The sequence below is a fragment of the Haliotis rubra genome, unplaced genomic scaffold, assembly GCF_003918875.1.
Source record: "Haliotis rubra isolate DU_JTF1 unplaced genomic scaffold, ASM391887v1 Scf759, whole genome shotgun sequence".
NCBI classification, from domain to species: Eukaryota; Metazoa; Mollusca; class Gastropoda; order Lepetellida; family Haliotidae; genus Haliotis; species Haliotis rubra.
Window position 1 is genome coordinate 411397 of NW_025767478.1, and position 104745 is coordinate 516141.

Genomic DNA, 104745 nt, shown 5'->3' on the forward strand with positions numbered 1-104745 from the left:
ACAATTTGTTTGACGTGACTAGTTTGGCTGCTGTGGAAAGTTTGACTGCTACGTAACGTACGCCACATAAACTATCATTATTATTATTATTATAGGATATTTATATAGCGCACATATCCACACACTAGTGCATGCTCAAGGCGCTGGTATTTTTCCCCTCGATCATTGGATGTCAATCTCAACGGCTCATTGTATTATCAATCTTTACTTGACTAGTTGATGTGAACGTTTCTAGTATATCTTGTAACGAATCATGCATCACTGAATGTGAATAGGTTGTTTGATACAACACAATCCAAATTATACGAACAGTTTGCAAGAGCACAAGTGGTTGAACAAGCTCTGTTAAATGTCGATAGAACGGCATTAATACGTGCGTGCGTGCGTGTGTGGTTGATGTAGAAGGAAAGCCTAACGTGATGCCTTATTTCGACGTTTACCGTCTTGGTGAGTGAATGACTTGTTTCACGGCGCTAATAGCTACATCACGGCGGTGAGCGAGAAAGAGTGAGTGAGTTTAGTTTTACGCCGCACTCAGCAATATTCCAATTATATGGCGGCTGTATGTAGGTAATCGAGTCTGGACCACATAATTCAGTCACCAATAGCATGGGCATCGATCTACTCAATTAGGATACGATGACATGTATCAACCAAGTCGGCGAGCCTGACCACCCGATCCCGTTAGTCGCCTCTTACGACAAGCATGGGTTACTGAAGATCAATTCTAACCCCGGACCTTCACGGGTCGGTGGGCGAAATGAACTTCACACATTGTAACCGTGTGGGGAATCGAACATGGGCCTTGGGCGTGACGAGAGAACGCTTTAACAGTTAGGCTGAACCTGAACACAAATTCATTTGGGCCTTGTCTACGGGATGCGGGGCGGTGGGGTAGCCTAGTGGTTAAAGCGTTCGTTCGTCACGCCTAAGACCCGGGTTCGATTCCCCACATGGGTACAATGTGTGAAGCCCATTTCTGGTGTTCCCTGCCGTGATATTGCTGAAATATTGCTGAGAGCGGCATAAAACTAAACTAACTCACTCACTCACTCAACGGGATGCAACGCTCTGCGGCTATAGTTTGATCATTGGCTCCCTCCCTCTGCAAGCAGTTTGCGTTCTGCTGTTTATTTTGTTACATAGACAGATTCTTTCATACAAATGCATAAAATCGGTGATTTACAATGTGATTAGGTTGTCTGACAAAACATCCACTTGCACAGTTTGAGATCGATTGGGTCATTGGATGAAGAGATATTTGCAAAAAACCGGGTCCACATGCATTTCATGCCAAACTATAATTGCGATGCCTTAGTCAACTGGAACACCTATGACTCATGTGTGTGATGCAGTAAACAAGCCCACGTCGAACTAACAGTTTTAACGAACTGACGAACAACGAACTGGGGTTTTCTTCTCGCCTACTCGAACATTTTAGTCGAAATGCGCATAACTAATGCGGAACGCACTAAAATGAGTACTCCCTTCTAGTTCGTTATAACCGTAATTCACTGTAAATGCACATTTAATCATGTTACAGGTAAAGGTGAGTGAGTGAGTTTAGTTTTACGCCGCACTCAGCAATATTCCAGATATATGGCGGCAGTCTGTAAATAATCGAGTCTGGACCAGACAATCCAGTGATCAATAGCATGAGTATCGATCTGCGCAATTGGGAACCGATGACAAGTCAGCGAGCCTGACTACCCGATCCCGTTAGTCGCCACTTACGACAAGCATGGGTTATTAAAGATCAATATTCTAACCCGGACCTTCACGGGATTGTTACAGGTAAGGAGTATATTGTTTCATGAAAAGCACACGACAAACGTTTTAAAAGCAGAACTTTAAACAACGTAGAAACCATCAGATCACACGGCTTGAGGAAAGTTCATTTAATCCTTTGACTGAATAGCGTATGTTTAAAGATGGTTCACAACGGAGGGATGACGTGATGGTGAGAGAGAGGGGTTGAAGGGGATGGAGGGAGTGATGATTAATGATACAGTGGACACACTGGTCATTGAACCAGGTCAATCTCGGGTTCATCAGCGGCTAAACAGCATACCGGTACATCTTCAAACAATTTACTGCATTCAGTGTGTTTTCTGGGCCAGTCCCACAAAGGGTCCCATACTATAGGACTGTCCTAGTCAGTGTTAAGGTATGGGTACGAGTGTCTTTGTGCTAAGTTCGCTTTGTGGATACCACCATGACTCACTTGCATACCTGGAATCCTTCACAATGAAGTCGGTGAATTTCAAAAAGGAAATACTAAACGAAACCTTGTTATTCCGGACACTGCTAATACGACCACCTCGAAGTTCCAACCCCACTTTCATTGTGATTACTGCAGTGAATGATTACATCTGTACAAAGTCCATTAACGCATTTCCGCGATTCGCTAATCCAGACATTTGTTTATGCGGTAAAATTGTCGGGATCGTACGGATCAACGGGGTTCGTTGTTAAATTCACTGTATTTTAATGGCAATTTCTGGGCCTCCGTTACATTGAAGTCTTGTAAATGCCAACTCTTATGATTCTTACATTCGGGTTAAAATCATCGTAAATTATGTGTCTTCAAAAACTTTGCGATAAACGGTTCTTTCTCATTCTTTTAGCAGGAATACGCGGTAAGACTGTATTTTAAAAAAATTATTGCAAAGGCGATGAATTGAAGACTTTGAATACATCATATGAACTTCGGATAAAGTCACTTTCAACAGAGAAACACTTGCATATATAGATCGTACTCTTCGGGGGATAAATCGTATTTTCGCTGTGATATAAAGGTCGTGTGCGCTGGAATACATAGATCGTACTTGCTGGGGTATATAGATCGTACTTGCTGGGGTATATAGATCGTACTTGCTGGAGTATATAGATCGTACTTGCTGGAGTATATAGATTGTGCTTACTGGGGTATATAGATCGTATTTGCTGGGGTAAATAGATAGTACTTGCTGGGGTATATAGATAGTATTTGCTGGGTTATATAGATCGTACTTGCTAGGGTATATAGATCGTACTTGCTGGGGTATATAGATCGTACTTGCTAAGGGGAGAAAGATCGTACTCGCTGGGGTATATAGATCGTACTTTCTGGGGTATATAGATCGTACTTTCCGGGGTATATAGATCGTACTTTCCGGGGTATATAGATCGTACTTGCTGGGGTATATAGATCGTACTTGCTGGGGTATATAGATAGTACTTGCTGGGGTATATACATAGATGGTATTTGCTGGGGTATATAGATCGTACTTGCTTGCATATATAGATCGTACTTGCTGGGGCGCATAGATCTTACTTGCTTGGATATATAGATCGTACTTGCCGGGTAACCCCCATCGTACTCGATGGGATATATAAATCGCACTTGCTTGGGTATATAGATCGAAGTTTCTGGGATATATAGAGATCGTACCTGCCGGGGTATATAGATCGTAATCGCTGGGATATAGAGATCGTACTTGCCGGGGTAAATAGATCGTACTCGATGGGATATAGAAATCGTTCTTTCTGGGGTATATAGGTCTACTTTCTGGGATATATAGATCGTACTTGCTGGGGTATATAGATCGTACTTGCTCGTACTTGCTGGGGTGCATAGATCGTACTTGATGAGACATATAGATAGTACCGCTTGTATATATATACCGCACTCGCTGGCATATATAGATACTAAATGAGGTATATAGACCGCACTCGCTTATATAGTATGACCAGAAATTAGAGAATTTTAGGAATATGTTTAATTGGATTTCTAGTATAAACAACCTTGACCAGCTATCAAGTGCCTGGTTTCATTCAAGAGAGACAACTCCGTTAATCCTTTTTCATTAGTTTGTGAAGAGTTATCCCCCTTTGTTTACTTGCTAGCAGACGACATTTTCAGTGATCCTCAGTATGGATGATTTAGAGAAGAGGAAGTTGATTTTAGAGTATTATAACAAGGACATCAGATCAGCTAAAGTGATTTCAAGTAGAACAGGCATCCCTTTGTCCACTGTTTATCGTGTTTTGAAAAATATTGCAAATGGATATGGCACTGAGCACCAGGGAGGCCCAGGTAGGCCCAGAAAATTGACTGTCAGTGACAGGAGGCGGCTTGGTATTCTTGTTTCTAAAAACAAACGAAGGTGTTTAGAAAACTTAAGGCTGGATATGATTGATAGAGGAATTGTGGCTGTCTGTAAGGAGACAATTAAAACTGAGCTGCATGCAATGGGTTGGCAGAAAAGTCGAGAAATTCCATCACTGATCATGAAACCTGAACAAAAGCAGCGAAGGTTGAACTGGTGCTTACAGCATAGAAATTTTAACTGGGACAATGTGATTTTCTCAGATGAAAGTTCTGTGTGGCTGTTTCCTAATACACTGAAATTCTGGACCAAACAAACTGAAAAACCTTTGTATCAGCGCCCAAAGTACAGTCCGAAATTTAACGTGTAGGGTGGCATATCTGTGTTAGGGGTAACGTCCCTCTGTGCATTTGAAGGAAATATGAACAGTGAGCGGTACACAGATATTCTCGAGGGACATTTACTTCCATCTGCTCACGTGTTCTAGGGAAATTTCTGGATTTTCCAGCAGGACAACGACACAAAACATTGTTCAAAGCATTCACAGGCCTGGTTGCGGACCAAAAATATGACATTATTAGCTATCCAATTTTGAACTGACTTATGAAGGAAAGTGTCATTAAGAAAAATCTGACAAATATTGCTGAAATGAAAGAAGAGGTGGTCCGATATTTGGGACAGCATGGACCACGACTTTCTAACTTCTTTGATCAGTAGTATGCCCCGCCGCACTGAAGCCTGCATTGCTGCCCATGGTGACTTGACAAAATACTAACTGTTCACCTGTCTTTGAATCTGGAGTTATGTTCTGCTAATATTCACATTTAATACGTGAGTAATGGGTGAAAAAAAAAAAATTACAATCTTTAAATTCTCAACAATTTCTGGTTGTACTGTATATACAGATCGTACTGACTGGGTTATATAGCTAGTACTCCCGCGTATATCTAAAACTGCTTTACTGAAAATACAAATAGTATTCGCTGGCATATACTAAGCGTACTCGCTGCCACACTAGAACATAGAACGCTTTGGCGTATTCATAATAAGATTAGTTGTTAAATATACAGACAGCTTTAATCTAACCCATATTTTACAGACGTGTCATTCTGAATTCCTCTCCAGAGGTTTGTAGATAAAGTATTATTAACGTCGCCTCCTCGCCTTGTCCATGCAATACAAGTATACTGACATTAATCTCCCAGAAACCCACACACCTGGTCCGACTCAAGCACGCCCGTCATGTCCGAGGTACGTCCAGTTAATAATGATGACAAACCGCTAGCGTCCAGTGAATGGTCACATGTCGAGAGAGGTACGACGTGACATCAACAATACCTGACATTAAAGACTCGGTTAGCCATTGATTGGACAGGAGGCATATCTCACCTGATGAAATTACATTCTTATCATGGCTGACCAATATATCATGACAGGAGCTGCATGTAGTATTCACAGATATAAACCTGACTGGATGGACTGGATGCTAAACAAGATTATAGTGGTAGTATATCTGGGGTTCTGTTTGTATCCGAATGGATTGTTTACTTTATATATTTAGTGTTACATTTATACTTAATAAATTAAATTACATTAAATTAAATTAACCGAAGTTAAATGGCTCAACAGAGACTGTAGCCAGAGAAAAAATAAAACGGAGAAAAGCTCAAGACTGTAATGAGTGGCCAAATCTAGACTACATCAGCACTTGAAAAATTCTTTGTGGGTTTTATATTATCTATGTGTTTGAGTGTTTATTATTATATTATGTATTTTCAAATAAGATGACGTTATTTCTGGCGCTAAGTGTCAGCCTTGGTCCAACAGGTATTCGGTGAGGACAAGTATGCAGAAACATGTAATTTTATGGACAGGGGTTGATGGATACCTCAGCAGTTAACGCGTTGGCTCTTACCGTAGAAGTCCCTCATTGGTAAAGTGTCTAAAGCTATCCGTTGTGGTAAATGTCGTTTGTTATCGAAATTCAAGTTAACCGGGACGCCTCTTTGCCTCGATGTATCGTGTAAGTCGAATTAACCCCATGCTTCCGATCGGTATTAACGTCGAACATTGTGTGTCGCGAAATATTCGACATTTAAATGATGTCCAAGGCGTCAAGTTTCACTACTGTATTCTCAGTTGTTGTTTACAGTCACAAAGCAACATACAGCTATAATGCCGGGCAAAAGACAGTTACCAACCATGCTTGACAGTGGATTCAACTTAAACAAATTATAAATGGTTTATTTGATGGCGATGTGTTGGATGCAGGTGTCATCGTTTCGGACGTTAGGTTTAGAGTGTTTCGGTGAACCGTTCTCATAACGATTGAAAATGTTTGGCTAAATCCCAATTTCGAGTGTGTACTTTCTTTGCAAAGCAAGTATATATCACGTCGGCCTGTAAATACTCGAATGTAGGATAGATCTGTCTGTACTAGTCCCTACTGTCTAAAAGGACTGTTTCATGTTTCCATTTAAATCAATATTTGATGATGTAAGTGAGAGTTTAAAAATTGAAATCCCTGATTTGTAAAGCCGAGTAGTTTATGTGTTGATTTATATCTCCATAGAATTCAAATATGGATCACTCACTCACTCGCTACAGACACTATAGTGTTTTCATTAGGAGTATTACGTTTAGAAATCGTTAAGAAAAGTTCCGAATTTCTCTTGAAGGAGATATCAGAATTGTCAAAACTTGCATGTCTCACATATGACAACAGTTAACACATTTTTTGTAGTAAAACGCCATATTCAGCAATATTTAAATTATATGTTAGCGGTCTGTAGATGATCGAGTCTGCACCACGCAATCCAGTGATTGGCAAAACTGAACATCGATCTACGCATAGATCATAACCATGGAGTACACGTGGACTTTGCAACATCGTGGTGACGTCTATAGAAGCTTCCAGACAGTTAGTCATCATCTCCAAGTCACTATTAAATGTGGAATCATATCTCATCAACATATAGGAGCAAGTTTATCGCCAAGCTTTAAGTCACTATTAAATGTGGAGTCATATCTCATCAACATACAGGAGCAAGTTTATCGCCAAGCTTTAAGTCACTATTAAATGTGGAATGATATCTCATCAACATACAGGAGCAAGTCTATCGCCAAGCTGTAAGTCGTTTTAGATGTGGTCATCACAATTTAATGATAGAAGTAGGACGTAGAACTGGTATTGATATTGAATGTAGATTCTGTACTCACTGTTTATTAGTATGTACAGCATTTACTAACTTACGGAAAAGGTATATTAAATGTAACTATACTATAAATCCATCACAGGAATGTTTACGAACCTAAATGAACTGAAATTGTCAATCAACTGTATTAAATCTTGGGAAATATATATATTTTGCCTTTAAACATAATGGTAAACAACACAAATAACTGTATCAGTAGTAAAAAGTTATATTTATTAATATGCTTTGTACATATATGTCAGTATGCAAATCTATTTAATTTTTGGGACAAGTGTTTATATGATGCTTTTGTAAAACATATGTTTGTTTATTTAATAACTGTATTGTCCTATTGGCCTGTGGCCTCTTTGACAGAAATAATAGAGAGAGAGAGAGAGAGAGAGAGAGAGAGAGAGAGAGAGAGAGAGAGAGAGAGGGGGAGAGGGAGAGAGACAGTCGTCGTTCCCATATTATCTGTCACGCCGATCAACCCAGACCCCGCAAGTAGCTGTCTTAGTTGTAAGGCGCCATTTCCCCAACTCCTGAATCCTACAAAACAAAGTTTTACCGAACTTAAGCCAAACTCGTCCACTTGGCTCCAGTAAATTAAATCTGACCCCCAGGGGTAAATTACTTGGATACAAATTACGTCAAAACCAACATAATTGCTCTATCAGAAGGTTGTTTATACGCTGCATTCGTCAAATCCAGGTAAGAAGTTTCTTTGATAAAAACCTCACCTGTTTCCATCAGAGGTGGGTCATGTTGACCTTTGGATTAAAACCACAATAGTTCATCAAAGCCTTAAACTCCTTTAAGAAACCCAGCCAATCCCCCCGTGACCGAATGCATTCAAGCGAACACACTTTACAGGTCCACCATAATGCCTTCGGCTAAATTACAGCTTCCTTGATCAAACAGAAATTTGATTTAGTGACCGTACAACGAAATTTGGTGCTTTCCGACCGGACGAGATCACAGCTGGGCTCAACAAGATCAAGTGGCCGAAATTGGCAATCACCAGGACTAATGACGGTTAATTGGGCCACGCACTATTTTCGGACATCGAGATGGCGGGGCCTCATGCGAGAGATCAAAGAAGTTGATTGATCGGTCATTTACAGATTGGAGTAAAATTAGAAACAGTTACATGAATTGATGACGTATAGGGCAAAGACTATACCGGTATTGAGCAAGAGGGCTGCACATAGATATATACTCTTTAAATAAAGAAACGCATAGCTGATATCGATATGCCTGTTTTGCATATATCTGAGAGATATTGGAACGTGGGCACCGACCATATTAATATGTTTATAGTGTGTGTTGTGTGTGTGCGTGCGTGTGCGTTTGCGAGGGAGGAGAGGAAGTCGGTTTGGAGATTGGGAGTGAGGTGTTGCCGTCGTATGCTTGGAATCAGGAAATCCGTAGTTGGTCTTAACCAGGGTGTTCAAATAAGTGTCCCGACGCATATGCTCTTGTCTGGGGAATTGGTACCAGCGGTATGGTAAGTCACGCGACCGTGTTATGGCGGCTACACAAATCTGCTTCAACGTCATTTGTGGCAAAGCTGTTCTACAGCAGCCTCTTCTACGGTCGCAACTCAAAGGAGCAACTGAGAGCCATGTCGCACCGACAATATCATAAAGGGTAGTAGTAGTGGTGGTAGTGGCGGTGGGGGAAGTGCTGTGGTGGTGAGTGGAGGTGGCGATGATGGTGGTTGTCATATCCTAGTGCATGTGATCCTACATCACATTTCCGCTATAAGTAAAGTGTGGATGATGATGATGATGGTAATGTTGATGATGATGTTCTCCTAGTGCATCGAACCACCATCATATATACGCTATAAGTAAAGTGTGGATGATGATGTGATGATGATGATGATGATGATGATGTTGATGATAATGATGATGATGGAACCATGTTATAAGTAAAGTGTGGATGATGATGATTATGGTGATGATAATGTTGATGATGATATTATCCTAGTGCATGTGATCCTACATCACATTTACGCTATAAGTAAAGTGTGGATGATGATGACGATGACAATGTTGATGATGATGCTGAAGTTACCCTTGTGCATGTAATCTTATATCACATTTACACTTCATATACATCAATCAATATAAGTAAAATATGGATATTACGCACACCTTACATTCCTCCGATACAAGCCTTTCAGTGTCTGAAGACTCACACAGCGTTAAGCGTTTATTAATGCACAGTTATTACGCAAGCGGTTGTATGTGTACCCGTTCTGTTCATCCGCTGAAACTGTCCATGTTCACGAGGAGGGAACTAATTCATCTCCGTCTTCATCACAATACGACTACCACGACGACACAAGTGTCACCATTGTCAAAAGCGTCGAGGAATGGCCCATAAAAATTCAATCAAATCATTCACATGAAAAACTAAATTCAAGGGACTTGTTAATATTCACACCCACATGTAAATACCCATTTTCCGAAATCACCTCCATTATAAGCCAGCAACTAGACACACAAACGACCCCTTCACACAGATGCGACGAGGCATCATCTTGTTAACGAGGAAAGTATTTAAAGCATTTCATTGGCGTGTACGTTATGTTTTTTATCACCACCTTCAGTTTGTACCGTATTTCCCCAAATGAGAGCCGTTTGGAGATATATTCCACAGGTACATGTCAACGGCCTTTCAGAGGATAAACGGAAGCAGATTCAATCATTTGCCTAATTAACCAGTTCCATTAATCCATTTCCTGTTTATTTAACGCCAGTAAAATTATATGGGCCAGACAATCCAGTGATTGACATCATGAGAAACATGACATCATCGATCTACGCAATTGGGATGCGACGAGATGTGTCAACCAAGTCAGCGAGCCTGACCACCCGATCCCGTTAGTCGCCTCTTACGACAAGCATGGGTTACTGAAGATCCATAATTATTCTAACCCGGATTTTCACGGGTATACCATTAATAGAAGAGTGAGTGAGTAAGTGAGTTTAGTTTTACGCCGCACTCAACAATATTCCAGCTATATGGCGGCGGTCTGTAAATATTCGAGTCTGGACCACAATCCAGTGATCAACAGCATGACCATCGATCTGCGCAATTGGGAACCGATGACATGTGTCAACCAAGTCAGCGAGCCTGACCGCCCGGTCCCGTTAGTCGCCTCTTACGACAAGCATGGGTTACTGAAGATCAATTCTAACCCAGACCTTCACGGGTATACCTTCAATAGAGGAAGTACGGTATTATTTCTGTAGGAGTCGAACACTCGCCCTCTTGTTCTTCCTCACCGACAGTTTCAATGATTCACAAGTATGTTGATGCTGTGATGCTGTGAATGAATCTTTGTACACAAGCGTTCACGTAAGTGTATCTTTGTGTACACAACACCGTATGAATTAAGTCATCAAGGCGTTCCGTACTGGCATAAAATGCATTTAAGGCGCATCTTGTGTCATAAAACGGCTGGTACAATATGTCCCTCCGTGTCTACTAGAAGTCGACATCTGAAGGCGTTCTTTGTTCAAGGTGGTTGTGTAATCCTCTTTGCTCGGTCAACCGGAGACACCCAAACAGACAAATATTCACGTGACGTCTCACAGAGGTAGGTTATGTTTAGCCTGCACGATAGTCTGTTTGGATTTTTTTCTGTTAATAAACTGAATTTCGTATATGGTCACATGTCGTCTGGTTGGTTGGTTGGTTGGTTGTTTAACGCCGCACTCAGCAATATTCCAGCTATTTTGCGGCGGTATGTAAATGATCGAGTCTGGACAAAAACAATCCAGTGATCAACAGCATGAGCATCAACCTACGCAGTTGGGATACTATGACATGTGGCAACCAAGTCAGCGAGCCTGACCACCTGATCCCGTTAGTCGCCTTTTACGTAACTTAGTTGTGAGTTGAGTTGGGCTTTACGTCACATCGGCATTATTCCAGCCATATAGTGACGAGAACAAGTCTGCATTCATAAACATTTTGAGTACAAAGTCCAAATGAGTTTTATTTTAAAAACAGAAAATGTCATAGCACCAAATTCAAAAGCAAGCAATTCGTTATTCACATTATACAGTTACAAGTTATGATATGGGTCAACTTCCCTCAGGTAGTTAAGGAACCGCCTCCGTGGTGTAGTGGTTAGAGCGTCCGCCCGGAGTGCGGAAGGCCGCGGGTTCGATCCCCGACCGCGTCATACCAAAAGACGTTAAAATATGGTACTTGTTGGTCCCTGTCTGGCGCTCGGCATTAATGGGTACAACAAGGACTGGTCGGCTCGGAGTCAGTATAATGTGTCTGAGTGGGGTATTCATGCTTCACTGCGGCATGGTATCTCAGTGGGCTAGCACTATAAAACCAGCTTCAGTCTGGGCTAGTACAAGCAGCCGCACATACAAATACACACGCATGCACGTCGTCATATGAGCGAAATATTCTCAAGCACGATGTTAAACCCAATTCCACCACCACCATCAGGTAGTTAAGAATGAGATGTCCGCTCACACGGGAAAATAGATCTTTCAGATTTCGCCTTTTACGACAAGCATGGGTTACTGAAGACCAGTTCCAAACCGGATCTTGACCAGTGTGGTCATCTTGGTATCTATTTTATGTTGACCAGTTTAGTTTTACGCCGCTTTTAGCAATATTCTTGGTATTGATGTGGGGAATCGTATTTTATGTTGAGGGAAGGTGATGAATTTTGTTTGAATGTCCCACCGAGTGAGTGAGTGAGTTTGGTTTTACGCCGCTTTTAGCAATATTCCAGTAATGTCACGACGGGGGACACCAGAAACTTACATTGTACCCATGTGGGGATTCGAGCCCAAGTCTTCGGCGTGACGAGCGAACGCTTTAACCACTAAGCTACCCCACCGCCCCCGAATGTCCCACCGAAGTCCGATATCCGACATTAGAGCAATGCGTGATGTAACTGGGTTCAGTAACGTGGAATCCATCCTTGGACGTGTACAATAGACCAGTCCTTGTTGTACCCATTAATGCCGAGCGCCAGACAGGGACCAACAAGTACCATATTTTAACGTCTTTTGGTATGACGCGGTCGGGGATCGAACCCGCGACCTTCCGCTCTCCGGGCGGACGCTCTAACCACTACACCACGGAGGCGGTGCAGGTCTCGGAAGTTCACCGCTTTGATGAAACCCACGAGCTGGTGCTTACATGAGTGAGTATGGGAATATTCCAGCAATATCACGGCGGGGGACACCAGAAATAGGCTTCACACATTGTACTCATGTGGGGAATCGAACCCGGGTCTTCGGCGTGACGAGTGAACGCTTTAACCACTGGGCTACCCTACCGTCCCAGATGGCGCTAACAAACATGAAAACATAATCCGGGCTAACCGGAGTTCGGACCCAGGATCAGTGGTGTCCGGCGTGCTTTTTAAAAGCGTCAGTATGAACTGTGAATATGCTGATGTTTCAGAACTATCTTTTACTTTGTTTTGAGGAGCGATCGGGAAGTCTCGTGGTATGTCTCAAAAAAGTCCCGGGGTTTGATTTTGGTGCAAATGTGTGAAGTCCATTTTAAATAAGATAAGATAATGCTTTATTATCTCGAAGGAAATTTGCTTTACACGGTTAACATTGAAAACACATATAATACAAGTGAGTGAGTGAGTTGAGTTTTACACCGCACTTAGCAATATTCCACTTATGTGGCGGCGGTCTGTAAATAATCGAGTCTGGGCCAGACAATCCAGTGACCAACAGCATGAGCATCGATCGGCGCAATTGGGAACCGGTGACATGTGTCAACCAAGTCAGCGAGCATGACCACCCGATCCCGTTAGTCGCCTCTTACGACAAGCATGGGTTGCTGAAGGCCAATATTCTAACCCGGACCTTCACGGGTCATATAATACAACAAAAGATACATGACATAAGGCCACAAAAACACCCATACATATGTCAAATATTACGTGTGCTAAAATAGCTGGCAACAACGCCCAGTATATGAGGTAAACATCAATGATGACTTAATAATAATATATTTAAGATGTAGAGCTGCAGTGGCGACATTTACAATATGGCCGAGGAACATTAGCACTAAAAGTATATCAATATAACAGTTTGAAACAATTGATAAAGTATTACAAAATGATTAACAGACATTAAAATAATTCATTTAAAACACTGATGCTTGCTGGGATGAAAGGATTTCGAGACCTGTTTAAGAAAAGATAAGATAAACTTTATTGTCCCTCAAGGGAAATTTGTTTAGCATTCAAAGAGCCAATACAAGCATATAACAACAAATAATTTAAAGTATATATACACAATGCCAAGCTAATCAGAATATAATGTTGAATTATAACATAATCAAAGTTCATGATATAATAATCACTCGTGCCTCATCATAGATTTCACTATTACAATTTTGGAGGAAGATTTAGAGGTTTTATGCTGTATGGGACAAATGATTTTGAAGTTGTATTAGTTTTGTAATACATGATTTTGAAACGGCGGCCAGAAGGCAGTTCATAACATTCACTTAAAAAGTGTGATGGATCCGATTGAATGGCCAGAGCTTTCTTCTTAACTTTTGACTCATACTGAAAAGGTAGAGGTTTGAATTGAAGCCGCAAATTTTGCTTGATATGTTTACAATTTTGTCGGTAACATGTTATATTTGTAATTACACTTTCTAAGTAACGTACACATTCTAGTACTTTTGGGGTTGAAAAACATCCGGAATTCGAACCCTCACTCTCAGAGTCAGGGACTTATCGCCAGGACACACAGTCAGCAATCTAACCCGATCTAGATCTGTTTTTTCCTGAGTAAGTGTCATTCCAGATATAGCACAATATCCACCTGACCACTTTCTAAATGGCATTGTGTATTCATTTTAATGTTCCGCGTTGTGATATCAAAAGAGGATTACTTAAAGAGGCATAAAACCGTATTCACTCACTCTGAAAATGTTAAAGGAACTCGTGAATAAGGTTTAACGATGGTTTTACCACCATTCCAGCAATATCACGACGGGGAGGACCAGAAATGGCCGCCACACATCGTTCTTTGCTTTTACCTCTGGCGTGCTCTACCGCCCAAGAATAATATCAACACAGGCGTTCCTTGAGTTCTTTTGAGAATTATACATCATATTCCACCAATTTACATCGATAGTGAAGTTTGTTATATGCATCCCCACTATCTCACCTCTTAAACGTTGCCATCCGTAACTGGGGCGGTGGGGTAGCCTAATGGTTAAAGCGTTGGCTCGTCACGCCGAAGACCCGGGTTCGAATCCCCACATGGGTACAATGTGTGAAGCCCATTTCTGGTGTCCCCCGCAGTGATGTTGCTGGAATATTGCTAAAAGCGGCGTAAAACCAAACTCAGTCAGTCAGTGCCATCCGTAACTGGGGCGGTGGGGTAGCCTAGTGGTTAAAGCGTTGGCTCGTCACGCCGAAGACCCGGGTTCGATTCCCCACATGGGTACAATGTGTGAAGCCCATTTCTGGTGTCCCCCGTCGTGATATTGCTGGAATATTGCTAAAAGCGACGTAAAACCAAATTCAGTCAGTCAGTCCCATCCGTAACTGGGGCGGTGAGGTAGCCTAATGGTTAAAGTGTTCGCTCGTCACGCCGAAGACCCGGGTTCGATTCCCCACATGGGTACAATGTGTGAAGCCCATTTCTGGTGTCCCCCGTCGTGATATTGCTGGAATATTGCTAAAAGCGACGTAAAACCCAACTCACTCACTCACTCCCATCCGTAACTAATGGGTGAGTTTAAATAACAGGTGGAACAGGGCAAGAAGGACGATAATAGTGATAATAAATAAATACTTAACAGTCATCATCATCATTTTCGTCACCAGCGGTGGAATCGTCACCATTATTATCATCGCCATCATCGTCGTCGTCATAACAACAGTAATTATGATAAACGGACTCATAGTTAGCAGCCGTCACTGGGGGCGGTGGGGTAGCCTAGTGGTTAAAGCGTTCGCTCGTCACACCGAACACCCGGGTTCAATGGGCACATTGTGTGAAGCTCATTTCGGGTGTTCCCCGCCGTGATATTGATGGAATACATCTAAAAGCGGCGTAAAACCCAACCCACTCACTCACTCTAACGCCGCTGTGGACAGTATAACAGTTTCATCAGGACTGTTCAAGCTAATCTGGGAGGAAAACCCGAAGTAATGCAGGTCTCACCCGTTTATAAGCATGGATTTGGTGCTGAGAAACGTGTTTAAAGGTATTTAGGGCGAACCGGGATTAGAACCCACTACCCACTGGTAGCTGGCGGGCTCAAGGGACGCAACTCTGCATAGCGAATTAATAAAAATAATGATCATGAGTCCGTTTGCACTGCGCCAAACTCCACTCCACTAACAATGAATAGCAGAGCATATCATTACCCCTCATAACCCAAGCTGCATGTTAGGCGCTACAAGGTTACAGTCACATGACTTATCCCACCGGGTACCCATTTTCTGCTGGGTGAACAGAGGACGTTTGGAACAAACTCAATTGCCTAAGGTGAGACCACATGAATTTTGGCGCCTAAGACGACTGGACTAACCATACCCCAGCACTGCACTCGACACAACCGCAAAAGAGCGAGTTTAGTTTTACGCCGCTTTTAGAAATATTCCAGCAATATCACGGCGAGGGAAACCAGAAATGGGCTTCACACATTGTACCCATGTGGGAAATCGAACCCGGTTCTTAGGTGTGACGAGCGAACGCCTTTAACACTAGCCTACCTCACCGCCCCTCCGCAAAAGATGATTGACAGGGAATACAGAGCGACCAAACCAAAAGAGACCTCAAACATATTAAAGATCGATTCAACAGTGCTTGACTGTTGACCAGAGATATAGTTTCCGATACGACTTATAATTCATTTGTTATGACCTTATCTAACTGTCCTGTCTACAAAAAAACCTCCACGACAATGTTGAAGACACTACGTTTCTCGTGAGAATATTTCACACTAAATGTTCCTATGCCGGAAGTGTGTATGAGTATAAAGGTGACAAATGACACCCCAATGATCAATCTGACAGCTGTAAGTGTACATCATTCCCAAAGATTGACGGATGAATGACCTGGAAGTTTTATCAATATAGACGGTGTGGTTACGGTCGATCGTGTCGTTAAATTGTCGCGCTATATCCCTGTTGTTGTGTCGTCACGGTCGCTGCCCGCTTTTGTCTCTAATTGTACACAGGTGCACAGCGGTCTGAAACGGACGGAGCTACCCCGAGTTTGTGGTCAATGAAACATAATCCCTACCCTGTAACTCGCAGTACAAATCGAAACATGAATGAAATAACTCGTATAAGCTGCTCATCCATATATTGTTATCCATTCTTATTGCTCCAACTTTTAAATGCCTCTCAAAGAAGTTAAGAAAGTTCTTGATCCCTATGTTGTACTAAACTGACTTCCAACTGGTGCTACCCGTGAAGATCCGGGTTAGAGTTGATCTTCAGTAACCCATGCTTGTCGTAATCTTGAGGCGACTAACAGGATCGGGTGGTCAGACTCGCTGACTTGGTTGACACATGTCGTCGTATCCCAATTGCGCAGATCGATGCTCATGCTGTTGATCACTGGATTGTCTGGTCCAGACTCGATTATTTACAGACCACCGCCATATAGCTGGAATATTGCTGAGTGCAGCGTAAAATTAAATTCACTCACTCACTCCAACTGGTGCAGGCACAGTTCACGAAGATCAGTTTGTAAGTTTTTGATAGTCCCAGAACCACAATATTTCCCTAGCCCTCCCTGCATTGCTAAAGCCCTTAATGAAGCAAGTCTCACACAGGATCATTGTTTCAAATCGCTATTATTGGTTTGCATTACAAGGGGGTAAGCGCAGTAGTTGGAACAGTGAAACACATGCACGTGCGGAAAGTGATGAGCGTTAACTTAGGCTACCGTAGAAAGCAACCCTTCTTGTTCATGTACATACCCCCTTGTAATACAAACCAATAACAGCAATTTGAAACAATGATCGTTTGTTAAACAACTTTTATCCTAAGTTGAATAAAATTCTGAGATTTAAATGTTCAGTTGGCAAGGTAAAATTATGAGGATTCACAATTTTATTTTCACTTTATTTGATTTACTTTTTTGTTTAAAGTGAAATTCATCGGTACGTTTTCACTGCAAACAGACTATAATCCTCTTCGTGCTCTTAGCACATAAGTCCGTTACTAGAGTTTTCCAATGCTGTCTATCCTGGGTCAATTGCTGCACCTGTCCCCAGGTCTACCCTGCATCCTTCATCTCTGCCTCAACAGATCTTCTCCGTGTCTCCTTTGGACGTCCTCTGTTTCTTTTTCCTGTTGATGTCCATCGCATAGCAACCCTTGGTATGGAATCTGGGTGCTTCCTGCAGACATGACCGATCCAACACAATTTTCTCTTCTGGATCTCGGAGGACAGTGGGCTGGTGTTCGTGCGCATGTACAGTTCTTCATATGAGATGGTGCTTGGCCAGAAGATTTCAAAGATCGAGTGTAAATAATGTAGAGCTAATGACATGGTTTTTTAGATGTACAAAATGAATGATAATTATATCAAGATACGCACACACACGTACTGACGTACACTCACTAGCACACGTTGTTGAGAGTTTATAACAATTTAGATTATTCGGATCTACAAATTATATGCCACATATATCAAGACACGAACGCATAGCACATGCATGCGTAGTTTAAAAGACATTTGAGATCATTTGTGAAGAAAGCATGGGCAATTACCTTCAGGCTTGCACATGCATTCGCTAGCACAAGCGTGCTTGTGTAACATATACTAGTGCGAAAGTTTACTTTTTAGCAAGTTCAGAAATAGATTCGTCCCTTAGTCTCAAACTCCACTGGCCCTTCAACCTGCTGGTTCAATTGCACGCAAGTCCGTACGTTCACTACTAACCAGGTCAGCAAGTCCATTATTCAGCAAGTCCGCAGGTCCGCAGGTAGTTCCAATATTCGCCAATATTAGCAAGTCCACTAGGTCACAAGCCCACTATGCAACAAGTCCGCTTGTCCACAAGCCAACTATTTAACAACTGAGCAAGTCCACTATTCAACAAATCAGCAAGTCCGCTAGTCCACAAGCCAATTATTCAACAACTCAGCAAGTGCACTATTCAACAACTCAGCAAGTCCACTATTCAACAAGCCAGCAAGTCCGCTAGTCAACCATTTCACAGAATGTTTAATAAGGGGTCAAGTCAGCTGTTAGACCAAGCCACTATTGAAAACAGACCCGTTTTAAAAGTCTTCACCCCCTTGGTCTCTACCTACACCACACAAGCCAAGGCCCCTATTAAGTTTAATTTACTTTCAAACCAGATCCAGATTTAAACCAGCAAGAGGTCCTTGTTCCTTCATTGGTGATTGAAGCTTTACCAAGCGAACGTGGCAGTATAAACATGGATGTAAACAATGTTACAGCTTACCGGGGCCTTAACCATGCCGTTTGTTAATAAAGAAAGGACTGTATCTATTGTCAAACCCGTCGTACTGTCTGCAAATCTGGTTTATCGCAATCTTGTGGTCACGCTTCATTGAAATTTTCGTTTCCCTTTCGCCTTTATGTCGCATTTTGCGTCCAACCCAACCATCTTCCCCGGTCCGGAACCATTCAATCATCGCTCGTCAAGTTTCGGATCAACGAATGGCAATAAAAATCAACATTTTGAATTACAAAATTCGAAATCTGCATTGGAAGGTCACCAGAGTACGGTCACAAATTACATGAACCAAAACCGCACTTGCGTCTTAATTCAACAAACTCCGAACAGCACAAACTCCTCCCACTTCGATGTACAGCGGGACAATGGCCTCAAAAGCGACCCCATCAGACCGCATGCTGTTTCCCTTACAACTCATCTTAACCTACATCGACAAGAAGGCATTATGGCAGCGACTGAAGATTTTCATTTTTGCCACCGACTGGGATTCAGTTCAAATGTTCCTCATCTAATCACCGTGCTTACAATACCAATACGACAGACGGATCGGGGAGTTTAAGGTGAACTACCCCTCTTTTGATGATAATTGGTGTGGGGAGTCTTCTTACAACTCGCAGTCGCATAGACCACTGTGGTGAATGTATTGAGATTAAACCAGTAGGTACGTCTAGGCAAGATGAGTGTCCGAGAACCATTGTGTGAGAAACACCTTTTAAATCTCACAGTCAACCACAAAAACACGGTCACAGTTTGAACCTTGTCAAATGGTAAAATATGGATTTGCCGTGAGGAGAGGAGACACCGCGTCTTTCTTTGAGGTCCAGTAACTTGAGACTAATGTTTGTAGTTAGTTGTGTGGAGAATGTTTAATATGGTTTTGCCGATTGGTACCGCTTCTAAATAGGTTACACAAAACCAAATACATGTATTTTCCTATCCACTTCTATAGCAGCGTCATATTCCTTTCTTTTTTTGGCAAAAAAAATAACTAAGATACACACGTGCGTATAGTCTGGCCTTAAAGCAGTAATAAAACCAAAAATGACTAGTGCAAAAGCTATTTTTCCAGACAGACCAACCCAGTCCCACCCAAATGTCAGACCCGTGAAGATTCGGGTTAGAAGTGATCTTCAGTAACCCATGCTTGTCGTAAGAGGCGATTAACTGGATCGGGGTGTGGGGGGTGGGGTGGTGGTGGTGTAAGGCACGTTGACTTGGTTGACACATGTCATCGTATTCCAATTGCGTAGATCGATGCTCATGTTGTTGATCACTGGATTGTCTGGTCCAGACTCGATTATTTACAGACCGCCGCCATATACATGTACTAGTAACTGGAATATTGCTGAGTGCGGCGTAAAACTAAAACTCACTCAGTCTTAAAATCGCAATCTTTAATTCCATCTCACTGGCCTCCTGTACATATATATATTTTGCTTGTAAATCATACTCTGTCATTCACCTGATGAAGGGGCAAGAAGTAGCCCAGAATTGGCGTGTTGTAAGTAATAAAGAAGTTGTAAGTCCATACCATACATTGTTATGTTACCTTCCAACTCCTAAAGGCCCATCAAGTGTTTATACTCGTGATTGTCTCATCAAGGGTGCATTTCCCAGAGCTATTAAAGTGACCAAAGTCCAATACCTCCACATACGATAGCTAAAGGTGTGTTGCACAACGGCACCCAGATTAATTATTTCAAATGTGCAGAATATTGCCGAGCGATGTAAATTAAAAATCGAGGTTCTAATATACTTTGTACTTTTTCAAAAAGCGTGGAACGACAGTGCGGATTCTGTAACCACAAACTTGAAACGTGACAAATACGATTTTATTAGCGATTCAGGCGATATTAGAATACCTAAGGAAATCTCCAAGGTTGTAGGAGTTATCTCCCTTGATGCATCATTTGCCCGGCGACGCTTCGTTTATCTCGACAAACATTCAGACGTGTCTTATAAACTGCTATAAATTCAGAAATTACCCATAATCCCGGATTCATGTGGATCATATCAGCATCCTACAGTATGTTCCACAAAAGAGAGAGGAACACCACTTAACACGGATTTACTCGGGCCACACACGTTCGCAAATTCCAAAACGTTTGTTATCTCAAGTGAGTTGGGGTTGACGCCGCTTTTAGCAATATTCCAACAATATCACGGCGGGAGACACCAGGTATAGACTTTACACATTGTACCCATGTGGGGAATCGAACCCGTGACGAGCGGACGCCTTAACCATTCGACGTTTGTACTGGAGGATCTACGTGGAGTATTATGCGACCAATATATGTCCCAAACATGCTCAAACAGATTGAGAACTCCTCGCGGGCCAAGGTAGAGTTGCTATCGTTACCTTGTGTTCGTGATGTGACGTTATTTTCAAAGTGAAAATGATCGGGGATAGTTCTTAAAACGTATCTCTCCAAGAATACTTAAAATCACAAATTTCATCACAAGCACCTATACTACCCATCAAAGGTTTAGACTCACTAGTGTAAATATAGCCACTTACTTCAGTCAACTGTTCTAAACTAGATCTTGCAAAATATTCCATACTGTTTAAAGGCACTGTTTACACATGAACTGATGTATTGTAAAACAAATTCGTAACGTTGAAAAGATTATTGTCATGAGTTCAATAAATGTTGAAACTCAGTGGAAATTGGCAAATTCTTAACAAAACTTCACACCAAAACGCAGCTGTTCACATGCATGATATTTGCACATGCTTTTCAGCAATTTGATGCATGATCCTCGTGCAATTCATCTGCATAAAGTTTGCAACTGGTTCCCCACAGTTAGTGGAGAAATTCATCTTCGATGTAACCATGTATATATACATAACATATATTGAGAGCTTTAAGTGAGTCTAAACTTTGATGGGTATTATATTAAAAAGACGCAGAGCAGGATTGACAGTTAAGGGGAACCATTAATGTAACGAAAAAGGTAGAGAAGAAACCTAATGGAATCGTTTTGATTTGCTTATATACGGATGTATTATTGAATATAATTTCATTTTTATGATTAGTCAGATCTGCACTGCCGTTTTAAAGAACAGATAATGTTGGGTTTCTATGCTTATTGTACAAAGAACATTCAAAGAAATAATGATGACCATTTTCGCAGGCGTTACTATTTGTGAAGGATGGATCTGTAAACTTACTGCAGCAATCGTAGCATTATACACTAGCCAAATGAAGTATTTGCGCATGTTTGTTTTGTTTTAGTTTGGTGGTTTGGCGTTTAATGTCGCACTGACCAATGTTCCGACTATCTGTAAATAATCGATCGAGTCTGGACCAGATAATCCAGTGATCAACATCATGAGCATCAATCTATGCAACTGGGATATGATGACATGTGTCACAAGCATGGGTTCCCGAAGATATGATGACGTGTCAACCAAGTCACAGTCAGCAAGCCTTACTACCCTCCCGTTACGCCTCTTACCACAAGCATGGGTTCCTGAAGACCAATTCTAACCGGGATCTTCAGGGGTGACCGCTTTGTGAAATTGTACCCATCCATGTGTAAGATGACAAACAACACTCTCAAAGGCCATGAACATAAAATTTTAATTTGCTCATTATGATGTAATCGAAAAACAATACAAAAATGACACATCTTTACTTTGAAAGTATATATATATAAGATTCAACACAAAACAAGATAATGTCTGTAAAAAATCATTATGCATAATCCTGAGTTGATTATATGTAATTATAACATTATCATCTCAAAAGGCGGATATGTATACAGATAAACAAACGAAATACAACAAATTACTAGATTACCATGTCAAGATTTCTGGAACATTTGTGACAATATGAAAAGTAGACACAATTTTACAAAAATATACAAAAAATGTTTTAACAGAGCAAAGTTTTAAATACATTCAAAAGGATATATATTTTGAAACACACTGCATGATAAATCTAAAGATTTATGCTAAAAATGCTTAGGAACTGGCAAAGTGACAAATCATTGCCCTGGTTACATTTGATGAAAACATTTAATCAAAAAAGGAAATTGATAGTAAATTAACAAAAAACAACATGTGATAGATATGAATTACTTATCAGTCACTTGATACCTTGTACATCCTGGCAGAAAATGGTTATGTCCAGATGATGTTCATACCCTTTTTACATACACATACACCTGTATCCAATATATACCTGTACTGTATCGATACATGACCTGCCAATACGTATCATGGTACCGAATACACTCACAAATCGTTCACACATCACGCCCCTCATTAAGCTGTCTATACACTGTCAGGTGGAAGCAAGCATATCCCTGAAAACCGCCAATCAAATATATTTTCAGAGATGTGTGAGTGAGTGAGTTGGATTTTATGCCTCTTTTAGCAATATTCCAGCAATATCATGGTTGGGGACACTAGAAATGGGTACACATTGTACCCATGTGGGGAATAGAACCTTGGCCTTGGGCGTGACTGGCCAACGCTTTAACCAGTAGACTAAACCCCCCTGTGACCCACCACCACCACCACCCCCACCCCCAGAAATCTGTAGTTTCCTATTGGTTTGTTGTTACAGTCACAGCTTCCAAGCGAGTGTGTATGAGCGAGTTTAGATTTACGCCGCTTTTAGCAATATTCCAGCAATATCACACGGGGCACACCAGAAATGGACTTCACACATTGTACCCGTGTTGGGAATCGAACCCGGGACTTCGGTGTGACGAGCAAACGCTTTAACCACTAGGCTACCCCACCGCCCAGGTTTTCAAGCCATATCACAGAGGCCTGTAAATATAATTCATTCAGTGATTGGCATGTGATTGATATCATGAGCAACATGCCCACCAGCAGGTTACAGTGACACAAGCATGGGTTTGATGCATCAACTGAAGACGGAAAACCAGGATGAGTGAGGGATGTTGACAGTGCTTTTAACAGTATTTCAGTTGTGCCACAGTACATCAGCTTCTGGAGGGAGGTGAGCCCCAAAGTTATGCAGAGGCCCAATCCATAAAGCATTCGGAACATTACAACCTGTCGTAACTCTATAGTTTATCACTAGCTTACGAATGTTGTCGTAGCACTACGAAGGCTTTGAGAAACGGGGCCAGGCCTACAAAATCTATCACCATGATAAAACCACAAGCATGGTAAGATGTTGATAAAACTACAAACAAAATTAAGCAAACCTAGGTTCCGAGCCCAGGATCTTAGGTTCCTGATAAAACTAAGGGAGGCAACTCATATAGTATAACTCAGCATTAACAAAACATCTGCTGCATTAAAAAAGACAATGTACACAACAATTCCATGATATAGTCCCTTTGGCTCAAAATCGGACCAATGACCTGCAATTAAACTCGAAAACTACTAAACATATAGTACTCAATGAAATACTGGTCATAATCAAAACATCAGACCAACTCTGTGATTTCTTTGCAGAATTTATGTCCTAGAAAGAGAAAAGTTATTTAACAAACTATCATTAAAATTTTGCAAAGAGAGGAACAGCCAGGTGTGCGAGAAAGGATGGAGACAGCACAGCACAGGTATATGATTCAATAACTTTGTCGGCACTTGTGCACGTGCTCCGTGCACGTGCTCCGCGTACACCTGGCTGTTCCCCTTTGCAGTCCTCCCTCGTAACAAATAGTGAACTTTGTCAAAATTTTAATGATAGTTTGTTAAACAACTTTTCTAGTTTTCGAGTTAGATTGCAATTCATCGGTCCGATTTGAGCCAAACGGACTATAATAGCAATAATTATAAAATATTGAGCAGATAATGTGCTGGTAAAACACAAAGCCAGCCATCTGATGTACATGCGCATCTTTTCAGGTCAAACGTTTTTAAACTCAATGGAATTAAACATAATTAAAGAACAATAATATCATCAAGGCAAAGTAATTCAAGGACACAATGTTTTGAAAATCAGCATAAATACTTCACACTCTGTTTATTCTTTTATATTTTAAACTTTCATTAAAGGAGACAGTTTTAGAAAGTTGACAAAACAAACATGGTACTAGTATTTTAGATATTTTTTTATTCACTACTTATGGGCAGAACAAGCTACAGTCAACTAAGGTCATACACATTTCTACTAAACATACATTAAGTGGCTGGGGAGATTCGTTTTATGCCTGCTCCTTATAAACATAGTTTACTATAGTAGCGGAAAAAGTTTTAGTCAGTTAAATCATCAGTCATATTAGCTACACACCATACATTACCCATACTGTGTGCACTAAAAAAAATAGATCTATCTCTTTATATTTATCTATATAATATATACACTACTTTTGAGTAGTATATATATGGTAAACATGTTTGAGTGTGAATTTATGATTTTTATAAATCATAATACAACGTAAAGGAGACTTTTCTGGACAATACTGTTTCTAAATAACCACAATATTATCCATATGATGCTGATATAGGTTCTATATATATTTATATATTATGTCCGAGGTCTCATGAAATGACACACGCAAACCAACATGCATTAATGATAGTTTTCCGCTATTGTTTTGCAGACAAGACACTACACATCATTTAACAAGCAACCTTACTTAATTCATGCTTTAGGCAAACTGGCCTCATCTGATGTATGCCATCCTCTGTTTTCCAGCAAATCAGGACTGAACAAAACTATTTACCCGGTAAATCAGCGTGTGTATTTACCCAACCGAGGAACTATTTCTGATGAGACTGGGACTATATTTGGTGGTATTGGGACTATTTCTGATTAGATTGGGACTATATCTGGTGGTATTGGGACTATTTCTGATTAGACTGGGACTATATCTGGTGGTATTGGGACTATTTCTGATGAGACTGGGACTATTTCTGATGAGACTGGAACTATAATAACGGTAAAAAGTAACTGTGCATAACATGAAATTGCATAATATAAAAGTTATTTGAAAAGTTATAAAAATAACCCAAAATAAACATGTAGCAAAGCACTTTGCATGGAATTTGATGTCACGTATCGCGTGGCATGTGCACTTTGTGCACAATGAACTTACTCCCTTTTTGCATGCTTTTTGACACCTGAAGTTCACACACCTGATATTGAACACTGAAGAATGATTGGTTATTCTGTAACCTTTGAATCTTGTGGAAAACAAATTAATTTAAACTGCGTGTACGTCATGCCACGGCTTACAGAAAATCAGTGTCTCAGCGCCATGGGTATGCTGGAGACTGAAATGGCCAAAATGAAGTGGCCAGAGATTTTGGTGTCCATCCAAACAATGATCTCATCTGTATGGAGACGTTTTCAACATTATGGCAACACCAGAGATTTGCCTCGGACTGGCCTTCCACGGGTCACGTCATATCAACAAGACAACCACATTTGGCTGACCCATCTAAGGAATCGATTCCAGACTGCCAGTTTGACTGCTCGGACTATTCCTGGCTTACGTCCACTCAGTTCCAGGACTGTACGGAAGCGATTGAGGGAGCACAACATCCGGCCCCAGCGGCCTGCAATACGTCTATTTTTTTTTCCAATGTCACCATCAGGCACGTCTTGCCTGGTGCAGACAGCATCTACGGCAAAAGAGACAGGATTGGGATGGTGTTTTGTTCACTGACGAGTCGAGGACAGCTCAGATGGCAGGGCAAAGGTGTACAGACAGCGATGTTGAACCGTATGCTGACGCGTGCGTTGTTTAACATCGACATATTGGTAGCGAACGCGTTATGGCATGGGGCGGCATCACATCTCATGCTCCGACACAACTTGTCATTGTCAGTGGCAATCTGACTGCGATACAGAGTTGAGATTATTGGGCCTCATGTGCAGCCATTCATTCAAGGACAGAGACGTAACTTCACGCTTCAATGCCCATCCACATGTCGTTTGTGTTGTGACAGATTTCCTCAGGCAGAAGAACATTCCGGTACTCCCCTTGCCAGCTGTTTCTCCGGACCCGTTCTCTGTTGACAATGTTTGGGATGAAATGGAGCAGACATGGAGCATCAATTAGCAAGCTATCTTCAATCGTTTAGTGTCGTCGTCGTTGTTGTCAAACCTGCATCAACACCAATGGTGGACACACGATGCTGAATTTGTGAACTCTTCAAGAGCGTGTCATGATGCCTAGTGTGAAATCCTACAGATTTCGATCTTATCCTGTCAACAGTTTAACAGTTAAGGAAAACACCACAAATCATGTTATTATCTATTTGCATTAAAATATGGCATAACATCAAATAATGCACAGTTACTTTATTCCGCTAGTATATTTCTGATGGCCGTGAGACGATTTCTGATGGCTGCGAGACGATTTCTGATGGCACTGGGATTATTTCAGATGGTACTGGGACTACTTGTGACTGAACTTGAGCTTTTTCTGATTAGACTGGGGCTATTTCTGATGGCATTGGGATTATTTCTGAGGGTTTGGGGACTTCTTGTGATGGTATCTGAACAATATCTGAGGAGATTGGGACTATTTCTAACGGCACTGCATCACATGCCTGATCACAACCTCTAAATTCATCACCATGGAAATCAGGCTACAATAAGCATAAATGACATTAATATTGTAGAAAATGATAAATATCAGGTAGAAAAATATACATGGATATCAGTCAACCTTGGAGATCAGGATTTCTCATATCTAATGCCAGAGCTGCTGTAGACATTATGTCATTTACTGACAAGCTGCATGGAGACATCAGGTCTGACTGTCAGGATTCCGGAACTACTTTAGTTTCAGGTCTGAAACTGTCCAATCACTGATGTGTGTGTGTATGTATACACCATATATTTGCGTGCATGTGCTGAAACCTGCCAGTATATGTATTTGGAGTCTATCAAGATGTGAGGCCTGCATCTTTGGCCATGCCATAGAATATAGAGGACTTGTCCTTGAGTAGGTTATCTGGGTTGTCGAACTCCTTTATCAATCCTTGATCCAACACAATGATCCTGCAACACAGACACAAGTCAGGTGAGTGCAAATTGTCAGCAGTATTCTGAACTGAAAATGTAAGTGTGTGAAAAGTAATATTTAATTTGTTATTTTAATTTACCATTCTGAACAGAAGACATAAGATTAAGTAATACTTCATTATTTTTTTAAATTGACATTTTCCTCTCACAATATTTTGTTTCAGCAATTCTTAGACCATTTAACAGAGTGAGTCCAATTATCATCGCAAACCATCAAAAGTGATCCAAGAGGAGGTATATTTAAAGTAACGACAAATTCATGCTCAGAGTTTGTGAGTGAGTATGGTTTTACGCCACTTTTAGCAACATCCCAGCAATATCACGGCAGAGGACACTAGAAATGGGCTTCACACATTGTACCCATGAGGGGAATCAAACCCGGGACTTCGGCGTGACGAGCAAACACTTCAACCATTAGGCTACCCCACCGCCCCTCATACTGGGCCTTAACTCTTATCAACAAACAATTTCATTGACACCCACTGAACAATTCCTTGAAAAGATAAGACAAGCATCTTGCAAACCATTATCCACTAAAGACACAGGCAAGGTAGTCTACAAGTTGATATTCTGGGGGCATGCACAGTGTTTTTGAAAAATATATCTGTTCTTGCAAATGCTTGAAAAATAGTTTGACCAAAACACATGAACCCTAGACTATCCATGGATTGCTAAAAATATAGCTTTGGGTCTCCCTTTACGCAAAACAAATTGTCATGAAAAATAATTTGTCTCAAAAATTAAAGTCCCAACCCTCACCCTCACCCTATCCAGGAAATCAAATAGTTGGTCTGTTTTCGAATTATAGGGGGCGGTGGGGTAGCCTAATGGTTAAAGCGTTGGCTCGTCATGCCGAAGACCCAGGTTTGAATCCCCACATGGGCACAATGTGTGAAGCCCATTTCTGGTGTCCCCCGCCGTGATGTTGCTGGAATATTGCTAAAAGCGGCGTAAAACCAAACTCAGTCAGTCAGTCGAATTATAGAACCTTACTTGTCATAGTCAAGGATTGTGTTGAGTCTGTGGGCGATGGTGATAACAGTGCAATCCTTGAACTCGGTCCGGATCGTCTGCTGAATCAGATCATCGGTCTCCATATCCACAGCTGCTGTGGCCTCATCTAGAACCAGGATCTTTGTCTTCCGCAACAGCGTCCGCGCCAGGCAGACCAACTGTCTCTGACCAACACTGGAAACAAGTGTTTGTGTTTAAGTTAAACATTTGTAACAAATATCAAAAGTTCAGCACAGTTGGTAGCTACAGATTTAAGATTCTAGGATGACTGGAAACATAGAACTGGAGTTCTCAGTTGGGGGACATCACTCCAGATTTGTTATGGGGAAAAGATGTTTAGTGAGTGATTAGTTTTACGCCACACTCAGCAATATTCCAGCTATATTATGGCGCCGGTCTGTAAATAATCAAGTCTGGACCAGACCACCCAGTGATCAACAGCATGAGCATCAATCTACGCAATTGGGAACCGGTGACATGTGTCAACCAAGTCAGCAAGCCTGACCACCCCATCCCGTTAGTCGCCTCTTACGACAACCATGGGTTACTGAAGATCAATTCTAACCCGGATCTTCATGGGTTTTGTTATGATGAAGATGTTTTAAATTAATCATGTAACTGGGGAAAACAGGTCAACACATGAGCTCTCTTGACCTTCAGTCAGGTCAGGTCAGGTCAGGTCAGGTCAGGCTAACAGTCAGCCAAGGTAAAGAACTTGAGACAACAATGCTATACTTCTTCATAAATATTTTACAAGCCCAGTTCTGGAGATATTTCTGACCTTGGTCAGACTTGAAATTGGACCAGACCTGAGCACGTAGACAGGACCTGGAAAAGTTGTATACTGGGTCTCTAAGAACTGGAGTCCTGTGATGTGTCAGACATGTTACCTGAGATTCTGTCCCCCCTCTCCACACTCATACTCCAGCTGGGAGTATTTTAATCTTGGTCACATGGAATTGGGCCATACCTGAGCACGTAGACAAGACCTTGAGAAGTATTGTATACTGGGTCTCTAAGAACTGGAGTCCTGTGATGTGTCATGTTACCTGAGATTCTGTCCCCCCTCTCCACACTCATACTCCAGCTGGGAGTATTTTAATCTTGGTCACATGGAATTGGACCATACCTGATCACATAGACAAGACCTTGAGAAGTATTGTATACTGGGTCTCTAAGAACCGGAGTCCTGTGATGTGTCATGTTACCTGAGATTCTGTCCCCCCTCTCCACACTCATACTCCAGCTGGACGGGGAGTTGATGCACAAACTTCTTAAGATGCGCATGTTCCAGTGCCTGCCAGATCTGAGTATCTGTGTGCTGGTTGAATGGATCAAGGTTCATCCTCATCGTGCCAGAAAACAGAACTGGGTCCTGGAATTATAGTTTTAGATTGGTTGGTTGGTTTGTTGTTTAACACTGCACTCAGCAATATCACAGCTATATGGCGCCGGTCTGTAAATAATTGAGTCTGGACCAGACATTCCAGTGATCAACAGCATGAGCATCGATCTACACAATTGGGGACCGATGACATGTGTCAACCAAGTCAGCAAGCCTGACCACCCGATCCCGTTAGTCGCCTCTTACAAGAAGCATGGGTTACTGAAGAACAATTCTGACACGAACCTTCATGGTGTTAATAGTTTTAGAGAATAACAAACAAACTACTTGCAACAACTGACTATAAGACCTCAGGTAGCAAAGGAATGACCGTGTACATTCATCAGTGGAGGATGTTGTTGTATGATCCTGTTATAAGTGATTCGCAGAGTGCGGCGTTAAAGTGAGTGAGTGAATGAGTTTGGTTTTACGCCGCTTTTAGCAATATTCCAGCAATATCACAGCGGGACACCAGAAATGAGCTTCACACAATGTACCCACGTGGGGATTCGAACCCGGGTCTTCGGCGTAACGAGCGAACGCTTTAACCACTAGGCTACCCCACCGCCCCGCGGCGTTAAAGAACAAACACACAAAACAAAATATAAATGATTTGTTTGCTGTTATCTTTTCTTGATTGTTTGTTTGTTGTTTAACCCATTCAACACCGCAGGCCGAATAATCGGCCACAACGTTATGAGTCCCCAGACACCGGAGGCCGATTAATCGGCCAGGCAGTAGTCACGTCAAAATGAGACATAATTTTAGGAACCTACCTGACTTTTGATTCATATATCAAATCTATCACATTTCACAATGTCTGAAAACACTTATTAAATTTCAATTTATCATATATTATCAGCAGAATTAAAATTATAAACTATTTTTCGCAATATTATTGAAAAAGCAACGATTCTCGGACACATGCTTGACGGCGGGTCCACAATAACATTGTCAAAGAGCAAAGTAATGGATGATGTTTGAGGAAATTATTAAATAAATTGAATAAACTAATGAATAAAATCAACAACAGCATTCATAAAAGTTGTCAAACTTACATATAAAATTACTATTTCCATCTTTTTGTGCGATCATGTAATGCAAGTCAAGTCACTGACAAGTGACATCTCGCTCTCGCCAATCTTCACTGGACACGATGTTTAATCGCGAAAATACATACATGAAGCATTTTTGTCACAGGTCATAACCTAGCACGATCATCGTCCAATAAGTTCCATAATTTCACGTATTGGTAGCGATTTCTTGCTTAATATGTTCAGAATAGCATTATTTTACCCAAAACTTTTGTCCAAATCTAAAAGATTTCGCCATTTAGGGCGGTAACCATTGCCGTAATATGATTGGCTGCCTTAGGTCAATGTCTGATTTTGACCAATCACAACCCTTATAGCAGACTGTGGCTGGTGAAAAAGCGTCATTAGAAACCAATCTTTATCCAATAAAATCGCTTCTTACAACTGTGAAAATACTCTTGGCAAGGGTACAGTGATATTGTTGATGTTCAGAGCTTTAAGCGATGCCCTCGACATCAAACGATTTGCCGCCGCATGTTATTCATCTGGCTTCAAAACGGAGGTATTTTCAGTTGTTATGTCATTTTACCGAAGCGGAAAGCCGCAGATATCGGAAATAGGCTTACCACACATATTGTTTAAGAAATCTTTTATAATAATTTTCTGATTACGTAAAATGAAAATATAAAAAAGAAAAAGGCACGGGCAATTTATGACATGTCACAAATGGAAAAAATCGCCATAGTTTTTTGCTCCTTTAAATTATGGTTTATCTGGGCGTTACAAATGTAAGCTTGCATTTTCATTCAAATATAAATTTATTTAAGTTGTAGTTGTATTGTTTGAATAATATTATAAAAATAAACTTCATATTTATCAACAGTAGGATTAGATCTTTTAAATGGTGTATGGGATGTAGTAGCAATGACGTTTTACAAGCTTATAATTTCCTTCACAAACATAGGCTTCATCTATGACCTCAGAGTCTCTGGGAACTCGTTGTCATGGCAGTAAATGCCTCTGGTTGACTGGTGTTGAAAGAGTTAAGGCCACACTCAGAAGTCTGAAAAGCCTGAGAATAATTGAATCCAGTCAATCCAGGGATTGATATGAAAAGCATCGATAATGTTTGATGACACATGTCAACCAAGTCAGTGAGCCTGACCACCTGATCCTGTAAGTCGCCTCTTACAACAAACATGGGCTGCTGAAGACCAATTCTAACACAGATCTTTATGAGTGAGTGAGTGAGTGAGTGAGTGAGTGAGTGAGAGTGCAACTGAAATTATCTTTTCATGTCAGTGACATACCTGAAACTGACACAGTTTTACCATGTTGGTGAACTATAAAAAACACACAATTTGCTTGACAGAGGGCAAACTCTGGATGAAGAGCCATCAGGCAGATGATCATGAAATCCTGGCATGTCAAAGGGACTTAACTCTTAAAAAACTAGTACAATATGAAGATGTAATAATAAATACATGTATCATTACCTGGGGTAAGATGGTCAGCTTGGACCGGAGATCATGGAGACCAATATTTCCCGCAGTAATACCGTCAATGACAATGCTTCCTGATGCTGCCTCAATAAGACGGAACAATGCCACCGTCATGGACGACTTGCCTGCTCCAGTCCTTCCTACAATCCCAACCTGTAACCACATCATACATCATGTTGAATTGAACAAGTTTTATTGTTCGTTGTTTAATGGCATAATGTGCAACATTCCAGCCACCATATATTGCTGTGCATGAGGGTCGTTTATTGTACTTAGGGTTTGAGGGGTATGAATCATCAAGTACAGACCAGACAATCCAGTGATGCCATCAACCTATGCGACTGGAATACGATGATGTGCATCATGCTAGTTAGCCAGCCTCGAAACTTGATCCTGTCAGTTGCCTCTTACTATGGGTTGCAGAAGACCAATTCTAACCCGAATCTTCATGGGTTATACTCAGTTCTGTCATTTGTGTCTTCCTATAAGCATGGGTTGCTGAATGCCAATTCTAACCCGAATCTTCATGGGTTATACTCAGTTCTGTCATTTGTGTCTTACTACAAGCATGGGTTGCTGAATGCCAATTCTAACCCGAATCTTCATGGGTTATACTCAGTTCTGTCATTTGTGTCTTACTACAAGCATGGGCTGCTGAATGCCAATTCTAACCCGAATCTTCATGGGTTATACTCAGTTCTGTCAGCTGAGTCTTACTAGGTATAAGTATCGGTTGCTGAAGACTAATTCCGAAACATGATAACCTTTGACAGTTATACATACCTTCTGCGATCCATCAATCTCGCAAGTGAGGCCCTTGAGCACAAGGTCAAGGCCAGGTCGGTATCGTGTGGCATAGTTCACAAAGTTTATCTTGCCATTCTGTGGCCAGTGTGAAGGGGGCCGACGGTTGTCCAGAACCCACTCCGCCTGAGAAATAGTAGTATATAGCTATAAACATTAACTCAAATCATTGCTTAAATTTAAAACGCTGACCCAACAAGTTGTTTTACTGATGATGTAGCTTCACAAAGAAAGGGGAATGCATAATTCTGCCTGGATAAGGAAGGCATCAACACACAAATAACATTAAATGAATTTACTGCCCCACATAAGTTAAAAGACTTGAGCGATCCCTTGAAAGAATGAGTGAGTGAGTATGGTTTTAGGCTGCTTTCCGCAGGGATCAGGGATACTTCCCAACTTAAATGATCAACAGCCAGACCATTTTTGTGTGAAGATGTCCAAGGAATCCATTTGCATATCATGAATAGTCAATTTGCATAATATTTCAATATTTGTGAGTGAGTGAAGTGGTTTTATGCCGCTTTTAGCAATATTCCAGCAATATCACGATGGGGGACACCATAAATGGGTTCACATATTGTACCCATGTGGGGAATCGAACCCGGGTCTTTGGCATGACGAGCCAACACTGTCACCACTAGACTACCCCACGCCCCCTACTTGAAAAAATACATGTTACTGTACAATGTGACTATTATCAAATTCACTGTCAAGTGATCTGGATAGGTATATAAACAGGCAGTTAGTATCTCACAGTTACATCTTGATCACATGATCACTGGCTTGTTACCTAATTGGCCATTCTTGCCACACAGCATCAAGAGAACTATCTACCCACCTCTGTCGGGGTCTCAGAGTATTCCTTGAGGCGCTCCACGGACACAATGTTGGTCTCCAGGTCAGACGTCATCCGCACCATCCAGTTGAGAGCACCTGTCACCTGCAGGCCACACAACAGCTCAATGACCTCATGTCACTCACTTCCTCAGTTACAGAAAATAGGAAAATGATCTTGCCCAAAGAAATCATCAAATGTATGTATTCTGGGCCAGAGGCCGGTTACTGAAATTCATCTATCTGTCTAAAACATAAAATGTAATAACATATCTGTAAAGATATATCACTGTTATTTGTTTGTATAAAATGTTGAAAAATGCAACAAAATAAAAAACTATAAAAAATATCTGTAAAGAAACTACCTGTAGGGCATAGGAGACAGACAGACCAACAAGACCACCAGCTAGGTCCTCCGAAACCACTGCAAACATGGCTGCTGCCAGCACGATACAGTTGCCGAGAAACTCCAGTCTAAATCCTAGCCACCTGCAGCCACAAAAATTACAATTAATGTTGTGTTACAGCATGTTACCTGTAGCGACACTCATGCATAATGTTTTCTCTTTGTTTGTTAACACCCTTCTCATCAGTTCTGAAGAAATTTGACAATCGCCTTAATAATTGTCCAAATTTATATCATGAGCATTGATCAAAACCCAGGGTAGAGTCTCAAACTTCAGCTAATCTGCGGTCATATACAGTAATTGTTGGTTGTTGTTGGTTAACGCCACACTCAGCAATATTCCAGCTATATGGCGGCGGTCTGTAAATAATCAAGTCTGGACCAGACAATCCAGTGATCAACAGCATGAGCATCAATCTATGCAATTGGGATACGATGACATGTGTCAATCAAGTTAGCGAGCCTGACCACCCGATCCCGTTAGTCGACGCTTACGACAAGCATGGGCTGCTGAAGACCAGTTCTAACCCGGATCTTCACGGGTAGACAAGCATGGGTTACTGAAGACAATTCTAACCCAGATCTTCATGGGGAGACAACCAAGGGTTACTGAAGACCAATTCTAACCCGGACCTTCACGGGGAGACAAGCATGGGTTACTGAAGACCAATTCTAACCCGGATCTTCAGGGGGAGACAAGCATGGGTTACTGAAGACCAATTCTAACCCGGATCTTCAGGGGAGACAAGCATGGGTTACTGAAGACCAATTCTAACCCAGATCTTCATGGGAGACAAGCAAGGGTTACTGAAGACCAATTCTAACCCGGATCTTCATGGGGAGACAAGCATGGGTTACTGAAGACCAATTCTAACCCGGATCTTCACGGGGGAGACAAGCATGGGTTCCTGAAGACCAATTCTAACCCGGATCTTCACGGGGAGACAAGCATGGGTTACTGAAGACAATTCTAACCCAGATCTTCATGGGGAGACAACCAAGGGTTACTGAAGACCAATTCTAACCCGGACCTTCACGGGGAGACAAGCATGGGTTACTGAAGACCAATTCTAACCCGGATCTTCATGGGGGAGACAAGCATGGGTTACTGAAGACCAATTCTAACCCGGATCTTCATGGGGAGACAAGCATGGGTTCCTGAAGACCAATTCTAACCCGCATCGTCTTGAATATATAGAAATTGCAGTCACAGAAGCTGCACGCTAACCCACCTATTGGATGCAATGCCAGCAAAGTAGAAGACAAGATTCCTGTCTACTCGTTCCTGGGATTCGGTGTAGAATCTGTCCGAGGCTCCATATGCCCTGATGGAGGATGCCCCAGTGATAGTCTCACTGAAGTGGGTGTAGATGGGTGAGCGGGTAGTGGACTCAATACGCTTCAGTTGACGTGAAGTCGGGATGTAAAATCTCTGATGGCGAAAACATGTGTAAATGGCAGTAAGTGAGCTTGAGCTGTGTTTTCAGCAATATTCCAGCAATATCAATATGGAGTACACCAGAAATGGGCTACAGACATTGTACCCATGTGGGGAATCAAACCTGGTTCTTCTGCGTGACGAGCGTATGCTTTAACCACTAGGCTAGCCCACCACCCCCTGAAAGCATGAGTGAAGATGGGACACCATAATTTTTTTGTTCCTTGTTTATTTTGCAAATTCTTTTCATCACTTTCATCAATATAATATTTACGCATCAGCAGATGTTAGCTAAAGAAGTGTGAAGAATTCAGTGATTGACGTAATGAGTAACGGTCCCCATAGTTGTTGTATGATGACATGTCACATGGCCTGACCATGTGATCTATCTCAACCCCTGAATCGCGATTGACTGGGGCTAGCCTAGTGGTAAAAGTGTTTGCTCATCATGCCACCAAACAGGGTTTGATTCCCACATGTGTACAATGTGTGAAGCAAAACTCTGGTGCTTCCCATCATGTTATTGATTGAATACTGCTAAAAGTGGAATAAAACTATCCTCACTCACTGAATGGCAACCAGAAAAAAGCAAGCACAATATTTTAAGTGTTTTTTGTCTGACGTGACAGTGGATCACACCACCGACCTTCAACTCTCCAGACAAAGACGGTCCTTATCTGATTGCTTGTTGATTAACGTCGCACTCAGCGACCGCCTCCGTGGTGTAGTGGTTAGAGCGTCCGCCCGGAGAGCGGAAGGTCGCGGGTTCGATCCCCGACCGTGTCATACCAAAAGACATTAAAATATGGTACTTGTTGGTCCCTGCCTGGCGCTCGGCATTAATGGGTACAACAAGGACTGGTCGGCTCGGAGTCAGTATAATTTGTCTGAGTGGGGTATTCATGCTTCCATGTGGCATGGTATCTCAGTGGGCTAGCACTATAAAACCAGCTTAAGTCTGGGCTAGTACAAGCAGCCGCACATATACACATACACACGCTTGCACGTCGTCATATGAGCGAAATATTCTCAAGCACGACGTTAAACACAATTTCACCTCACCTCACCTCGCACTCAGCTATATTCCAGCCATATAGCAGAAGGGCAGAAGTCTGTAAAGCAATGTGTATGGACCAGACAATCCAGTCAACATCATGACCACCCAGTCCCGTAAGTCGCCTTTTACGACAAGCATGGGTTGCTGAAGACCAATCTAACCCGGGTCTTCACGGGGATAGGGAAGTATTGATTGACACTGGAATGTGACAGGTTGAATCCAGACTGGGTCATACATGCAATGAATATTCTTGTTTCACTGGAATGGTCATGGATAGATTGACTTGGAGACTTATGGTTAACGAATTTATAATGAAGCTGATAATCGCAATGACAAATGACAGACAGCGTAAGAAAGGACAGGGAGGTCAAGCTGTAATCCATGAACATTGATCCACGCCATTTGGATACGATGACATGTCAACCAAGTCAGCGAGCCTGATCACCAGATCCTCGTTGTAGTCACCTGGTGCACCTGTGTTAAGTCGACCTACCTGCACCAACCAGTAGAGGAATCCCAACGGGACGATGACAACCAGGAAGATGGGGGTACTGTAGCTGATGGAACGAATTTCATGATGGTGCTGGTGATGTCACGGAGGAAGGCGGTGTTGATCCACATGCGCGCATCTACAGAGGGGGGAGGTTTACAGGCTTGTTGTCGACAGTCTCGACATTGCTGTGGAGAAAGCCATATGTTAACAATCTACTGATTTAATTTTAGGCCAATAGGTGTCGTGGTCAAAGAAGGACATAGGATTGGTGCGGAAGATATTGGACAGCATCTTGGCGTGGGGTGTTGTTTTAGCTCGACCTCCATCCTCATGTGATGCCAGCGCCGGTTTGTATTAGCAGAGGGACAATAATGGCTGTAACAAACCAACCAACCAATAATGGCTGTTATTTGTCATCATTCACTTGATGGTCAGTTAATGAATTTATAACAGGTATAACTAACTTAGATTACCCCATCTTGACGGTTCCCATTTGGCATTTCTTTGTGTCTGGAGTAACATTCAACATTATAAACATCGCATCGTGCTGATTAACGATAACTAGCGCTTTTCGAATTAATACTTTTATCTTGCAGCCGGAATTTGTCAAAAGGTGTAGTGTTTATGTATGTAGATTTACTAATCTATAAATACACTCTGGTCGTGTCGTCTGTATTAAAAACAACGCCCTGGATTAACCGGGCAAATACATTGTTGATTGCCCACTAAATTACTGTTTTAAAGGAAGGCCGGACAATGCAGTGAAGTTGCCAGGTGTGCTGGTTTACACCTCAATACCTGAAAAGATTTATCACTTTTTCTCATGATTAAACTGTTAAAAGACACATCATTTGGAACAGTTTTGTGGAATGGAACATAACAAGGTAATGGCCCTGATATTGTTCCTATAAGTTTAATCTGTTTTAATTTTAATATTTGCATTTTGTTTTATTCATTTGTCGTAGCATTCAACAGAACATTGTTTTCACGTGAAGAAGTGTAATGAGACAGACAACATGCACTAGGAGTAATTATGATCTCACATTGGCAAACTATAAATGTCTAGATATTACAGTTCTGTTATAAATTCACTATAAGTATCAGCAGACGTCCGCTTTTTTATTTAGTTTCAAATGCATACAAGTGTGATAATAAACCTAATTAGGATTATAAGACAAAAATATAAAGACGCACATTGACTAGTGTATCTACATACTGCGGAGTGGACATTAACCATGGGAAATGTAGCAAGAAATTTTATCGCTAGTAGAGGTATTGTGGACCGACCCCCACTCGGCTTCCGAAGAAATCAATCGGTATGTTATAAGTTGTGCCATGCAAAAATCCGCTTTCTGGTTATGATTCCAGCATATTTAACAACGAGTAGAAAGTAGTCTTGATTTTCTAACTTGATGAAAACAAACTATAATCTTGGCATTAATTCTAACAAATTTTTATTTTTAAAATGATGCTACTGTCGTCGAACATCCGCCAGTCTGAGGATAAATGGTATTTAGGTTTGTTTTCACCGAATATAAATCAAAATCAATTTACTACTGGTAGTAAAATATGTATTTTATTGATGGGCTAATAATAGGATTTTGCATGACTACTAGCGATATCATAACAATTTCTCTGCTGCAGCGAGGTGGGTGTCATCATACTAATGACTACTTACAATATTATTACGTTACTTTGACTACAACCCTCACTTCCGGTGGAAGAAATGGTTATGCCATGTTGTGTCAAGTAGAAAATCTTTATGGTCATCAATCATATGCATATTTTACTACAACTAGTAAGTAGTTTTGATTCTTTAACTTCCGTGAAGCGATCTAAACACAAGTAAGATATCGTTTCAGGCTTCCATAACGGCCAAGTGACTCACAAACATAACCCATTTGAGTTAACGGAAACACGCGGGTCCTGTGGAAATCTGCCTGATCACCAGATCCTTCGTTGTTGAGTCACCTGGTGCACCTGTGTTAAGTCGACCTACCTGCACCAACCAGTAGAGGAATCCCAACGGGACGATGACAACCAGGAAGATGGGGGTACTGTAGCTGATGACGATGATGGTGCTGACGACGGAGAAGACGGTGTTGATCCACATGCGCAGCAGTGAGGGGAGGTTGTTGTCGACAGTCTCGACATCTCGAGAGAAGCGGTTAACGATTCGGCCAATGGGTGTCGTGTCAAAGAAGGACATAGGAGAGCGGAAGATATTGGACAGCATCTTGGCGTGGAGGTTGCCAGCGGCCCTCACCATCCTCGTTGATGCCAGCAGCGAGTAGCAGAGGACAATAATGGCTGTAACAAACCAACCAACCAATAATGGCTGTAACGAACTAACCAACCAATCATGGCTGTAACAAACCGAGTCAATAATAACTGTAACTAATCAACTAAACAATAATGGTAGTTACTAGCCAACCAACAAATATGGCTGTAATGAACTAACCAACCAATCATGGCTGTAACAAACCAACCAATCAATAATGGTTTTAATTAACCGACAAAACTATAATGGCTGTAACTAGCCAACCAACCAATAATGGCTGTAATGAACTAACCAACCAATATTGGCTGTAACGAACTAACCTGTCAGTCAATAATGGCAGTAACTAACCAACCATCCAGTGATGGGGATCGAACCCACGACCTTCCGCTCTCCGGGTTGATGCTCTAACAAATACACCACGGAGGCGGGTTTTAATATTTAAGTATTATATGGATCATAATATGAACTATTAAATACTTTAATATTGAAAATTGGGGTGATCCTTAACTTATTTTGTTGAGTATATATGAATGCAGTCTGTATCCTGGAATAGACAATCCAGTGATTGACAGCATGAGCATCAACCTACATAACTGGAAAACCATGACAAGTGTCAACCAAGTCAGCGACCTTGACCATCCGATCCCATTGGTCATCCTCTTTCAACAAGCAAGGATTGCTGAACATCAATTCTAACCACGATCTTCATTGGTGTTTTCAGAAGAAGATCGTGAAGAATCTACACCCACCTTGTGCCACACCAAGACCTCCGTACACTCCGAGATACATGCTGTTGCGATTCTGGTAGTCGGATGTGTTTGCCAGCGTCGCGTTCATCAGCAGCGGGTCGTCCGTCCACTGACTTAGCCACACGCTGGAGTACACATTGGCAAACTGGTACAAACCGTAGATGACGAAGATCATGACTGTCGTGAACAAGCCGATAGCTCGAGCGTAGTCTATGTACACCGAAGCCTTCACCTGTAAAATGACAGGACACTTAGATGACGAAGATCATGATTGTCGTGAACAAGACAAAAGCTCAAGCGTAGTCTATACACACAGAGGCCTTCACCTGTAAAGTTTCAAAGTGTGTGTGTGTGTGTGTGTGTGTGTGTGTGTGAGAACACACCCCACAGCTCCCACACCCCACGATGCGCCAATGAAGATGACAAAGATCATGATTGTCGTGAAGAAGCCGATAGTTCGAGCATAATCTATGTACACAGAAGCCTTCACCTGTAAAACATCAGGACACTTAGATGATGAAGATCATCTAAAGATGCCCAAAGCCAGATCTTAGTCTAGTCTATGTGCACCAGGCCTTCGCCTGTAAGACATCACTTAAAGGACGAAGATCATGATTGTTGACAAGTTGCCTATAGCTTGAGTGCCTGAGTATGTTTCAACACTGCTTTGAACCATATGTCTGTAACATCATGGTGTGCTGATAGAGGAAAGCTCAAGCCTTGTAGGAATCAAATACTTAATATCTGTATAAAATTCTTGAGCACTGGTAAGTTTCAGATAGACCTGAAACCTGTGTGATTGTTGGATTTGACTAAATAATCACAGGATGCTGGCATATCCAAGGGACATAACTCTACGAGAGAAATTGTGCTGTCTTAAACAACAGGCCACCACTGTAATCTAAAGCTTTAAGCCCAATGCATGCTTGATACTTGTTACACCATACCCATCAATAAAAGTTACGCAACATGACATTTAAGCCTGACTGAGTATCGTTTTGCGCCGTTTTTAGCAATATTCCAGCAACATCACGGCGGGGGACACCAGAAATGGGCTTCACACATTGTACCCATGTGGGGATTCGAACCCGGGTCTTCGGCGTGACGTGACATTAAAGAGGTGCACTTGAATTTTAAGCAGAAAAGAAGCTGCAAATAAGTCTGACCTTTCCAGTTTCAGATTTTTCTTCCTCAATCAGTTTTTCCTTGTCCTTCTCCTTCTCTGCCTTCTTCTCCGGTGCCCCCGGTTTCTCCGACTCTGACACAGTCCTGCTGAACCGACGACTCAACCTCCTGCCAAAGAATTTTTTAAACACTTTCAGTGTCAAAGACAGTGGGTTTTTTTACCTGAGATGAATTCATCTATTTTTTTCCAGTGAACATAAGATACAATATTTCAGTGCAGTGAACACAACATGCAAAAAGAATTGATTTTCAAAGCCCACCTTTGTGATGTTGCTTTCATCTGTTCATCGCCAGATGTGGCATCAGACGTGACGGAGTCAACTCTCTGGAGTATCTTAGACTTCATAGCTTGGACTATAAAACAAATATATTTATCACTGACAACATTCAAATCAGGGATATAAACTAGTATATTCATTCAAAACTTAATGGGGAATATTCTAAAAATCTCTTTAAGAATCAAAACCGGACTCTTTAAAAAGTGGGAAGAAATTAATCAAATATTAAAGCATTGGGATTCACAAACCAGGTTTATCATCATCATCATCATCATCATCATCATCATCATCATCATCATCATCATCACTGTTCACTCTGAGTACTGTAATTGTAGCCATCCATACAGGGTTCAAACTGAATGTACAGCCCTGGGCAGAACGAAGTTCTGTTACTTTCTGTGCCAGCTCGTGGTCAACTTACTCTCTGGATCAACCCCTGGTCAACTTACTCTCTGGGTCGTCCTCCTCATCCTCCACGTCCTCAGTGAGGTACATTTTCAGGAACTGTGCGAAGGGTCCATCATGACTCAGCAGCTCTTCATATGATCCCAGCTCGGAGATCTCCCCATCCACCATCACCACAATCTGATCTACCATTGGCAGCCAGTGCACACCGTGAGTCACCAAGACTCGGGTCTAGGATTCAAACAAAACATTAGACATAGGATGCAGTCTAATGCAGAAAAGCAGTATTCAGGGGCTATCAATGAAATAAATTCAAGTGCCTTTGACATAGTGGGAAAACTCAATTTACAGTTCAGTTTTAAGCTGCTTTTAGCAATATTCCAGCAATATCATGGCCATTCTCTTCCCACAGAGGTTACTCCTATCATATCTTCCTACGTAACCTCTGTTCTAATACGGCCCTTTCATGGTGTGAGCGTTCAAGACTCGTGATTGGTGGTAATCAGATTTAGTTGTGCAATCAGCGACGTTGTTTCAAAAGTGATCATTCGCAAGGCCTCGGTAATTTCCGTATACTTCGAGAAAACTAAACCTCTTCCACTGCGCGATGCTCAAACGTTTCTTCTAGACAGAACTCAGTCATGTTATGGCGGATCAGTGGCGTCTCCATCGCCCTCGTTGACAACGGACAAGCTAGCCATTAAACGTCTTGTATGTAACATCAACACAAGTCCCCGGCAGATGGGGGATATTTGTGGCCTCACATTTGCTTGTGTTAGTCAAGTTGAATCTAAGTCGATGTAACACGTGTTCTGATTGGATAGAAAGAAGGGAGATAATTCGTGTTGCGATCTTTTGCCGCTAGGGGATTTTACGAGAACCGGGAAATATGGCCGTATTAGAACAGAGGTTACGTAGGAAGATATGACAGGAGTAACCTCTGTGGGAAGAGAATGTATCATGGCAGGAGACACCAGAAATAGGCTTCACACACTGTACCCATTTAGGGAATTGAACATAGCTTTTCGGCATGATGAGCGAACGCTTAACCACTAGGCCACTCAACTACCAATTGACAGTTTGGGGCCGAAAGTGCATGAACAAACACATGAAAATTTGGACTAAAACATGTCCCCAGTAGTCCACCCTAGGAGATGGTCTGGTACCTTTGACTTGAGAATCCCCTTGCTGCCAACGACTTCCTGGAAGATGTGTTTCCCCACATGAGAGTCCACGGCGCTGAGAGGGTCGTCCATGAGGTAGATGTCAGCATCATTGTACACAGCACGGGCGAGCGACACACTGCTTTTGTCCACCGCTCAAGTTGATTCCCTTGAAAGAGTCAGTAAGTGAGTGATTCCTTGTTTTAATAGAATTCCAGGTGTAATACAAAGTGTCAGTTTATTACGTATGAGTGAGTGAGTAGTTTTACGCCACACTCAGCAATATTACAGCTATATGGCGGCAGTCTGTAAATAATCGAGACTGGACCACACAATCCAGTGATCAACACCAGAAGAATCGATCTGCACAATTGGGAACCGATGACATGTGTCAACCAAGCCAGCGAGCCTGACCACCCGATCCCGTTAGTTGCCTCTTACGACAAGCATGGGTTACTGAAGATCAATTCTAACCCGGACCTTCACGGGTTATTAGGTATGAAAAATTCAAGTGAAGCAAGTCTCCAACATTAATCACTAAAACATCACAAGCACTGATACAGTACTGATATTATCAGGATGAAGCAGCATTCAGTGAGTGAGTGAGTGTGGTTTTATGCTGCTTTTAGCGGTATTCCAGCAATATCATGGCAGGGGACACCAGAAATGGGCTTCACACATTGTACCCATGTGGGGAATCGAACTCGGGTCTTCAGCGTGGTGAGCGGACGCTTTAACCACTAGACTACCCCACCACCCCATTCAGCTTGTAGGGAGGTACAGAAAGGAGGAATTTGTCAGCAGGTTTCATGAAAGCTGATACACCGCTGTAAGAGTTTGGACATCTGAAGGAGAGATCTTGTGGTGTGATTAGCAGCAGTGTTTGAAATAGTTTCCAAATATTGCTAGCCAGTCAGGCTAGCTATGACTTAAAGCTACTAGCCCACAAAATAATTCATTAGCCTGGAATTTGAAAGTAGAAACTAAGTAAAAGATTGCAAAAATAGATGAGAATAAGATATTGTCAGCACTTGGTCGGGCCAGTGACTGTGGAGACTTACTGGCCCGACTGAATTTTTACTAGCCACGGACTAGCGGGCCAGTGGTTTTTTTGCACACTGATTGGCAGGCAAAACATAAAACTTCAATTTGTATCCTACCATGGACTTGTTGCCAAAGTGCTTGAGTGTTCTGGGTATGTACAGAACATATTCAGAGCATTATCTTGTGGAATGATTGGCAGGCAAGACATAAAACTTCAATTTGTATCCTTCCGTGGACTTGGAGCCAAAGTGCTTGTACAGAACATATTCAGAGCATTATCTTGTGGAATGATTGGAAGGCAAGACATATAACTTCAATTTGTATCCTTTTGTGGACTTGTTGCCAAAGTGCTTGAGTGTTCTGGGTATGTACAGAACATATTCAGAGCATTATCTTGTGGAATGATTGGAAGGCAAGACATAAAACTTCAATTTGTATCCTACCATGGACTTGTTGCCAAAGTGCTTGAGTGTTCTGGGTATGTACAGAACATATTCAGAGCATTATCTTGTGGAATGATTGGCAGGCAAGACATAAAACTTCAATTTGTATCCTTCCGTGGACTTGGAGCCAGAGAAATGATTGGAGCATTTTGTTGGCATACCTTCTCTCCAATCTCTGTCTGATCTCCTCCAGGTAGAATGTCAAGGTCAGGTTGCAGGGCACAGGCGTCAACGATCTTCTTATATCTGCGTTGGTTGAAGTGCTTCCCGAACAGGATGTTGTCCTGCAGTGTGGCATTCTGGATCCATGCTTGCTGCGGGACATACGCTATTGAGCTCTGCAATCAGAAACGTTTACACCTGAACACACAGATCATAATGATGTGACAGAACCATATGGTTGACAAGTTTTGATTAATACGTTTTGAAAATAGATGTACTTATATGATTGGTAGTTTAAGTAATGTAAAGTTATCATCCTCCTCAGTGTGAGAAATAGCCACTCGCCCGCTAGCCTGTGGTTAGTAAAAATCCAGTTGGGCCAGTAAATCTCTACAGTCACTGGCCCGAATGGCTAGTGAATTTTCATTTTGTAAATATATCACTCTCTCGGACTTACTAAGTTATAATACACTTAGAGACACATGCAAGATTATGGCCTGATAGTGAGTGAGTGAGTGAGTTTAGTTTTACGCCGCACTCAGCAATATATTCCAGCTATATGGCTGCGGTCTGTAAATAATCGTGTCTGGACCAGACAATCCAGTGATGACATGTGTCAACCAAGTCAGCTGAGCCTGACCACCCGATCCCGTTAGTCACCTCTTACGACAAGCATGGGTTACTGAAGGCCAATATTCTAACCAGGACCTTCACGGGTGCGTCATGCTGAAGACCCAGGTTCGATTCCCCATATGGGTACAATGTGTGAAGCCCATTTCTGGTGTCCCCTGCCGTGATATTGCTGGAATATTGCTAAAAGTGGCGTTAAAACTTACCCATTGACTCACTCACTCACTCACTCACAACTGGCCTCAACACATCACATCACTCAACACACTCGCAAACACGCGAAAATGCAATCAGCAGACATCACACACGCACAAGCATATATACACATACATGTACCCCCTACACAAACACATGCATCCCCCATCATACAGACACACACATGCACAAGCACACACACACACACACATACCTTAAGGACGACGTTTCCCTGGATCTTCTCCATCTCCCCCAGGAAGGCCGAGATGAGAGATGACTTGCCTGCGCCTACCTGCCCCACCACAGCCAGCAACTTGCCGTCAGGGATTTCCAGGTTCACACTGAGCACAAAGCAAGAAGAATTGGGTCAAATCACAAAAATCAACCCAGGTAACTGTCTTGACAATAACAGCCTTCTTTTACAATGTCCTTTAAATGATGTGGTCATGCTATTATTCTTGCAGTTCCTTCATGTATAAACATAGTGACTAGGTCCGGAGTACATATTCACATCCCTGCACTATCGAGGATGATATCCCTATGGTAGACTTACTTCCTGAGCGTAGGAGTGGGCTGGGTCTTGTCCCAAGTGAAAGTACCTTTCTTCACACTGATTGCATTTTCTGAAATACAGACAATAGTGAGTTAGTGAAAGTTGAGATGTCAGTTTTAAAACAGAGTGGTAGATTTATCTTGGAGGTACCCATGAAGATCTGCCGGTTAGAATTAGTTTTCAGAAACCCATGCTTGTCGTAAGAGGCGACTAGGGGATCGGGTGGTCAGGCTCGCTGACATGGTTGACACATGTTATCATATCCCAATTGCGTAACTGATGCTCATGCTGTTGATTACAGGATTTGTCTAACACATGAAGCCGATGAAGCCGGTAACTGATGCTCATGCTGTTGATTACAGGATTTGTCTAACACATGAAGCCGGTAACTGATGCTCATGCTGTTGATTACAGGATTTGTCTAACACATGAAGCCGGTAACTGATGCTCATGCTGTTGATTACAGGATTTGTCTAACACATGAAGCCGGTAACTGAGGCTCATGCTGTTGATTACAGGATTTGTCTAACACATGAAGCCGGTAACTGATGCTCATGCTGTTGATTACAGGATTTGTCTAACACATGAAGCCGGTAACTGATGCTCATGCTGTTGATTACAGGATTTGTCTAACACATGAAGCCGGTAACTGATGCTCATGCTGTTGATTACAGGATTTGTCTAACACATGAAGCCGATGAAGCCGGTAACTGATGCTCATGCTGTTGATTACAGGATTTGTCTAACACATGAAGCCGGTAACTGATGCTCATGCTGTTGATTACAGGATTTGTCTAACACATGAAGCCGGTAACTGATGCTCATGCTGTTGATTACAGGATTTGTCTAACACATGAAGCCGGTAACTGATGCTCATGCTGTTGATTACAGGATTTGTCTAACACATGAAGCCGGTAACTGATGCTCATGCTGTTGATTACAGGATTTGTCTAACACATGAAGCCGGTAACTGATGCTCATGCTGTTGATTACAGGATTTGTCTAACACATGAAGCCGGTAACTGATGCTCATGCTGTTGATTACAGGATTTGTCTAACACATGAAGCCACTGATACAGTCTGGTTCCCTAGAACCAAAAACAAATTGATGGAATGCTCACCGGCGTAAGGGTCCCGAGAAACATTGTCGGGATCTAAGTCGCCATTCCTCAAGAACTTGCCAACTCGGCCCACTGAGACTTGAGCCTGTCGGTAAAAACAATCAGCATGTCAATACTCACAATGAGCCAGTCAGTACACTCAAGGCTGTCAGTATCTTTTTATGTGTTTACAAACCTCGTGCCTGGCCTGAATTTTCATTCCGACGTGAAATAATGACTACCGGTACACAGATGTGTTTATGTTGAAACATTTCATTTCATTTGATTTCATTGAGTCTAGTGAGTGGGAGTGAGTGAGGTGGTGAGGAGTGAGTGAGTGAGGAGTGAGTGAGTGGAGTGAGTGAGTGAGTGAGTGGTGAGTGAGTGAGTGAGTGAGTGAGTGAGTGAGTGCAGTGAGTGAGTGAGTGAGTGAGTGAGTGAGTGAGTGAGTGAGTGAGTGAGTGAGTGAGTGAGCAAGTGAATAACCACTTGGCTACACACTGTCCCTAAATTTTGTTTCACATTTTGTTTATATTTTTTAATTTCTTATTTATTTATGAAACAGCAACAAAATGTAAGAGGGAAGGGAGGAGTTTTTGAAGTGTTTGAAGTTTTCAGAGATGGAGTATCTTTTCCTGGCTGCACCACTGACCTGCACTACATATGTCACCATCATGGGCAGCAGGTTGATGGGGAAGCGGAGGATGTTGAAGAGGGACAGGGCTACGAAGGCCTTCTGGGCATCCAGGTAGTGACTCTCAGACGCCAGGACGTACGTGGCAAACGTGGCCAGGGTTACCTGTGGAGAGAATATTCACACCTGTAGACATTCACTAAACAGGCACACCTGCTGACTTTCTCTATACACCTTCAAACATTCACTACACATAACACCTGAAGACATTCACGCTTACACCTGCAGACTTCCACTCCACTGTATACATTCACTATACACCTTCAACCATTCTCTAGCCATGCACACCTGAAGACATTCACTGCTACACCTGCAGACTTCCACTCCACTGTATACATTCACTATACACCTTCAAACCTTAACATTCACGCTTACACCTGCCATGCACACCTGAAAACATTCACGCTACACCTGCAGACTTCCACTCCACTGTATACATTCACTATACACCTTCAACCATTCTCTAGCCATGCACACCTGAAGACATTCATGCTACACCTGCAGACTTCCACTCCACTGTATACATTCACTATACACCTTCAAACAATCACCCTACACATGCACACCTGCAGATATTCATTCTAAACCTTCAAACATTCACTACACATGCTGACATTCAATCTACCTCTTCGAAATAATCAATCTATGAATGACAGAATGTAGTTGCAAACATGTTGACATCCATTCTACACCTGCACACCTGATGACATTGACTCTACACCTGTTGACATTCACATTACACCTGTTGACAATCACCCTACACCTGTAGACACTTACTCTCGATGTCAGTAAAACAGGCCTCCATCGTACATACCAGGAACGGAGCACAGGTCCAGCAGAACGTGCCCCCGGCCTGCAGGTACGCCCCCTTCTTGAGGATGCTGAGCTCCCTGTTCCGGATCTCCAGCACCTTCTCCTTGAAGGACGGCTCCCACGCATACAGCTTCAGCACCTGTAGGCAGAACACATAGGATATGTCCACAAGGAAATACTGGTAATCACTAGTGGTGGGTATTGCAGAGAATTTTCATATTGTGATATATTGCAATGCGAAAGCATGTATTGCGATATGTATTGCGATATATTGCATGAAGTATTTATAAACAAAAAACTACTTATAATCATACTTCTTGATTTATGGAGCAAAAACACAACAAAATCACTAGGCTTGATTAAGCTTTAAAAACAACTCTTAATCATGATAAAATAAAAATGTGAATAATACTTGCACAAATGAAACAAGAACATATCCGAACATTTCCGAGTGTTACAAACTTTTACGAATGCAAGTCAAAATACCGGTTTTCGATCACTGGTAAATACCGGTAAACCGGTTATATTGCGCAGCCCTAGTAATCACTCGGTGAAGAGTAGCGTAGTGGTTAAAGTGTTCACTCATGTCACCAAAATCCAGGGTTTGATTCCCCACGTGTGCATTGTGTGAAGCCCATTTGTGGTGTCCTCTGTAATGATATTGCTTGAATATTGGCATAAAACCATTGTCACTCACTCACTCGCCCTTTCACTCTCTCATGCAGTTAAACTCATTTGGCTTCTGCGAAGTTAGGTGCAATCATTAAGACCAATGACCATTCATGAAACAATAACTGTACATGCTTCACCAGGGCTACAGATAAGGGGCATACATGTGTAATGTACGCTTCAAAATCAATTAAGTACGACATAATATAAGATTTCAAGCGTATCGTGTACGCACATAAATACCTTCGTACGTCTAACATTTAATTTCCGTGCGTATCGTGCAAATGGAAATCTATTTCTGATAAATACTTGTTCAGTTTCTTTGCGAAACACGATTTGACAATATAAGGAAACCAACAGTAGGAATCCCTTGCGTTGCCATGCAACGATATGCATCACTATTTTTTGATTGGCTAAAAACTACACTGTTCCTATTTATATCTAGTCGGACCTGACATTTCGCGCATCACACGGTCGCTCAGTTATTTCTCACTCGTCTTCAAATACAAATACATGGTTGGAAATAGTGATCGATGAATCGTCCAGACAAACCACATTAACTCGCTCACACAAAAACATGTTGGTACTCCCGTTAAAATTATCAGTACAGATAATTCACTTGCAATATGATGTGTAAGTACACTCACACCCCCAAAAGTTATCTGGAGCCCTGCTTCACTCACCCACTCACATCAGTTACTAGTCAAATATCAAATATATCATCAAGACACTTCTAACTTAGGCTCTCATATTCCTCTTAAGGAGGACTTTTTGGATACAAGGTCCACTTTGATGAATTGTATAGTGGAATACCAATAACTGTACAAATTGCAGTTACCTCCCTTAGAGCCAGACGTGCCATCTTTTGGTGAGAAATGACAACATTTTTTTAAAGGTAACCATGAATCTGAGTTTTAACAAAAACCTCAGAAACCTACCTCCTCAAGTCCATCCCACAGAGGGGTGGTGGGGTAGTCTAGTGGTTAAAGCATTTGCTTATCACACCGAAAAATGGTCACAATGTGTGAAGCCCATTTCTGGTGTTCTCTGCTGTAATATTGTTGGAATATTGCTTAAAGTGGCATAAACCATACTCACTATGTAAGTAAATAGCTCACACACTCGTACACATGCTTCATCCCACCGAGGCCTTCGTTTATCACCTTTAACCTGTTCCACTGTGTGTTTTTTCATATGGAGAGATCATTTTATGAAATGAGGCCATGCTGCTACAAAACCTGTAAACACAACTATTTACCTTCATCCCATTGAGGACTTCGTTCATCAGCTTGATTCTGTTGTCTTTGCACTTCATCTGCTGAATCTGATAGTTCTTTTGTTTTGTAGCGATGAAAGCATTGATGGGCATGAGCAGCACCATAACCGCAGACCAGCGAACACAGAGGCTCCCATGGTGTTGTACAACATGTAGAGGGCCAGGCTGATCTGCAGGGGCGCTGACCACAACATCCACAGATACCCTGTCACGTCCTGGAGGCGCTTGACAGTCCACAGACATCAGGTTGACGATCTCACCCACGGTCGACTCCTTCTTGGCCTCGTTACTGATGGTCAGGGCCTGGACAGTGTGATAGAGGGAGGGTCAAATATAGACAAACTAGGCCTCGTTACTGATGGTCAGGGCCTGGACAGTGTGATAGAGGGAGGGTCAAATGTAGGCAAACTAGGCCTCGTTACTGATGGTCAGGGCCTGGACAGTGTGATAGAGGGCGGGTCAAATACAGACAAACTAGGCCTCGTTACTGATGGTCAGGGCCTGGACAGTGTGATAGAGGGAGGGTCAAATATAGACAAACTAGGCCTCGTTACTGATGGTCAGGGCCTGGACAGTGTGATAGAGGGGCGGGTCAAATATAGACAAACTAGGCCTCGTTACTGATGGTCAGGGCCTGGACAGTGTGATAGAGGGCAGGTCAAATATAGACAAACTAGGCCTCGTTACTGATGGTCAGGGACTGGACAGTGTGATAGAGGGAGGGTCAAATATAGACAAACTAGGCCTCGTTACTGATGGTCAGGGCCTGGACAGTGTGATAGAGGGAGGGTCAAATACAGACAAACTAGGCCTCGTTACTGATGGTCAGGGCCTGGACAGTGTGATAAAGGGAGGGTCAAATATAGACAAACTAGGGCCTTACTGATGGTCAGGGACTGATGGTCAGGAGGGAGGACAGAGTGATAAAGGGCCTCATTACTGATGGTCAGGGTCAAATATAGAGGGCAGGTCAAACTAGACCCTCGTTACTGATGGTCAGGGCCTGGACAGTGTGATAGAGGAGGGTCAAATACAGACAAACTAGGCCTCGTTACTGATGGTCAGGGCCTGGACAGTGTGATAGAGGGAGGGTCAAATATAGACAAACTAGGCCTCAAGTACTGATGGTCAGGGCCTGGACAGTGTGATAGAGGGAGGGTCAAATATAGACAAACTAGGCCTCGTTACTGATGGTCAGGGCCTGGACAGTGTGATAGAGGGAAGGTCAAATACAGACAAACTAGGCCTCGTTACTGATGGTCAGGGCCTGGACAGTGTGATAGAGGGTGGGTCAAATATAGACAAACTAGGCCTCGTTACTGATGATGGTCAGGGCCTGGACAGTGTGATAGAGGGAGGGTCAAATAGACAAACTAGGCCTCGGCTACTGATGGTCAGGGCCTGGACAGTGTGATCAAATATAGGGGAGGGTCAAATATAGACAAACTAGGGTCAAGCAAACTTGGCCCTCGCTACTGATGGTCAGGGTCTGGACAGTGTGATAGAGGGTGGGTCAAATATAGACAAACTAGGCCTCGTTACTGATGGTCAGGGCCTGGACAGTGTGATAGAGGGTTGGTCAAATATAGACAAACTAGGCCTCGTTACTGATGGTCAGGGTCTGGACAGTGTGATAGAGGGAGGGTCAAATATAGACAAACTAGGCCTCGTTACTGATGGTCAGGGCCTGGACAGTGTGATAGAGGGGCAGGGTCAAATATAGACAAACTAGGCCTCGTTACTGATGGTCAGGGCCTGGACAGTGTGATAGAGGGAGGGTCAAATATAGACAAACTAGGCCTCGTTACTGATGGTCAGGGCCTGGACAGTGTGATAGAGGGAGGGTCAAATATAGACAAACTAGGCCTCGTTACTGATGGTCAGGGACTGGACAGTGTGATAGAGGGTGGGTCAAATATAGACAAACTAGGCCTCTTTACTGATGGTCAGGGCCTGGACAGTGTGATAGAGGGAGGGTCAAATATAGACAAACTAGGCCTCGTTTACTACTGATGGTCAGGGCCTGGACAGTGTGATAAAGGGAGCTAAGCAGTGTCAAAAATACACAAATTTGGTGTAAAACTGAGAGTGGGCTAATCAAATAAATAGTGTGTCAGCGAGTGTATGGATGAGTTGACACATAAGAGATGGGGTTAATCAAATGTAGAGAGTGAGAGTGAGAGTGAGATGAGTGAGTGAGTGAGTATGAGAGTGTGTATTAGAGAGTGAGTATGAGAGAGTGTGTATTAGAGAGTGAGTATGAGAGAGAAATTGAGTTAGAGAGTTAGAGGGAGTGTCTAATAGAGTGAGTGAGACTGACTGAGTTTAGTTTTACGCCGCTTTTAGCAATATTCCAGCAATATCACGGCGGGGGACACCAGAAATGGGCTTAACACATTGTGCCCATGTGGGGAATCGAACCCGGATCCTCGGCGTGACGAGCCAACGCTTTAACCACTAGGCTACCCCACTGCCCCCTCAGTGAGTGAGAGAATGAGAGTGAATGAGAGAGTGAGAAAGAGTCAGTGAGTGTGAGAGTGATCAGGTTAGTCAAATGGAGAGTGAAAAAGTGATTGGGACAGAGAGACAGAGTTAGACAGGGGTGTGAGAGAGAGTTAGAGAGTGAGTTAGAGATTGATCAAGTTACTTAAATAGAGTTTGTTTGATGTTTAATGCCGCACCCTGCATTTTCCAGAAGTATGATAACAGTGTGCAAATAATAGAGTCTGGTCAAACCAGTGATTGACAGCATGAGCACCAATCATACAATATCGTAGGCACAGCATTAAACAACAAACAAACAAATTAAAAACGTCTAATCTGGCAATAAGTGCCCACCTTCTTGTAGACAGCAGAGATACAGGCAGACTTGATCCTCATACCAAGCGTCATGCCGAGATGAAAGTTCTGGTGGAAGAAGACAGATTGGACAGTGGCCACAACGAAGAACGAGCAGGCGAATACATAGCCCTTCCACTCCTGTTCATTTTCCCGATTCTGTGTGTAGCCAATCAAAGCGCTGGAACAGACAGAGTACCTCTACAACCACTTCTACAACTATCAGTCCCTCCTGGATTCCGTGGTGAATTTTTAAGAATTCCGCAGTAAATTTAAGTAAATTCTGCATGCCATTTTTCAAAATCCTGCAAAAGATTCTGCGGTTAAATACTTGAAAAAACAACAAAAATGATAAAGAATTTCAAACTTTAATTCTTAAACACAAAGCTGTAAATTTTTCAGTAGCTTCATGACATTCAAGCTACAACTGGCAGCTCGTGTTTTCTTGCAAGATGTTTTTTTTATTTACGGTGTGAATCAGGAATGACATTACAAACTCTACAAAATTTTGTTTCGTTTGCTAGGCAATCTTGATTCAACTTTCAAAAGGCAGAAAAATGGCAGTTTGGTTATTTGCATGAAAATGCATTTTCCGTGGACCAGACGTTTTTTTCTGCATGAGAAGGTATTCCCGCAATTAATTCTGCAACCGCGGAATCATGGAATCCAGGAGGGACTGAACTATCACACATGTTATACATCATCTCAATAGAATTAGTAAGGAAATGGAGAAAAAAACAAAGGGTACTTTCAGGATTCATGGCTAGGAGGTGGTGATGATTATTTTAAGCAGGGCTCACCCATTTTGTTCCGGGGAGGTAGGGGGTAATCAATTTTGTACACATGTACTAGAGGGATGGGGGTGTCAGCAATTTTGTACACATAAATATTTAAACATCATGGGAAGTGGGGTGGTCATTGATTTTGTACATGACATGCAGGGTGGTAAATTACTTTGTACATAAATTTTAGTGGGGGTCATTCACATTGTACATGCTTATCCAGAAAAATCATCATCACCCCCACCCCCATCCCCAAAAGCCATAAATGAAGTGAGGTGAGGTGAAATTGGGTTTAACGTCGTGCTGGAGAATATTTTGCTCATATGACGACGTGCATGCGTGTGTATGTGTATGTGTGGCTGCTTGTACTAGCCCAGACTGAAGCTGGTTTTATAGTGCTAGCTCACTGAGATACCACGCCACAGTGAAGCATGAATACCCCACTCAGACACATTATACTGACTCCGAGCCGACCAGTCCTTGTTGTACCCATTAATGCCGAGCGCCAGGCAGGGATCAACAAGTACCTTATTTTAACGTCTTTTGGTATGTTACCGCGGTAAAGGCCTACCAAAGGTTAAACTACTGAATATCACGTAAAAGAGACCCATGATGTTGAGTCCCTCGGCCAAAATCAATGTACCAAATTTTGAAAAATTTTGAGTAAAAAATGACTGAGTAATATACATATATGTCTTTTTCAAAATAGCTCAAAATAGCATTTTTGAACCATGGTAGGAATCTTAGCATTTTTGTTGGAACAATGCCACTTACTGTTTGGAGCGAAGATATAAATAGGATTACACTTTGTTACACTATGGTACAGAAGGGTTTCTTATTAGGCTTGACATTAATAAAATAACTTTGAGTTCAACTTTCTCTTCAGGCCATTAGCTGACGCTTAAAATGAGTAAAAAACATAAAACAGACTCACTTGAGCAGAATTGGACTGACGAACTGAAGTAAGTCATAGATGAACTTGCAGAACCAAGATAGTGAAATCTCAAACCAATATGTTTTGGCAAGAACTTTGAAGAGCGAAGCTTGCTTTAGTTTGATTCCATCATCGTCCTTTGTGCCCTTGAACTTGACCTCATCGCTCTTGCCAGGACCATTCAGCAGGGGGGTCTTCTCGTTTGTGGATTGGATGTCTATATGGTGCTTGGAGCTCATGTCGTTTCGGTAGTGTACCCGCGAGTGACGTTTCCTCTTTCTGGCAAACAATTATACTCATCAGAAGGTGTGATCTCACAAAAATCCACTCTTAGTTCTAGTAACTACTAAACAAACTGACTGATTATGGTTTTATGTCGTTTTTAGCAATATTCCAGCAATATCACGGTGGGGGGACACCAGAAATGGGCTTCACAAATTGTACCCATGTGGGGAATCAAACCCAGGCCTTCGGTGTGACAAGCGAACACTTTAACCACTAGGCTACCCCACCGCCCCCCACTAAACAAAGATCTGAATAGATCACTTCAGAATGACCTTTCATCCACCCAAGCACTGACAATTCAGTGATCAACTTCATGAGCATTGAGTCAGCAATAATTCCAGCTATATGGCAGCAGTCTGTAAATAAACAAGTCTGGACCAGACAATCCAGTGATGAACAACATGATCGTCGATCTATTCAACTGGGATAAGATGACATGTGTCAACCAAGTCAGCAAGCCTGACCACCCATCTGATCTGATGGATCTGTAAACTTACTGTAGAAATCTTAGCATTATACACTAGCCAAATGAAGTATTTGCACATGTTTGTTTTGTTTTAGTTTGGTGGTTTGGCGTCTAATGTCACACTCACCAATATTCCGGCTATGTGTAAATAATCGAGTCTGGACCAGATAATCCAGTGATCAACATCATGAGCATCTAGGCAACTTGGATATGATGACATGTGTCAACCAAGTCAGCAAGCCTTACTACCCTCCCGTTACGCCTCTTACAACAAGCATGGGTTGCTGAAAATCAATTCTGATCTTTCTGCATTACTGTATTTAGTGTATTATACATCTTCCAACATGGTACTGATATTTCGCACTGAAAAACATCAGATATGATGACATTGGCAAACCAGGTCAGAGGGAATGGCCAACCAATCCTGTTAGTTGCCTCTTATGGCATTTCCTATATGGCAGCATGGGGAATGCTTCAAATGGACTCCAAGAACTTTATTTCCATTGTAATCAGTGTACATGCTCAGGAACCATGAGCTGGTTATGAAAGGTGATTTCAGTGTTTGACGGAAGAAAATCATCAACTGAATTCTGAGCAGTAAGCTGTGAACTTCAAACTATGAATTTGAACTGGGTACCTGAAATGAGCAGAAATACCTGTACACAGTAACATGCATTATTCAAAGTTGATGCAGCTAATTAATGAGACAGCTAAAGTCTTTGCACTCCCCCAGTACCACTGATAAAGATTTTTGGCATCCATCTTCAGTGTGCATGGATATAGAATTCTGTACTGTGTGTTTCCTGGATGTACTTACTCGTTGATGAGTTTCGTTTTTAGGACTTCCTTGTCCCATGAATTGTTGAACTGAGGAACAACTCTCTCGCTCTTGTCTCTCGGATGTAGCTCAAACAAGTCGGACTCCTCCAAGCCTTTCTTGTAGCCTGTGAAGACCATGCTGTAACAAACATCTCAGCTGCTGTAACACACAACACATCTGCTGTAACACACAACACGTCTGCTGTAACACACAACACGTCTGCTGTAACACACAACACATCTGCTGTAACACACACATGTCTGCTGTAACACACAACACGTCTGCTGTAATCTGCTGTAACACACATCTGCTGTAACACACAACACGCCTGCTGTAACACACAACACTCTGCTGTAACACACACACGTCTGCTGTAACACACAACACACAACCGTCTGCTGTAACACACATGTCTGCTGTAACACACAACACGTGTAACACACAACACGCCTGCTGTAACACACACACACTGCTGTAACACACAACACGTCTGCTGTAACACACAACACGTCTGCTGTAACACACAACACATCTGCTGTAACACACAACACGTCTGCTGTAACACACAACACGTCTGCTGTAATCTGCTGTAACACACAAGTCTGCTGTAACACACAACACGTCTGCTGTAACACACAACACGTCTGCTGTAACACACAACACGTCTGCTGTAACACACAACAATCTGCTGTAACACACAAGTCTGCTGTAACACACAACACGTCTGCTGTAACACAACACGTCTGCTGTAACACACAACACGTCTGCTGTAACACACAACACGTCTGCTGTAACACACAACACGTCTGCTGTAATCTGCTGTAACACACAAGTCTGCTGTAACACACAACACGTCTGCTGTAACACACAACACGTCTGCTGTAACACACAACACGTCTGCTGTAACACACAACACGTCTGCTGTAACACACAACACGTCTGCTGTAACACACAACACGTCTGCTGTAACACACAACACGTCTGCTGTAACACACAAGTCTGCTGTAATACAACATGTCTGCTGTAACACACAACACGTCTGCTGTAATCTGCTGTAACACACAACATGTCTGCTGTAACAACACAACACGTCTGCTGTAACACAACACGCCTGCTGTAACACACAACACATCTGCTGTAACACTGCTGTAACACACAACACGCCTGCTGCTGTAACACACAACACATCTGCTGTAACACACAACACGCCTGCTGTAACACACAACACGCCTGCTGTAATCACACAACACATGTAACAACAACACTGCTGTAACACACAACACGCCTGCTGTAACACACAACACGCCTGCTGTAACACACAACCCGCCTGCTGTAACACACAACCTGTACAACATGTCTGCTGTAACACACAACACATCTGCTGTAACACACAACACGCACTGCTGTAACACACAACACATCTACTGTAACACACAACATGTCTGCTGTAACAACACAACACGCCTGCTGTAACACACAACAAGTCTGCTGTAACACACAACACGCCTGCTGTAACACACAACCCGCCTGCTGTAACACACAACCCGTCTGCTGTAACACAACACGTCTGCTATAACACACAACACGTCTGCTGTAACAAACATCTCATCTGCTGTAACACACATGTCTGCTGTAACACACAACACGTCTGCTGTAATCTGCTGTAACACACAACATGTCTGCTGTAACACAACACAACACGTCTGCTGTAACACACAACACGTCTGCTGTAACACACAAGTCTGCTGTAACACACAACACGTCTGCTGTAACACACAACCCGTCTGCTGTAACACACAACACGTCTGCTGTAACACACAACACGTCTGCTGTAACACACATGTCTGCTGTAACACAACACGCCTGCTGTAACACACAACACGCCTGCTGTAACACACAACACGCCTGCTGTAACACACAACACATCTGCTGTAACACAACATGTCTGCTGTAACACACAACCCGTCTGCTGTAACACACAACACGTCTGCTATAACACACAACACGTCTGCTATAACACACAACACGTCTGCTGTAACACACAACATGTCTACTGTAACACAACACGTCTGCTGTAACACACAACACGTCTGCTGTAACAACACGTCTGCTGTAACACACAACACGTCTGCTGTAACACACAACACGTCTGCTGTAACACACAACACGTCTGCTGTAACACAACATGTCTGCAGTAACACACAACACATCTACTGTAACACACAACACGTCTGCAGTGACACACATCACATCTACTGTAACACACAACACGTCTGCTGTAACACACAAGCCATCATATTTGCTGAAACACATATAACACAAGTGTTTGCCACTAAAATGGCAAAGTGTCATGGTGACCTAGAAGATAAGGTCAAGGTCACCCAAATCTACTGGTGTCTGCGTAGTCAACCAATGTAGGCTGTGACCAAGTTTGAAGACATTGGGTATAACAGTTCACGAGGTATTGCGTTAACAATAGTTTGACAGTGGTCAAAGTGCTGTGGTGACCTTGAAGATAAGGTCAAGATCACCCAAATCAACTGGTGTCTGCGTAATCCCATGATGTAGGGAGAATTGAAGACATTGGGTTGAATAGTTCATGAGATATCGTGCAACAAGAAACTGGAATTGTGTACGTACAGAGGGATGTACGTACAAACGGACACTGCTGAATATATAGTCCCCGTTCCGCGTTGCGGTGGGGACAAATAGATGAAATATGACCAAATATTCTCAAATGTAGAGTTTAAAATTAAGTGAAACTTTGCCAACAGCAGCTCTAGCAGAATCAGATCACCTACCTGTTTATCCACCAGTATATGATCCTGTTGAAGAAGGATGATTCTTGCTCAGGAGATGGCTTCTGCAAATGAAAAATGGTTGTTAACACAGGCATCAGGAAGTATGCTGCTCTCCGAACTCAGTAACCATGACAACGCATGTTTTTTGTTTGTTTGTTTGTTGTTTAACACTGAACTCCGCAATGTGTCAACCATATTAGGAGGTCAATCTATTATGACCACCCAATCCCATTAGTCGCCTTGTATGACAAGCATGGATTGCTGAAGATCAATTCTAATCCGGATCACTGGATTGTCTGGTCCTGGGTGCCGTTCCACTAACCGATCTTATCTAAGATCAATCTTAGCAAGTTACGCCAATTTTACAATCGTCTTAGCTAAAAGTTACACCCGATTCCACGACCCGATCCCGTAAGCTTACGATCCGATCCAAGCTTAGATCGAGACTCTTTCGTGCGAGAGATAGAGGAATGCGAGGCACGAGTTATCTCCCTTTACATAGTCTAGCAAATGCTGGAAGTAGTTTACGAACCTACTGAGTGAGTGAGTGAGTTTAGATTTACGCCACACTCAGCAATAGTCCAGCTATATGGCGGCGGTCTGTAAATAATCTAGCTAAGATGCATAGCGTTCACTAACATGAGCATTTATGTTAGTGAACGCTATGTATCTTAGCTATAAATAATCGAGTCTGGGCCAGACAATACAGTGATCAACTACAACAGCATGAGCATTGATCTGCGCATTTGGGAACCGATGACATGTGTCAACCAAGTCAGCGAGCCTGACCACCCGATCCCGTTAGTGGCCTCTTACGACAAGCATGGGTTACTGAAGTTCAATATTCTAACCCGATCTTCATGGGTATTTTTCCAACCAAGTGTAAACGTGGAGAAAAAAACCTAGAGCAAAATATTAGGTAGTGAGCACCTTGGTTTCAGGTGCAAGTGTTAATGAACGCTGGGTATCAGGCATAATTTAATAATAATAAATGCATATTTATAGTGCGCCTATTCCACATCCTGGGGCATGCTCAAAGCGCTATGTACAGATAATTTACAAGAGAGTATTTACAGCCGGGATTATAAGTAATATACTGAGAACAGGTTTTAAGTCTGAACTTTAAAAATGTCAATTGTGTCAGAGCTTTTAATATGTGCCTTAACCTTGTCAATCTTAGCAACAAGCCGTGAGGAGGCTATAACGTATGTAGAATCTGTCAGTGGTCTTGAATAACAAGCGGCCTGCTTTTAGAATCCCCCACCAAATATGCACAGTGAAATCGAATTTTTTTGTATCTTTTTGCTTCAGAACATATTGCTCACTTCACAGCTGTCCCATGACGTTGCAATATTGTTGTACAAATGTGTTACACCGACTGGCTCGGTTGTGTTCCCATGACGACAGCTAGTGGTCAGACTGGCCTAATGTCGTTGTCAAGCAAGTTCGAACCTATGTCGAAACGTCGCCTCCACAGAATAAAAGAAGTTGTATATCCATAATAATTGTCATTATTCTTCTTTATTTACAGACTTCCACACATATTGCTGAATACGGTGTTAAACAACAGACAAAGAAAAACAAACAAATCCTCTCGGCTTTGCAGTGCACCTACCTTGCCCAGATCGTAGTATCCAGCCCTCGTCATCTTCTCGGCTATGCAGTGCACCTACCTTGCCCAGATCGTAGTATCCAGCCCTCGTCATCTTCTCGGCTATGCAGTGCACCTACCTTGCCCAGATCGTAGTATCCAGCCCTCGTCATCTTCTCGGCTATGCAGTGCACCTACCTTGCCCAGATCGTAGTATCCAGCCCGCGTCATCTTCTCGGCTATGCAGTGCACCTACCTTGCCCAGATCGTAGTATCCAGCCCTCGTCATCTTCACGGCTATGCAGTGCACCTACCTTGCCCAGATCATTAGTATCCAGCCCTCGTCATCTTCGCAATGCAGTGCACCTAGATCGTAGTATCCAGCCCTCGTCATCTTCTCGGCTATGCAGTGCACCTACCTTGCCCAGATCGTAGTATCCAGCCCGCGTCATCTTCTCAGCAAAGCAGTGTAGCACTAGCTCCGTCAGCAACAGGGCGAAGTAGATGTAGAAGAGGGCGAACCTGAACAAATGGTCACTGTAATCCTGAAACACAGTCCCGAGATACATCATTGTCATCTAGTTCCAGGTTTATTCCACAGCTGTATTTTGTGATCATGGGATGTAAACTGAAAAATGAGGTTTAACGTCGTACTTAAGAATATTTCGCTCATATGACGACGTGCATGGGTGTGCATGTGTGGCTGCTTGTACTAGCCCAGACTTAAGCTGGTTTCATAGTGCTAGCTCACTGAGATACCATGCCGCAGTGAAGCATGAATACCCAACTCACACATTATACTGACTCTGAGCCAACCAGTCCTTGTTGTACCCATAAATGCCTAGCACCAGGCAGGGACTAACAAGTACCATATTTTAACGTCTTTTGGTATGATGCAGCCGGGGATCAAACCAATGACCTTCCGTTCTCCAGCCAGACGCTCTTACACGACACCAGGGAGGCAGTCCTTGGTCACATGATAAAAGAAGAAAGCTGTGGCCATATTCATTTCCTGAATTCTCAACTGGTTCCACATATAACTGATGTAACCATGGTAATGTATAGACATGAATAATGTAACCATGGTAACAGACTGACCTAACTAAAGTAGTTATACTCGAAACTGCCTGACCAGATTGATGTAACCATGGCAACAGTGAGTGAGTGACTTTAGTTTTACTCCCCTTTTAGCAATATTCCAACAATATCATGACGGGGGACACCAGAAATGGGCTTCACACATTGTACCCATGTGGGGAATCGAACCCAGGTCTTTGGCATGAAAAGTGAACACTTTAACCACTAGGCTACCCCACCGCCTCCATGGGAATAGACTGGCCTAATTTAACCATGGGGTCTGACTGCTTTTACTGACGTTATCATGGACACTGGCAATTCATGTAACAGACAATTGACAAAACGGACGTAACCATGGTAACTGACCTCCAGGATGATCTTGGTGTAGAAGGGGATGATATTTGCAAGAGTGGTCATGAGCCAGAAGAACCACAGAACACCAGATGTGATGATGCCTTTCTTCCTTTCCAACTGGATCAACATCGCCGACAGCAACTACAAACACCACATCCCACAGCGCTGGTTACGATAATCAGTCAAAGGGCTCACAGATAAGGCAACGCCAAAAATACAAAAGAATGTTTTGTTTTATTCCTCTTGAGAATTTCCATGCTAGTTCAAGTTTCCAAAAGAATTAAATATGAAAGAGTGAGTGAGTGAGTTTAGTTTTAGGCCGCTTTTAGCAAAGAAATGGACTTCCCCCATTGCACCCATGTGGGGAATTGAACCCGGGTCTTCAGCAACATGAGCCAACGCTTTAAGAACTAGGATACCCAACCGCCCCTAAATATGAAAGAAGAAATGGCTAGAAATTAAAATCAGTTATCTCTTTGGCTGACAGCCATCTTCTGAAAATCAATTGCATGACATTGTGGTTTCTATGACGTCATCATAATTGATCCTTTTCACATGTTGAGCCATCATACCACTAGAGGTTGGAAAGAAATCACTACTTACATATGTCGCCGCTTTGATTCCACCGGAGACATACACAACATCATGCACCTTGCCGTCGCCACTGGCCGCCTTGATGAGGTCGATGATAGCCAGGAAAAACAGGAACAAGCTGAAAAACTGAGAACACAACGCCGACCTCAGAAACTCATCAATTTCATATATTTATCCGTTAAAAACTGCACGAGGCTCAACGTGCATTGTAATAGTGGTGGCGTGTGGTCCTGTGCACAGAGGGCAGGTCACGAATCAGTTGAAGTTAAGCAATGGCGAGCTCGGACAGTCCTTGGATGGGTGACCGTGTTTGACTGCTTGACTCCTGAGAGTTTCTAGGACTTCTGTCCTGCCCCACAATGAAGCACATGTGATACATGTGGTCTCACCTTAGGCAAGTGAGTTTCTTCAAAATTGCCTCTGTTCACCCAGCAGAAAATGGGTACCCGGTTGGATAAAGTCATGTGACTATAACCTTCTAGCACCTAACAGGCAGCTTGGGTTATCCGGGGTAATAATAATCAGGGTGTTAGCACTTTGTGCATGCTTTGTTGCGTGGAGATTAGCGCATTATAAAACTTCTCATTATTATTATTATTATTATTATTATTATTATTATTATTATTATTATCCGTCTCATGGACATTCCATGTGAGGATCCTAGATATTCTTGTACAAAGCAACCTTAGACTGCCTGTGTTAAGCCTATGTTAGTCTATGGGAGATTAGCGTATCATAAGACTTCTCATTATTTATAGTTAAGCTCTGTATGAAGCTGACCCAGAAAGGTTCTTGCAGAAAGATGAAACCTGGCCTGACCTGGCATTCTGAGATCAAATATCAATCAGGCTTTGAACCCTCATAAAATGCAACATGATTAACCTTTTATCTTTTTCATCAAAGAATCATCTTAGTAGAATTGTGTATCATTTCTCATTCATTTCTAATTCCAGTGACGATTCATTGGTCGATTGCCCGAGTTCATGCCATAGGATTGAAATTCATCTGACTGGACAAAAAGAATGTCACTTTCTGAGCCATCATGACACAGAATTATGATTAAAACCGATCAACCTACTGACAACATCAGAAGACCAAAAGTAATAAAAAACATAGCTGACATTCAGCACATAGAAATCTGAGGAATCCTATAACAGAATTATTCCCTATTCACTAAGCATTAAACAACCAACCCATCCATTTGATAAGTCAGACTAACACTTAGTATCTTAAAATAGTCTAATGCGGTACAACTGACTAATCGAATGGCTGGCTGGATTGTTTGTTGTATAACTGCAGCAATTATTCCAGCTACATAACGGCGGTCTGTAAAAAACAAATCTGGACCAGACAATCCAGTGATCAAAATCATGACCATCAATCTACACAACTGGTATTCAACGACGTGTCAACCCTGTCAGCAAGCTGACCACCCATTCCTGTAAACGCCTCTTACGACAAGCATGGGTTGCTGAAGACCACTTCTGTGTCAGATCTTCACAGGTGAGGTGAGGTGAAATTGGGTTTAACGTCGTACTTGAACATATTTCGCTCATATGACGATGTGCATGCGTGTGTATGTGTAGGTGCGGCTGCTTGTACTAGCCCAGACTTAAGCTGGTTTTATAGTGCTAGCTCACTGAGACACCATGCCGCAGTGAAGCATGGATACCCCACTCAGACACATTATACTGACTCCGAGCCGACCAGTCCTTGTTGTACCCATTAATGCCGAGCGCCAGGCAGGGACCAACAAGTACCATATTTTAATGTCTTTTGGTTTGACGAGGTCGGGATCGAACCCGCGACCTTCCGCTCTCCGGGCGGACGCTCTAACCACTACACCACGGAGGCGGTCAGATCTTCACAGGTAACTAAACGAATGGCAGGTTACTCAGAGATGTAATCAGAAAGCAGGTGATGTCTTACTGTTTTGAGTGTATTAAGGAGGTTGATGGGAATGGCGATGCCGTCCTGATGACAGAGGTAGTAGAGGTAGAATGGCAGAGAGACCCACAGCCAGCCACATGGCACCCAAACAACCAGACTCTCCTGGAAACATGACGTAAAGTGGGGCCAGCTGCTCTCCACCAACAGTGACTCATTCTGAAAACAATAAGAAAAGATTGAGTAAGTGAGTTTAATTACGCATGTCAACCAGGTCAGTGAGTCTGACCACTCCATCCCATTAGTTGCCTCTTATGACAAGCATGGGGTACTGAAGATCAATACTAACCCGGATCTTTACAGGTCTAGGAAGCGTGAGTGAGTGAGTTTAGTTTCACGCCACACTCAGCAATATTCCAGGTAAATAATCGAGTCCGGACCAGACCATCCAGTGATCAACAGCATGAGCATCAATCTAAGCAACTGGGATTCCATGACATGTGTCAACCAAGTCAGCGAGGCTGACCATCCGATCCCATTAGTTGCTTCTTACGACAAGCATGGGTTCCTGAAGATCAAACCTAACCCAGATCTAACAGGTCTAGGAGTGAGTGAGTTTAGGTTAGTTTCAGTTTCCCGCAGTCAGCAATATTCCAGCTATATGGCAGCGGTCTGTAAATAATCGAGTCTGGACCAGACAATCCAGTGATCAACAGCATGAGCATCGATCTGCACAATTGGGAACCAATGACATACATGTGTCAACCAAGTCAGCAAGTCTGACCACCCAATCCCGTTAGTCACCTCTTTCGACAACCATGGGTTATTGAAGGTTCATTCTAACCCGGACCTTCACGGGTCCACATGTCTAGGAAGAAAAGAACATAGTTATACTAGTGTTGAAATATTTGTGTATTGTTCTAAAAAATAAATGCAGGGTGTGATTTTGTTTTCATTCAGTTCCTGCACCAAGTGCAACCTGGCTTATAGATTTGGCTGCACCACCAAATTGTTGGTTGCACAATAAAATAATGTCACTGGTTCTAAAATGTAACATAAAGGTTTGTTTAGCAATTTTCATAACAAGTACTCAGTATCAGATACATTCAACAGAACCAGATCCCATGATGATAAATGATGAATAATTCTGTTTCAATTTTGCAATACCTTTATCTATAAATCTCATTTATATGATTACTGCTACGTAACTGATTAATGAGTACATAAATGTTTTACGCTGTGACAAGTCGTGCGGGAAGAAACTTCCAGTCAATTACTTCCCAATTAAAACACACAATGTTGGAGGATTTATTGTTACCTGCACTGAGTCCAACCTGTTGCAGAAAGTCACCTGCACCAGCCACTTGTGCAAGTTGGAAATCCGGGTTAGAATTGATCTTCAGTAACCCATGCCTGTTGTAAGAGGCGACTAACGGGATCAGGTGGTCAGACTCACTAACTTGGTTGACACATGTCATCGGTTCCCAATTGCGTAGATTAATGCTCATGCTGTTGATTGCCTGGTCCAGACTCGATTGTTTACAGACCGCTGCCATATAGCTGGAATATTGCTGAGTGCAGCGTAAAACTAATCTCACTCACTGTAAATAGCGATATCGCACCCTGACATGTCATAGCAGATATCAAGGAACATAAGATCTGAATGAGTCATGACAAACCACACAGGGTGCATCTTCCTGGATGCAGCAACGTGTATGCAGATTAGAACTGGTCTCCAGCAAACCCTACATGTCATAAGAGGTGAGGTGAGGTGAGGTGAGGTGAAATTGGGTTAACTTATCCCATATGGAGAATATTTAACTTATCCCATATGGAGGTAGATGTCATAATAGGTGACTAACGGGACTGGTGGTCAGTTGCTGACTAGGTTGATGTATGTTAACTTATCCCATATGTAGGTTGATGTATGTTAACTTATCCCATATGGAGGTTGATGTATGTTAACTTATCCCATATGTAGGTTGATGTATGTTAACTTATCCCATATGGAGGTTGATGTATGTTAACTTATCCCATATGGAGGTTGATGTATGTTAACTTATCCCATATGTAGGTTGATGTATGTTAACTTATCCCATATTAACTTATCCCATATGTATGTAGGTTGTGTATGTTAACTTATCCCATATGTAGGTTGATGTATGTTAACTTATCCCATATGTAGGTTGATGTATGTTAACTTATCCCATATGGAGGTTGATGTATGTTAACTTATCCCATTAACTTATCCCATATGGAGGTTGATGTATGTTAACTTATCCCATATGGAGGTTGATGTATGTTAACTTATCCCATATGTAGGTTGATGTATGTTAACTTATCCCATATGTAGGTTGATGTATGTTAACTTATCCCATATGGAGGTAGATGTATGTTAACTTATCCCATATGGAGGTAGATGTAATTTAACTTATCCCATATGGAGGTTGATGTATGTTAACTTATCCCATATGTAGGTTGATGCCGACCACCCAATCTCATTAGTAACATCTCTTACAACAAGCATGGGTTGCTGAAGACCAATAATGGACAGATGAAATGACAATAATTGACAGCTGAAGAGACAATACTGGACAGATAGAGAGACATGAATAATGGAGAGACAATAATGGAGAGATAGAGACAATAATAGACAAGATGATGGAAACTTGCCCATGAGATTTATTGACATGATGATAGACACAGCCCATGGTATAATAAAAATACACTACTGTTTTATACAATGGCACAATTGACGACTGTCACACATTGCCTACAACAGGTGAAACATGAACGGTACATAGCCTCATGCTGTAAAACGTGTAGTAACCCAGAAACTATAAATCACTAAAGATAATACACTGTCAAAATGTGGTCCGGCACACTGCACTCAGTGACAACTAACTTAACTCCACAACTCATAAGGCCCAAACTCCTAAAGCACAATGGTGAGAATAAACTACAGCCTGATTTACAAAAACTATTTATAGTGTCTCAGAAAAAAAACAATCTGCATTCCTTAAATAAACAAAACACTTCAGTTGAATAAATATAAAAAAACAGTAACCAACACTACACTATGCAAAGTTATTGTGCTGATTCACGCAAGAGACTTGGCCTTCCGAATATTTACCTACACCTCGTGCTAGTTAGTCCCTTTCTTTAGCTCTCCTACCGGCAATGTCTTCTATAAATAAGATTAGAAATCTTATCATGACTTGCACATACTAAGGGATTCAAGGGGAGAGAACTTTTTAAGTGTTAATATATTATGCAAGCAATATGCCAATTTACTGTACATTTTTGGGTTTGAATAATGGCCTAAGGGACCGTTCATAATATTTGGGGGGATGTGGGGTGTGAGGTGATGATGATTTTAGGGGGTGGTCACCTATTTTGTTCTGGAAAGGTAGGGTTCATCAGTTTTGTACACATGTTCTATGGGGTATCAGCAAATTTCCACATAAAAAAGATTATGCTTAAAATTATGGGATGGGGGGTGGGTTTAATTGATTTTGAATATGACATATGCAAAGGGGGTGTCACTTACTTTGTACATTAATTATTATAAGGAGGTCATTCACATGCTTCTCCATAAAAATCATCACCACCACCCACCCCATTAATTATGAACGGTCCCTGAATATGTAGAAACTATAAACCGGAAGTTGTGTGCTTATTTATCGTGTGAATGGGTGTAACACTGTCAACGAGTCGTTAATTCGATAAAAAATTATTTATGTTTCAAATCCTGTCGAAAACGATACGTTGCCATAGCATTTCCTCTTTCCATTGCATCCTGAAGCGTTATAAGCTATGACAATAGGTTGTTTACGTGAATGATAACTGAAGCACTTATGTTGTCCGCGCAATCAGGTCAGTGCTAACGTTATTTGTTTAAGGCTAATTTCAGTGTACACTAATCCTATTTTCTAACAACTACTACGACGCCATTAATGCTCTGTGTAATGTGACATAATGGGGAGTAAATGGTTTGACGAATTTACAAAGCAACTGCACAGTAAGAAATTCCGAGAAACGGCAATATTATCAAAAACTGTACCGTTCTATTAGCATTATTTTTCGTCCAGACACGCTAGTTCTTCGTGCTTTGAACTTCCAGCTTCCGTAATTCGTAATATAAGAATCACAGAGTAAAAAGCAGGTTTAATGTCGATTTTTTTTAGGCTTGGCCAATAGGCAGGCCAGTATCAGAGTAACAGCTACTTTTGGACCATAACTACCGCAGAGCTCCAAGCAGGCAAGGGGGCGCAACTCCAGGAATGTTCCCCATTACACATCTTTTATTGGTTGTTGACAATTTTCTTAAGGTAGTCAGAATATCATTATTATCATGGTTCCAATCTACTGGTACAGTCATCCCTCGCCATGATGTGAGTCTTGGGGTCAATGGATGAATCCCGCATTATACGTAACACAGAAAAAGGCCTAGTAAAATCATATTTTTCTTGTACAACATGCAGATGGGAAATATAAATGCATAAAAAAATAAATAATTCTTGTGCATAGCATAACTGCTATTCCATGTATTGTGCCCAGTTAAAACTATGTCTATTGTCGGCTGTAAACAAACAAACTATGTAAATGAAAATAGGAAACTTGCAATCAAACATCACTAGACATTGATTATTCAATTGCCATTCCTGTTATGCATGGCATTGTTTCAAATGTGAGTAAGTGAGTGAGTGAGTTTAGTTTTATGCCGCACTCAGCAATATTCCAGCTATATGGCGGCGGTCTGTAAATAATCGAGTCTGGACCAGACAATCCAGTGAGTTTCAAATGTAGAGATAAAGATTACCGAGTGCATTAATAATGTGAACTAAGCCGGAAAAAGCAGTCAGATGTGAACATTTGAGACAATTTAACCAGTGACCATTGATTTCCTGCCACTTAGATCGCAAAAAAAAATGTTGGCAATTAATTGTCAAATATGACCTTCAATGATTCGATAATGTGGGTTTCGGGTCTATGGATGACATGGATGACAAGATGGTATTTTCAAACAAATGAAGACACAATTTAATCAATAATTCAGCTTAAAATGATGTTTCATGTCACTTCTAATCTTTTTCTATTTTTGTGGGTCGAGCACCTGTGGATCATACATGCATTGTCTTAACTAGACAATGAGCAAGACATTGTAGTTTTCTTTTTTCTTCTTGCAATTGAGCGATCAAATAAAGATGTGTAAAGACATTCTGACATTTTAACGACCCACTCAGCAATATTCCAGCTATATGGCGACAGTCTGTAAATAATCGATTGGACTAGACAATCCATTGATCAACAGCATGAGCACCGATCTACACAATGTCCCTTCCACCCTGCTGTTGAAGTAACAGCTCTCAACGAACCAAGACTACATAACTCAAAGGTTCACTCCAATGTCACTGGGGCTCATTTACAATAAACAACCATGATATTATTACTGTCCCTTCCATGTGTGCTGCGCGGTGGGGTAGCCTAGTGGTTAAAGCATTGGCTCGTCACGCCGAAGACCCGGGTTCGAATCCCCACATGGGTACAATGTGTGAAGCCCATTTCTGGTGTCCCTCGCCGTGATGTTGCTGGAATATTGCTAAAAGCGGCGTAAAACCAAACTCAGTCAGTCAGTCCATGTGTTAGTTTGTTAGTTTATGTGTATCTTTCTTTCTTTCTTTTTTTCTTTAGCTTTAGTCCAGCTATATGGCAGCAGTCTATACATATTGACCCCAGACCTGGCTCCGATTTCTCGAAACAAACTTAAGTTTTTACTCAAATTTCAAACTGAGTTTGACAATTTGAAACAGCTGAATTTTAAACTCAACTGCATTTTTTAAATAAAAGAGCACAAACATCTTAAGTAATCTATCCACCAAACTCAAATTGTCCACTATGTTTGAGTTTATTATCGATTTTAGTTCATTCTGGGAAATGCATTTTCTCAAATTTGAGTAAAAACTCTAACTTAAGTCAAAACTCAGACTTAAGTTTGTTTCGAGAAATCGGGACCAGACAACCTAATGATCAACAGCACTCAAAGTCCCCCACCCAGCTGTTCAAGTAACCATGGTAACAACTCTAAACGAAGCAAGTCTACACTACCCACAGGTTTACTCCAATGCCACTGGGGCTCTTTTACAATTAAGTTTGAGTTGTTTGTTTCTATCAAACTTACATATTTGAGCAAGAAAGCATTGGTGAAGCTGAAAGGGTTACATTTAGTAATTATGCAGCGTTATGTTAAAAAATAATAACCATTGGCACTCAGTCTGCATTTAATTACAGTACTTATATCCCAATTTGAATTAAACATTTCTAAATTCCTCAGAAAGTATGCAAAATTAACAATCAAAAACCAAATCTGGAACAATGTCAACCTTTAATAAAGCTCTCGAGAAAACCTATCACAATATTCCAAGAAAACCAAGGGCACCTTGATTAAGGGGAATAAACTAAAACTTAGCCTCAGAAATAAAGCTTACCCTATTCGAAAATATATTTCTAAGTTCAAAAATAAATAAACACTAAAAGGAGCCCAGAAAAATTTGTAAGCCTAAAGCTGAAGCAATCTAGACTTGTCCAATCATTCTAGACTTGAGCCGGGCTACTGTTTGAATTGGGACTTTCAACTCTGAGTGACCTTCAGCTTGTTGACAAGCCATAAGTCAGCAAACCATGTCGATGCATTCAGCTCCATCTGAAGCGAGGGACAAACATGCATTGTAGGCTTCCATAGTTTCCCTGGACCCCATTTCTACATACAATCTGCAGCTTTGCATGGACAACGTACAGCTGGTATTAGCGTTTATTCAGATTAATGAAATCATTGACACAATTAGCTGAGGGTGGGTGGGTGGATGGGTATGTTGGGTGGGGTGGGTTGCAGCAGAGACAAGAGGAGAAGTGAGTTGGAAGGAGTGGAGTGGAGTAGGTCGGTTCGGGTCGGTCGGTCGGTTAGGCTTAGGTTAGGTTAGGTTAGGTTAGGTTAGGTTAGGTTAGGTTAGGTTAGGTTAGGTTAGGTTAGGTTAGGTTAGGTTAGGTTAGGTTAGGTTAGGTTAGGTTAGGTTAGGTTAGGTTAATGCTCCATTTAATGCTCAAGAGCCAGGCAGAATAACAACAAGTAGCATATTTTAACATCCTTTGATATGACACGACTAGCAATCAAACGGATCTTTCTCACTCTTGGCTGACACCATCCACTTGACCAGAATGTGGCTGAATATTGCTAAAAGTGATATGTGGAGGTAGGGAGGTGGGTAGGAGGTAGGTAGGTAGGTAGGTAGGTAGGTAGGTAGGTAGGAGGTAGGTAGGTAGGTAGGTAGGTAGGGAGGTAGGGGGAGGTAGGAGGCAGGCAGGGGGAGGTAGGGAGGGAGGAGGGAGGGAGGGAGGCAGGCAGGTAGGGAGGTAGGAGGGAGGTAGGTAGGTAGGTAGGTAGGGAGGAGGGAGGGAGGGAGGGAGGAGGGAGGGAGGGAGGTGGGAGGGAGGGAGGGAGGGGAGGGAGGGAGGGAGGTAGGTAGGGAGGTAGGTAGGTAGGTAGGTGGGGAGGGAGGGAGGTAGGTGGGAGGTAGGTAGGTGGGTAGGTGGGTGGGAGGTAGGGAGGGAGGGAGGAGGAGGTGGTAGGTAGGTAGGTGGGAGGGAGGGAGGGAGGGGGAGGGAGGGAGGGAGGAGAGGTAGGTAGGTAGGTAGGTAGGTAGGTAGGTATACATGCATAACATGTATGTTGTGTTGCGTCTCTCGTGGGGAGTACACACAGATTTTGTCTTTGCATCGACAAATCATAACAGTATCATACTGTATATTCCATAAGCTATTCAAGTAACCTGAAATTCATGATCCATGACTACAATAAGCTTAATGTGCATCACTTGAATACATGGAGCAATGATCTGAAACAGCTGCAGACATAACCAATGTACATGTTCAACAGTGCATGCATTAGCTGCACTACATTCTCCATCAGTGAATCGTTCAGCCCTCATGTCTACAGTACAACTGCAGTACGAGGGTAGTATGTCGCCCTTACCCCGAGAGAATGATATAAAGATGTCGAACACACATCTTGAATTACAGGCAAGGCTAGATTGCTCCTTTGGATTTTATATATTTATATTTTTGTAGGCAGATATTTTCGCTCGTCATGCCGAAGGCCCGGGTTTGATTCCCTACATGGGTACAATGTGTGAAGCCAATTTCTGGTGTCTCCCGCCATGATATTGCTAGAATATTGAAAAAACTAAACTCGCTCACTCACTGTTCATCAACAAATGAACAAAAACATAATGCTTGCCTAAGGACTAATTTCAAATGGTAAAATATTCATTTAGAGCTGCAACTGATGGCTAGGTAAGATAACAAAAAAGCTAAGTATTTTTTAAGTATGACCTAATTCCATACTCTCTTGGGTGCCTAACACAAACATTTTGTAAGGTGCGCCTTGACAAACAAACAGGTTAAAATATAGACCGTTAACAGATAACACTGTCTAACAGTCATAAAAAACTACTTCAGTTTGACATGCGGTTGTGGACAAAGCCGTTTTGTAGTAATGATAGTAAAATGTACTAGATAACACATTGAGCCATGGCAGTAATTATTCAAAGGCTTTCATTAAAACTGGTTGATGATGGGTTTTTCAGCTGTCAGTATATTTTATTCCATGATCTATGCTTTTACATTAGACATTTTAATAGCTGCTGAGTCAGGTGATGTGTATTCTGTATAATGTTCTACCAGAAGGGAAGAATAACTAACATTGTAAACCAAAAAGTCACTGTGTTCTTCAATCTGATTGGTTGAAAAACGTGATCAAATGGTATTTGATTCCCGGAAATTCTCTGCGTATCAATACATACAAACATCGCTCACACCATTGTATTGTTATGTCATCAGCTGTGATGACGTCATTAAAATCATATTGTGACGTAAAGTCCGAATGACGTCACAAATGAGCAGTTCCAGATGCTACCATGGGCCGGCTGATGACATTTCACTGCTGTACCCGTACTCGATGTCAATGAGAACAGACACAAAAAACACATCGTTCAAAATGAATTCCAGTGCTTCAAATACTCAATAACACCCGGCAATTCGCCAACACATGATGTTTATCTCATAAATAAGAGAGTTGAAACACTTTCTTTATGCAGTACAAACTGCAGTAAAATTCATGTATAATTTGGTTTGGTTAGTGTTAGTGGTGGTCCGATTAATTGAAATAATCGAAGATTGGTCACAATGACTAAACGACCAAGCAATCAATCATGTTTTCTCATAATCGCAGAGCTCTAGATAAGATTTAGCTCCTGTGGGTACTGTACCCACTGTATTTTTTTTTGGAGTGGGTATTATGAATGTTGAGTGGGTATGTCATTTTCCGTTACCCACTGCTTTCAAATATGTGCGTATTTCAGTCATTTTACTAAGTATTACGTCATTGAGTAAGTTTACTAAGCAGGTATATTCGGCCTTATGTCATACCTAATCAAAACCAACTTAAATATAATGGAAATTATTACATCAAAAATCACTCATCCTATACTGACAGTACAACACTAGTCCTATACTAACAGTACAACTTGATAGCAATCGATGTCTTTTTCATTACGCAAGCGATGTTTATAAATATATTCCGTACGCATTTGTTTTAAACATTTTGCGTATCTAACATTTTAAATGCATAATTGGTACGCAACAATTATTTTTCAATGCGTAATTCTATGCGTATTTTACCCGGATACGCAGCTTATCTGTGCCTCTGTAATCGAACACAAACAATTTTGGAACACTTATTTCGCTTTAACAATATTTTTCACAAGGTTGGTTTAGTCTGTTACATTTCATAAGCACTTCCAGCTCGTTCCAAGTCAGGATTGAATTTATCTTCAAGACTACAGGAGATTTAGGTTCCTAACATACTAGTCATCCTTTAAAGATGTAAAATTTGCAAATGCATTTTGTGCAATTTGCAAAAAACTCGAAAGAACTATGTGTTTTTTCTTTATTTCTTGTGCATTAACAAACATAACCAGGAAAATTTGATAAATGACGCTAACTAATTATTTTCGTTGATTGATCAGTTGTAATGAACCAATCATCAATTATGAGATTTTAAGCAATTCCCAACACTAGTTAGTGTTAACGCCGCACTCAGCAATATTCCAGCTATATGGCGGCACTCTGTAAATAATATAGTCAAGACCAGACAATCCAGTGCTTGACATCACGAGCATCGATCTACGCAATTGGGATACGATGACAATTTGTTACAACCAAGTCAGCGAGCCTGACATCCCGTTAGTCACCTCTTACAGGGTTTTACATGACGTGAGATTCCTGCATATTTGACGCAACAATTTTCTAAAAGACTCTCAAAATATTATCATACGAGTCAAGCTTGAGGCAAGTTTTATGAGTGACCCTCAGAATTCAGTTCAATAAAATCGATTTGATAAGAACTTGCATGATAGCTTTCGTTTTATTACAAACTGTGTTGAAAACGCTCATGATATTAACAGAAAGTACGAGAACCCTGAATGGCTAAAAATAGAGCCATACTAGAATGCTGTAAAGATACCAGCCAATAGCATTTGAGTATGTCATTCACTATATTTAGACAGCCAATAGCAGTTGAATACGTCATTCGCTATGTTTAGACTGTTTTGGTCATTTAAGCATTGTCTGTCCTGCTAAGAAACAGTGATCGCTTGACTCGTTATTCGTAACGAAAGCAAGAAAAACAAATCTCCTGACCTTTCTCATGATGAGCACTAAAACCAACTGCAAAAGCATGACCTGTGATATGTGGATTTGGGCAAAAAATAAATAGAACCAGAAAAAGGCAGACTGATGGGCCACATTAAACAAATGTTTACTGTTTATGTGAGGGCTAAAAATATAAGTCAGAACCCCTTGGGGACCAAGTATTTGACTTGTCGAAAATAGGTATGTCTATGAAGTGAAATGATCCAGTCCTAATTCCTCAAGCTTTGTTTATCTTAGATTTCCATATCACTAATAGGCACCTTATCAGTTCCAGTCTTTAGCACAGACAATTTTCCGTAAAATCACTAATCTGCCTTTTGAACACCCGTCAAAGCGGAAAGGTGTGAGCAGCTGTCAAAATCAGTGCAGACCAATCAACTTCTCATTGACTGACTTCCTCGGCTATGTATACAAGATTGCTGTTGTTTGAATCATGGGACCAACTTTTCTTCGATTTATCGTGTGTATTTATGAAAAAATCGGTATTCAAATGATGACAACTTAACTGGTTTATGAAGTGAGACACCGGCATAAACTCATTGGGATTTGACTGTATCCTGCTTATACTTTTAAAGATTTGATAAATCTACAAGTTATCAATGGTGTACAACACTGCAGGAACTCTTACAGAAATTGTCATGTCATTAAGGAATCGATCTTCCATGTTATGGAAGAACAGGAAATTGAAGTCAAAAGAGAAGTCCATTTTGGCCTTATGTTGGATGAGACATGTGACATCACCATACAAAACAAGCTTGCAATTTATGTCAGGTATATTGATGGTGAACTCTCTGGGTGAACCTGCTTCTATACAGTATACTGGACTTTGTTATGGCTGAGCTTCAGTCTGGGCTAGTACAGCCATGCCGCGAGCATTATACACATACACTGACTCGCGCACCCATTAATGCCGACGCCATATGAGCTAAATATTCTCCTGCGCGGACGTTAAACCCATTTTCACCTCACCTCACAGTATACTGTACGGGCTGAATTGAACAGTGAAAATATACTGTTTATTAGCTAATCATATAAATGACAATACAACACTAAACAAAAAATATTTGCAAAAGAAATCTTGATTCACACAAAGATTCACACAAAGAAATACTACACTAAAATGTTCATGACTCCCAAATAATAAAAATGACTCCCAAAAATAAATACTGTGAGTCACCATGACTCCCATTTTTCAAAGTCTGTGTAAAACCCTGCTCTTACGACAAGCATGAGCTGACTGACTGACTGAGTTTGGTTTTACACCGCTTTTAGCAATATTCCAGCAACATCACGGCAGGGGACACCAGAAATGGGCTTCACACATGGTACCCATGTGGGGATTCGAACCCGGGTCTTCAGCGCGACGAGCCAACGCTTTAACCACTAGGCTACCCCACCGCCCACGACAAGCATGGGTTTGCTGAAGACCAGTTCTAACCCGGGAAGTACATGTACCAGCACAGCCTGATTTCAGTCAGTACATAATCATGATGCAGGGATAGAAATGCACTTTTTTCTCGGGCACAGATAATTTAGGGGTTCCTTCATGAAAATTAGTGTCCCTTTTCAAGATCCAAGCATGAAACATCACAACAATTATTTTATTTCAATACATTATTTTAGAAACATCATGTACACCTGGGTGGGGTAGCCTAGTGGTTAATGCGTTCGCTCATCACGCCGAAGATAAGGGTTCGATTCTCCGTATGGGTACAATGTGTGAAGCCCATTTCTGGTGTCCCCCGCTGTGATATTTCTGGAATATTGTTAAAGCGGGTGTCCAGGAGGCGTAAAACTTAACTCGCTCACTCATTCATGTAAACCTGTAAACTTGAGAGCAGGATTTCCTGAACACTAGTACTATTACAACCGCAAGAATAGTTTAGCTTCATATCTCCTGGGTGCCGTTGTACAAAGCGATCTTAGCGCTAAGCGCATACTTTAACATAGACCTTAACGCTAAGGTTGTTTTGTACAACGGCACCCTGGACCCATAAACCAGCCCACAAACTATGTAACCATCCAAAACCAGATTTCCTGTCACTGGCACTGTTATTCGAAATGAGTGAGTTTAGTTTTACGCCGCACTCAGCGATATTCCAGCTATATGACGGCGGTCTGTAAATAATCAAGTCTGGACCAGACAATCCAGTGATCAACAGTTATTCAAAATGACTACTCACATATTTAGAGATGTGAGATTGAGTGTGCAAAAATTCTTCAATAATTTGACTGGGTCAGATTCATTGCATTTTCCATTAAATGAATCATGGTGAGTATTATTTGTATAATCTTAAGCAGGCTGCCAGGACACTGTGAAAATGTTTCACCCGTGCCATTGCAATATTTACTGTGCCATGACATACAAATAAAGCACTATTTCGATCACTGTGTGGGGGCGGTGGGGTAGCATAGTGGTTAATGCGTTCGCTCGTCACGCCAATGACCCGGGTTCGATTCCCCACACAGGTACAATTTGTTATAGGCAGACACTTTTATAACATTAGTTTTTTTATGAAATTGACCGGAAAGCGAGATTTTTCATAATTGACGATTGGTTCATTACAACGAATCAATCATCAAAAATAATCGGGTGGCATCATTATCAAACTTTCCTGTAATGTTTAATGCACACAAATTAAATAAAGAAAAACATGTAGTTGAGGGTGGGGGGTGGGTTTTGGGGTGGTGGGGGGGGTAGGGGGTTTGGTTGGTTGGTTGTTGCAAATTTCACATCTTTAAAGGATGACTATTTATATGTTAGGAACATAAATTTCCTGGAGTCTTTAAGATAACTTCAATCATGACTCAGTATGAGCTTGTAGTGCTTATGAAATGAATCACTGCGACCAATCCTCGGTTAATTCAATTAATCCGACCACCTCTATAGCCAGCCCTACACAAAACACATAAGAAATAGTCCTCGATCAGCTGTTACAAGCATGGATGGGATAGTGGAGCCATATTTTGACACACTGACTGAGATTGTGGTGCCCTAATAAGATGATCAGCAGGTGCTTGTTCCATGCCTGTATTTCGGGGCTGTGACGTGTGATAAGACAATGTGTGATAAGACAGGACAGGGGGTCACTACAACAACTTCACTACAATGGCAGGAAGGTTGGCCAAACCCTTTATAGTCATGTTGCACTGAGCGGAGAAGTTTTCTGTCACTTTCAGCAACGCTCCTGCAGTGTCACAATATGGGACTCCCGAAATGGGCAGGGCTCCAAATAATTTTTCAACATCAGGAGTACGTACTCCTTATTCTTTCAATATAGGAGTACTGGAAACCTTAAGTGTACATTTAGAGTACTGAATGGAAGCTAATGGACTAGCAGTAATCTTGTGTTTCGTTTCATATATGCACCACAACATTGCTACTCTTGTGTAAACAGGTCAATAAACAATAAAACAATACTTTTTTTCAGATAAATACGTCTGTAAATGATTCTAAGACCGTACACCATTGCTGTAGTGCGTATCTGCTACGTTTTCTAAATTATTTCCTACCGTATCGTGCATATTTTTTATCCGTACATACGCCGATACGGCCCTTATCTGGAGCCCTGATGGGCTTTACACATTGTACCGATGTGCGGAATTGAACATGTGTCTTCAGCGTGATGAGCGAACACTAGCCCATGGTCGAATGTTGGGTTAAAACAATACAAACTGTCAGAATACAACATGTAACAGAGGTCAAATACTTTACACTAACAAGAATATCCTTTCGCTTGTCATTAAGAACAAGAAAATTCTCTGGGTTATCACTAAAAACAAAAACAACCCATAGCTAGTCACGAAGGACAAGAACATCCCTTGGCTAATATCACAAAGAACAACAACATCCCATGGTTTATCACTAAAAAAAAGAACAGCGCTTGGCTTGTCACCAAGAACATCCTGTGGCTTGTCACTATATCACTTTACCCGTGAAGGTCTCGGGTTAGAATATTGATCTTCAGCAACCCATGCTTGTCGCAAGAGGTGACTAACGGGATCGGGTGGTCAGGCTCGCTGACTTGGTTGACACATGTCATCGGTTCCCAATTGCGCAGATCGATGCTCATGCTGTTAATCACTGGATTGTCTGGTCCAGACTCAATTATTTACAAACAGCCACCATATAGCTGGAATTTCATAAAAAAACGAATGTTATAAAAGTGTCTGCCTATAACACATTGTACCTGTGTGGGGAATCGAACCCGGGTCATTGGCGTGACGAGCGAACGCATTAACCACTATGCTACCCCACCATACTACTATTGCTGAGTGCGGCGTTAAACTAAACTCACTGACTATATCACTTAGAACCACAACTCTTATCAATCCCTTTTCATCCATTCACGACCCATCAGTGAAAATAAATCGATGAAACTTATGAGATGTTCCCTTCTTCCCCTCAGTAAACATACCCTCAGAAGAACCAGGCTAAGTTCACAACACTTTTGTCAGCACAGGTTTGTCAGGTTATGTTAATCATGAGAAGGTATTACACAGTGTTTTATATATTTACATTTAGGAGCCAGTCGGTACAACTCTGAAAATGTTCCGGACTGGCTTTCACGTTCATATTTCCACAAATAAATAGTTAACTTGAATGTCGTGGGATTGTTGTGACGGTCACTTTCAAACTTAACAAATGAGCGAGTGAGTATGGTTTTACACCACTTTTAGCAATATTCCAGCAATATTGCGGCGAGGGACACCAGAAATGGGCTTCACACATTGTATCCATGTGGGGAATCGAACCCGGGTCTTCAGCGTGACGAGCCAACACTTTAACAACTGGGTTACCCCACCGCCTTACTTAATAAAAGCATGTGTGATAAATGCATGTGCCATATCAGACAGTCAATCTCACATGGGGTTAAAAACCTTATTAAGGTAGCACATGAGCTGAAAATTGTGGGCCAGGAAAGTGAAATTCACAGGTCCTTCAACTACAGTCAAAATCCTTTCACTCCAATCACAATCAGAGCCATTATATTTTCAGTTCATGTACATCCTGGAATAATGCTGACAAGGCAATAAACGGTCTAGCAAACATTTTCTACAAAAAGAATATTGAACATTTCTCATGAATGATTCCTTTGTCAACAGTATTGGTGCTCGTCTTCAACAAGCATGTTTTGTTGTTACCCAACCTGATTCAGCAATACCTTTGACCTTCTCGCTGGTACATACCGGTACACATGACCTAGTTTACAGAGCTAAAAGTTACCATGACCGTGAATGACCTAATTCTAGAATTCATGTATATCATTCTTGTGTATATACTTCTTGATATTTTTTTTGGCTGTCATTAAATTCCCCAAATACTTATTTGTCAGTATTATACATAAAGGTCATTTTGCAATACAAAAGCAAATAAATGCAGTGTAATAAAAGTACATGCTCAAAGAAGATGCTATATTACGTAGGTGTCAGATGGTTGCATTCAAGTGCATTCTCCATACGTCTACTATTATTGAATGTTATCATGACAACTTTGAAACCTTTCGGCTGCTATTATATAAAATGAAATAAAAACATCATTTCGGCCCAGATTTTTAAAGTCAAAATTCTCATTTATACACAGGCTATCAGGGGTGGAAATAACTTTAAAATTGCTAGTGTACTCCGGTACAGTGGCACATGTAAAATCACTTGCCCTGATAAGTTTTCCACTATACCGTCCGTTTTCTTCTTGATTTTTTAAATAAACAACATTATTAACATTGGAAAGTCACTTGGACACCGGTACAGCATGATATACAAATTTGCTTGCCCGACAGAAAAAAACACTGGACTCGGACGTCGGGCAATGGGTTATTTCCACACCTGGCTATTACTTTGCTGATTCTGTTAATAGAGAAAGACAAAACACCAAATATAAAATATCACTGAATATTGCCACCATAAATCATAATAATTATTTTTTGGTAGCACATTTACTGTTATAGCTGATTATCTGTCACTGAACACTGAATGTTCAACACGTTGATCGATGCCTGATCAAACAAACATCAGTTCTTGATCAAAATATTTCAGCACAATTTTCCAGAATCATCTTAATATTTACATTGATGTACTCTTATAAGCTGACTTACCTCAATAAGGCAAAATATATCAGTTATAACATTTTCATCAAAATCCAAAATGTTGCATGCGTTTACCAATATTTCATGTTTTCTTCAACATATTTTTCAAGGAATCTTGCACATTAAACATGCTTTTATGCAATGTAGCAAAAATATTTTGCATTATAAGGACGCACGATAATATTCATTCTACCGTAGTCTTGACAATACATATAGAGTTCTTGTAACTAAAGTATTCATGTCATTTCTTCTGGATCACTAGTTTTGTAGGTCAGTATATAATGTATGTGTCTTCCAATATCATTCATGCAAATCTTGAACACTTGGTAAGACCTGGGTTTGACGTTGATTTACTAAAGTGTGTGTGTGTGTGGGGGGGGGGGGGCAGGGACCACCGTCAATAAACTGCTGGTATTATGAGGGTCCTGTAAAGTATTGAAATGTATGTTCAGATAGTTACTTCAGAGCCTCTACTGAATCAGTGGTCATGTGGACAGGTCATGACTGATGGGTGAAATTACAGACCCAGATAACTACCCTTGATGGGCTATCAGTTCGATCTCGGTATTTGTGCGTTTCTCCAAAGGCAATATTTGAGGTTTTCTGCATCCATTCTCTACATTTTTGTGTACTGAACACACATTTGTGTGATGAATAAAACCCTGTAGGACTGAATTTGTTTATATTAACCTGGAATCGTTTTTGTGTGAAATCAGAGCTCCAGATAAGATTTAGCTCATGTGGGTACTGTACCCAATGTATTTTTTTGGAGTGGGTATTATGAATGTTGAGTGGGTATTTCATTTTCCGTAACCCACTGCTTTCAAATATGTGCGTATTTCAGTCATTTTACTCAAGTACTATGTCATTGAGTAAGTTTACTAAGCAGGTATGTTCTGCCTTATGTCATACCTAATCAAAACCAACTTTAATATAATGGAAATGATTACATAAAAAATCACTCATCCTATACTGACAGTACAACACTTGTCTTATACTAACAGTACAACTTGATAGCAATCGATGTCTTTTCCATTACGACGCAAGCGATGTTTATAAATATATTCCGTACGCATTTGTTTTAAACTTTTTGCGTATCTAACATTTTAAATGCGTAATTGGTACGCAACAATTATTTTTCAATGCGTAATTGGATATTTTCTATGCATATTTTACCCGGATACCAAGCTTATCTGGGCCTCTACATAAACTACATACTTAATTCATCAACTAGTACGTAACTGGCATTAACTCAGCAAGACATAAGTGTAATGAATCTGAAATAAAAATTTATTAACATACAAGTGTTTATTAACAATCACATCTTGATACATGGCAGAAACAGATCTAGGCGCCTGTCGAACAAGGTCCTTGATATGAGTCAAGAACCTGTCAACAGAAAGTCTGTTTGGATCGACCTCATGGTTATGAATGTTGTTAGTGACTTAGTGGTGAGTCCTTCATTCATATTCAGTGTCACTCGGCAGTTGACACATCATCTCCAGTACACACTATTATTCTTTCGGTTCTTAACCCTAAACTTATAGTTGTCATAAATCAAATTTTGTCCACCCTGTGCATTATCAATGTACTGAACGTCAACTTGAGCATTAGCCATGATGATGAATGATGTAGTGGGGGTTCATTAATATATATATATACATGACTGGGACATTTGTTAGTGTTCACCAAGTTGTTCTGAAATGTGCTCCCCAATTTGTTCAGACTTGTGGTCACGGCGTCACCAGACTTACCTTGAAACAGACTATAACTAATCCCCCTTATTGTTCTAGGGGTGACTACATTTTGTTGTTTTAAGAAAAGTGGGTACAGTGGGGGTACACCATTTGTGTGTTTCTCCAAAGGCAGTGTGTACTGAACGCACATTTGTGTGATGAGTAAAACCCTGTAGGACTGAATATTTTTTATATAAACCTGGGATCGTTTTGTGTGAAATCAAGAGACATTCCCCATAGGGGCAGAAAGATCATGTGTATTGACTTTGCAATATTTACACATTTATCGTTTCTTAGTGATGATCAGTCAGTCTTTACAGTGCTTCATTGTTGATAAAAATATGAGTGAGTGAGTTTAGGTTTACGCCACTTTTAGCAATATTCCAGTGATATCACAGTAGGGGGCGCCAAAATGGGCTTCACACATTGTACCCATGCAGGTAATCGAACCCAGGCCTTCGGCATGACAAGCAAACACTTTTACTAATATGTTACCCCACTGCCCGAGAATATTATGAAGTGATGACATCTTATGACATCACACACTGATTACATCATCTTAACAACAGGCAGCCTTCAATTAAATTTTAGTGAAAGGATGACATTTTTCATCTCTCTTTCGGCACCAGTGAGTAATCTCACAAAAACAGATTATCAGGATTATTGTGACTGAATGTGGTAATTCTCTTGACAAAAGCTCAGGATTTACACCATTGAGTCACTCAGGTTATATAATGCGTAATTCCCTGAACCTTGTTGGTTAATGTCTATGTATGTTTTAGGTGATATCACAATGAAAGAGTATCACAATCCTTTGTATACCATTGTGACATCATCATATATATATATATATATATACTTGACAATTACATGACATCACTAAACTAACTGTTGCTTAAAGCTGGTCAACTTTCAGCTCACAGAAGTGTATAAAATGAAAAAGTTAGAGCAATGTATTTTTTCTAAATATACCTCAGTGCTTTGGATAGGTAGCATCATGGGGCGTTGTGGGTCAGGAGCAGAGGTTGTGAGACTGAGTGTGTGGTGTGTGTGTGTGTGCGTGCATGTGTGTGTGGGGGGGGGGGATGTATATGTGAAAGACGAAAATGGGGAAGCAAAATGTATCTCATTAATAATAATAATAATAATAATAATTGCATTTATATAGCGCATCATTCACTAATAAATGCTCTGTGCGCTTAAGATGGAAATTGACACTTGAAAAGAAATGTTTTGAGGCCAGTCTTAAAAGATGTTAGTGACTCGCTGGTTTTGAGTTCAAGCGGTAGCGCGTTCCACTTCATTGCTGCATTGAAAGCTAACCAATCTTTTGCCAAAGTTGGTTTTGATGTTAGACACTGTCACTAGCATTTGGGCGTTGGTGAGGAGGCTTTACTTTTTCTGCTTTTAAATGACAATGTAATGAATATATGTTTTTGAAATAAAACTCATTCCGAGTATGTACTTAAAATGTTTATTAATGCAAACATGTTCTCGTCACTATATCACTGGAATAATGCCGATGTGACGCAAAACCCAACCCAACTCAACTTTATCAGGGTGGGGACAGGGTGCAGCCAAGTGTTGATTATAGTTTTATCAAACCTGAACAGGTTAAAATTTTAAACATTTATTGAATGGTCATTTACTAGTGAGGGTGAGGGGTAGGGGCTTTGGGGAGAATGTCACATATTTGGTGTGTATGGGGGTGCTGTGCCTAAACGGAACATAAATGAGGGGTGGGGGAGGTGGAAGGGGGAATCTTCAGCAAAATATTACATAGACCCAAGAACGACCTTCCCGTCCACCCCAGGGCTAAAAGTCCCCCCAACCCAGTTATAAATTACCTGCCCCTTGTGAAGTCGAACATTGCATAACACGGTGTTTACTCTACCCGATAAACCCCTGTTTAACACACTCCGTTAACACAATTACACAGTATAACCTGCGCGACTTCATACTGTCAACACATTTCAGATGCATATTTCAAAGTTAGTGACTGAGAAACACAACCAGCGTAGCCAGAACTGAAAAACACGATGTACCCAGTTCTGTGACATACGCACCTAGATACGGGTCAGGTAAGACAAGACTTGATCTCAACCTCACCGTCAGCAAAATTGGGTCTGCGAGAACTTTCAAAAGGCGACTTTGTTAAACATACCGGCAAAACAGTTAAGACATTTCAATGGGTAGTATTAAGCGTGATAAGAGAATACTGTGAGTTGTTTTGCAAATCACACATAAATACTTACAAATATTACCCCGCCGCAAAAAGCTTCAAAGCCGTCGCTCTCGGCCATATCTGCGAAGTTCTGACATGAAGGCAGCTCCTTGGAGAGAGTTATCCCCCTTTGTTGTTACAATGACAAGGCACATTATTCCTTTAGATCTCGGTGAGGTGACAAATTTGAAACGAATGTTCTAGACATTTTATTGCAAAAATTAAAGACTTTAGTTTCATTTGTTGTGTTGTATTGTTATTTATGGTGCTGTTGTTTTTATTGAAGTTGTGAATAAAAAATATTAGCATGACAATTTATTTATTTATTTCACCATTGATATGTCGCGTTTAAAATGGTCATGTGTATTGACCGTAGTTATTTCAAGATGTTTTACTGTATTACGTGAGACCTCACCTAGGGTATGAGGTTTTCCTGTTTATAAGTAGGACCGAATTTGAAGTTTCATTTATTCTTGGTAGGATCCGATAAATAGAGAAGACGAAGTTTCTGGAAATAATGTATAGATAGTCCGAAATCAAAGCCAGCGTACGTTTTCTTTGTGGTTGACCTAGGTCACGCTCTCGTCTAGACTGACCAGCAATCAGACAATGTGACGATAGACCACAGGGGGGAACAGCGGTATGCGGTTCACTTACAGTTACCGTTATGTTTACCGGTTTAACTTTTGGTATATTTTACGGGCGTTGCTTTAGGCTTATGTAACTCAATTTCATATGTTGTATAAAACATGATAAGAAAAAACTATATATTAATACGTTGCCTCGTTTTTTTGCTGACACAGCAAAACGCAAGGGAAGCGTTGACCTCATTAAGCAAGATAGCGTTATGTATATAATATATATTATATACCTGAAATACTGGTAAAGGCGTTGAGCCACACTCACTCACTCAAAAGCCGATGTGCTATTTGAGTGAGTGAGTGAGTTTAGTTTTACGCCGCACTCAGCAATATTCCAGCTATATGGCGGCGGTCTATAAATAATCGAATCTGGACCTGACAATCCAGTGATCAACAGCATGAGCATCGATCTGCGCAATTGGGAACCGATGACATGTGTCAACCAAGTCAGCGAGTCTGACCACCCGATCCCGTTAGTCGCCTCTTACGAAAAGCATGGGTTACTGAAGATCAATATTCTAACTTGGACCTTCACGGGTATGTGTTATTTGAATATTATTAAATATTACTATTGATTTTTTAATTACTAGTAATTGTTAAGGTTAGTTGACTTGGATGATGCATGTCATCGTATCGTTACTCATATAATAAATAATAAACAACAGACGTCATATCTTTGAAAATTAGAAAATGCCTTTACGGCTCTAATGTACAACATTTCAAACACGGCAGGGGTCATTCGGTTGAGTTTCATTGCTTTCCCCAGTCTACATTTAAATGAAAAAAAAATCACACAAATTACCCAGCCACATATTACATTTTACAAACTATTGTAGGAATCATTGTTGGATGAATAGACATTTTCAGTTTTCAATTACACACAAAAACGAACACGGATTGTTTTTGTCTTCATCAGTTTATAAAATTGTCAAAACAAACTACAAAGACATCAATCATCAGCGAGTTCATATTTATTATTAAGATTGTGAAAATGTTTGTACAGACCGTTTTGTTAAATGAAAACAGGGGCGGTGGGGTAGCCTAGTGGTTAAAGCGTTTGCTCCTCACACGGAAGACGTTCAATTCCCCATGACGTACAATGTGTGAAGTCCATTTCAGGTGTTCCCGTTGTGATGTTGCTGGAACATTGCTAAAAGCGGCATAAAACTATAGACACTCACTCATTCAAATGTAAACTGCAAAAATAAATAGTATTTCGAGCGCTGCATCCTACCTGGATTTCAGCTAGTTAAATGTAATCAATGGTAGAATCAAATGAAAGTTATATATAACACAAGAAAATTCAAGCGTTCCTTTAATATTTCCCATTTTTACATCACAAGTTTGAATAGCGCTGTGGGAGGAAATCTGAGAATAAACAAAGGAACACTGCCATGAAGCGGTGTTCCCTTATTTGTTTCCCTCAGTATATTAACAGTTTCTGAGCTGTAAATGTTGAAATTCCAAATCTGAAAAGGCGCTCAGTGGTATTTTCACCTGCTCAACTTTGGGGGAGATACTGTCACATAGCTACGTTTAGGTATAAGTTACAAAATGTGGATACAGATTTACATAACTTAATAGTTAGGGGTGGGTATTGTAGAGAATTTTCATATTGCCATATATTGCGATGCAAAGCATGTATTGCGATATGTATTGCAATATATTGCATGAAGTATTTTAAAACTAAATCCTACTTATAAACGGAGTTACTTCTTGATTTATAGAGCAAAAACACAACAAAATCACTAGGCTTGATTAAGCTTTAATAACAACTTTTAATCACGATAAAATAAAAATATGAATAATATTTGGCACAAATGAAACAAGGACATATCCGAAGATTACCGAGTGTTACGAAGTTTTCCGAATGCAAGTCAAAATACCGGTTTTCGATCAGCGTATCGCAATACGTATCGTTTTCATGTCTGAACCGGTAAATACTGGTAAACCGGTTATATTGCGCAGCCCTATTAATAGTGAGTGAGTGAGTTAAAGTTCAACGTCGTATCATCTCTATTTCAGCCATATGTAAACATATACACAAATCCATTATTAACACAACGTCGCACTCGAAAGCAATTTATACACACATGCTGGCTACATAACTTATAAGCTAGACTTACGCCTAGTCTCTGGATATATATTATTTTGATAGTAACAAATAATTCTATTTTAATTGAAAAGGTGCCTCAGTGAGATAGGAGATTCAGAACCTGAACCTGTGGAAATCTAGACTTGCTTTATTTAGGGCTTTAGCACCGCAGGGAGGGCTTGGCAGTAGGGGAAGTAATGTAGTTCAGGGACTGCAAGACAGACCACTTATACGCATAAATACATGTACAGTTTAAAGTTGATCACTTAATTAAATCGTTGTCTTCTAGTACAGTTAGCGCACTGACGTCACACAATAAAACATATTACAACAGAATTAAGGGTCAGCTTGACCTTCCGACCTTTGTGACGCTGTTCGCCATTTGTCATTGCTGACTGACGCCCCAAGCGATTGTCAGCTTCATTATAAATTAAATAACCATACGTCTCCATCAAGTTAAAGTCACTCATGTCCATTCAAATGAAACTAGAATATTCATTGCATGTATTGCTCAATCTGGATTCAGTCTGTCACATTCCAATGGCAATCAATCTGTCTTATCCCCATAAAGATCCAGGGCCTAGATTTTCTAAGCTCTCTTAGCCCTAAGATAGTCATAAGTTAATGTTAATGTATGGCACTTACGACTATCTTAGCGCTAAGAGGGCTTCGAAAATATGGACCCAGGTTATGTGGCCTTCAGTAACCCATGCTTGTCGTAAGAGGCGACTAACGGGATCGGGAGGTCACTCGCTGACTTGGTTGACACATGTCATCTGTTCCCAATTGCGTAAATCGTTGCTCGTGATGTTGATCACCGGATTGTCTTGTCCATATTTGATTATTTACAGACCGTCGCCACATAACGGGAATATTGCTGAGTGCGGCGTTAAAATTAATAACAAACAAACAAACAAACAACACTGCTGCCCTAGTGTTGTTCAAGTTTATCATCACGTATGCTTGTACTCCACGGACTGCCGCGATAGAGACTAACTGAACTTAGGACTGTCCTTCCCGGTTCGCCGGTTACACTCTTGATCGAAGCTCAGGCAAATTGTAGTGCAAATAGGGTTGCGCAACAAAGAGAAAATGACCAGTCTTTACATATCTTTGTTCGCATATGGGAAGACTGGTCATTTTCTCTTTGTTGCGCAACCCTGTTTGAGCTACAATTTGCCTGTGATCGAAGCCAACTATAGTTTGGCATGAAATGCATGTGGACCCGGTTTTTTTTGTAAATATCTCTTCATCCAATGACCTAATCGATCTCAAACTGTGCAAGTGGATGTTTTGTCAGACAACCTAATCACATTGTAAATCACCGATTTTATGCATTTGAATTAAAGAATCTGTCTATGTAACTGTCAACAAAATAAACAGCAGAACGCAGACTGCTTGCAGAGGGAGGGAGCCAATGACCTGTAACAGCGGCAGTGTTGGGTCATAAAGGTAAATGCACGTGCAGTTCATGATAGTTACCTGTGCACTGCACAGTGATATACCGTTTGGATCATTCACATTGACTACTTCTAGCTGTCATCACGAAAGCTTATTCAGATGATGCTAAACGTTTAATTAGAAATGTATTGAATTTTTTAAAAAAAGAGAGCAACCGTAGCAAACCGATTTATAAAGTGTCGGATTACATGAAACGTACAACTTTTGCTCTTGGCATGAAGAAGAACATCGTGCTAAAAATTGTGAACAATAAACCAACAACCAATAAACAAAACCTTGTACAAAAAGGTAGGCATCCAAAGTTAGATTCTTTTGACATCAGGGTCATCAGAGATGTCATTCGCCGGCTATTTGCTAGAAATGAACACCTGTCCACAAGAAAGTTAAAACACATCCTTGCAGAGGATCACGACATTAATGTTTCTAGGTTTATGCTAAGCAAACTACTGCTCAAATTTGATACAAGTACAAGAAGGTAGCAAAACCAGAAACTTGTAATGTGTGAGAGATCTGATATTGTGAAAATAAGGTGTAACTATCTGAGAGAAATTAAGCAGGCAAGAGACGATGGGTTCGAACCTATATATCTGGATGAGACCTGCGTCAATGCAAACCATACTGCTGCCAGACAGTGGCTACCCACTGATCCCAGTGATGGTAGGAAAATACCAACAGGCAAAGGTGAACGTTTAATCGTTCTTCATGCTGGTTCCCACCGTGGATTCCTACCTGGGTGTGATCTGGTATTTCGGTCAAAGAGCACAGATGGTAGGGACTATCATACAGAAATGAACTCAACGGTTTTCACACAGTATGTTGAGGAACAATTGTTGCCAGCTCTGCCTTACAAAAGTCTTGTTGTCATGGACAATGCTCCCTGTCACAGTGTTCGAGATCCAAACAATACGTGCCCAACTTCCAATACAAAGAAGTCAGATATGCAGCAATGGCTAACAAATAACAATATACAATTTTCAATTAAGGCCACTAAACCACAGTTGTACTCTTTGATTAAACCTAACAAACCTCCACCCACATATAACATTGACAACATGCTACGCCAACACGGCCATAAGGTCTTGAGATTACCACAGTACCACTGTGATCTCAACCCAATCGAACTTATCTGGGGAGACCTTAATAGTACAGTGGCCCGGAAAAATCAATCATTCAAGTTGAATGATGTCAAGCACATTGTCAACACTGCTATATGTGACATTGACATTGCACGCTGGCATGCATGTGTTGAACATGTCCAGAAGGTTGAGAAAGAGTACTGGCTCAAAGATGGCTTGACGGAGCAAACAGTTAATCCAGTTGTCATTCGTCTGGACACTGATGACTCCTCTGTGGAAGAATGGAGTGAACTTGATGAAGTTTAATTCTGTTATTATATTTACAGATAATAATAGTATCCAGCCAGATATGCTCAAAGAAATATAACTTCTTTTATCAATGACAGCACTGACTAATTCCAACGACTTATAGTGTAACATGAAACACTCATTTCACATAAAATTATCATGAAAATATAAATATTAACTATCTATATGCTTAAAGCTATTAGAAATGCATTGCTTAATTTGGAATGTGAACGACATCAAAACATACCACTTTTGTCTTCATTCTATCTTTTCTTAAATGAGGGTGCATGATTGTGTGTGCTTGTGTCCGAGGGAACGGGGCTTTAACAGTTGTTGAGTTCTAACCATAGGTGGTCCGATTAATGATTTAGTGTAAATATACTTTCTGTGTTCTTTAAATGCATTTCCACTTAGATACTGCATAAACAAAATATGACATTAACATTACAAATTTAAAGATTTTAACCTGCAGAATAATTCTCACTAATAGGTTTTGTGGTTAATGTTGAACAACTCAGAGAAACAAACTCCGTATGATGGTTAACAGTTGGCACCCACCTTACCCTATTCACAACCTGTGACACCTCTTCATACCTGTCACGTGCATAGCTGACCTACATTGACGAACGTTGACCTTTATGACCCAACACTGCCCCTGTTACAGGTCATTAGCTCCCCCTTCTGCAAGCCGTCTGCGTTCTGCTGTTTATTTTGTTGACAGTTACATAGACAGATTCTTTAATACAAATGCATAAAATCGGTGATTTACAATGTGATTAGGTTGTCTGACAAAACATCCACTTGCACAGTTTGAGATCGATTGGATCATTGGATGAAGAGATATTTACAAAAAACCGGGTCTAACCCACACAGCCACCGCAGCTTCAACTCAACCCAACAAAAGTACTAGGATCTGTACTTTACTGAGAAAGTGTAATACCAAATATAACCTGTGTTCCATTTAACCACTTTCTAAATAACATGGGGTATTCAGTCATTTTGCTGTCAGGTGCATGGTCAGTCCCTGCTCCCTCGTCCGTGGCGGACACGGGGACTGGTCAGCTGTCCACCTTGTCAATCTAGCCTCCTTTAAATGCATATCCACACACCAAAGGACGCGTGTTAATACATTTCTTCTACCTAAACAACCAGACAATGAGGACGGCGGATGTCCATCAGATGCTTTTACATTGTATTTGGAAACATCCTCGGTAGTTCTAGTCTGATTATAATAAAATATGCCAGCAGTGTAAGACAGTACAGTAATACTTATGTTTATTATAAACAACGTAACTGGACCATGTTTCAAAGACAAATCAAGGTCAATTTCCAAACATATTCAAAACGTGTGAACATATAATGGATCTAATCACAATTTTCGACTTTATCGTCTAAATTATCCGACAAATGGTTCAAAAATACCATTTTCAATACATCTGCAATCAGTTCAAAATCCCTTCAACAACTTTTTGTATCATCATTGGTGGAAACGTGTGAAAATTTCATTTTCTTCAGTTTAAGTCAAAATGGCGTATACCAATGACAAGGTTTTTCGTCTTGTTTCTAGCCACCTACAAACCGGTTTTCAAGGTCACAAAAAGTTTTCTTATCAGATTATTGTACACCAGATTAAATTTCAATCGTTTTCACTATGTCTGCTACATCAGCCATATTCGAATTATGGTGTTTTAATTGATGGGACAACATGAGCAAAGTTTCAGCCTTATGGATTCAGCAATTTTGAGGAAGACGTTGTCACACTCGACGCCATGACAACTAGGGCTGCGCAATATAACCGGTTTACCGGTATTTACCGGTTTGGACATGAACACGATACGTATTGCCATATGCCTATCGAAAACCGGTATTTTGACATGCATTCGGAAACCTTCGTAACACCAGGAAATCTTCGGATATTTCCGTTTTTTAAATCGTTCCTTTCCTTGTTTCATTTGTGCCAAACATTATTTACATTTATACTTTGTCATCATTAAAAGTTTTTATCAAAGCCTAGTCAAGCATAGTGAATTTGTTCTGGTTTTGTTTTATAAATAAAGCATTAATTCGATAATAAGTTTTTGTTCAAAAAACAACTTCTTGCAATATATTGCAATACACATCGCAATATATGCTTTCGAATCGCAATATATCGCAATATGAAAATTCTATGCAATACCCACCCCTAATGACAACAGATGAACAGTGAGTGAGTGAGTTTAGTTCTACGCCGCACTCAGCAATATTCCAGCTATATGGCGGCGGTCTGTAAATAATCGAGTCTGGACAAGAAAATCCAGTGATCAACAGCGTGAGCATCGATCTGCGGAATTGGGAACCGATGACATGTGTCAACCAAGTCAGCGAGCCTGACCACTCGACAAGCATGGGTTACTGAAGATCAATATTCTAACCCGGACCTTCACAGGTCACAGATGAACAGGTCCAGACGTAACCCGTCGGATCTCTGGTTCAGGTGAGCCAAAATATTGCTGCACTCAGCAGTTTCCCAGTTATACGATGCCGGTCTGTAAATAATCGAGTCTTGACCACACAATCCAGTGATTGACACTATGAGCACCGATCTTCGCAATTGTGATACAATGACATGTGTCGACCAAGTCAACAAGCCGAACCAACCGGTCCCATTAGTCGCCTCTGATGACAAACTTGGGTTGCTGAATATGAATTCTAACCCCGGTTTTCATGGGCAGCTAAAATATTGTAAAGTTCATAGATATTCATTTTACTTTTTTTGATAGGTTTTGAGAGATCATTGGTTAAAAATCCAAAATTGAACATTTAAAAAATAAAATGTAAATATTGCATTTTGGACAAAAGCTCTACATAAAGTCTTTCAGTAAAATAATAAACACACCAATATCAACAGCAACATATGGTGAGGTTTGAAATTTAAAACTGTATTATTAAAGAATGTTCAACAGATCATTCACAAGATTGGAATTATTTATATTAAAAAAGTAAAAAATATCTTGATTTATATGCATTTCGCATTTTGTGCTTACATTACTAGATTCTAGACAACAACAAAAATATGTTATCGACATGCAATGCTGAACTGGTAGGTCTCTAAAAAGATTATTATATATATTATATCCTATATTATATCCTTGTGGCGGCGTCACAAATCGGTGAAGTTAAGCAGCGTCGAGCTCGGACAGTCCTTGGATGGGTGACCGTGTTTGGCAGCTTGACTCCTGAGAGTTTATAGGACTTCCGTCCTGCCCCACAACGAAGCACATGTGATACATGTGGTCTCACCTTAGGCAAGTGAGTTTGTTCAAAATTGTCCCTGTTCACCCAGCAGGAAAACGGGTACCCGGTTGGATAAAGTCATGTGACTATAACCTTCTAGCGCCTAACAGGCAGCTTGGGTTATCCGGGGTAATAATGTGCTGTGCCTTGATTGTTAGCGCTATGAGCATGACTGAGTTTGGCGCTATATAAATGGACACATTATTATTATTACGTTTCTGATCCCATTGCTGACATCAGTAGATGTATGTCTAAGTACGGATCAACCGACAGCGGCCAATACATCGTAACATGACGTCAGCATATCTTGACTGACAACCCAAGAGGTCTGGGTATAATCCATGAACATTATTGCTCTCTGTTGTTGCATAAGTGAGTGAGTTTAGTTTTACGCCGCACTCAGCAATATTCAAGCTATAATAATCGAGTCTGGACCAGACAATCCAGTGATCAACATCATGAGCATCGATCTACGCGACTGGGATATACGATGTGTCAACCAAGTCAGCGAGTGACCACCCAATCCCGTCAGTCGCCTCTTAAGCTAGGCATGTGTTACTGAAGATCAATTCTAACCTGGATCTTCACGGGTTTGTTGCCTAAGATCCCCAATACAACACAAGTTGTTTGTGTTTCGTTTGTTTTGTTTTGTTTAGTATTGTTATTTATCACTGTGTTGGATACAAAACTGAGATAATGACTTTGGACGACGCTATCAAAAGTTAGATGCTTGGTTGGCATTTTAGGAGATGCTATTTGATGACTGACTGACTGAGTTTAGTTTTACGCCGCTTTTAGAAACATTCCAGTCATATCACGGCGGGGGACACCAGAAATGGGCTTCACACATTGTGCCCATGTGGGGAATCGAACCCGGGTCTTCGGCGTGACGAGCCAACGCTTTAACCACTAGGCTACCCCACCGCCCCGCTATTTGATGAACATCATCAGGTAAAACTAATGAACAGTAACTGATGATGGGTCGGAATAGGCCCCGAAACAACGTATCAAAGAATAAAAAGAAGATGAAATCCAGAAAATTCTTTATGTTATCGAAAGTGTTCTGTTTGTTGTTTTGAAAAAATGAAAGCAGCAACCACAACGTCTTCTCCAATACTATAGACTATACCTCTGTCCATTTCGGGATGGCCCGTATTAATCAACAATCAACGTGAACCAAAATGGAATTAAGGGTATTTAGTGTGATGGGAGTGAAATTGTTGTAATAACACTGTTAGGTCTGATTACCCCTTCACAGCATCAGTTGTAAACTCTGGAAGATGTCTCATTTACCGTTTCTCTGCTTCTTTCCTTTAGGGACTTTCAATGAATATTGTAACACAAGTAACCCAATATTAATCCATAATGCTAAGATTATTATCATTTATTCCCATATAATCAACAACTTCATCTATATGTCCATTCTTTCATATGCAACTCTCGTATGTCAGTAGAAAGCTATATGAGCGTTAGGGGCGTTGGGTAGCCTAGTGGTTAAAGCCTCCGCTCGTCACGCCGAAGACTCGGGTTCGAATCCCCACATGGGCACAATGCGTGAAGCCCATTTCTGGTGTCCCCCGCCGTGATATTGCTGGAATATTGCTAAAAGCGGCGTAAAACCATACTCACTCACTCACTAACTCTATACATAAGTGTGCAAACAGGGCTGGGACGGGTAACCTGGATACCCGGGACGGGTGGGTAATGAGTTGGACCCAGGTACCCGTCTCAGTACCCGGACCCGTTACGACCATGTGACTAATAGATTACAGTATGTAATATGTTATTCTTTCATGATGAAAAGGTTGTATTGACTTTGAAGATTTAGACATAATTGTGCAGTCACCTGTTTTGAATATAATGCGTGGATAAGATATTAGATAAACTTGAAATTGTCTCCGAGCTGAAGAATATATTGCCATTTTTTACAAATTTGATGTCAGGAATTAACATAACGGGTATCCGGGTAGGGTAGGGTGATAGGGGGTGGGGTACCCGGGTAGAAAATTTGGACCCGTCCCAGCCCTATGTGCAAACATGTGCAGAGGATAGTTTCCAAGATATTATTTTCTAGATGATAGGACGTAGATTAAACACCACTTTTAGAGAGAATGCCCAATTGGCCATTTCTTATGTCAAATAAACTCTGTCAAAAAAGAAACGCAACCCCTGTCCTCAGATATGAAAAATTCGTTTGAATGAAGTTATTGCTTCCAAACTAAATTTTATTCGAATGTATTGAAATTATACACGTAATTAATGAAGATTACCATCCAAACAACTGCATTTGTACGCATAAGTGTATTTTATTGCTTATTCCGTCACAACGCATGAAATGACCCTCATGGTGACTTCTGCACAAAAACACATGCAAATCATGAAAATGGCAGTTAATGTAGGTGTATAAAAGCCCATGTGCTTTCGTATTATATTCATTCATTTGTCGCCGAAAAGCTGTGTTAAAATGCCACGATTGAGTGCTGCCGACCGAAATATCGCCATTGGTCGTGTTCGCCGGAGAAAGTTTTGGAACTGTTGCACGGCACCTAAATGTTCACAAACAACGATATCCCGACTTTGGAGCCGCTACAACAACTTCAATTTGACCAACGATCGCCCGAGAAGTGGAAGGCCAAGAATCACGACCCCTTCAAGATCGGTACATCCGGGTCCATCACCTGCGTAATCGGCATGCCCTACCAACCGTGACTGCCACACAAATACCAGGTTTGAGGAGAGGTCAGCTCAAACGATTAGGAACCGTCTGAAAGAAGCGGGTTTACGTGCCTGTAGACCAGTTGTTGGACCTGTACTACGCCCCCTACATCTCCGCCGACGACTCAGGTGGTGCAACAACGTAAGGATATGGACTTTACAAAACTGGAGGCGCATCTGGTTTTCTGATGAATCCGTTTCTTTTGCAACATCACGACGGAAGAAAGCGTGTGTATAGGAGACGTCATGAACGTTTTGCGCCCATCTGCGTCCGACAGGGGACAGATTTGGCGGAGAAAGCGTCATGGTTTGGGGATCCATCTCATACAACCAGAAATCAGACTTGGTGATCGTTGAAGGGAACCTGACAGCCCAACGTTACATCAACCACGTATTACAGCCTCACCTTCTCCCGATTATTGACCAACAGACACAGATTTTTCAACCAGACAACGCCCGGCCTCATACTGCACGTGCAACAATGAACTTTCTGCAGAATTCCAACGTCAATGTCTTGCCATAGCCCTCTAAATCACCAGACCTCAACCCTATTGAACACCTGTGGGATACTCTGGGTCGACGCGTACGTCAACGTCAGCCGCCGCCACAGACGCTGCAACAGCTCGGCGTTGCACTGCAGGAGGAGTGGAGAGCCATTCCCCAGGAAAGAATCCGGCGTCTTATCCGTTCTTGTCCAAGGAGATGCCGTGCAGTGATTGCAGCTCGTGGTGCTCATACGAGATACTGAGAAAGACGCCCCCCCTGGTGACAAACTGGTGTCTGTGAGATGACTTTTGAAATGACAATTTTAAACATGCCCATCTTGGTTATTATTCTGCCAAATTTCAGACTTCTGTCTTAAATAATAAAAATGCTGTGTCGTCTTAAAACTTCAGATCAAAATCTCTAAAATACAGGGGTTGCGTTTCTTTTTTTTGACAGAGTTTATGTCGCCACAATAGCGGTAATCTACGTTACAGAACGTAAAATGCAGTGTAAAATGCATATATATTTAAGAAATACACTTCGCTCTACCACCATGTATAGTGTAATAAAACACACTTTTGCCCTGAACTATTATAGTTAAAGCACGAGGACGTGCGTCCGGAGTGCTTTAACGTTACAATAGTTCAGGGCGAAAGTGTGTTTTATTACACTATACATGGTGGTAGGGCGAAGTGTATTTCTTTTCTAAGATGCTAAATTTAATACTTTCAAAAGATAATTACGATTAATTTAAGGCAGAAAACAAACGACGGTGTCGGTGACCTAAATTAAGAATCCTCGCACAGGGCTAACTGGCGCGCTGTTCTTTGATGTGTCTGCCCCCCTACGTTAAGACGAACGTTACCAGAAAAACAAATGATAACAGTTTGATGACGGTTTACGTTCGGATTAAATATCTTCTCTGAATTATTTTAATTACATCTGTCATTAACGTAAACCATATGGGGCAATATGAACCTTGCATTTCTACTACCAGCGTAAGTTTAGATCAGTACATCCAGAGGAAGTTGAGTAGTCAAGCGACATTCCACAATTGCATTGTGGGAATGTAAACATTACGAACGTTACCGTGTCGCTGAAAACTTGTGAGTCGAATGACACATTTGAACCGTCGTAAAACATAAACGTAATGTTTCCACCAGTGATGTTAGCTGCGTGAAGCAACAGCAAACCAAGAAACTGGATGCAACGGTGTAGTTTACTGTAGGAGGCCGTACGAGGCGATGACAACTGACATGCATCGTGACGTCGCTTACATTGTGACGTAATGTAAAATGGTTCGATTACGAGGGGGGCACACTAGAATGGCGCAGTGACGGGATAACGTCATTCAATTGTTACGTCATCATAAAACTATACCTTTATTGTCCAAGATATTTTTTATGGATTAAACTTCTTTTTAAATTTCTCTCACAACGTTTCGAGACCATTCCAGGTCCCTTCATCAGGTGAACTGTCAGTTAGGACTATGACGTCGTCACTATGACGTCATTACTGAGTTATGACGTCACAATGCAAGTGACATCACAGTACACTAGGGAGAGTACTGTATAAGTGAGTTAGTTACATAATGATGAAATTCATGCTAAATAATAGAGTTGAAAGTTGAATTGTCAATACACAACAACTGCTAATTACACAAAGGTTACTTGATAGCAGGCTTTCCAAAATGAATAGTAGGCTCGTTTTTTCTTGTATCTAAAGTTCATCAAAAGTTAATCAAAAGTTAATCAAGAGGTCCCCACGCACTTGGCAGGTATACACCTTGATCACGATTAATTGCTGGTTTATGTCTCCTTATCTCGACAGCTTCCTGTAGTTTTCTCCGACGCCAGTCATTGTTATTTCTCGAAATCACCCTAATATCATTCCACATGATTACATGACTTGGGTTATTTGCCTTGTGCTCCGATATAGCTGACTTATCATTTTGTTTGCATACTGATGACTTGTGTTCAGCAACCCGGGTGTTAATGGGCCTGAGAGTCTCGCCAATATATTGATCGCCACAGCTGCATGGTATTTGGTATACACATCCTCTAGGGTTGGGGCTTCCATTGCAAGATCCTCTACCATTTGCCCGGAGGAGTGTCTTAATTGCTGTACCGCTAGAGAAAGTTATATCAAAGCCCGCTTTGCTCTTGATTAGTCGGGCTATTTGATGGCTGACTGGTCCCACGTAGGGTATTGTGATCCTGATCGGAGATGGTTCAGGCTTGAGGCGCGGTTCTGATACTTCAAGGGTTTTGGTGATAGTCCTGTAATTGTGTAATTAGCAGTTGTGTGTATTGACAATTCAACTTTCAACTCTATTATTTAGCATGAATTTCATCATTATGTAACTAACTCACTTATACAGTACTCTCCCTAGTGTACTGTGATGTCACTTGCATTGTGACGTCATAACTCAGTAATGACGTCATAGTGACGACGTCATAGTCCTAACTGACAGTTCACCTGATGAAGGGACCTGGAATGGTCTCGAAACGTTGTGAGAGAAATTTAAAAAGAAGTTTAATCCATAAAAAATATCTTGGACATCAATGTACAACTTCTGAATGCCACTGAAAGACATTATACCTTTATTGTCTGATAATGTATTTTTTTTTTCGATTGTTCTTACCGCTAGGCATCTTAGAATGGCAAACATTTGTTTTGAATGCTCGCAAGTGTTTACTGGATATAGTATATGTACAAAAAGTGTCATCTTGGAACACATCATACTATATATAACCGTACACAAAGACGAACTCGGTCTATAAAAATAGTTGTGTTAAGCATGAAAGCTACGTTACCATTACTGTACAGAAACATGAATAACGGCTACCTATGACAGTAATGAGAATGAATGCTTTGTGTTTTCATAGAGTAATAAAACCGAAAAGGGAGTGCAATATGCTTCCAGTCAAGATCATGGTAGTTTGCAAACGGTGAAAGTAATCTACGTTATGAAATCTACGTTACCACCTGATATGGAATCTTAAAAAATATAATTGGAAATAGAACATTTCGCTTCGTAGCATAGTCAGAGAACCCAGGCAAATAATTTGATAACCTACAACAGTTGCCACCGGTTGCTGTCACATGATCGCAGCACTTCCGTGACATTTCACGAAATTCAAATTTGGAAGGGAAACTTCATCTTTATTTGGGTAATTCCCTATGAAACAGGTAAGAATGTTTGTTATTTTTATTTCATTGGAGAGATATAGTTTCAGAATATTTCAAAACAATTGTTCTACTGTCGAGAATTTCTTCCGTAGAAGCATTTCGAAATGATCACTATATTTGGGTGTCGGTAGCCATCATTTCAAAAGATTAATAGAAGTTGTATTTCGTGAAGCATGTATCTATTGTTTTAATATCACATACTAGTAGATTTTTTAGATATATTGATGTTAACCCTAAACATATGATATTTCGATCTCTTAAGAAATCTGCAACATATCTTTCCCCTTAATTTTGTACTCGCTCCTCAAAGCATGGTAACGTAGATTGCAATGAATCAAGTAATACCTTCATAACTATCACATGTTCCGGTAGCTGTTATGAATATTATATTTATTGCTAATCAAGTAGCAATAATGACTTTCATATATGGTAAGTTGTTGTAAAATCAATCTTTATGAGGACGATTATTACGTCCAATGACTTAGTTTGTAAGGTAAGGTAGATTACAGTTTGGTAACGTAGATTACAAAAATATCATTGTTGAATTCTGACAGAATGGGCACGACTCATGCACCTTTGAGCAGCTGAGCTGAGCTGGATATCGGCGCTATACAAATGCTAGCATAATAATAATAATAATAATGCAGAGATTCAGCGGGATTACGGACAAGGGAATAAGGAAAAAGAATGAATGAATGTCATTCATCTTCACAAGTGTTTTTTGTACAAATCTGTAATCTACGTTACAAAGGCATTCGTTGACAACCTGATCAATAATATCACCTTACGTGAATGTTGTTGTATTGTCAGTGAAGTTCATGATATTACCTCTCAGATGTCGATTCTTTTTGTCGTCTTTTTTTGCGTAAAGAACTGCATTTAAAAGTATAACATAAAATTATATTTTCAAGAGCTTTGCCTTGATAAAGTTTATTGTTATAATGCTAACAAACTGAACTGAGTGGAAAGGATGTTACATGTAATGTTGTTTTCTTAACGAACCACAACTTTGGGAATAACGACTGAACTTTGTGAATGATATCTCCCTTCAATGTGTTATGCAGCCATCATAAAGAAAAGTCACGTAGATGACAACGATCGTGTAGGGTGGTATTGTATGAGATGTGATGGCATTTTTACAAGCTCCCCCTGAGTGCTACAATTTCTGATTTTCGTTCGTGACACTTTCTTCAATAAAACAGCAACAACAGGTGACAGAAATATTGTCTTTATGTTTTAACGATTTGTGTCTTTCAAATTTGGCATTCTCTGTGAGAATTGGTGTAAAACTTGTTTGTTTTGATAGCTGGTCCATGTATATTGGATGGATTGATTGGTTAACGTTTCACTCTGGACCAGACACTCCTGTGATCAACACCTGAGTACGATCTACGCAATTGGGATACGATCACTCAACCAAGTCAGCAAGCCTTGTCCAGGTAGGTGAGGTAAAATAGGGTTTAACGTCGTACTTGAGAATGTTACGCTCATTCGACGACGTGCATGCGTGTGTGTGTAGCTGCTTGTACTAGCCAAGACCTAAGCTGGTTTTATAGTGCTAGCTCACTGAGATACCATGCCGCAGTGAAGCATGAATACCCCACTCAGACACTATATACTGACTTCGAGCCGACCATTCCTTGTTTCACCCATTAATGCCGAGCGCCAGGCAGGGACCAACAAGTACCATATGTTACGTCTTTTGGTATGACTCGGCCGGGGATCGAACCCGCGAACTTCCGCTTGCTCTCCGGGCGGACGCTCTAACCACTACACCACGGAGGCGGTTTGTCCAGAAGGACGTTTAGGTTGGTAGAACAACAGATTTTGATAGCTCGTTGTAATATGACGCACATAAAATTATAGCTAGCTTCAATAGAGCTAGGCTGTTGGGTTAGATTACAGACTTTGACGTATCATATTTAGTTTACTGTCACATTTACATTTCTTTCAAAGAGATTCACATTTAGTTCCTCGCATACATCAAGGAAATTCGCATTTAGTCAGTTAAGTTTATATTCCACTGCGCAACAACTGTCAAACCTTGTACTAGAATTAAAAGAAATATTTTAAGAATCTTGCAATGCAGTGATGAAACGACATTACATCTGACTAGCTATTCTCGAAACGTTCGTAGCCCTACGAACTTCTTAAGCCCATTCTTAACACATTGGTTACGAATTCTGGTTGGTTGGTTGTGTTGTTTAACGCCGCACTCAGCAATATCCCAGCTATATGGTCGCGGTCTGCATGTAAATAATCGAGTCTGGTTCGGGCAATGCAGTGATTAACAGCATGACCATCGATCTACACAATTGGGCAGGGGCGGATAGAGTTTTTTGAGAAAGAGGGTCACAGTTTATTTTCACCGCCGACAATGGTCATAAATAAACTTTCAGGACAAAAGGGTCCTCTCACACACACGGGCCGCCATATAGCTGGAATATTGCTGAGTGCGGCGTAAAACTAAACTCACTCACTCACACACACGCTCGCACGCGCGGATGATTGCACGTCACTGTATGACGCCAGTTATTTAACGTTTTGGTCCACCTTAACAGGTGACAAGGTTGTTAAATAGTTGTTGATACCACTCGGCAACCAAACTAAACAGGTCGATGAGTTCAATTCTCCGGAAGAACAAGCGAGAGCATTTTAACCAAACAGAGCATTCCCGTAGTTAGAGACCGTTCATAATTTATGGTTAAATTTTTATGTACGAAGTAAGTGACAACACCTCTCTCTCTCTCTCTCTCTCTCTCTCTCTCTCTCTCTCTCTCTCTCTCTCTCTCTCTCTCTCTCTCTCTCTCTCTCTCTCTCTCTCTCTCTCTCTCTCTCTCTCTCTCTCTCACACACACTGCACAAAACCAATACCTCCCCAGAGCAAAATGGGTGACCACACCCCTCTCTTAAAATCATCACCACCCCTTTT

At 41.3% G+C, this 104745-nt stretch overlaps 1 protein-coding gene across 1 annotated transcript; it reads right to left on the reverse strand.

Annotated features, from left to right (window-relative positions):
* Positions 1-26650: 26650 nt before the first annotated feature.
* Positions 26651-86685, reverse strand: LOC124260268 (multidrug resistance-associated protein 1-like). Its single transcript, XM_046694527.1, is given in 34 exon segments — positions 26651-27711; positions 28729-28923; positions 29958-30124; positions 32664-32822; positions 33453-33599; positions 34315-34416; positions 34676-34799; positions 35949-36148; positions 37705-37746; positions 39746-40014; positions 40735-40966; positions 41901-42027; positions 42180-42273; positions 42647-42833; positions 43769-43904; positions 43906-43934; positions 45414-45590; positions 46454-46580; positions 46793-46862; positions 47914-47998; positions 48545-48691; positions 49401-49538; positions 51327-51454; positions 51457-51574; positions 51576-51647; positions 54183-54363; positions 55899-56177; positions 57467-57607; positions 60271-60332; positions 62281-62406; positions 63305-63433; positions 63896-64012; positions 65816-65992; positions 86618-86685. Coding segments are annotated over 34 exon segments (4647 nt in total). The 5' UTR covers positions 86666-86685; the 3' UTR covers positions 26651-27596.
* Positions 86686-104745: the final 18060 nt, after the last annotated feature.